Genomic DNA, 106,483 nt, shown 5'->3' with positions numbered 1-106,483 from the left:
CAGCTTTCTCTGGGCATCCTCCACACCCAATCTCGACCTTCATGGTGGTAGACCATGTACCATGACTCATCACTCCAAAGAACAGTTATCCGTTCATGTCCAAAAACGACAGAACTTACAGGAAGCTAGACGGCGTCTGGCATTAGTTGGAACAATTAGTGGCCTGTGGACAGCTGCACAATCGTGGTAACCTATATCATGCGGCATCTTGCTCCCTCTACTGGTGCCATCATGTGTCCCCAATCGTCTCACTGAGGGCGTGCGTGTGCTGCGATAACGTCTGTGTTCCAAGCAGCGATTCTCTTAAATGCTCTCCTCTCAGGTTCCGCAAGCTTCGAAAGTTTGCAGCGTCGTTTTGTGACGGTTTCAGCACCAGTCCACTTCCATTTGGAGATCACTTGACCAATCGTTGACCTAGGGATCTTCAGTACGGCTGAAATGTCACGTACAGATTGCTTATGTGGCGCCGTATTATCATTCCGCGCTGTAAGTCTGTAAACACCTGTAAGTCTGTAAGTCTGCATTATTGCTGTTATGGGTATTGCATCAGTCATCTACGTATTATGTTTATTTCTAATCACTGATTGCTACACATAAGTACAAGATTGCGTACATGTGTCTCGAACGTGTTTTATCTGATGTAAATAACAGATAAACGATCGTTAAACTTTAACGATATGTACCACGTGAGTAAGGGAATCCAAGGTTTCTTTATTCGTGACATTTGGATAAGTACATAGAATGCAGTTTAAATGACAGCACCTTACGTCTCTCAAAGTAACAGGTTTGTTATTATCGAGCTCATCCTGAATTGTTACATTTCTGATGAATCAGTTGACACATCTAGAGACAGCGTTGCCTGAATACTTTCTCTGATGGGAGCCGACCTTGAACGTAACATGATAAGGAAAATATCAGCTATGTGTCCTTATTTAAAAAAGGGAGTAAAATGCCTTGTTGGAACAAAACTTTCTAAAATGTGCCGCGCGTCAGTTGTGTATCATTTACGTAGTACCTTTAGAAAAATGCAAAATCAGCACGGATTTTGTCATATTAATTACTGTGACGTCATGTTCTGTTTGTACCGTGATTTTATAAGCAGTGCGCAGGATGTCTGCTGTATATTTAAAACTTCTGTCGCATTCTGAGGAGGAAACTCAAAACGCACCCTTATCTTAAGATGCCTTTGAAGAGAACCGACCATAAACGCATAAAACTCAATGCTTCTAGCTACTCCTTAATTGTGGCCTGTTTTTTCATTGTTTTTCTGTGTTTTGGATTACAAAGATCAGGAAGTGTTTTGTTTGTAGCAACCATGAAGGAATTTAATCAGGATAGAGAAGGCGCAGTGTGGCCATTCAGTCTTTATACAGCCATGTTCCAGTTTATGGGTAGGTTTCTTTTTGGTGTGATTCGAGTGCTTATTAAAGATAGAGCTAAGAATAAATTATTCTTAAGTTTCGAACTTTCATAGGTAGGTTTAGCTGTTTATGAACTGATAAGTGATGTCGTTGTACTTACAAACAGTCGTGAATGGAACTACAAAGTAAATTTAACAAAAAAATTTAAATATTCGTAATTTACAATAAAGATAGTTGAAATGTGCAGGCGACTACAAAGTTTGACTTTAAATTAAAAACTAAACAGTTATTTTTCATGTCTAAGTTACTACAACCAAGATACATATGCACTAGTCATCTTACGTGACTAGTCTAAATTACTACAACCAAGATTGCACTAGTCATCTTACATGATTAGTGTATTTGATTGCCCCTTTTAGAACTATACTTCACGCATACGTGTATACTGACTTAATTGACCACTCAAGTTATAAATTAATATACAACGCTATGGCTGAATGGTTAACAGGGTTACAACAAGACTATACTAGAATTACATTGAAATATGCGGCCCAAAAATATCATATCCAGTTTTTAAAACAATGTCTTTCTGAAAATTTAATACCAAAATTTGCTAAATTTCGGCTAGGTTTGAAAATCCAAGGAATTTCCTTGGATTTTCAAACATAGCTAGCCATTCAATTAAAAATCGACGCCCAATCCACCACATTAGAGAATAGACATAACCTAAAATTACAAGCCCTTGGGGGTTTTCCACACAACAGAGGTCACCATTCGTCACACAATCGTTTTGAGAGTCAGAGTGCATACCGAAACACCAAAAACGCAGATAAAAATTCACACACCTTTCTCAATAGAAATCTACCACATATTAATAACTTCCGAGCCTATTTAAACACTGGTTCCCATAATGACCCTAATCCATCAGATAATGTAAAGAACTTATCATTTGTTACACTAACTTCTCAGCAAATAGCCCTATTAAATAAAGGTTTAAATTATAATTTACTGCCGAGAATCCCCCCCCACCAAGAAACAAATGATTATTGATCTTGAGTTCGCACTTAAGATTTGCCTCAAAAAAACGTATTAATCCAACAGATAAATCGAATCATAAACCAAACTATTCCCACAATATCAAAACGACATAGAGAAGAAGCTAAAGCTTCACACACACTTAGACAAAACCGCGATATCATTATTCAAAAGGCCGACAAAGGCGATACAGTAGTTATTCTCAATAAACACCATCATTTCAGACAAACGACATACGAAGAGGTTGCACCATAAGAGTTCAACAGCTTAGTTAACAAATACAGTATAACAAAATGCTCACCATCTATAGGAAAGATGACCACATCACTATGGCCCAACTTAAACAAATTAAAGCCCGCACATACAATATCCCAACCTTATTCGGCCAAGTAAAATTACACAAAACAGGATACCCAATACGTCCGATCGTGTCATATAAGAATTCAGCTTTTGCTTCCTTAGCCATGTTCATCTACCCAATTCTAAAACCACTCCGAGAACTCCTAACATAAAAAACTACGATGCTTTATTCATGAACTTCAAAGATCTCCATATCAAGGAGGATATGAAGTGATATTCACTGGATGTGACTTCACTATACACTAACGTAAATGTACCTTACGCCTTAGACGTAATCTGGGCCTACTTAAACGATGATAACTTAAAAATTAAAAACACCAGACTCCCCAAAGACAGAATATTCGAACCAACAAAACTATTTGTAAATGCTAATTACATTCTCTTTCAAGAAAAAGTATACAGGCAAATTTTCGGCCTCCCAATGGGCCTAAACATCAGTGGACTCATTGCTCAACTATACTTAGACAAACTAGAAAAGATCCATCTTGATCCATTTGTACCACAGATCACATACTACGGAAGATATCACAGATCAATTGACCATAAACAATATTCTACAGGTTTTTAATATCCATCAGAGATTAAAATTTGAATTATAAATTGAAGCAAAAACCCACTCCATAAATTTCCTTAATTTTACCATACACAGATTAGACCAAAAACTAAATTTCAGCATATATAAAAAATCCACTAATAGGGGGATGCTTTTGCATTTCCATAGTTACCATCCCCAACCATACAAAAAATCGGTCATGCTGAATCAATTTCTTAACATCTTTAAATATTCTTCCACCCAGATTTCTTTAACCACTGAAATAAATGAATTAACCATAAGATTCTCAAATAGGGGTTACCCGCCAACCTATATAAACAAAGTTAAAACAATAACCCGTGAAAAAATAAATAACAACAACCTCGCAACAAACATTGCACAAAAATCCGACAAGACCAAAATACATTTCATCACCATTCCATATGTCGAGTACTGGTACAATAAACTTAACCAAATATGGAAGGGAACCGACATGAAAATCATAGCAAAACCCATGAACAAATTATACACATTCTTCAGAAATCGACCTTCAAACACCACATTCCAATCACAGCATGACCTGGTATACAGCATCCCATGCAAAAATTGCGACGCTATTTATGTCGGATCTACCATGGGAGTGGCACAGCTTTCAGGCAAAACAACACGAAGCTTCTGTGTGGGCGGGTCGTTCAAATGCATCGGAACTTTCGTTCCACGCAATAAATGAACGACACCACAAACTGCCGCAATAAGTGCGGAAACCTTAGAGATGAAACTACATGAAACTTCAATCAGTATCCGTAGACCATTCATATTGTCCGACGATTGGTCTCTTATACGCATGCCTGAAGAACAAACACTACAACATAAGACAAAAGTTTCGGATTAATTGTGAGTTGCTCTATTCCTGTGAACATGACGCCCCGAAAAGTTCTAGTCCGACTTAAGGAATGTAGAGAATAATCCCCCCCATATCTATTAAACTTTTTAAACCCCTAAATTTAACTCTAATGTCAAGCTACAGGACCAAAAGAAATAATCGGTCCATATTTATTAAGCAGTTCAGACCTTCAAAAATCTAATTTAATGTCAATCCACGTTATGGTTTCCTTGCTGCCAGAGGTATGGTGTTTGAAGACAGAAGTCTTGAGCGCTCATTGTTGAGACCGTACGGTCTGAACACTACGGTTCTGACAGTGGGGAAGAAGTCCCACATGTTTTGCAAAATTGATATCGCCTTCCCCAAGAATTATTAGCGAGTTGGACCAGAGAGTTGGTTGGAAAAGAAGCTTCCTATATCAAAAATAAAGGTAATCCCTGTTGATTCATAATGACTAGTGTATATATATATATGCACGTAAGCTTATGCGGCAATGAGGCCCAGTGACACATGAGAGCGCATCTATGCTCCTGAAGAGATCGTGAAAGTAGTTGGAGGGCAGCAATATGACTCCCAAAAGAATCGTTAAGGAAGGAGGTAGTTGGTGGGTAGCAATATGTCTTTCAAGAGCATCCTCCTGTAGGAATGAGGTTAGGTAAGACATGTTATCCACGTCTCACCGAAAAGGGTGTTTATTGCCGGATAACGATCAACAGTCTTCTGCACTATAAAACAGTCTCACATCGTGGTTAGATGTCATCTTTGTACAGGTGTCCAGTTATTTTATCCCTAAAAACAGACGCCCGCACATACACTCAAATAGATCCCCCCCCCCAGTAAGAGCCTCGGAATGCCATGTCCTAGGAATCCTCCGTATGAATGAACGTATGGAATCGCTCAAGCAAGTTGGACTCATGGTTATGCTATGCAGCCATTGGTTTGGATACCATGTAACATGCTGTCAACACCATAAATGCCATCATCATCGTCATTTGCCATCTTGCACTGTAATCATCCTGGTTAATTTTTCTCGTTGTGTCACTCCTATATGCATAGTGTATCTTTTCTTGTCCTAACCACTGAATCTTAGGGTTGTATTTTCGGTTTTATATATTTTTCTGCTATTGCGGACTTTCATCACCAGAGGCAAAGTGGCCCCAGGAGCCAGTAGCAAATTTGGGTCCTCTACATACTAATAGGCATGGTATTATAAGTGACTTTGATGGAGACAAACACGGGAATCACCAAGTTCAAAACCTGCCAGTCTGGCCCTGTCACTATTTTATTTTTGGGAGGGATTGTTTTAGTTAAGACACTAGTATATTTATAACATTCTAACCGTATAATTAAAAGACCAAATGGTATGATTGTTTACCATAAAATTTACCTTTTCAACTACTTCTAATTTACTTTTCGGATTTTTGAGCTATGCGTTATTACCTGATAATTATGTACACTGGTTGGCCAGTTTATTCAGTTACACGTATCTTTTATACCATGCGGTATAAAGGATACGGGTAAAGCAGATAGATACTTAACGTTGTATATATACAATTCAATATGAGTTTTTGAAAGATTTCAACATTTGAGTAAGTAATTTTAAATGAACATGTCAGCCGGTACTAATATCTCAGAAACTTCAACCTTCTGAGGCTGCTGTTTCCAATAACTAAATAACGTCCAACCAACGGCGATCCTGTGGCGAAACAGGAACAGAGGCCAATGGATTCTAAGAAGGCTTATTCACAGTATCAGAAAGGATACAGCAGTCGAATAACAACCCGGAACAAAAGGAGTGACCAAAGAGGCATTTCAGAACGCACAACTCGTCGTACCTTGTTATGGATGAGGTACCGATACTGCTGTCTGCAAAAGATGAAAAGGAACGATTACAGTGGACTCAAGAACACCCACACTGGACAGCGGAGGATCGGAAAAATGTTGCTTGGCCTAATGAATCCTGGTTCCTACTATTTTAAGCTGGTGGAAGGACCAGAATTTGGCGAAAGCATGAAGCGAAGAGCCCATCCTGCTATACTATCTGTATTTCTACTACCATCCATTGTCTTACTGTATTATCTGTATTACTACTACCATCCATTGTCTTACTGTATTATCTGTATTATTACTACCATCCATTGTCTTACTGTATTATCTGTATTACTACTACCATCCATTGTCTTACTGTATTATCTGTATTACTACTACCATCCATTACCAGGAGCATCCCTTCATGGTTGAGTGCATCGATCTGCGAATGGGTTCTTCCAACAAGATTTGCTGTGTCACAAAGCCAGAAATTACAGAACAGGTTCCAGGAACAGGACATTGAATTCAGTCACTGCAGTGGCCTCTCCAATCACAAAATCTCATTGTAATTGAGCACCTTTAGGGTGAGGTGGAACCAGCTCTTCGGAATAGACAGTTGCATCTGTGCTATTTTAGCAACTGTTAGAATCAATTGATAAACACGAATCAACAAAACAGGGCTCGACGAGGCCTGTTTTCGACGCCTCGCTGAGTCCATCTCCCAGCGAACACAGACTATTATGGGGGGTTAAACGGAGACTACTCGCTATATGCATCTAATAGCTAGTAGATCCCGCTATTAAATACATAGGAGGTTCCTACTTATGGCCACTCAGTATATATATATATATATATAATATTTATTGTATACAAACGTGGTATATACAATAGACCCTTCACAGCAGCAATGCCAGGGGTTTTACATTGGCTGGTGGACAATAGCCTTGGGGAGACGGGGCCCACATTGAAGTTCGAGCTCATCCCCCAGAACCAATAATAAAATAGAATCAGTGTCAGATTATTTACAGAATATATGCTTTTGACAGTATTTACAATGAAATAATACAGATATTCATATTTACATTATGTTATATTTATATTCATAAAGATATTCTTGACTTTATTTACAACACATTCATAAAGACATCGTGCTTTGAATATTATTTACAATATTTTGGGCATTGTTATGCTGCCCTTATCAATGTGCACTTTGCCTGGCCAACGTCAGGCTCTTAAGGGTCTGTCTTCGGTACCTCCGATCCTTCGCAAACCTACAGAGGTCGCCGTCAATTGAATGGATTGTGGGGAGCATCTCTCTGGGAAGAAAGCGGTCACTGAGCGCTAGTCTGTTATAGTGAGCTGTGAGCGTGGGAGCTGACCTCAGTGCGGGTAGAAGGATCCTCCAGCCACACAGTTCCCAGATGCTTGTCTCCGAGACCATTCCGGTTGTCATCTTGACAGTGAGAACAAGGCGTTTTTCCAATACAAGATCTGGAAGTCAGGCAAAATGAAGTGACATCGCCATCGCAGTTGTCCTTTGCTGGGGTGGACGACGATGTTTTTGCGTAATCCAACGAAGGAGCCAGAATTGGCGGAGTACACGCGCTTGATGTTGGTAGGAGCCACGAACCCCCAAATTTCCGAGGCATACAGTACGACGGAGTATACTGAGGTGTATATGTACCGACGAGTCACATCCAGATCCCTAATGTGGAGCAGTTGTTGTTTTGTGGTCCAGCGCATTTGACAGAATTTTGCTATGAGCTTGTCAATGTGAGAGTTGAAGCTCAGTTTATAGTCGAAGACGACTCCCAAGTCTGTATGCATCTTGACCACTGGGAAGGGAATGCCGTCTAGAGAAGCTTGGATTTCAGTGGGTTGGCGTTTCAGAGAAAAGACAATTTGGGCTGATTTAGCAGGGATAATGAGGAGGCCAAATTGATGGAGATAGGAACCTGAGTCGTGTAACTTTTCACAGATCTTTTTATTGATGTTTGAGAGATGTTCGCCGGGGTTAATCTGAGTGTATATCTTAATATCATTGGCATAGCAGAGTATGTCTTCTGTCTGTTGCACAAACGGAATAATAACTGCAGTGAATAATGCTCCGGAGAGGACTCCGCCTTAGGGAACGCCCGCAGTGATCTTTCTCATGATTGTGTGTTGATCCGCTTTAAGAAGAATGGTTCTGTCAGAGAGCAGGGTTGTGATAAACCACAACATGTCACCTTTTATGTAGAAGTAGTTTTCTAGGAGGTGAACAAGTGAGGGGATACTGATGGAGTCGAAGGCAGCTTCCAGGTCGATGTAGGTGACAGAAAGCTCTGCTTTAGCTTCTAGTGCACAGAGAATGGTGTTAGTTATGGATGTTAAATTGGTGACTGTGGATCTTCCTGGAATGGCATAGTGAATCTGTGGGGGTTTGTGAGGCATGATTTGATTGGTGATGATGGAAAGTAATGTCTTCTCCATGAGCTTCAAGAGGCTGGAAGAATGAAAGATTGGCCTGAATTGTTTAATGAGGGTTGCAGATTGGCATTTAGGGTGTGGCCTCACAGCATATCTATTCCAGAGAGAGGGAAAGTAGTGCTGCGTTAAGACACGGTTAAAAATTGATAGTAGAGGATCGATGATAAACGAGCTAAGACATTTAATCATGAATTGTGGCACAAGATCGGGGCCTTTAGTTGCAGTTGGTAGCAATCCATTTATAGCAGTTATAAGCTGCTTCCTGGTGATGCGAACGGTGGCGAGAATATAGTAGGGACGTTGTTGATGGGTAAGTTGCCAAGTGCATCGGGGCCACAGTGTTTGAGAACCGTGCAATGTGGTCCATTTACAGTTCAAGGTCCAGTGTTTTAGGAATTCCTGTGTGCTGAGAGTCATAAAACGATTTGCCTTTTCGTAGGGTTGCATTTAAATGCTTTTTAATTGCAAATATTTTCTGAGTTGAAAACTGCCCGGGCTCTGGAGAAGGCAATACGATCTTATATAGCGCCTGATTCTTTCCATCTCTTATGCAGACTTTGTTTTTGTTGAAAGCTGTTGTTCAGTGCTAGTGTTCACCAAGCTCTCGAACGGGAAGTGATAGACAGTCTTTGTAGCACCATAACTTGCAATGGTTCGAATCCATCTGGTCATGAGGTCCACAGCTAGCTCGAGATCACAATTATTGAGAGCCTCCCAAGGTATGGAGGATGCAGCTTCGAGACATCGTGATGGATTAATGAATTTGGGTGCTGTGATGTCTTTTTTCTTTTTTGGGCTTTGGATATCAAAGTTAGGTGCGGCTAAGTGCAGGAGTATGGCAATGGGTTCGTGATCGAGTCGAAATAGGTTTTGAGGACTGTCTTCGAGGTCGCATGGTGCTGAAGAGAATATCAGGTCCAAGAGATTAGATCCTCTCGTGGGGTGGCAATTAAGTAGGCCGATTCCCAATGAATCCATACTGTTAATGAGTTTCCTACTAAGATGTGTGAGAGTAGGTGGAAGACTGAAATCTCCACAAATAACGTGCTTAGCAGAGGCATGGAGGTGATTTACTAGCCAGTGGATCACATCTTCAATGATGTCACTGGGCCTGGTGGAATGTATATTGTTGCTATGTCTATCAGGTTGGCATTGAGCTTGAGGGATACCATATATCATTATCAACTTTGAAATACTGCTCGATAAAAGCTACTGTAGTTATATAATCTGTCATGTATTAGGTATTTTCTGACTTATTGAAAAGAACAGGAAAAAATCGAAAGGCGTCAATAAACTGACTTCCATATTTTCTATTCATGTGACCCTGATAATCCCCTGTTGTTGTGATGCTCTGAATTAGGATTAAACTCCCATTACTCCGCTTGCATATAAAACAATTTTGACTTTTCCAGCATTGACTTGTCAAATTGCTATTGATCCAAGTTTCCTCCAATATAAACGATTGGTCTGCTTTCCCTTCTAAGTTGCATTATTTGTTGAAAATATCTGGTCCTTTTAAGTATAATTTCGTGGGGTTTTTTTTCATTAAAAGCTTTCTTTTGCTTTGAGATTTTTCCCCAAGAAAATTCGATTTCATGAAGCATTTTTAGAAGAGATTCCTTTTTAAAAGTAAAATTTATTTTCTCTTTCAGAACAGAAATTAATTTTAGTATATTTGGAACTCTTTTTCTCATTTATGAGAAGTATTGGACAGTTCGCCTTAACTTCTCGATCGAATTTGTCCACGCCTTGGCTTGTTTTAGTTCGCTTTTTTTTGGGCGGTTTCAAAGTGAGATTCTTGTTACCTAAAAATATAAAAAGGAAAAAAAACGATCTCGATAAGAAACAATGGGATATGACTGGAAGAAACCCGCTAGATGTGCAGCTACTGGAACAAGTACAGAGAAGGGCAACGAGATTGGTGAGGGGAACAAATGGGTAGGTACCCTTACCAAGAAAGGCTTCAGTTCTACAAATTACAGTGTCTGGAGGCTAGGTACCTGCGTGGTGATCTGATTGAGGTGTTTAAGGCTTTAAATGGATTGGGCAAGCGTAGTGCTGATGGGATTCTTCATCATGCTCAGACCGCACACATGACGGGGCGGGCACAAATTCAAATTGCGGAAGGACGGTTGCTGAATAGATGTGCAGAAGTTTACCTTTAGCCAACGGGTGGTTGATTGTTGGGACAAACTTCCATCTGATGTTGAGGAAGTTGATATCTTAAATTCAAGGAGAACTAGACAAGCCACTGGAGGGAATGAATAGGTGAAATGGGAGAGGCTTTTTTTTGTTTGATGCTGTATATAAGCTTGCTTTCTTGCGTCATTTGCCAATGCTAATTACTAATTACTAGAAATTCTCAGCTTGTCTTGGGATCAGCAGAAATATTCTGATAAAATAAGATTAATAGGTTCCTTCGTTCTAATTCATGAATGTATGAGGTATATTCAAAAAGTATCTCGAATTTTAATATAAACGTTTATTGAGTAAACAATTGAGCATACTTACCATCACCTTCAAAGTACCTTCCTTCTTCACACACACACACACACACACATACACACACTTGCTCTATCGAGCATTCCAAGCTTTGAAACATTCTTTAAAATCCTGTTTTTAGCGTACGTAGGGACGCTTCGGCGTTTTCTTTGATGTCATCCACTGCAGCGAAACGACGATCCCATAGTCCCTTTTCAGTTTAGGGTACAGCCAGAGGTCAGATGGTGCAAGGTCGGCGGGGAGTAGGGAGGCTGCTGAATGATTGTGAATTTTTCTCAGCCAAGAACTGCTAAAGTGTGACTGGCGCATTGTCAAGATGCAAATTTCAGCCATCCTTCCACTTTTGAGGTCGTCTTCGCCTCGCATTCTCACGTAACCGTGAGAAACCCTCAACGTAGTAAGCAGCAGTAATGCTTCTCCCCTAGTCAGAAATTTGTGGTGAGCTATGCCCTCATCGTCGAAAAACAGCTATCAGCTTAACTTTGATGCTGAATTTTGTTGCACGAGACTTGTTGGGGCATAGGGATATTTTTGTGTGTCATTCGGATGATTCCACCTTGATCTTGGGGTCGTAGGCAAACACCCAGCTCTCTTCCCCAGTGATCACTTTTTTTTAAGAAGCTCAGATCCTGCGTTGATATTTCGAACAAACCACCTGCAATGGATTTCCAATCTGCGATGGATTGCAATCCATTTGATTGTTCGACAGCAAGAGTGGAACAAACTTTGCACACGAGAAGCATCACTAAATCTTGCGCCAGTATTGTATGTACTGAGACTACATTCAGTCCAACTTCATGAGCAATCTCAACAGTTATCCACCTATCATTTCGCACAAATTCCTTCACTTTTCGCTGTTCTGTGATATCGAAGGGCCTCCACTGTAGGAGTCATTTTCCAGGGTTTCCTGTCCCTTTTTAAACCGATTAAACCACTCGTACACTGTTGTTTTCTTCAAAACGTTCTGATTCCTCAGTAAACAAAGAATCAACAGGAATAATTAATCAAGGTGTTGAAATATTTGTGACGCATTCGGTGTCAGTCTGTTGTAAAATATGTTAATCATATAGAAATAGCGAAATTTTATTTTACTCTCCTCATGACGTAGGAATGTCATTGTAAACGTTTCTCACCTCCATGTCTAATGATTAAAATTTATACACGGCGCATATTTTTGAATAATATATTAGCAACAGAATTCCATAGTTGCAACTATCAGTATGTCCCAAGGTTATTTCTGATAGAGCATGGACTGTAAAATTCATTCATCAGCAGTGTTTATTACTGCAACTCATCTTATGCAATTCTTTAGCTGACTGTAGAGATAAAATTGTAAAGTTAACAGTACAAGTTATTATATTTTTAAGTTTCATTAATACTTTTATTATTTTCCATAACAACGCCTGGTTAAAATTGCGAAAAAACAATCTCTAAGTCGAAGTTTGAAAGAATATCAAACTTCACATTATATCAAACCGAGATTTTGACATTACTCCTATTTTTAATTAGATATATTAATTAAAAAGGAATGTATCTAATTAAAAGTAATAAAAAAGAATCTCACTTTAAAAACGAAATCACAAAAAAAATCTAGGAATGTAAACAAAATATGCACTTTGAACTATAAGATGCAATCAAAATATTTCCGGAATCGCACGCTGGTATTTAAATGGTTTGCGCTACAGCCGTAAGATTTAAGTCCCTCAGCTTAAAGCACTTTTTTTTTTTCAGAAGATTGTTTCGGGAAGTAACCCCACAAGAAACGCTCTAAGATTAATCTAGAAATCGCGATGGCCACATAAGTGTCTTTTGAGATAAAACAATCTTCAAACATTCAGACAGTCTCAGCTGTTGAGACACAAGACGTAATGGATGTTGCATCATGAAAGCAAATTGATCGTCATTCGTAGCCATGATATTGCACGCGATGTACCGATTTTCAGAGAATATTTAGAGGCGTCTTATAGAATTCTTTGTAGATTTTCGTTTTCCGTTGCTCGAGGTTTGTGTTTTGACTTAGGGGTTAAACTAGTGGGAAATGTACGGTTTACCACTTCTAAATACCCTCTGAAGTGTTGATTAATACACTATAAATAGATAAACAAACAAAATAAAAATTATTGCGTAATGTAGTTTTAAACGGCAAGAACGCTCGCTAAAATTTATCTTTTTCGTTTAATCAGATAGATATAAAATAATGATGCGATATGTTAAGCAATCTTTGTTCCCTTGCGGGTCTCTTTTAACTTCTAAAGAAGAAGTTGCCTTGTCTGGACAAGTTAGGTTACCCTAAAACACACACACTTCAACAGCAGTCAAAACCACTTTAAAATAACAAAACTCTGCAAATTTTTGTTCAGGAGCAAATGGTTAACTTTAACGATTTTGTTTTTTTCTTTTCTTTCTATTTAAATATTCTTAAGACAACTTATTTTTAATGCTTTACTTCTTGTATAAAAGTAACAAATGTTGTCTACTTGTGATTCCTTAAAATGACTTGAAAAAAATATGCTTTTGTTACGCTGGAATCTGGGTCTGAAGTCCTCAGGAATATTGATAATACTAGTTAACTTCACCTATGCCCTCGTGGTCTTTCTTGCTTCTTTTAGCTCCCTAATCTCTCAGCGAAGCCATATCGTCTAGTCTCTAGTGCATGGTCGAATAATGTCTTTCCGCCCTCGGCTCAAAGGTTCTTTTGTGCACCCAGTAAGCTGCAGCAAGAAAGTTGCATTTTCAGGTTTGTGACAAAAACTGAAACCGGATTTTTGTAAAATACGGTTTCAGTTCTTGATTCGCAATAACCATTTCCCTAAAACAACTCGAGTGTAAACTGCATAATTTCATCAACGTTCGTCATCATCAATGTTGACAACATCTAGTTCCATTTAAGCAAACAAAACATTATTCACAGGTTAATCTAGACAACGTTACATTCCAATTGCGCTTAGTTGTACACTAAATTGTGAGTACAATTCCAATTGTACTCCCAGCTTCGTGTACAACGTAACATTTACATTTGGCACCATCATCTCCCGGGGAGGTACGATTCCTGACTTATTTTAATCTTAATTCTGAACTTTCCTTAACTAAGAACATTTCGTTAGGGTGAAACTGAGGCTACAGATTAACTAGTAGCGATTTTAGTGCAACATTACGCATAATAATTTCGTCCCAATCGCTAAAGTTTATTTAAATTGCCTTCGTCAATTTAAATAAATAGAATAAAGATATATTTGGAAATTTGTCGAAATCGATAAGGATAAGGTAGATCTACTCGTCCTCCATAATAAATTATCCATCGGCGTGAATCACGTGATGATTTTAATATATAAAATTGATAGTTTAACAAAACAACTGGACTTAGTTGCTGAGGATTCAGAAACATTAACTCTGGGGTTCCCATGTACATTCATCACGACTCAATCGCTTTCTTTTCCACTTTGGATTGTCACATTCACTGCGCTATATTCCCTAAAATAGCCATAGTTTGAGTGACTTTACCGAGTCATTTTTCGGCTGGTCACTGGACACAAATTGATTTGCCCTTGGAGAGCTCATTCCGGCAGCTACCTGATGCATTCGTATTTATTGAAAGAATGAAGAAAAATGGCAAAATACCTTAAACATCATAAAGCTAAAGTCTCCTGTATACCGAATTTTAATTCTTTCGAAGTCCGAGTTTTTACCAGTCATTGATGGAGGTCCATCTTCATCAATGACTTCTAGGCTTCCTGGAAACTTCGTGGAACAGTTTTCCGATCTCTTTTGTCTTTCAAGAACTGTTCACTGTTGAACCTTCTTGATCGTTAACGGTTTTTAGAGAACCTTTATCAGACTTCTTCCATTTTGCACTCCGATAATCCTACGATGACGTACACTCATATAGTAATTCAAAAAATTTCGAAAATATTTATATAATAATTCGATTCACCTTAATCGAGTTGATCACACATATTTACGAAATGGCCACTTGTGGCCATTGGCCAATGGGTTGTCCACCCCTGGTTTACAAGGTGGGAATTTTAAAATTTTAACGTATCTTCGACATTCTGCACTTTTAATTATTGCCTTCAGGAGTTTTAATAAGTACAAGTGTTGCACTGGTCGTCAGTAATTTAATAAAATGAACAACATGCCTCAGATCGCAGTAAGTATGCGCATCCTTCATATTGTCCATTCATTCCTCTAATCAGCTCACGGCAACAAACATAACATCCATAGCCTATGCGATGTATGAAAAATAAATAAATAAAGAAAGAAATAATAATAATTGCCGGATTTCTGTTGATCCAATTTTAATGAAGTCAAGGATGGCTTGAGAAACCTTTCCAAAAGAGCCAAATTCCTACTGGGGGGCCGAGTTGTTTAGATGCGGACTGAGGGATGACCGTGGTGAAGACAATAGATGCTTACATGTGTGAACAGACCTAAAGAAAAAAGGTTGTAAAATAATTTATCTGTCAGGTGAACTGTTGACACGTGCTGCCAGCTGTCGGAAATAAAGAAATACATTGGATTTCTCTAGAACCTGTTAACCTTTTCTGTTGTTAACTTTTCCATGGACGATTGCTCTCCATCATCCTTTGCCTTTAGTATATTTTCCGTCTTAATTTCAACCTTCATGCATATGTACAACCAGCAACTCTCTTATTAGTCGGTTCCCATTTAACTTTCAGAGTAACCTGGATTCGTCGTGGGCTCAACGAAATGTCTAGAACCTGGGGCAAGGATGTTCTCTCAAATCGACTCAATTCCTTCAGAAATAGTCCCAAATCGGATGGCTGCGAATCTCTACTCCGATGAATAGGTTGTTTCACCTCATCCCACAGGCGTTCCATTGGACTGAGATCTGGTGATTGCGGAAAACATCTTAGACTGAATTCGCTCTCATATTCTGGAGCCAAGTTTTGTACAAGTTTGCTTTCAAACATGTTGCTTTATCCTCTTTAGATAATCTTTTGACTTGTCCATTATCGCATCAAATTGCATACAATGAGGCATCTCTCGGTGTCTTATGTCGCAGCTGCTTTATATCGCATGGTGCGAACACGTGATGTTGTTACCGAATGGGGGGCTCCATTTAATGAAAAGGTTCCTAATAAAGTTGCCATTCAACGTGTATTGTCTCCAACTACGCAGTGTTCCTCATGTTCCCTCCCCTTTCTTTCATTATGTAGTCACGCTCATTTAACAGTTTCCATTCTATTCTTCCAGGAACTTGTTATTGGGTTTTAGGTGCGCCAGTAACGTAGGTTATTCCATCTTACATAAACCCTCATCGTACATAAACCCTCACAGTTGGTATAATCACCGTTCTGCCCACACAGGGTGAAAAAGACCTGAGTTCGAATCCAGGAAACTTTTGGGGGGCTTTTTCTCAACGTCGCTGAGTCAGTCGGTTTCCGATGATGATAGCATGATTTTTCTCCCGGAAATTCGGGTTTTCGTCCAGAAAAAAGCAGAACGCAATTTACAGACTTATCATACACGGGCGAAATATGGCCTAAGTTGCTGATGCGCCTAAAATCCTACAAACCAATCAGTGGTATATAATATGTCTGTAACTTTGTGTTCTGTGGCCGATTTTCTATTCTCTGGATTCATGCAGCCAAGTTTCCGGGAGAAAGAACCATGCTACTCTCTCTAGAGAATGACTAACTAAGCCACGTTTTATGGTCTCTTTCAGTTGTGAAAGAGATCATAAAATTTTCCGCATCAGTGACAAAATTCAAGCTCAGATCTTTTCCACTTATTGTGGGGAGGACAATGATTATACCAACTGTGACGCACGTCGTTCTCTTTGGAATTGCTTTAAAACAGACCACAAAATAACCGGGTTGAATATAAAAATCTTCTCTGTCAGTTTTTTTTTTTTTTTTACATTATATAATTTAACGTGAATTATTATTTTGATGTAATGTTAAACACAGTACATATATATAATATTATTTAGGAACACAACGTATAATTTTCTTATTCTGTTACAGCGCTACCTTCAGGCATAATGGTGCATCATTTTGGTAACCGCAAGACGGCGATAGCAGGAAGCATATTTGCAGTATCCGGTTTGACTGCCTGTGTTTTTGCAAACAGCATTCTGTGGTTAACCATCTTATACGGGGCCATTTTGGGTAAGAGAGAAAAAATATACAAACGCGGAGTGTAAATAACAGTCTAGAATGACTCGTATAGCTAGATATTTGAAGGATGGCAATTTTATAATTTTTATCTGTTTTTTATACCTGTTTCAGAATTATGTTCATTATTTTTGTTAGAGAATTTAAATTAAAGACATATAATTGCATTATTTGGGGAAAACAAGTACCTTATAATCTAAATGGAATGTTTGACATATATGGAAGTTAACCAGTAATATATATATTATTACTAGTAATATGATATGGTATTAAGAGGTACAAACTAAAGGTCATAATGATATATGCGCCAACATCGAGCCATGATGATGAAGAGGTTGAAGAAGTGTACACCGAAATTGAGAGACTTCTAGATGAACAGAAAACTCACTACACCATTATTATGGGGGACTTCAATGCTAAGGTTGGAAAGATACAAAATAGCCAGAAAGGGAATCTATAGGACATTTTGGAATTGGTGAAAGAACTGTGGAATTTTCAAGATCTCGAGGATTGACAGTAATGAACGCTTTTTTTTCAAGAAAAGCGTGAACAGAAAGTGAACACGAAAGAGCCCAGATGGATTAACAACTAATGAAATCGACTTCATCCTCACTAATAGAAGACATATCGTGAATGATGTTACCATCACGAACAAGGTAATTGTTGGAAGTGATCACAGAATGATAAGATATAGATGTAACCTTGATATAGATGTAAGAAAAGAAAGGACAAAACTGACTCGAGTAAATAATACGAAGCACTTTGAGATAACAAAAGAGGAGAAAAGGCAGTATGTACTGGAACTTAGGAACAAGTTTGAGCTTCTGCAGATCTTACAGTACCAAATTGTCGACGAAGAATACACAACTTTCTAAAAATGATAAAGCCCTAGAAACGTATAGGTAAAGAGAAATCCAAATAAGAAAAGATTAGTCAAGAAACACTTGTCATGATGAACCAAAGACGGCTAATGAAGAGCAAGATAAACACTGACAAGGACAAAATTGAATATACTGAGTTATGCAAAGTCATTAGAAAGAGACTCAGAGAGGAAATAAGATTTAACACAAGAAAAGTAGAACAAGCATTAAGGGAATTCAAAGGACTTAAATCAGCAGCCATGAGCAGTAATACAGAAAGACAAATGATACTGAAACTGGGGTATACTTATAAATAGCAGAGAAGGCATCATTCAAATAGCAGACTACTATAAAGAATTATATAAGGAGCGAAGGAATGATGCCAGCGGTGGAGAAGATGGATCACAAATTGGATCACAAATTACCAACACATACGGCATACTCTACATTCTTCCTGATGAGGTAGAACATGCATTGAAGAAAATGAAGAATCAGAAAGCCCAGGGAGAAGATGAAGTTACTGTAGAGTTTTTAAAATTAGGAGGAAAAGATATAACACAAAAACTGGTAAGACTCTTCCCAAAATTCATTAGGAAAAGCGTGACGCCTAAGGAGTGGAATAATGCAATCATAGTTTTGCTGCATAAAAAAGGAGATAAATCAGAAATTAAAAATTATAGACCAATTAGCTTGTTATCCCACATCTACAAGTTGTTCACAAGGGTCATTACTAACAGATTAGAGAGAATACTTGATGAGAATCAACCGAAAGAGCAAGCTGGCTTAAGGACAGTATTCTCAACTATTCTCATCACAGCTAATGGAGAAAGCAAATGAATTAGAACACCATTATGTCTGGCATTTGGGGATTATGAAAAGGCATTTGACTCCATACAGCATAAGGCAATGTTTCGGGCACTGGAAAGACAAGGCATAGATACTCCATATATTATGATTTTGAAGAAAATATATGAGAACGCTACCTCCTTTATTAGAGTAGACAAAGACAGTAGCAAATTTAAAATTGAGGAAGGAGTTCGACAAGGAGACACAATATCTCCGAAGCTGTTTACTGCTGCCCTTGAGGAAGCTTTCAGAAGATTAGACTGGTCGCAGAAAGGAGTCAATGTGAACGGAGAGTACCTAAACCATTTACGGTTTGCAGATGACATTGTGGTCATAAGCCACGATCCCAAAGAATTAGAGGAAAATCTTAATCAGTTATGCACAGCTAGTAAGGATTTTGGACTAAAGATGAATATGGCTAAAACAAAAGTAATGATGAACAAGTATGCCACAGAAAGGGAAATAATGATTGAAGGAGCAGTAATTGAAAAGGTGGAGTCATGTACTTATCTGGGACAAGTTATTAGCTGTAATAATGATAAATGGCTGGAAGTCAAGAGAAGAATAAATTTTGGATGGATAGCATTCAGGAAATATAGTCACATACTGAAGAACAATATCCCAGTTTGTGTGAAGTGTAAAATAATGAACCAATGTATACTCCCCACCATGACTTATGGAAGTGAAACTTGGGCACTCACCAAAAGAATGGAAGAGAAGTTGAAAACTGCACCACTGAAGAATGGAACGAATTATATTAGGAATCAGACTGTCAGATAAAAAGAGAAACACATGGATCAGGCAGCAGACACAAATAAAGGACATTCTTATCAGAACTAAAGAACTGAAATGGACTTGGTCAGGACACATAGCTCGAAGACATAATTACATATGGACTAAGAAAATAACAGAATAGTATTCAAGAGGACCTAAAAGAAAACTTGAAAGACAACAACAGAGATGGACAGATGAAATTCACGAGTTTGTGAGTAGTAAATGGATGGCCATTGCACAAAACCTAAGGAACTGGAAAGTTGCTGGAGAGTCCTTCATCCTGCGATAGATTTAAAATGGCTGCTGCTGCTGCTGCTGATGATGATAATATATTATGCTGATTTAAAATAAAGTAATTGGAGAATGACATATTTTGGCGAATACAGTGGATTAAAACTGAATTAACATTAGTAGGATAGATCATGTATTTGATATCCCCCACCTCCAATAAAAAGGATATAATTAAAGTGACGAATTTTACCACAGCATGATATCTACGATCGTACTCAATTCAACTTTTGATTCTCGGTAAAGAAACTCGAGCCATGTGATGTCATAATGTTTCTGTGATCAAGTCCAGCCTGTCTTTTGGGGAGTTAAAAATGCCATAGGCTCTATCGCTTTCCTGCAAGAGCTGGACCAACTAATGTTTTCAGAATTGAATACATCATCTAAGAAAAAAGGATTTTTAAATGGAGAGTCATTAAGATTAAGGAATTTGTTTTTATCATTTTTATAGTATTTCAATATAAATATTTAAATCATAATTAATTGTTTTTTACAGGTTTAGGCATGGGTTTCTTGATGCCAGTGGTTCCCATCATTGTTTGCCAACAGTTTGCCACTGTCAAATCTACTATTCTTGGTGTAGTGTTGTCTGGTATGTCCGTCGGGGGATTCGTCCTGCCAACCGCCACTGAAAAGATGCTCGAGATTTACGGTCTTCGTGGAACCTTTCTCATTCTAGGGGGACTCATCATGAATGCTATTCCAGCAAGTATGGTTATTCCTCGTGTTCCTTGCGTGCTGAAAAACTCTTCTGGTGTCAACGAAAGATCAAAATTAGGTAAAATTAAAGGCGATCGTGATTTGGAAAACGAGGACATTCTTCATAGTTCAACTAAAGTGGAAAGGAAAATTAAAGACCAGGGTGACCAAGTTTTGTCTGATATATTGACAACTGGCCCTTTGCTAGAAGAATCCCATAATTCCCAGAAAATTATGAAAAATGAGTCTGAAAGGGAATTTCCACTTTGGACTTGTTTTCATTCCCTAGTGTGCACGTTGCAGATATTAGTCGGGATGATAGCATCCCCATTGTTTCTTATGATTGCTCTTTCTCAGGCTGGCTTCTTCTTCGTTATTAACTGTTATTACACTATTCTGGTCGACTTTGCCCTGGACAGAAGGAACTCTCTTGACTCTGCGACATACCTTATTCTCGCCTCATGTTTGGCTTGCTTTGTGGGCAGAATCAGCCTCGGTTGGGTGACCGATAAAGGCTTCCTGACCAAGAAGGACTTTACGATATTAGCTTCCTTAGCGGTGGGAATAATAATGTCTTGCATACCTTCGACAGCGTCTTACGCATCGTTGCTAGTGCTTGGAATTCTCTATGGAATGCTTGAAGGCGCAAACGCTTACTTGTATCAACTCTTATTGGAAGAATACTTAGGGAGAGAAAGCTTTGCCCTCTCGAGCGGTCTGGCTCGCTTTTTTATTGGATGTTCGTCTGTCCTAGCTCCAAGTGTCATAGGTAAATATACTTTATGTGTTTTTTTAATAATAATAATAATAATAATGATCCAAAGAAGAGTCAGTTTACCCGATAATTTTCTAAAATTTAATTCTTGAAGTCATTTCATACTTGTGTTACTTTATTAATGTTAATATAATAGTTAATGTCAATCTCGACGTGTTAAGGCTAACTTTACTTGTATTAATACGTAAATTCTGCTTATATGTCCTATATCTTATATGGTATGTCCTATTCCAATTTACATTTAAAAATAATTTTCTTTAATATTTACTGTCTTGAAGGAAGTAAGGAATTTAAAAGAACCATGACTTTTAACTTTAAAATTATTATCTATATGGCAGCTCATGACATGTTGGAAGCAAAATTTGTTTGACGCCCTGCAATGACTGGAACAATTTCAGGGCTTTTCTTTTAACATTTATTTCTAGCTTACTTCTAGAGATGATGTCAGAAATCCTTGTTGTGGTACTGACTGGCATATCGCAGTCATTTGTAAGCCGGTCTGTATCGTCTCTCTTGAGACGTTATCAGATGTTCTTGATGTATCCTTGGCGTATTGTGAAATATTTCAGGTTTGAAAGGCAGTGCTGTTTCGGTCTATTGTTTGCTGTAATTAGCTTTCCTCAAAGTATCACTGAGATGCACTGTTGGAAGAAGCTTAAAGGAAGAACTTTCTCTCATTACGAAGTCAAGAATATGAACTCATTAAACGCAAAAAGTATTATAAACCAAGAAGATCTTAATGAGAAAACTGAATTTGGTCGTTGCGTACAAAATGTACAAAAGGAGGCTTCGCCCACCTGTACAATAATGCTCTACCGTGAGTTAAATCCAAATAAAGATAAATATTTACGAACCACATCACATTTTATCATATTCTTTATATACAGTGGTGGACAAAAAAAAACTGCATCACTTGTGAATTTTGCAAATAATGTGTTTTTCGCTGCATTGTGGGTTGCAGAAATGTTCGAAATGCATTTGTTAATTGGGATATATATCTCTGTGAATGAAATCCAATAAAAAGACTTCACCTGACTGGCACTGGCATATGCCTGATTTCCATAAACATCTTCCCAAAGGGTAAAATGCGTGATTAATGGAAATATGAGAAATCATGCAAATGGCAATCACGACAACCAAACATACATTTTATTGCATTCACGTGTACAAACTGAAATGACAAGTTAACGTAATTGTATTATGTCCTGTAAATCAGCAAAATAAGTCCTCAATATTTTGTTGTTCCTCCTTGAGCTGCAATTACAGTCTTGCAACGATCTGGCATAGAGTTAATTAACTTCTGGATAAACTGTTGCCCAATTTCGTGGTACCACACCCTTACAATGCTCTCCTGCAGCTGAATCTTACTTGTTGGCTTCTTCTGAGCAATTTTAGACGATATTATGAATCAGCAATTTCAATGGGGTTCAAATCTCGACTGTTCCAACAGTGTAATGCCAGCATTTCTGCGGTGTGCTGCACCTTAAGGGACAAAAACGAGGGAAAACATTGGTGTATGTATCTTTTAAGCCTTGTGAGACAAGAAGACAAACTCATCATTAAATCAAAATAGCATAAAACTTACCAATTTTGCCGTGTGGCAAGGTGCGGAGTCCTGTTGAACAATGCAATTTTGGACGTCTGTGTGCTGATCCCTAATAACGGGCTTCAGGCACTCCTCCAAGATAGCAGTGTAGGTTTCTGCATTCCGTTAATAAACTTAACTCGCCCCACCCCTTTGCTTGTTATGCATCCCCAGACCATCTGACCGGGGGGGGGGGACTTTACAGTCGGTGTTATGCAGTCAGGATGGCATACCTCCGATTTTCGTCTTCTGACATATCGCTTCCCATCCGAGCCATGCAGATTGAATTTCGATTCGTCAGAAAAGATGACGGTGTCCCATTGCTCTTTTGTCCACGAAACATGCATTTTAGCCCAAGAAAGTCGCTTCTTCCTCATTTGTTGGGTCAACAAAGGCTTCTTCTTGGGCCGATAGGCATGCAGACCACATTCCGAAAACCGTCTTTCGACAGTTCGTTTCAATACCAGGTAAAGGTAAACTGCAGCCATTATCAAGCCACTGTAGGATGGAAGCCTCTTCAACAATTCATGCTGAGGGAAATGGACCATAATCTGCCACGCTGGTCCACTGCGGGTTGGCAGATCGACCGTATTTAGCAGTCAGGGGCTTGAACCCCGGTCTACTCAAAGAGCGTGTGCTACTGCACTCCAGCTCCTAACCACTCAGCTGCGGATACCAGATTCCATCTCAAAGTCCAGTTTTAGATCAGGAGCACTAGTGTGGCGATTACGAAGGCATAGCCGTTTCAAATATCGATCTTGGGAAGACATAGTCACTCTCTCTTGCGGCCTGTTCCAGGTCCTCTCTTCACCTCACCGGTTTCACGATTTAATTTCCACACCCGGGATACTGTTGTCTGGTGACAACCTATTTTATCAGCGATAGCACGCGTAGAAAGCCCTTCCTGGGACACAGAGCAACAGCTACACGTGTTTTTCTTGGTGCCATGCTTACACATCCACAAAACAGGATACTGATGAGCGTGTATACCCTTCTAACGCCGTATTTATAGAAATGGCTGATGACCTTGCAATTACTGTTTGATGCAATAGAAGCGTTATCTGACGCAATACCCTTGCTTTGCGGCAAACAAAATTTCTGTAATAAAACAATATCTTATACGTTTCACTACAAATGTTAATTTTTTTAAGGTGATGCAGTTATTTTGTCCGTCACTGTAGAAATCAACCATGCGATTAAATCACAGGACAAACATCATATTGTGGATCAAATTCCCTATCGTAGGTTAGCAGCAACACTTCTAATTTTTCGGGATGAAAATCCTCAACAAAACCTATACTGAGTCAAGAAAATTTAAGGCAGAAAGGCTTCCTTCATCACCACGATTTCAAAAGGCCTGGCTTACTGACAAGTCCGTATGCAGTGGAGCATAAAAATAATGTATATTCGCTCGCTGAATATCCAAAGGAGAAAGTTTCCCTTACTACTACGGCCTTGTGCGTAACACAGTTGATAGAATCGCCATTCTCCCCAAAGCGGGTGGTAAAGATCCGAGTTCGAGTTCCATTAATGACGTGAGGAATTTTTATCGACCTTTTTCACAACGTGGCACAGTTAGTCAGTCTCAGGCGAGGGTAGCATGATTATTTTTTCTCCCTGAAACTCGGGTTTTCCGTCCAGCAAACAGAAAATGGACGGAACCCACTCAATTTACAGACTGTATACACGGAACAATGTGGATTTAGTCGCTGATATTCCTAAAACTGTACTACAACAACCTTATTAATGTTTTGAGGACAGTTATGCATATGACTTTTTTTTTTTTTTTTTTTCAAATACTGAACTTAGTTTAAATTAAGGGTTGAAGTCCACACTCTGATAGGGTTTGAAACTAGACCTCTCCGAATGAAGGACAAGGTCGAAGCTCATATATTGGGTCGGTAATAGCTTGTGCTCTTTGTCTGGACCACATGTTTTTCTGGATGAAAAACCTGAGTTTCTTGGGCAATGACCATACTACGACACTCCCAACACCGATTAACAACATGGCCCAGTTAATTGGTATCGGGAGTGTCGTCCAAAAATTCCTTCCATCTTTGATGGACTTCAAAGACGGATGGCGTGTATTAGTGTTATCAAATGCATTCAGAATAGTTCAACGATCCACATACTAATGATTGTTTCTTTTTTTTTTCGCTTTCAGGATTCTTCAGAGACACGCTGCACAGTTATGATGGACTTTTCTATACACTTGGTTCCCTTTCCATTTCTGGATCGCTTCTATTGATGACTGAACCCCTCCTTAAGAAAATTGGAAAAAGAACACCAAAAGACACAATTCCTTTGGGAGCAGAGATTTAGAAAAAAAAGAGCACTGGGAGGGGATTATTATTTTTAGGATTGCCCTTAATTAAATACCTTAACCCGTATTTTGTGTCTGTAAATTGCGTATGTCCTATGGTTGATTTGCTGGACGAAAAAAACCCAGTTACTGGGGAGAAAAACCTTGCTATCTACGCCTGAGACCAATTAAATCAGCCACGGAGTGAAAAAAGCCCATTAAAGTTCCTCGCGTCATCGACGGGATTCGAACCCAGGCCTTTTCCACCCGGTGTGGGGAGGACAATGACGATACCACTGTGCTACCCACGCAGATGCACTGGGAGGGGACTTTTATTATTATTATTATTTTTTTAGGGTTACCCGTAATTAAATACATTAATCCGTATTTGTGTCTGTAAATTGCGTATGTTCTATAGTTGATTTGCCTGATTTGCTGGACGAAAAAACCCCAGTTAATGGGGAGAAAAACCTTGCTATCTACGCCTGAGACCAACTAACTCAGCCACGGAGTAAACACTGGGAGGGGATGAGTGAGAAATGGAGACTGCCTAACTGAGGCAAATGTAAATGTGCTTCTAACAATAGAAACATATCCAGATAAATTGCAAAGACCGCCCTGGTGTGATCGCATCGCTGGAAGAGAGGATCCGTACTTTCTTGCTGGCCCATCTTGCTTATCGAAATCCTAAGCATCTTTTAGTTCCTGTATTATTACTATTATGAAGAATAATGCCGTGATATCTCTTATTTTGTCACTGATACGTGTCCGATCTATTTAACTCGACATTGAAATTTAAAAAAAAAGAAGAGACAAAGGGAAAAAGTAGAGTTTCGGGTTGTATCAGAGAAAGGTAGGGTGACCAGATGATTATAGGAACGATTGGGACAAAAATGAGTTTTAAAGCCTGGGACAATCATAACCTCGCCATCTTTACGTAATATATGTTCTCAAAATGAAACAAAAATATTTACAAAAGAGAAAGTGTGGTTTAATACACTGCTCGACAAAATTAACAGAACACGTATAAACCGTGGTGTGACTCGTGCAGCTTGCGATGAAGCGGGACAAAATTTGGTATGGTGGTGTACCACCGAATAACGATGAAATGAGGAGACAGCCAGAAACAGACAAGGCACATTTATAGGAGTTCTTCAAAAAAGGTCACATTACAGAAGTCGATACAAGATGCTCGAAAATATGATCACATTACATCAATACGGCGTATGATCCCTCCAACGGCTAAACAGGATGACAGCGGTGAACCATGTTCGATATAAGGGTGTCTGTAAGATTCTGTGGCAACAAATCCCATTCTTCCACCAGCCTTAGCTTACCAAGTTGGTAAACTTACCGAGGAGTTGGCTGTCTTTTGGCAATCCGATGCCCAAGGCAGTGCCACACATGTCCGGTGATCGTGCTGTCCACGGCCGTCGTTGGATATCTTAGGACACACAATGTCCTTCTTACTCTTTGCATTGTATCACTCTACATTAACTAAGCAAAATTAGCAGTCATCACAGTGGTTTGTAGGCTTCCGCCTAATCATGGGAATTGCAAATGGCAAAGCCTTCTTTTTATCATTTTTCCACAATCTCAATGCTCCAACACAGGTTCGGCAAACTTTACGTGGAGCCCATTGTTTATCTTGTTCACCGAGTTCCACTCCAAAATAAGCACAAAACCCTTTTTTAAAATTCTGTAATATCTTGTCTTTGTTTGAGGACTAAATAACTTTCACAAATATAACAAAATAAGTTTGGATTATTATAGCAAATATAACAAAAGAAGTTTGGAAAATGTCTCCACTTGCGTGAAGACATTTTCTCGCTTTTCAGCATAAGTTCGATACGATAGCCTCAAAAATAAACTGAACTCACATCGACAAATACTGCTTCATGAAGCTCTCAAGGTCAAGAAGCAAATTACTGAAGGCAGTATTGCCAGCATGTGAAATTTAGAAATTCTCAGCATTTACTCCGAACTTAATACACTCAATAACACAGCAGATGACACTTAAGTGATTTGTGTGAAAACGGTACGTGATAGAAAAAAAAGGCGCGCGTGCCGAGCAGTCCTGATAGATGATTTTATGTGAACCATCCTTGGAGGCACCTACAATGGATTTATGATAATTAAAGTAAGAGACGTATACTTGCGATTGCAACGTATCTAAATATCTCTGGAAAACAACGTCGACTGAGGTACCTTCGTCTTTATTTTCTTAGTTTTTTGTCACTTTCATTCTTGCTCGGTACTCAAGAACGCTCTGCACTTGACTTAATTTGACTTGTTGTTGTTGTTGTTATTTGGTCTTTAGGAGCATTTGCAACTAAGGCCATATTGCTCCGGGGATATGCGGTGGTCATTTCCTGACCTTTCTGCACCCTCCGTATTTGGTGGTCAGGGGCTCGAACCCCGGTCTGATATTGATGATTAGACTGCAAACCTTTCTGAGCTGTGATATTGAGTTACCAGCAGTGGATTTCTACATATCAACTTGAAATGCGTGGAAAACAGCAGATAATAACGGATAATCCATTTTTTCTTGATTATGCGATTTACATTTATACGAGATAAGCATTTTGCAAAGTACTGTATATTTTATTTTATTTATACATTTCCTTGGCTTATGATTATACCAGATAAATACCAATACCGTATTTAAATTTTAATTTCGGTTGTATGAATATCTTTCTAATAATCTATTTGTTTATTGAGTTAATATATTATATGGCCATATCTAATATAACTTTTCACATAAAGTATGCACTGTCCAAGTCAAAACATTATGGCCACTTTCCTAATAGTGGTACGTCCTCCTTTTGCCCCAGTACTCCCGCCACAGAGCTCGCATGGACTTTAAAAAGCCTCTGAACTCTGCAGGAGGTTTACCCTGTCGGATGATTACACTCCGCAGATTGGTGATAATCCTGGTGGAGGATCCAAATGCTCCATCTGTAATACGCATAATCCCAGAGATATTCTATGGGATACAGATCCAGCGAATTCGGCGAACAAGGTAGAACTTGGAAATCACTTTCGTGTTCGGCGAATCACTCTCGAATAATATAAGCAGCGTTGAAGGACGCATTATCCTCCTGGAACACAATTGTGCCATTCGGGATGACAGTCACCTTGAAGGGATGTACTTGATGAGCTACAACGGTTATATTTGTTTTATTTATTAAACCAGGCGGTCCCAGCCACAATGGATAGTTAGTTTTAAGCATTCAGAGTGCAATATTAGGAGATGTTTTCCTGGTATCTCATGGATACTCCAAGAGATTCCAGGAAAACATCCCCATACTACAACACTGCAGCCACCTCCCTGTTTCTGTTCGACTAGGACATTAGGGTGATTCTTCTCCGCAGTTTACCATCATGGCCTCCATCTATCATCCAAACCCATAGAAGGAAACGTGATTCGTCTGAAAAGGCAGCTTTTTCCAATAATCAGTGGACTGTACAAATATAAACTTTAGGTGTCATTGGCAATAGGTGAATTAGCATATGTACCTTGACAGGCCGTCTACTCTGGTGGCCCATACGGACGAGAGTTTGTTGGTCGTTTCCCGGTTAAATCTCTCAAAAAAAGCTCTTAAAGGCTCGCACAAAGCGCGGTAAATTACCTTCACCACGACCACTGATGAGGCGTAGGGGCTCGCTATTGGCCTCGTGACTGCTGTTCTGTCCACTACCATCTACTCTTTTAACGCTTTAACTACAGCACTCTGCTCATATCCCACAAGATTCGCAGTTTTCTTAATACTGCCATCCTTCAACCAGGAGCCGACAATCGTCCTCATCCCTTTTTCGAAGTCTGTCAGATCACATCCCTTGTCCATGTCGATCAAGTACTTCATATGGACCGCATGCCATGAACCTTCGTTATCACATTTACCGATCTCATCGCGACATCTGTACTACCAGGTGGGAGGGAACAGCTGATTGCTAAAACATGGGAGTGGTCATAGTGTTTTGACTGGACCTATATCTATGAACAACGTGTCTGATTTTCTTGGTGTAATCTTAATTCTCTCGGACAATAAAGAAATTCCAAAAAAAAAGTACTAATAAAGGAAAATTCCCTTCATTTTAATAGCTACAAACTAGCATTACGTATGAAATTATAAGTTTTATACACATATCCTTGTACAGCTAAAAAGGGTATCGAGAAGGTACGGGTATTATACAGTATTCAATACGTACATAAAGAAAATGCTTTTATACAACAACAATAAAATCTGCTTATACAGATAAATAATAATTACTTTCTTGTAGTTACCTTCAATGAAATTTAAAGTTGAGACTGGTGATGCAAAAGAAGGGACGCGTGTTTGCAGAAAACAAACTGGATATAAGGCGGGGTACAAAGCTTTCTTCTTAGAGGAGAAAATTATGAGCGATGGGACGCAACTCATGCATTGCTGTTGAATAATACGAGGCATGTTAGGCTAGTCTATTCGATGTATGAGTAGCTGAGAAATAAAAGAGATGGTCGTTGAGTTCTAGGGTCACAGGAGGAGTGGATACAAAGATGGCCAAAGGACTGTTGAATATTCTGTTTAGCTACTCGTGGTCCAATATTTCATCTAGGGACTTGAAAAGATGCGTTGGTGGAGCGGAGAATCAAATGATAGGCGCATTCATGATGGTAGATAGCAGAGATCAGAAAGTCCCTACGTAATTACATAGGATTTACCTCTTTGCGGCTTTAAAATGATGAGTGAAAGTGAGATTATCATTTCAGATTAGACCTAAAACATTGAGTTACATTGTGATCTGTGACGTTCTTGTCATATTTACATCTGCACGGGTGTGAGGAGTACGATTAAATCATCGTACACCTCACACCGGGTGGAAAAACCTTGAGTTCGAATTCTGTCAATGATGCGAGCAACTTTTGTGAACTTTTTTCAATCCGTGGCTCAGGTAATCAGTCTCAGGTGTGGACAGCAAGGTGCACCTCCTCTCCAGCCCGGGAACTCGAGTTTTTCGTCATGCAAAATAGGAAAATTCATCCTTCTGGCACAGAGCCGTCACGTGGTGACCCAAGGTTTCTTGGGAAATAAACCGATTTTAATAATAAAAAGTTGACCAGAGAACCGTTGCAAATTATGAATATAATACAAATGGGCAGATGACATAGCTGTGGAATGGTCCTAATAAGATAGTTTTTTTTTTTTGCTTTATTTACAGGTGACGAACATTTGGATGTTGTTTCTTATTTCCTTCTTGATAAACGCCATTTTTGAAGGTTTCTCTTGTTAAGTACAGTGGAATGTATTCCAAGGTCGACCTAGTAGATAATCTAGCTCACTTGGAGATTCTTTTCTTTGTCAACGGGCCTCAGAACAGAATAACCAGGTGCAAACTACTCTGGTTGGAAAGGACTTACTTTTATTAAGGGACTCCATTGTCAGGGAACCCGAAAATATTTTTTTTTGCAATAAGGATAGGTGGACTAGAACGAGGGTATGTCTGCCAGGAGCAACTATTAATGATGTCACCAACAGATTGTCAGATTTTAAGGGGGGGGGGGGGAAGAGAATATTATTATTCATGTGGAGACTAATGACATTAAGCATACACATTCTGACGATTTGTTAGACAAATATGGAACCATGCTGAAGAAATGTCGCGAGTTAGGTCACAATGTCTGTGTGTCTGCAGTTCTGCCCAGCCCAGCACGATAGGAGGGATTATATGCTGAAAGCCTTGTGGATTAACTCAAGACTTGAAGGACTCTGCAAAGCTTTCGGGGGAAATTTCTATCAGCTTGGACCGAAATTGTAGGTAGAAGGAATCTGTTTTGTAGAGATGGGATATATTTAAACAAAGGTGGTGCAAGAGTTTTTGCCAGTATATTGAGGATACCTTAAAGGTTTAGGGAAACTGCTAGTTTGAAGGGACAAGTGTAATTTAGATGCGCGTTTATCTGATAATATTGGTCAAATTAACGCTTGCAAATACCTCAAGAGTTCTTGTTTGTTACAGCAACAGAACATTTTAGCAAGACGTTCTGAGGGCAGAAACGTTTCAAATGAGCGGGCAGCTAATACAAGGGAAGCGAGCTTAAATAACTTTAAGGGCGTACCAGGGTGGTTAACTGTACAAGAAAACTAAGTCTTAATTGTTTGTACAGTAATGTCAGAAGTGTCGTCAATAAAATGAATGAATTGGAACTGTTGGTTAGGACAAGAAACGCTGACATAATAGGGCTTACGGAAACGTGGTCCCACCCGAAGATAGGGGATGACGAGTTTCAGTACGTTATGTATTTAAGGACTGGGAAGATAGAAGTGGCGAAGGAGTCATGCTTCTTATCAAAAGTAGCCTGAGCGCGACGAAAGCTTTCCCGGATTCAGACGTTTTGCATGCTTCTATAGAATCTGTATGGTGTGAAATAGTTGGAAGCGAAGGTATAATGAGAGTGGGAGTAATCTACAGGGCAGGTGATTGTGAAGATTATGATGAGAGCCCCTAATTACAAATAGAATGGGCAAGTAAGCGTGAATGTCTTATTATGGGTGATTTCAATTTCCCTCTAATCGATTGGAGAAATGGGAAGGAAACTCCACATTGGGGAACAATTTTTAAATCAACTAGATGACTGTTATTTGCATAAACATGTCAGGGAAAGTACTAGGGAAAACAATACTCTAGACCTCATCATCACCCATGAACCTTATGATATAATAGGGCTGACAGTAGAGGAACCAGTAGCAGGAAATTATCACGGAGTTCTATGGTGGACGATGAAGAGAGAGAGGGGTAGCAGTAGTTAAAGACAAAGGAATGGGTTATAATTTCAGGAAAGTAAATTACGACGGCTTAAGGTGCTACATGGCCTCTATTAACTGGGTAGATACCTCATAGATAACGAATCAATTGAACTATGGTATACCTTTAAACCATTAATCACAGATGCCTTGAATGCGTATATACCATTAAAAATATACTCCACGAGGAGGATTCCAAGTTGGATGAATAATGAAGTTGCCACATTACTTGAGCACGAAAAGGTGACATGAAAAGGTTACAGAGCAATAAAAAGTACTGAAGCCTATAACAGCTACAAGGTGATGTGTAATAGAGCCACAGAAAAGGTTCGACAGGGAAAGGCAGTTTATGAGAAATCACTAGCAAACAGAGCAAAGAGGGGGGATAAAAAATACTTCACATATAAAAATGCCAAGAAGAGCAGGACAAACCAGATCGGACCTTTACGTAAGGGAAAGGGGATAGTATTAGATACCCCAGCTGAAGTTGCAGATAAACTCATCAGTTATTTTTCAACGATATTTACAGAAGAAAAACCCTTCATGTCATTGGGAAATTATGGGACTGAAGTTGAAAAAAAATGTAATTAATGATGTTGAAATTTCACAAGTTTATTTAATGAAAAAACTTTTGCGCCTACAGGCCAGTAAGTCTAATGGGGTTGACGGCACATACCCTATAATCTTAAGGAAGGCAGCAAGTGAGTGCATTGAACCATTGAGGCTAATAATGCGAGAATTCACTGGACTCGCCAATGATTCCGTTGGATTGGAAAAGTGCCAATGTGTCTCTAATACATAAGAGCGGTTCTAGAGTGAAGTGGGAAATTACCGACCGTTTAGTCTAACTTCAGTAGTAGGAAAAATCATTGAGACACTGATCACGGGTGGAATTCAAGATCATTTAGATACAAATGGAATTCTGAAGGATACTCAGCATGGTTTTATAATCTCGTTAGCTATTTTCACGGGGTCACTCAACAGTTGGACTTTGGGAATAATACGACATTGTTTATTTGGATGTCAGCAAAGCATTTGACTCAGTCCCACATGAGCGGTTACTTTGTTAGCTGGAACAGGTTGGAATCACAGAGAAAGCCCTTAGATGGATAGCTGGATGGGTTCAGGGCAGGAGGCAGAGGATTGTGATAAATGGTTATTCGTCAGCTTGGGTTGATGTAAGAAGTGGGGTTCCCCAAGGATCACTATTAGGACCACTGCTGTTTTTGATTTTCATAAATGACATCGATGAAGAAATAGAGGGCGTGATGTCTAAATTTGCAGATGATGTAAAGATTGGTAGAGTAGTTAATGATCGCCGCCAAGCAGAGCTTTTTCAGAGAGACCTAGATAAACTTCAGGAATGGTCAGAAAAATGGCAGCTATGCTTTAATCCAACAAAGTGTAAGGTATTACACCTGGGGAACAGTAAGCCCAGAATAACTTATGCACTTAGCGGAGTTTAACTAAAGCCGGTAGTGGACGAAAGGGACCTGGGTGTTACAATACGGTCAGACATTAAGTTCTCTGAGCCCTGTAGACTGGTTGCAAGGAAGGCCCATGGTGTCCTATCGATGATTTATCGAACAAAAATAGCTAGTAGAGATAGGGACGCCATAATCCCATTGTATAAGGCATTCCCATTATATAAGTATATGTTAGACCACACGTGGAATACTGTGTTCAGGTATGGAGACCGCACCTAAAGAAAGACATTGTGCTTCTTGAAAGGGTCCCGAGATAGGTAAATCGGCAAAAGGGCGTCCATATGAGCAAAGACTTCGAATATGTGGGTTGCAGAGCTTCGAAACTAGACACCTTAGAGGAGATTTGATTGAGGTGTTTAAGGCTCTGAGAGGCATCAGTAAAATGAATGAGGACAAAATTTTCAAGATTATAAATGATGCTAGAACTAGGGGACATAAATTCAAGTTACGGGGGGAAATGTTTAGATTGGACTGCAGGAAGTTTTATTTTAGCAAGCGAGTTATAAATTACTGGAAAACTTTACCTAGATGGGTGGTAGAGGCGGACAGTTTGGGGTAATTCAAAGGTCAGCTAGATAGTTACCTACGGGAGGAGGGAAACGCTTAGGTTGTCCTTTTCTCTTATTTATTAATTATTATTATTTTATTATTTAATTTTATTTTATTTATTTGTTTGTTATTTTATTATTATTATTATTATTATTATTTAATTTAATGACTAATTTTACAGCTGAAAGCTTGAAGTACTGTTTGCTAAGAATCTATTAAGATTCTTAGCAAAGCTTATTATCTTAGTACTCACCTGTAGATCCGTATTGGTTAGAGTTTAATTTACATAAAGCAAAATAAAGAGAGTAAAAGTAAAAATTTCGATTATAGTAATAGATTAATTAATTTAAAAACATCTCTAGGAAGAGGGACTGCACCACCATTTTCCTGGTTGTCATTTATAAAATTATGAAGAAGATTCGCGTGTTGAAAAGCCAAGAGCTGGACGAGAAGCTTTCGATGTCTTCGTCATTAGTTGGTGAATTACATGAGTTGTAAGTGTCGATTTATAGTATCGTGGTACCCAGGATGCATCACGCTAAACACGTGGAAATTTGATTCGTGTGAACTGCCATATTGGTGATAGATTCGTGGATAATTTATCGTTTAAAATTTCGTACGATGCATTTTGGAGGAACCATTCTACAACTAGATCTTCATACTGGAATACCTTATAATTCGATTTAAGTTTAATTGCTGTAATTGCGTTATCTATTAATGGATCATGATTAAAAGAGTGTACGTGCTGACTGAGTTCAGTTCCTGGTTGGTGATTTGAAACTATTATAATGATAGTATACGTAGAAAGTAATGGCAACCTGTTTAAACGCTCCTAAATGGTAATCGCATGCTGCTTAAGAATGGATTTGGGAATAATACGACATTGTTTATTTGGATGTCAGCAAAGCATTTGACTCAGTCCCACATGAGCGGTTACTTTGTTAGCTGGAACAGGTTGGAATCACAGAGAAAGCCCTTAGATGGATAGCTGGATGGGTTCAGGGCAGGAGGCAGAGGAAATTTTAAAGGAATGAGCGAATTGTTTCATCGGATGGAGAAATTTATAAATATTATTATTGTTAAACGTGTAAAAATATTTTTAAAGTCTTGCAAGACCTTTGCATTAGCTATAAAGATGAAGGCTTCAGTTGCTATAATCACTGATATTTCACACGAAGTAACACTAGCATGGGCTCGATTCCAGTTGGTAGTTGAAGAGCAATGCTTGTCTAAGAACATGCCCAAATGGACAGAAAAATCCTCTTATTTACTGTATTTCTATAACTAACAACGTACAGGTAGTAGTTATCCATTTAAAATGAAACTCGTTGAAATGTTAGAAGGTCTATCTATCTTTTGGACAGTGCCATATTGATATGCATGTTTTCCTTTTAACTTTCCCCACGAAGAATAATCCAGAAATGACAAAGCCGGAATGGGAGGTGGTAGAAAATCCTTGTGGGGCGCAAAATGCGCTGACCAAAAAATTCTACATAGTAGAATTACCGCGTGGCAGGTGGCGCCATCTTGTTGGAACCAGCAATATCTTTCATCATCTTGGAATAAAAAATTGTGTGACAATTTCCTTATATCCTTTGCATTTATTGTTCCTTTCGAAAACATTGGTCTCAAGAATACGCTTTCGACACATGTGACACCACGATCCAATTTTAAATGGGTACAAGGGGTCTTCAAAAACGTAGCGTTGATTCACAGAATTCCATATGCGATTATTTTTATAGTTTTTATAGTTACACGAAAGAATTTGTATTTTATTTTTTGTGAAATACAACACATGTATATATTTATTATACTTGAAAAATATGACACTCAAAGATCGTACTGGACCTTTAAATCAGATGAATATAAATACAAATTGTTGCCCAAAGCTTGAACAGTGCACCACAAAGTTTTCATTTGGCTAGCGTGTTGTTGACCAGAATGAATTGCATGCAAAAGTAGCTGGATCAGCATCATGCGGAGGTTGTAGTTGTATTAGTAGAGTTTAAGGAGAATCAGCGGCTAAGGCCATATTGCTCCGTGTATATTGTCTGTAAACTGAGTGTGTTCTAAGGTCGATTTTCTACTTGCTGGATCAAAAACCCGAGTTTTCGGGATAAAAAAAACCGTACTACACTCGCCGTCTGAGTGGTGGCATCTACTGAGAATAAGTAACACTAGTCTTCTCTATTGGAGAAGAGTTAATTACTGGGGAAGAGTTCTTGGCAGCAAGACATGCCTCGTGTTAAGCAACTACCGCCACCTGTCTGGATAGTGGGCACCGTGCACGACGGATCCGTGGACTCGTGTTGCTTGGCCCACACACGAAGGCATTCGTCGGCGTATTGCACCAGGGAGATTAGAAGTCAGGGTAATCCCCAAAAGAGATATATCAACTTGCCTAGAAATCGGAGTCTCACCAAACATGAGCATAGGAGCAGAAGAATTGTTTTTGCGAGACATAAGACAAGACTGAGTTTTAGAAGGATTGAAATCAACTAAGTTGTCTTTGCCCCAATAGAGAAATACCTGGAGTTGGCATTTAAGGGACTGGTAGCAGATTTTCGAGAAATTGAAGCTGATTGAGCAGGACAAGGTTTTTCAATATGGAAAGTGGAATGCAATGTGCTATCATCGGCAAAACTATGGAGTGGATTCCCCGTCAATAGAAGAAGGTCATTAATATACAAGAGGAAAAGAGTGGGGGAAAGAACAGAACCGTGTGGGACACTGGCATTAGTGGAGAAGTTAGAACACAGAGAGCCATCTACCATCGGGATAAAAAAAACCGTACTACACTGAGCGATCAGAGAGAAAACTAGATAACCAATTACTAAAAACAGTTGGCAAACCAAAAGATGGAAGCTTGATTAGAAGACTTTTATGCCAAACACGGTCGAATGCCTTTGAGATGGCAAGAGCAACTGCTTGTATTTCACCAAACTTTTCCATTGAATTTGTCCATAAATGAGTAACATAAGCCAGAATATCACCAGTGGATCGACACTGACGGAATCCATACTGGCGATCGTTGATCAGGCGGAAGGTTTCTAGGTAGTTTAAGAGTTGGCGGTTAATTGATTTCTCCATTACTTTAGAAAGAGTAGAAGTAATTGCAATGGGATGATAATTGGATGGGAGGGATTTGTCACCCTTTTTAGGAACTGGCTGGATATGAGCAAATTTCCAAGCAGAAGGAAAAATACCTTTCGAATAAGAAAGTGAAAAAAGGCAGCAAAGAATAGGAGTAAGTTCAGGAGCACAGGTTTTGAGAACGAGTTGAGAAATACCATCGGGACCTGGAGCTTTCTTAGCATCAAGATTCGTCGAAATCCTTCTGAAATCCTTTTGACGGAAGACCACAGGAGGAATTGAATGGAGCGTGTTGGGATGGTGGGAGGTGTTTTACCAAGATCATTAATACATGAGTTGGAAGAAAAATGGGATGCTAGCAGGTCAGTTTTATCCTTGGCTGAAGTGACAACAGAACCATTTAGTTTGGACAGAGGTGAAAGCAGAAGTGGGCAAAAGTTGCGGCCAATAGCTTTGGCAATAGACCAGAATTCTCGATCACCATTAGGGCAAGAAGCAAGTTTCCTACGCTTAGCCTGTTCAAACTCTAGTTTGGATTGATTAATAACTGCTTTACAATTGTTGCGAGCTTTGGTGTAGGCAGAAAATGAAACTGAAGCATTAGAAACAAGCCAATTACGAGAAGAGACAATCACCAAGTTGTGGGCTGAGGTACCTAAAGGACCTCTCACTTCGACTGTGTACTTAGAAGTGTTGTTCGTGAGAAAAAGATCAAGATATTATTTGCCGAATGAAGGGTTTGGAACTCCCCACATGTTTTTATTGGGTTTAACTTCGGTATCAAGTGGGGGTCCATTCCTTCGGATTCTGTCAGAGCCTTTTCCCACTCGTCTTCCATTCTGGATATCATGATCTCGTCTCTTTCCATTTTGAATTTCTTCTTACTCTTCTCCTCGGGTTCAGTGCTGTATATATCTTTGTTCTTTTGTAGTTTATGGATCACATCCTGCTTGATTTTTTCCAAGATTTCAGGAGCTATCACGTACTGTATGACTATGGTTCTTACCTGGTCCGCTATTCTTTGTTTAGTGCCCTGAATATCCGGGAATCGCTTCAACCACTTGGCATGTAGTCTCGACCTTTACATTGTCATTTTGGTGTTTAGCTTGATTATTTCGTTGTTTGCTCGCATTATGAACGTGTTCATTTCGATGCTCCACTTCATGCATTGGCGTTGCGTTTTCTTCCATCCTGAGTGGTCAGTAGCGCAATTGCTCAAGAAGCATTTCCAGTTAGTTGGGCTGGGTGGTCTTGCACTTCCCTTGTGGTAGTTATAGGGTGGACTGCGCTACTTATTCCACCGTGTTGCTTGGGTGTCTATCTCCGACCTTTCGAACCGGCCCCCACTGCCTAAGGCTTGAACGCGAGCGACTTTACCCTGCTCCACACTCGATGCAGTATGCAATATGATTATTATTTCTCTTGGACATCATCCATCTATAGAGGTGGACCTGTTTACCTTAGGTGTACGTCTAGGGTGGTGTGAGTTCTTGGGAGTGACACAGATGGCGCAACTATCTCCTCAGACGTAACTTGAGGAAATTAGATGCGCTGAAGCGACTTTCGCGATGTTTTTATTATTGCTTTATTATAATTATTATTATAAAAAATCTTTATTGGCATAAAATACACCCGTTAACAGCCGCGGTCAAGAGGGTGTAAAGGTCATATACACTGCTGGTCCTTATATAGATATATTTTAATTCAATGCATATTGAGGAATTGATACATACACTGTGCTGCTACTTTATTATGGCGCCTCCGTAGCCAGGTGGGCAGGAGACGCAGTGCGTAGCACACGCTTCTTGATTAGACGGGGGCTCGAGCCCGTGACCACCAAATACGGAGGATGCGGAAAGGTCAGGGAATGACCACCGCATATCCGCGGAGCAATATAGCCTTAGTTGCTAATGCTCCTAAACACCAAATAACAACAACAGCTACTTTATTAGGTACACCCCTGCTATGCACAAAAATGGTTTGTCCCACAACGTTGCAAGTCACATGATCACAGGTGTGGATATAACTGCAGCAGAACAACCTTCCTAGTATCAGGTAAGCGTACAAACCGTAGCAGGAATGGGGAAAAGGAGTGATCTAACGGACTTCGAACGTGGCATGGTAGTAGGTGCAAGACGTACTGGAAAAAGCATCTCTGAAACGGCAGTTCTCCTGAACGTTTCACGTACCACAATTTCAACGATGTATCGAGTATGGTGCAACGAACAGGAAACATCCTCTCAACGGCACTGCTGTGTAACCTTAGTGCGCAGAACAAAATATCGCAACAGACCACTAGTCGCACTTTGTAGCGAATTGGCTACAACAGCCTACGGCCACATCGCGTACCTTTGTTATCAATGAAGAACAACAGAGCACGCCTCCTGTGGGCACAGCAACACCAGCACTGGACTATCGAGGATTGGAGAACAGTTGCTTGGTCTGACGAGTAGAAGTTCCTGGTGCATCATGTTGATGGAAGGCTCAGAATTTGGCGAAAACAACATGAATCCATGGACCCGTCATGTCTGACGACTACTGTGCAAGGTGGCGAGGGCAGTGTTATGGTGTGAGGATTGTTTTCTTGGCACATGTTGGGTCCATTGATACCCATAGATTCACGTCTGAATGCCACATCATGCCTAAACATCGTTGCTGACCAAATTCATGTTGACAGTTTATCCTCAGTGAGATGGTTACTTCCAGCAGGATAATGCGCCGGTCGACAAAACCCTAATCACTGTGGAATTGTTCCAGGAACATGGCAATGACTTTTCTTTGCTGCAGCGCCCCACTCAGTCCCTGGATCTGAATCCTATTGAACATCTTTGGGATGATCTGGAAAGGGCTGTTCGCTGCAGGCCTGCAACTCCGACAAATCTCAAGGAACTGCGTGACACACTCAAGTCTGCATGGTACTCCATTCCTGCAAAACGTTTTCAGTGTTTTGTTCACTCCATGCTTAGACGAATCCAGGCTGTTTTGAAGGCTAAAGGAAGTTCAACACGCTACTAGGTAGGTGTACCTAATAAAGAGGCAACACAGTGTATATAGGTACATAATAGATACATATCGATTAATAAGACAGGTCACTTTGAATTTGTTTACAGTATGGCATATCCGTAGAGATCTGCTCGAACTTGCAGAAACCTTGCTAGGTGGTGATAGTTAACATTCCCTGGAGGTCGATGTTCCGATGCACGTCTTCTAGGATTTGCTTCCTATTTATCTTTCATCAGTTAGCTTATTGAATTAATAATTTGTAGATTTTCGAAATATTCGAGGGTATTTTCTGGTTAAATGTCTCTGGGAAAGTGGAGGTTGGAAGGTTTTGACCTGTTACTTTGTTTATGTCTACGTCTTGGGTGGATGCTTGAGACTACAATTAAAGCCATCATGGAAAAATCCATCCTATTAATAGTTTTTCAAGCGTGATTAGTTTTTTGATAAGTTTACGTATGTTGTGAAATCCAAATCAGTAAAATTTTTCATATATATGAAACAACTGGTGAATTTTTTAAAACGTCCTTTTCATATACTTTACACTGAAAGGACAGAATTCGTAGGATACCTGGTTCCTGGGCAACGCGACGCTTCCACCCCTCTCCCCAGTGGACGAACCCACCACTTGGCAGGTATATAGATAAATTGCATTCACGTAGACGGTAATTCGATGTAAGCATGGATAAACCGACTTTGAAAGAAGGATAATAGTGAGTGCTCGACGCATGGGTGACTCAATCGAGGAGGTGGTGCAGAAATTGCACTATCCCCGTTCGACAGTGTCAAGAGTGTATCGCGAATACGCCATTTCCGGAATAACACCTCATCGTGGACAGCGCTGTGGGCGGAGAAAGGTGTGGATGATCGTGGCTGTTGACGACTGTCTCGCATTGTTTCAGCCAACCAGAGAGAGACAGTGGCCCAAATCACCGCCGACTTCAATGAGGGAGGTGCCAGAAACGTCTCCATCAAGACCATCAGGGGATCATTTGCCACAGTAGGTTATGGGAGTCGCCCACCCAGCAGAGTTCCATTGCTAACACCACGACAGAGGACTCTACGTCTCAACTGGAAGAAAGAACATTGGCACCACCAGACCCTGGATGATTGGCGAAGGGTCTCCTGGTCCGATGAGTCTGGTTGCCCGTTATTTCAAGCTAACGGGAGAGTGCGTATCTAGCGGAACCGCACGAAGCTATGCACCTGTCAAGTCTGTGAAGTAGCACAGCGGTATCGCCACCGTGCTCCCCCACATTGGGTGGAAAAGGCCCGGATTCGAATCCCGTCGATAACGCTAGGAACTTTAGTGGGTTTTTTCACTCCGTGGTTGATTTAGTCGGTCTCAGGCGTAGATAGCAAGGTTTTTTCCTCCATAAACTGGGGTTTTTTCGTCCAGCAAACAGGCAAATCGATCAGAGAACACACGTAATTTACAGACAAAATAAATATGGGTAGAGATAATCACTTACAGGGGACCCTAATATCATTATTTCTTTGTTTTCTATGCATCTGTCATGTCAACAAGGAACTGTTCAGGGAAGTGGACGATCGGTAATGGTCGGGGGCGTGTTCAACTGGCACATATTGGGAAGGGCCTCTGGTACGTCTATACGTATCTCTTAAGGGTCCAGGTTACGTGTCCATCCTTGCAGACCATCTGTATCCCTTCAAGATCATCGTGCACCCACAAGGCAATTAACTCTTCCAGCAGGAAGAGTTAATTGCCCTGTGGGTGATCCGCTGATTTTTCCACCATCGAATGGCCTCCCCGTTCCCCAGACATGAACCCTGTGGAGTATCTTTGAAATGCTTTGGAAAGGTCCGTTCTAGCTTTGGATCCTCCACCCAGGAATGCGATGGAATTATGGACAGCGGTGCAGCAAGCCTGGATGGAAATACCTATGGAATGCTTTCGTGAACTGGTGCACTCAATGCCTGGCCATGGGACTGGCCTGATCTGGGCGAAAGGTGGGCCTACCCGTTACTAGGCAGGTATTCCATGAATTCTGTCCACTCAGTGTATTTGGATTTTAGCCCATTTTTTATATATGTCCTAGACGTTTAATACTTTGTTCGTTATATCTTCTAAAGACTAAATACTCATAATTGAAAGTTAAAAATCCTTGTAATGAAAATAACAGCTCATCCTTAATTAAGATCACTTGAGACTGAAAGACAGATTGTCTATCCACTGTCCACTGGAACTTTGTCTTTTTGTTCAGAAAATGATGATGTGCAGGATGCAACAGCTGAACTACTCAAAATCTGTACCATTAAGACCATGAAGATATGAAAAGAAGGAAGGGAAATAGTATATATGCCCAATAACTAACTAAATAATTAAATACTTGCAAATGAAGATGATAACTTCTAGGTAAATCACTATGTGTAAACTTTTGGAAAATTGGGACATTTATACCTCCCGAAAAGAAACTTTACGGACACTGGAACAAAATCTTGAAACTCGGGGGGAAAATTCCCAGAGAACGGGTACGTGTCGAGAAATTAGCTGGGTTCTTTTACTTTTTTAACTAACATCTCTTTCTCTTTAGATCCTTCTGTAGTAGCTCACCATTTTTGTAGGTTATTTTGTATGAAATAAGCAATATTAATTCCACAAATTTAATCCATGCTAGTAAACGAAATAACTCGAATCCATTTTGCTTCTTTACCACTTCTAGTTCGTTCACTTTAGAAGGCTTTTCAAGAAACCATACCATGATGAGCGCGAAGTTGTCTTTATGGATGCTTCACAAAACTTTCCCATTACCATTGCTAGAAACATTTTGTAATAAGAAATTAAACGCGAATGTCCGCTTTTTCTTGTATAATTGGACAGTGTTTTTCAATAATAGTGGACTAGAATTATCCCATGCGGAAACACTTCTTTTGAACCATCTGGATGATTGGTGCAGAAGATTTGTTCAGTGAGACCTACCTTTTAATACAATGATTAGGTATTGATGCCTGTCATTGAAGTTAACGTGGTTGATTAACCTTCTCAAAGGGTTTCAGGATGCCACATTTGATGGGGTTGGGGCTGAAGTTCTTTGGTCTCTTGGGATACTTATATTAAGTATAGGGCGCACAGAATATGACTTCGAAATTACTAGAATTATCCCATGCGGAAACACTTCTTTTGAACCATCTGGATGATTGGTGCAGAAGATTTGTTCTGTGAGACCTACCTTTTAATACAATGATTAGGTATTGATGCCTGTCATTGAAGTTAACGTGGTTGATTAACCTTCTCAAAGGGTTTCAGGATGCCACATTTGATGGGGTTGGGCCTGAAGTTCTTTGGTCTCTTGGGATACTTATATTAAGTATAGGGCGCACAGAATATGACTTCGAAATTTCTGGGGGATCATTGGTATTAAGGATTTCACGGAAAATATGGCAAAGATATCAATTATATAAATACAACATGGTTGCAGAACGAAGAGCCTATATCCATTTGGAACTACTATGTACTTTAGAAATAGCTTCTTTATAATAAATTGGTCTCTGGAGATGGTGAACCCTGGGAATCTTAGCTTTCACGCGCCCTACAGCAGGAAAGATGGGCTGAATGAGCAGCGCATTCTGCTACTGGAAGACCAATCTTCTGTATTCCATTCGATTGATCTCTAATACAATTACCCAAATAAAAGAAAAATTATCATCTTGTGAGATTGATAATCTATTATTTTAATATAGGTAGTGACAATTTTTAAATATCCCTACGATATCATCATCATCATGCGTTCCTTCAGGCTTTACGACTAGTTGATAGCACTGATGACTCTTTTCCACATCTCTCTGTTGAGTGGCAGCTTCTTCAAGTCCTGGTATGATCTTGTTGTGCGCAACAAGACGATGTGTTCAATGTTTTTCTCCCCCTGATACGAACAATAATTGATACACTGTATTTCTCTATGCATTCTTGAATTTCTTTAGGCAAATTAACGACAGTCCTCCGACAATGAGAATGACACTAAGTGAATAGAAAAGGCCATTGTAGCTCTGTAAGGTATCCCGGAAGTAACCTGAAAAAAAATTTAAAAGAATTGAACGATAGAAAATGTTTGCACAAGTAACATTAAAATCTACACTGAATTTTCTAATACACAAAAGGACTCTTATTATTCCTTATAACTGTTAGTACCTTTAAATGTGGTCTTTGGTGAACATCCATCATAAATGTAAATCATTCTGTATGGCTTATAATTTGTAATGTGGTATGTGTCGGTTAAAATACTGGGCAGTTCGTCATCCGAATCCGGATAATTTAACACACGAAGGTGTTTGTGTTATCAAGATATTCAAATAGCTACCCAGACCGTTACTTTGATTTACAAGTTGTGATAATTTAAGTGTTTAAGCTCCATAGTGAAGGAGGAAGAGGACGGCTTAAAAACTAGCTAGGCTCGAGGGAGGGATGTGGAATTTAAGGACAGGAGAAAAGAGTAGTACGCTTTCTCTCTCAGAAGAGGGAGCCAGAGAATGAAGAAGAATGATTAATAGCAGGTCAACTGACCCACGATCGAGAAGAAAGGCACCGTCGCAAGCAAAACAGTATAATGATCTTCCATGGATGATGATGATCTCACCACGTATAGCAGGGGCTGCAAAATTTTCTATTTTGGAATCAGGGTATCCTACGGTTATCCAGATTTGAATAATGCTATGGGAAAGCATGTCTACCAAGGAGTTTAGCGTCAAAGCATTCAGGACCGATGCTTGTTGGAGTTCTCTATAAATCTTGAAGACAATGAGCCCGCTATTTGAGTTCTTTGTTTCCTTTTACTGTGGCAGTAAGTGCGGGTTCATAATATATTGATGCAAAGATTGAAGATTGAACATTTATGATAGCTGAAGCAAGATTTCTGAGTTCTGACTTAAATAATCCTTTAAAAAAATAAATAAAATAAAAACTCCAGCGCTCAGTATCAGTCAACCACTATTAACACGGACCGCTAGAAAATTAAACAAAAAATATCAAAAACACTAATATCTATTAAAACAGTCAGCTATTTTCTTTTTTCAAAGACTAATCTACAATATTCTTGAAAGCTTAAATAATATTCCTTGGATTGAACATATAAATATTCAAAACCTGTATCAAAATTGGAAAATTTATCCCTTAATATATATCTCTATTCTTCGTATAGCGAACACTCATATAAAGGATGCTCCCAAATCTCTACCATTTTACATTCACAATATGGTTGGGACTCTAAACCAAACTAATATTACTTTTATCTTAGAGAACCATGACCAGTTAATATAAAAGAGGTCTCAATATTAAGATAAAACCACTTAGTCAACTTGATTTCATAATTAAAATTAACTAGTGGAATGAACAAACGAGTCACAGCACCAGTTTCAATAGTATTCCACCTTTGCTGCCAAATATCAATTAATTTCATAAGAATATTTCTTTATTCTTTCTTAATGTCTATATTGAGATTTCTTTCTTAATATCTATATTGAGATAACCTGAGAAAGCCTACAACAAATTACCAAATCATTTATAGCATCCTCCGCAGAACAATTTTTCTTGAAACTGTACTGGTAAGGAAGAGTTACATTAGCAGTGTTAAACAAAAACTCCAATCTTAATAACAATAATCTTTCAAATATCTGGCCCAAGTTAGCCAACAGAGAAATAGGCCTGTAAACTCTTGGATCAGTTAATTCCATCCCTGGTTTATGAATTAATTTTAATAGGGCAATCTTCCAGAAACCTGGAAAGACTCCCTCCACATAACACTTATTATACATTTTTAGAATGATTTCAGGGAAAAGTTCAACAGCTTTAACTATATTGCTGTTTTCCACCATATCTAAAACCGGTGTTTTGCTACAATTTAACTTAGAAGTTATCAATTTCAACTCAACAATATCAAATAAAGTTATACTGCAGGCTCAGCGTGGATTTGTCAAGGGGCGAACTTTTCTGACTAACCTGATTGATACAATGATGCAATAATAAAGGAACTAGACGAAAAAAATAAATTTTAGTATCATGTATTTGGATTTCAGTGCTTTTCATATCTTGCGCATAAAAGACTGCTGTATAAATATGAACAGTGTGGCATTAAGGGCAAATTACTGCTTTGGATAAATAGATGGTTGAGTGGGAAAAGATAGAGAGTGGTTATTAATGGACAAATATTATTAGGGAAATTCCCCAGGATTCTGTGCAGCGCCCATTGTCATTTTCTATATTTATTAATGGTATTGTAAAAGGTATATCGGGATTAATATTTAAATTTTCAAATGTATAAAGATAGGCAGATCGGCTGAGAAATGGTAGCTGAAGTTTAACATTAACAAATGTCAGGTATTTATATTAGGTGCAGTAATTCAAGATTAATGTACCAATGTGGTACTCAGGGTAGTGGAAAATAAAAAGACCTGGGGGTAATTGTGCAGCCAGATATAAATATCTCTGACAGCACAGACTGCCAGGAAGATCATGGGATATGTTCTCATATATACAGGCATTTTGGTACCAGGAATGGGGGGGGGGCATTGTCCCATTTTATAAGGCTACACAAACGATGGGACATAAATTCAAATTGTGGAAGGATGGTTGCAGGATAGATGTGCGGGAGTTTGCCATTAGCCAACCAATGGTTTATTATTGACAAGCACTTCCATGTGTTTGGGAAATAGTTTCAATAAATAGCTTCAAAGAAGAACAAGAAAAACTATTGGTAGGGATGCACAGGTATGAAGTGTGAAGTTTTTTTTTTTTTTAGCCTGATGTTTTGTGAGCTTTCTCTCTTGCATCTTTTGTCTCACAGTGTACAAGGACACCGAGGACGCCTATACGAGCCAAGCTAATATCCGCTGCATAGTCCATGTGAATATTGCTGTTGCGGTTCCTATCTTTCTGGGGGTTGGTTGACTGTGCTCTGTCGCTGCTGTTTTACCAAATGAGAGACACATAGCTCACCACGTGCGTCGACCACACATGGTCGACGCACGTGGTGAGCTATGTGTGTCTGACGTGTTTCACGTTTGACCCTTGTCTGGTTTTTCGATCGCAGTAAACCAAGTCACGATAGACGTGTGACCCCATACGAGAACGCTTAACCATTTTGGATGATATCGAGATACTGGCATCTGATCGTCTTGCCCCCACAATCATTTTACGTTCGGGGCTAGATATATCTCGATGCAGACCCATTTTTCCTCGCAGACAAAAACTGATCGCCACGTGTGTGAACTGCAATCTTATATCAACATTTCCCGAATTTGTCCCTACCAGCATCACAATCTGTTCGTTCTTACACAAGGAATTGTTGTTAAAGCAAAACTAACTCAGTGTATATTGGGTACAAGGAAGGACAAAGAGATTGGTGAGGAGAACAAAGGCTGTGCTTTCACCAAAAGAGGGTTCAGTTCTGCATATTTTGGCATCTGGAGATATGACACTTGAGAAGTGATCTGACTGGGGTTTTAAGGCTGTGAATGGATTAAGTAAGCTCAATGCTGATGGCATTCTTCCTGTTGCTGAGACGACACACATGAGGGGTGGGGGCACAAATTCAAATTGAGGAAGGATGGTTGCAGAACAGATGAGCAAACATTTGCCTTTAGCCAGTGGGTGGTCGATTGTGGGAACAATTGACAATAATTTTAAGCAATAACTAGATAAATTCTTAGAGGGGTAGACAGGTGATATGGGGAAGTTTTTTGGATTTTTTTTTTTGCCAATGCTTTGTTATGTATTATCTTGCTTGATTTGTTATATATTTTGCTTAATATTAATCACAAAAAATACGATGCAAAATTAAAGAAGAGCAAGTGTTGAAAACTTACCAATAATAACTGGTATAAGAATACTAAAACACCCAATAATAAATCTTGACAAACCAGTTGATAATGCGAAGATTTCCCGTCCCAGATGCTCTTCAAATAAAACTAGGTAGAATGGTTGAAGACATGAACATAATCCTATAACAGCGGAGATTATCATCAATACAATATAACCTCGAGCTGAAGGAATGCAAGCCATGTTCACACCCATCGCTAACATGAGAATTATAACGAGAATTTGCTTTGTTATAAATCCCTTATTGGTCACCCATCCACCAACGATCTGGAAGATTATACTTGTCACAGCACTACAAATTACAATATAAACACTGTAATTTTCACTGACTCCCTTGTCAAAGGCAAAATCTATTATAACGGTGTGAAAAGCAATTACAGAAATTGTATATACAAGTAATCCAAAGGTGATGACAAGAAATATCGGAGTCAACAACAAAGACGCCATTATTTTTATTGTGGGTAAAGTACCTTTAAGGAATTTAAGACAGTAATTTTCGTCATTGTTAATTGCTTCGAGTTGCGACGTTCTTTCTGGGGAACTCGGCTGTGTTTCTTCAGAGAAAACGTTCATATTTTGAGTAATTTCTGGCGTTCCATATGATTTAGAATCATGACACTGGGCATCTGAAGAAGTTTCTGCTCGATGACCATTATCATAATGATTTTTTGGAGACTTAACAGAAGGCTCTCCCATTACGATTCCAGATATAATAATGTTCATCAGAAGAGCACCTAGAATTATAAACGACCCACGCAATCCATAAAATTCAATCAATCTTTCCGTAATAGCTGGTAAAATTAGACCTCCGAACCCATTTGCCGAGAATACGATCCCAAATACCACAGATTTCGTAGTTTCGAAGTGTTGGCTGATTGTGACAGAAACTGTCGGATACAGCAAACCCATTCCAAGACCTGTGAAAATAAAAATGAAAACAGTATATATGAGGTAAAAATAATACAATACAATTTATTTTTATCGAGATAATTTGTTTACAATAAATGAACTTGTTAAGAGAAGTAAATTTCTTGACAAGAAGTTGTAATTCTTCATTTACAACAGTTTTTGCAATGAAATTTCATTATCTTTTCTGTTATCTAACAGAAAAGATAATGAAACTACAACATATAGTATATTCCGCACTGCAAATAGAGAAAGTAATTTATCTGCATAGCAATTCTAATCTACTGTGTCATTGAGTATTAAGAATTTTCTTATTAAGAATTTTAATTTGGAGCTAGAATAACTTGAGTCTGAAATCTACTCTAGCCAACAAGTTGTTTATTATATTCAGTGTGTGCCTATCTCCAAATCTATTTAGTACCCTAGGGTGAGGCAAAACATTCATGTTTGTGTAATTTAATAGAAGGATGACTATCCATGGTTTGATGAGGAGGTTTAATAACCAAAAATTTTGTTTTTTCAAAGCTGAGTGCTAATTTATTATCATGCAACCAAGTTTGTAAATGTATTACATCCTGCTATAAATATTTGGTCATTTTTGTCAGGTTCTTTCCAATTGTATATAAGATTATATCATCTGCATAAATTTTTAAAAGGAGTTCTTTATTACTTCGAATATGTCATTTATAAAAGACGATGAACATGATTGTCTCTGCATGAATTCCCTGAGGTACTCCTCTCTTTACGTTATATGATTTTCCCTTGTATTTTCTACTTCAACTGTTATTTTTCTTTTGGTTAAATAACTTGCTAAGAGTTGATTGATTCTTCCCCTTATACCTTATTTCTGTAATTTCTCTTGCAATATTGGGATATCAATTAAGTCATATGCTTTGGTGAAATCTATAACTAAAATCATTATGAAGTTATTGTTGTTTAAATGTAAGTTAAAAGAGTCTACTAAACTCTCTAATAATGTTTGTGTACTCTTGCTCTTCTGATATGAGAATAGAGAGTTGTTTAACAGCCCATATTGATGCAAGTATTTGCTTATATGGGAAAAAATATAATTTTGTATTATCTTATTTATAACTGACTGTATTGTTATTGGTCTATAATTGCAAAAGTCATCTGGTGATCCCTTTTTATATATTGGAATTACCTTAAATGAAAGTAGATTTGTAGGATAGCTTCCCGACTCTACAATCCGTGCTATACGCTCCGCCAAGAGAACAGAGAACTGTTCTTTATTTCTCTTTATTTAGGTTACTGTAATAGTACGATTTCTTGTTCTTTAACTGTTCTATAATCTTAAGAATCTCAGTATATTGTGGAGTTAAGATTACACAAGAGTTCACTATCTGAGGAAGACTATCTTGTTGATTAAAGGAATTTTGGCAATAATGAATATAATATCTATTGAGATCTAATACAGCTCTGGCAAACCTATTTGCAGCCTCATATTGTTTTTTTGTACCAGAAATCTGTTCTAATAGTGTTTTAATTTGATTCCCCTTGATAATTTCTTCCTTGTACTTAACAGGTTATTTATAATGTTACATTTGTCCTTCTGAGTTATCTAATTCTATTGGGCAACTGTTTATAGAATCTAATGATGACCTATAAAAAGCACAAATCATGAATGTGTTTTCTGGATCTTCTCCTAATAATTTGACACAGCAGTTTTCACATGAGTTAAGTGGTAAACCTGTACTGCCTTAAAGCATATTCTATGGTATATTATTATTCCTCCACCCCTTCTCAAATCTCTCAACATATAGACCTTGTCATAACCTTATATGTTATAATTAGAAATTTCGTAACTTTTTATGTTAACCTCTGTTAAAACTATACATGAAATAAATTATTTCATTGCATTTATATATTGCAAAGGTTAAACCAATTTTTTCTTAATGACCTGATATAATAATAATAATAATAATAATAATAATAATAATAATAATAATAATACGAAGAAGAAGAATATGGAAAATCAACTGGAACAGATTTATTTGTTATTGTTTGGTGTTCATTTAATTTTGGGACGAGTAAATAAGAGCATTAGTGTATTTCCTCTCTGTCTCTCTGTCTCTAAATTATGCCTATTCTATGTGTGTGTGCGTGTTTCCTAGATGAAAAGCTAAAGTTAATAGAGTGTCGCGGAGAAAGAAAAAGACCTAGAGGTAATTATGCAGTCACAAGTGAAATTCTCTGAAAAGCAAAGACGTGCTACCAGCACGATTCCTGGGGTTTTGTCAATGATATACAGAAACTTTGCTAGCAGCGATAAGGAGGTCATTATTCCTGTGTGTAAGGCCATGGTTAAGTGAACCTTGAGTATTATAAAGAGGTCTGGAGGCCTCAATTAGGAAGGATGTTGAACAGCTGGAACGGGTGAAGAGAAGGGCAAGCATACTGGTGAAGGGAACAAAAGAGTTGTTGTAGTAGGGTTTTAGGAGCATCAGCAACTATGGTCATATTGCTCCATGTATGCTATCTCTAAATTGATCATGTTCTGTGGTGGATTTTCTGTTTTTCTGGACGAAAAACTCAAGTTTCCATAATAATAATATGGAAAATCAGCTGGAACCATGCTAGATTCGCCTAAGACAGACCAATTCGTTGTGAAAAAGGCCCATAAAAATTCCTCTCGTCATCCACGGGACTCGAACTCAGTTCTTTTCAGCCTAGTGTGGAGAGGAAGGCGATTCTGCCGTGTGCTGACCACGAGAGCAGACCCTATTAAAAGTAATAAACAAGAATAAGCAGAAACACGCTTTGCAAAATGTTTATTCACATTATCTGTACGTTTTGCTTATTATAATATATATTTCTAAAGAAACTTGCTTGTTATAATCTGCTAACCTACCTTCCATTGTTAACTCCTCTCTCATTACAAAATAAAGAGTATTTATGAACGCATTATTTTTTATTGTTTTAATGTTTTTACAATTACATGTTTACACAATGTATTCTATTCAAAAGTTACGTGATTACATGTTTACAGAAGACAGCTAAGTTTTTTACATAAGAATCTATTCAGCAGCTAACCCAATGATTCATTTCCTGAATCATTGTGTTGGCTGACGAATCGGTTCTGAAAGTAAGATCCACATAAGTGTGGTGCGTTATTGTTTTTTTTAACCTTTTGTTTTTCTGACATTATTCGTTTGCTAATTATGAATCAGTTATATGGACCTCGGGAGCACCTGAAAAGATTTAGATGGGCCCGATGACAATGGCTGAACAAAGTGACAAACGAAACACAAGGTCGAGACCGATGTTGCACATTAACCTCGACTTTAAACCCCAGAAACATATGTTACAATAAATAAAACTAAGTAGCATAGAAAATCATTTACACATTGACTCATTGGACCAAATGACATATGCCAAAGAATGACATGTTCAGAGAAGGAAACAGGAGAAACAAAAAAGAAACTGAAATTGAATTTAAAGGAATGAATGCTATAGAGAGAATGTTCCCTGCAAATACATGGGACCCCTTTTCTTCATAACATTGGAAAGACCTTCTGTTTGAAGGATTTTCCAAGGTCTGAAAGATAACTGAAAATAATTTTCAATTCTATGTTAATATTAGAATTAATATTCGTTGTGACAAATGATGCAAGAAAACAGAATTGCACAGCATCAGCCAAAAAAATAACTTTTCTCTTCACCTATCCATCTCCTCCAACAGGTAGTCTAATTCTTCCTTCAATTTATTGAAACGATTCATTTCTGATGCAAGCTTGTTCCAGTAGTAAACCACTTGCTAGCTAAAGACAAACATCCGCATGAATTCTGCAACCGTTCTTCCTCAATCTGAATTTGTGCCACCTTATGTGCATAGTCTGAGCAAAGGAAAGAACCCCATCAGCATTTATCTTGCTCAATCCATTTAAAGCCTTAAAATCCTCAATCAAATATCCCCGCAGGTGCCTAGTCTCCAGATGCTGCAAATTGCAGAACTGAGAAGTGCTTCTTGGTAAGACCACTCTTTTATTGCTTCACAAATCTCGTTACTCTTCTCTGCTCATTCCAGCTGCTTGACATCCTTCCTAAAACGTGGCCACCAGACCTATACGCAGTACTCAAGAAGTGGCCTGACCTTTGCCTAATATAATAGACTAATCATCTTCTTATCCCTGCTGCCAAAATTCCTATATGTCATAGTCACAACACCATGAGTTGTCCTGGCAGCCTATTTGCATTGTTCAGATTTCTTCATATGGGACTGCCCAAATTACCCCTAAGAATTTTTCATTTTCCTCTACTCTGAGTGTAGTAACACACAATTGGAATGTTACTTTGGATTTCTCAAAGTTAAACCATCAACTGTCATGTCAGTTCTCAGCCCACCTAATTTTTCTCGATCTTCTTGCAACAGCAAACTGTAATTACTATCATTACCCATCCATCCTGCCAAACTTCGTAGTATTGGCAAACTTAAATATTAAGCCTGATATACCTTCATCACTCATAAATAGAGAAAACAAAAATGGGCTCAGCACCGAATCCCGGGGAATCCACTGATAACATTAGTCCACAATAACAGGAGTCATTGATAACACTCTCTGTCTTCTACTCTTCAACCATCCATTTATCCCTATCTGTAATTTTCCCTTAATGCTACATTGCTCAAATCCGTACAGCAGTCTTTTATATGCAACAGTATCAAAAGCTTTCCTCAAAATCCAAGTATATGATTTCAAAATTATTTTTTGTATCCAGTTCCTCTGTGACCAAATCTGATTATGCAATAAAATTAATCAGACAACATTGCCTTATGGGGTACCATCTGTTTTTTTTCAATTGAGTATTATGTAGTTTTCTCTCCGACGGCTCGCTGCCTTTTGATGGTAGATGGCTCTAAGCCTTCTAACTTCTCCACTAATGCTGGAGTTCTCCACGGTTCAGATCTTTCTCCAACTCTGTTCCGCTTGTATATTAATGACCTTTTTCCTTGACTGGAAATCTTATCCATAGCCTTGCTGATGATAGCACATTGCATTTCGCCCTCTAGTTTAAGAAACCTTTCCCTGCACAAACAACTTCTACGTCTCCAATATCCAACAACAATTCCTTATTCCTCTCTCCTAGTATTTCTCCAATAGAACTTTAGAAGAACTTCAATCCTTCTAAAGTCCTCTGTCATTTCTATCATATAAGACCCAGTCATGTCTTAATACTCGAAATATTTTCAATGTTTCTGTGCTCATCTTCGAGGACACTCGAATTTCTAGATAAGGTCACATATCTCTGTTAGGGACTACTCAGCATTCCAAATGAATTTTGGCATAAGCTCTTCAAAATATTGCTTCCATTGCATTAAAAAAATGTTTCTGTTATTTTGTATTTCGCCGTTACGTTTCGTCTAAACAGCTGCTCACTCTATCTCACATCGGTCCTACATTGCAATACTGTTCCCACTTTTTTTTTCATTTGATTTGTTTAAGTTTAAATATATACCTGCTCAAGGACAATAAAAATAAAATGCCAGACAATAAAAACGTAGAGAAATTCAAGTCTAATATAAACAAGTATCTTCTGTCTTCTCAATATTCAACTGATGCATGGTACTGAGCACTATACGTTATCAGCCTTCCATGTTTGGGATTTTCGAAAATAAAATAAAAACCTTATATGGTAGGCTTTCATTCAGCGAATTAAATGATCATCTCTGCATTTACGAAGTATTTTCCATTGCGAACGCCATTTGTCGATACTTCGCTACCGTGATATTACCGAAGGTCCACTTGGAAAATGTTCATCACCTCCTATTCCCTGTTTTTAAATTTTTATACTTTGATCTTCCTGTTTACCGTAATTAAATTAAATCTAATTACCGTAATAATTAAACTATTAATTGTCTATCTCTAATATTCCAGTCCGCTAACTTTAATTCAGCTTTTGATGTAAAACGTGGGTAATGGATGTGGAACAGTATTACATACCCAAGCTAAAGTTGAAGATGAACTCAACAGTTACTTCGCATCGATATTTAAAGAAGGGAAAACCCTTTATGTCAAAGGGAAATTCTGGGAGTGAATCGAAAAAAATGTAATTAATGATGTTGGAATTTCACACGTTTATTTAACGAAAAAACCTTTCGAGCTTATAGGACAGTAAGGCTCCTGGGGATGATGGCATATATCCTATAATCTTAAGGGTGGTGGCAAGTGAGTGCATTGAACCATTGAGGCTAATTATGCGAGCATCACTGGACTCGGGAATGATTCCGTTGGATTGAAAAAGTGCCAATGTGTCTCCAATACATAAAGGCAGTTCTAAGAGTGAAGTGGGAAATTACCGGCCGGTTAGTCTAACTTCAGCAGTAGGTAAAATCATGGAGACTATGATCAAGGGTGGAATTCAGGATCATTTAGATAGAAATGGAATTCTGAAAGATACTCAGCATGCTTTTGTAAAGGGAAAATCATGTTTAACTAGCCTGGATAGCTATTTGGACAGGGTCACTCAAGAGCTGGACTTGGGGAATAATTTTTACATTGTTTATTTGGATTTCAGTAAAGCATTTGACTGAGTCCCACATGAGCGGTTACTTTATTAGCTGGACCAGGTTGGAATCACAGGAAAAATCCTTAGATGGATAGCTGTATGGCTTCAGGCAGGAGGCAGAGGGTTGTGATAAATGGTTATTCCTCAGATTGGGTTAATGTGAGAAGTGGGATCCCCCAAGGATCAGTATTAGAACCACTGTTGTTTTTGATTTTCAAAAATGACATCGATGAAGGGATAGAGGGCGTGATGTCTAAATTTGCAGATAATGTAAAAATTGGTAGAGTAGTTAATGATCGCCTGCATGTAGAGCTTCTTCAGAGCGGCCTAGACAGACTTCATGGAAGATCAGAAAAATGGGAGCTATGCTTTAATCCAGCAAAGTGTAAGATATTGCACCTGGGGAACATCAACCCCAAAATAACTTATACACTTGGCGGAATTGAACTAAAGTCGTAGTGGAGGAAAGCGACTTGGCTGTTACGATACGATTAGACTAACATTATAGACAGGTTGCAAGGAAGGCCCATGGTGTCCTATCGAACATATGGCCGCCATAACTGAGTGGTCAATTGCTCGGATGCATGAGTACATGTGCCTTGAGTGACCGAGTTCAAGCCCATGACTACTAAATAAGATGCTGTTTCTTGTATTCTGTCTATCTTGTGACCTTTTTGACCGTTTTTGACCGTTTTGTCGTCCCGGAGTATAAACAGAATATATATTTATTTGCTAGTAAAGGTAAGGACGTCATAATCCCATTGTATAAGGCTATTGTTAGACCACACTTGGAATACTGTGTTCAGGTATGGAGACCGCACCTAAAGTAAGACATTGTGCTTCTTGATGGGGTACAAAGATGGTTACTCGCCTGGTGAAATCGGCTAAAGGGCGCCCATATTAGGAAAGACTTCGAATATGTGGGTTGCAGAGCTTGTAAACTAGGCACCTTAGAGGAGACTTGATTGAGGTGTTTAAGCCACTAAGTGGCAATAGTAAAACTAATGAGGACGAACTTTTCACGGTTATAAATGATTCTAGAACTAGGGATCATAATTTCAAGTTATGGGGGAGTTTTTTAGACTGGATTGCAGGAAGTGTTTTTTTGTTTTTTAATTTTTTCTTCTTATTATTATTATCATTTTATTTAATTATGTTTTTTTTTTTTTTGACTGGTGCAGCCTAAGCCATAGGCTTCCTTGCACCATGTGGCAATTGCTAATCTAATACCAATACTAAACCTCTGGCTATTGTCCATGAAGGTTCGTATTATTGAAACCCAATAAAGAATTAAACTTACCAAGGACGAATCCGTATAATATCGACAACCACAGTATGCTTTTCGCCAGTGCACACGCTGTTAGTCCAACCACTGCAGTAAAACTGCCAGCCAATGCTACCTTTCGAGTACCGAAGTTGTGCGTCAACATTCCTCCAAGCAGCGCTGTAAGAATAAAGAAAATTCACGGTATTCACAACAAATGGAAATACTCAAACAAATGGAAATTCAAAACATGACTCGCCATTTATTTAATTATTATTTAAACTCAGTCTTATTAATATTATTGTTCTTATATATTATTTCCATCTGATTAGGACTCCACGCCGTGCTTGGTACTGGTACCAAGTGCACAGGATTGTTGTTGTTGTAGGGATTGAAGAGCATCAGCAATTCCGAGGTCGATTTTCTGTTTTCTTGACGGAAAACTGAGTTTCCGGGAGAAAAACCTATGCTAACCATGCCTGAAGCCAACTAACTCAGCTACGTTGTGAAAAAGGCCCATAAAAATTCCTCCCGTCATCGACCGGACTGGAATTGGTTTTTTTCTACCTGTTGTGTGGAAAAAACCCCTGGCTATTGGAGGACGGCGATCGTACTAACCATGCTACCCATGAAGGCGGTTGTTATTTCTAGCAATGTGACGGATAATTATGTTGAGATATTTTTTATTTATTTTTATTTATTTATTGTAAAATACGGTGCCAGCCATCTTTCCTGGCAACTCCGCCACTAATCAGAATACTGTACAGATATTTACAAACTTACATCACTAATTCCCTCTCCATTACAAGATATTGATGTTCTGCACTTCATGTTTCTTCAAAAGTATAAGACATTGAACAGCTGCAGCTCATATAAAACGAATTTGAAATCCCTGCTGAGGGAAGTAGTTGAGAAATTGCCGTTAATGCATGCAGTTGCAATGTAATGTCCAGTCTGAGAAAGAAAAATCCTTTTAATAAATGAAACATTACCCGAAAATTGAATTCCACACCATGGAAGTATTCTCCAAAGTAAATTGCAGTCAGGCCGGAAAACGTATTCTCATCAGCAAATTGTAGTAAGAAGGTGAACACAAATCTATCGCAAATGCATCAACTTCATAAGCGTTGAAATATGTTTAGTTACAGATTGATGTTTCCAATCGACTTGTCAGGTATACCGATTTAAAAGACCAATCACTGATGAAATGCACAACCTGAATTACCTATCCTCTTCCAGTACTCAGATTTGAAATACCACTTAAAGAAGCACCTGTCCTCGAATACTCCTCCGTGAAAGAGCACTCAGTGATGAAATGTGGACTAACCAGGGATATTTTTCTGGCCTATTTGTACTAGTCCTCTTAAATCATTAGTGATTATCTAGCAGCTGCCAAAGCTCGTGCCTGCAGTATCAGGTACCGCATCACACAGCTGTCGTCCACGGCACAAGGAACCGCCTTGCTGTAATCTAATGATCGAACATCATGTTGTAGAAACTGGTGACACCTTGGAATAATTACAATTTCAGTATGATTTAGTCGGAGGATTAACTCATGCAGCAAGGACTATTCAAGAAAATTTTATAGCTGTCACGGTATGGTTGAAATTGTTTTCAATATGATATTGCTTGGTTCACGTTTCAAGGAAGAAATAGTCATCTACTACTGAAGAGGACGTTGGTTTTCACCTCCATAAAGAATACAATAGAAGATGTCAGTTTAACACGAGTGTCACCTGTGGTTAAATCACCTCTTCCGGTTTGTTTGGCGCAGCCGACTGAAACATTCCATAGGTATCAGTTTGAGTCACGAGAAACTTGGATGTGCTGCATCCGTTTCACTCAAGAAAATTTAATATGCCATAGAGCTACTCAGCTAATTTTATCAGCATTGTTCTGCTCCATTTGCAGCAGAACTCGTCGTCTTTTGAAAACTTGTACAGCAAAAGTTTGGAAAGCACCAAAGTCTGCCGTTGTCTTCAGTAGAAGGGCCACACATCCAGAAGTCGGTGTTTGCACGCTGGGTGCTCCACAATCAATTCCTCTTAGATCCTGGTATTCGGGGTACTCAGTCTTCTCTTTCTCCACAAATACACGATAAACGAGCTGAAATACCTAAATCATTTGATTTTCCAAAGACGGACTCATGTTCTGTAAGCAGGAACGTTGAAAATAGATTTGGTTGAAACCAACATGGCATACCCTTCCCAAACTGTTTGATGCTTGGAAGAAACATTTTGATTATTAAACCCTTAGTGCAGTTCTTCCATCTGTTTTGCCACCGATCAATAAGAAGAGTCCACAATCATTTCTTCTCCTCGTTATAACCATCGTCACAGCGAATTTCAATTGAAATCCGCTCGTATGGCCGTCTACGCCGCAAATAGAAGCACATGATTTGAATACTAAGATCAGATCCAGCGGCAGCCGTCCTGTTATCACCTGCAAGGCCTCATTTGACACAATCCTACAAGCCATACTAAGTTGTAACAACATTGTCCATTGAATTGAAAATATTCTCCTAACATTTGCCTTTTGAATTTCACAATCTAGCCAGACATGTGCACCATAGCTCGCAATTGGCAAGAAGATACAGTCATAAAATAGATTCAATGCCTTGCCTTTTATCCCCCAGACCTTCCTAGTTACACGACCAATCATACCAACAAATTTACGAATCTTCTCAGCGATGTAGTTGATGTGTAAGACAAAACGTAACTATATATCAATCTTAACTCCTAGATATTTGATCTTTTTCACACACTGCAGACTCACTCCATCTATCCGGCATTGTGGATTTCTCGTAATTGACAGGTATCCTTTTAACAACACATTTTTGCTCTTTTCTCTTAAAATCACAAGTCTCTGCAATTTACACCAGGTACTCAGCTACGAAAAAATGAAATGTGATCGTTACTCTAATTGGAGCCTCAAGTCACCGTCCACCAGCAAAATTAAATCATCAGCATGGAAAATCGCGTATGATAACCGTTATCATACGCGATTGATATTTAAAGGTATGATTTTAGGTATGATTTTAAATATCATACGCATATGATATTTAAAATCATACCTACACTTTCTTCCCATGTTCGAGTACCATCACTTGCCTGAATTGAACGTGTGATATCTCCCTCTGGGTGTTTAATTTTTGCTAGTAAATAATTTGTAAATTAAGCTCCAAGAGTCACTGTTCCCACATATTCTTACAAGTTCCATCCACCCATTAAATTTTTCTTTTGCAATCAGACGTCTGTATCTTATTCTCAGTCGTTTATACTCATTCCTGAAATGCATTTCGTCTTCTTCACAGCGACGTTTACTTCTTTGGTATATCTTCCAATTTATAGCTTTATTGGATTCTTTGCGTAGCGTTGTTAACTGTGGAGTCCACCACTTAACAGGCATACGTTTAGTTTGGCAACCCCTCATTGCAACTTTAAAGGCATTGTACACTGGTGGGCAAAACGTATGGACCAATCAGGTTTTCACCTGTAGCTTCTCATAGGGGTGGCCTGGATATGGGAAAAGTACACCAAAGGAACCTCGTGAGGTACAAAAATGATGAAGGAAACAAAACCGACACAACAACGCTACAGATGGACTTTATTCAAAAATGGCAACATAACACTGGCTGCCATGATACAGATTCATCACTGCCAAAGATGGAACAAAGGGAAGAGGTGATCCACAGTAGGAGATATGGCAACCCCTAATGTCGATGCAGGCTTTCCACCGCCTGTCCATATTTAGACGATATTGGTGATTGGTTCTTGGGTTAACATCGTCCATTCCGCTATCAGCGTCATCTTCAGCTGGCGAACATTTCCTAGTGGGTGTGGATGTGCTGCTAGGCGTCTCCCCAGAGCGTCCCATATGTGTTCGAAGGGATTTAGATCGGTCGGTGAAACGGGCAGGCCAATTCAAACGAACAATATCCTCACTTTCCAAAAGCAAGCTACATTGCCATGTGGTGTGACGCTATCATCCATTAACACGAACTCGGGACCAATGGCACCTAGGAACAGATGCACACGGGGCAGGATTACCTCAGTACAGTAGCGTGCACCAGTTACAGTACCGCCTTTCAGTATCTGGAGTTGTGTACGTCCATTCAAGATAAGGCCTCCCCAGTCGAGAACACCTCGACTGCCATATCGATCCCTTTCAGTGATGTTTGCGGGGTGATACCGTGTGCAGACCTTTTGCCAGATTAGCTGACGTCCAGAATCGCTGCTGAGACTGAATCTACTCTCATCAGTAAAGAATACCTTACCCCAATGCGCTGCTGTCCAGTCTTTGTGTTCGAGGTACCACTGTAAACAGTGTTTCCGATGAGCAGGTGTTAAAGGGACACAGCCTACTGACCGTCAGGCAAACAGTCCACCTTTGTGGAGTCGCCTGGTCACAGTAAACCGTGAAATCCTGCGTCTTGTGCTCCTGTGCAGTTGATTTGCAATGGATCCAGCTGTCTGATGTCGGACCCTCCTGGCCTGTAGGAGTATATAGCTGTCATCATTGGAGGTTGTTTTTCATGGACGAACACCACTGGTCCTTCGAACAGCTGCACCTATCGTTCTGAAGACCGACACGCACGTGAGACGATGCTATGGGCAATACCGAACTCTGCAGCCACACTGCTCGCACGTCGACGTTCCTCGAGCTTCCCAATCATTCGACTCCGGGTAAAGTCATCCAGATGTTGTCTACTGGCAATTTCGTTGTCTGTAGCACTGTATGAAACCAATGGAACGTCTGTAACAATCGTGCTCACCATTAGGTAATTTTCACATAACTGCTGAACTGCTGCTTTGACCTGTTTATTGAGCCCTCTCATTACGATTCAAATTTTTGCATGTGCACCAGCTTTCTACTGAAGGGCCATAGTTTTGAAAATCGCTACAGGCTGTTTTATTTGATTTTGTGGTTGTAACCTTTAGAAATAGTGTTGGTCCATAAGTTTTGCACACCTGTGTATAACCATCCTTGCATAGCTGAACCGCTGAAGAGTCACCCAAATCGATTAACGCATGGATAGACACTGCGGCCTTTTGTTTGTGTAATTCTTCATTAAAACAGATTCCAGATAGCAGAATGTACAGAGAATCGTTGCAATTGAACTTGCATATATCCATTTTTACGAGTGCCATTTTCTGTTATCTCAAATATGATAACTCTTTGATCACTGAAGACCCAGTCACGCTCAACGATACAGCTCGTTATGTGTTTGGACCCTCTTATTGTTGAAAGTGTGATATCAATATTCGATTCTCCATAACTGTCCAAAATGTGTTATTCTCCAATCTCTGATTATGGATTACGAGATTATTTCTGATTGTTTCCTTCAATAAACGTCCTTTGTTATCAGTAGACTTGTATATCACGAAGTATTTTTGGAGTTGGAGTCCAAGCACAAAATTATTGTTTGTCCTTTTAGATATTCAAACAGGCATCCCATGAAATCTAAGTGTAATTGAATTTCTGCACCATGCTGGAAGTATATCGAAGCTAAGTAAAATTTTACGTTCTCACTTTCAACACAGACACATACAACATGAGAATTACAAAACAAATGCAGTCTTTTCACCTCTATGATTGAAGATAAGAATCGCGGCCGACAGATTATTCTCGTTGCACGACACAATTTTTGTAGACAGAGAGAACCTCATTACTTTTCCATCACTTTCCTAAGGTTCTTGAATGCACGCCAGATCAACCTGTTAAAGATTGCATGCTATTCTCAGCTCAGCCGCTCCAGCTTGTTACCGTTTGCATTCAGCTGGATTATTTTTATATTACTTTTACCATTAATCTGTTCGTTACGATTGCCGAGTGTATCGTTTCCATATTTACAATAATTCTGACTTGAACTTCTTTGGCTACCGTTTTGTTCCATTCTGAATATCAGATACGTCAGTTCGTTCTTTCAATTATTAATTTCCGTTCTCTTTCAAATTCTGGACATCTCCTGTCCCTAACAGAATGATCTGCTTTATTTCCTAGATTTAAACAGTTCACATACATAACTTGCTTATGAATATCCGGAGAAGAGCGATATGTATGTCCACTCTTTTCACAGTGCCTGCAAGCAGGCTCTTGCCGCCTGCAAGATTTTGTAGTGTGGCCAAATGGCTGGCAGTTGTAGCCTCTGGTGACCAAACGAAATGAATTTAGCCGTTAGGACATCATTCCTATATAGACTCTTCCCTGATTTATCAAATATTTATATATGCGACTGTACACTTCAACTATCCAGTTTCTACTAATTCTTGTTTTGTTTATACTGTACTTCCAAAATATATCATTAAAAACTCCTCTTTGTTTATTTCTTCATCGACATCATAGATAATTATTTTTGGACTCGGTTTTTAGGCTTCGAAAAAGAAACACCCAAACTTCGAATCAGTTCATTTTTCTTTATCTGATCGATATCCTTTACAGTCTCTAACTCCAGTATAATACGTCTTCCCAGTATTTCTTGTACCCTTACAGTTTTCAGTATTCCTGACATTGCCCTGCCAACAGCCAGTTGAAAATCCTTACTGATTTTTAGCCTCGAATCTTCTTTTGCTTTAATCACAAGCGCGTGATTAAAACAAAAGAATATATAAATATATATTCTTTTATATAAATATCTAAAAGAATATATGCTTCCCTTCTTCTTGCACCACATCGCTGTACAGACTTTTACCTACCTGAAAATTCTCACTCCCCATTGATTTATGAAATGCTATTTTTTGACAAGTCTACTGTCTTTGCTACAAGACACCCTCTCCTTCACAAATTTCATTTTGGACACCCAGCCCTATGAATGCATTGTCTAATATACCCCGTCTCAACAGAATTTCTGCTATCACAGTTCTGTTTACGCCACTGTCTTTACTTAAGAGCAATTCTTTCAGATTACTTTAAAGCAAACTAGTGAATTTCTTGACTGGACATAAGCATACTTGACCAGTTTACACTGGCGAAGTTTCTTTCTTTTCTTTACACTCCAATCTCTGTCTAGTCTCTTAAGACTCATTTTTTCAAGCTCAAAGTCTGGGCTGAAATTTTTGTTTTGATCCTCAATTTGAGGAGACGTCTGGATCGGGGGTACAAGACTCTTCACACCGCTTACTTCCTCTAAATTAATACTGTAGATTAAATGTCGTTCATCATCCATTAAAAAAAGCTTTAAAGCGATATTTTGTTTCACTCTTTCAAGTGACCCAGCCTCATGTGCATGATACATCCTTTTTCTAGTCATGCTTCTTGTGTTCCTCTTTATCCCATGTAACTTATTCTCACTCATATCAGGAGTTCCCACCAAACTGTCCTGCTCCACGTTCACTAGTTTATTTCCCTTCTCAGTAGTCAATCCCTGAGAATCTACGCTATCATAGTTGGTTTTATCTTGAGAAGTCGATGGACTGTCGTCCAGGACAGCCCCAGAGACTACTTCCGCCCAATCTTTATCTATTACTTGCATTTCGATGTCAGTACTGAACTCCGATTTCTTCCCTGATTGAAGGCCACCTTTTTCCACTGAACCGTTATCACCGCAACTTCCTTCCGTTTAAACTCCGATTTTATCTTTGCTTTTTCCTTTTTCAATCTCTTTTCCTAACCCCCTCTGTCTTCCTCTCGCCGGTATCAGGAGTTCCCACTGAAGTGTCCTGTCCCACATACACCAAATGTTTCCCTTTTTTTTAAGTAAATTCCTGGAAATCAGCATATTCTCTATCTTGAGTAGACAATGGGCTGTCCTACAAAGCAACCCCAGAGACTATCTTCACCCGATCTTTATACACTTGCATTTCATTATCAGCATTTGGTTCCGATTTTTTTCCTAATTGACCACTTATGTTTTCCACTGGACATGTATCCTTGAAGTCTTCCTTCCATTTGTACTCCAATTTTCTCTTTGCTTTTTCCTTTTTTAATCCATTTCTCTTGATACTTTCCTCACTTCTATCTGCATGCTTGCTATTTACCTGGTGTTCTCCATCTTTTTGGCAAGCAGTAACTATGGTCAATTGCCCTAACACTGTCTCCATTTTACCGTGATTTGTGTCAACTCCACTATAGATTAATATATCTAGATTTAATGCAAGTGATGCCAAATTACCGACATCCGGAGTTCGCCATGAAGATTCCAGCTGGCATTAAATAACTTTCCTCCTTATCTCAACTCTGCATTACCAGGAAGCAGCTAAAATGACAGGAGAAATTAGACAATTTGTAATATTTCCTTATTTCACATGCAGTGATCATAATCATTATTCCGGGTCACGTATTAATTACTTAATTTGTTTATTTCTCCTAGTTCACAAGTGTTGCACGTTTAATCAGGTGGCGCTAGTATCTTCTTCCCGAAGCTATTCAAATTGGTAAATTGGTAGGTAATTGTTGTTCTTAACTTCAAATCAGGTAATGTATTAACCCATTTAGTTTTATGCATCATCCGCATGTACCTCGCTACGTCATGGAATAAGTTTCCAGTTGTAAGAAGCTCCTTAATTCAAATAATTACCGAATTATTCAACGGCGTTTCCCTATGCTATAGCATAGGAAGCCATTTAAGTCAAATTGCTTTAGATTATTCTTACCGGCTAGTAACAATTTTCACTCTTATTCATTGTATGACTGGTGTTCAAAGAAAGTGCATCACCTAGGAATTTCACATTTCTAACCCTTTTTTCGGGATGGTACGTTACATTAATGACTAGCATCACAAATAGAAATATAAACAAAATGTATTTATCAATAGTTAAGGCAAAGCTAAGCAATATTTGACAGGTGCTCTCAAAATATTCCAAAATGAGAATTTGCAACCTTTATACATCTGTTTTGGTAAACACTATAATTATGGCTGAAATGTTATCAGAAGCCCTCGATTTGGGATGTGTTAGGGTAACTAAGAATAGGAATAGGTGTATGTATAGCAATGCTAGAATTATAGTAAATAAATTTGATGAATTTGAAGTGTTGGTCAAAACATCAAAGCCGGATGTTGTTGGGATATCAGAGACGTGGTGTCACACAGATATTAGGAATGCAGAATTGGAATTTGGGGAGTATAATGTGTACAGAAAGGGAGGAGGTGTTATGATGTTAATTAAGAAAAATAAAATCAAATGAAGTGAATCCAGTTGATATACTGGATTCACTTCATCTGTCGTTGTGGAAGTTGATAGGTTAAATAAATTTAAGGAGGAACTGGACAGGCAATTGGAGGGTATGGTGTGATTTTTTTTTTTTTTTTTTTGGCTGATGCTGCATAAGCTCCTACGCTTGCTTTCTTGCATCAGGTGCCACTACTACTACTATACATGAACAGTGCACTGTTGAGTCAGTTTGGTGTGACAAAAGCACTGCGACAGCAAAAATAAGAGTAGGAGTGTGTTATGTGTTCTAGACCTAATGACTCGAATGAGTACAATGAACAATTGTACAGAGAAATAGAATGGTCTAGTAAATCAGAATGTCTTATAATGAAGGATTTTAACTTCCCAGATATTGACTGGAACTTCTGGTTGGTCTCTCGCACACTAGTAAGACTTTTGTGGATTTATTGGATGATTGTTTTCTGCAGCAGCATGGTCGAGAGGCAACCAGAGAAAGTAATACTCTTGATCTGGTTATAAGCAGTGGTCATTCGTGTATTAAGAATTTGCAGATAAAGGAAACACTGGGTGGCAGTGATCACAGTGTACTGATGTGGGATTTACTTAAATATATAATTACCGTCAGGGATAAAGGAAAGGGTTTTTGCTTCTGTAAATGTGACTACAGGGGTCTCAGACAGTTTTTAAATTCTGTTCAGTGGGACCAACTGATGATGTTATCAACAGTAAATGCTACGTGGGAAGCATTCAAGGAATTAATCGTGGGTGCTACTAAACGTTTCATAACTATTAAGAAATATTGTTCAAGTCTTAGGCCTAAATCGTTGTCAAATGAACTAATGAGACTCGTGACAGAGAAGAAAAGTGCATGGAATGCATATAAATTATCAGGCGACACAGAAGCCTATGGCAGATATAAGCTAGTCTGTAATCAAGTCACAAAGAGGTTAGGCAGGCGAAGGCAGATTACGAGAAATTTTTGGCAAAGGATGCTAAGAAAAACAACAAGGATTTCTTTACTTATATAAACTTTGAAAGGAAGAGGATGAATCTGATTGGTCCACTTGAAATCGGTGGTTCGACTGTTGATGATCCAGCTCAGAAAGCAAACACTCTGAATGAGTATTTTGCATCTACATTCACACATGAGGAGTTATTAAGGTTTGAAAATACCAGAAGGTTATCAGATTGTAGCAGGGTGCTTAATTATTTTGTAATAACAGAGCAAAGTGGAGGAGAAGTTGTTGAAGTTAAACATAAGAAAGGCACCTGGGGTGGATGGGATATATCCAGTTATATTAAAGGAGGCGTCAAAGGAAGTAAGCAAATCCTTAGCCATAATTATGAGAGCATCCCTGGACTCAGGGGAGGTCCCCACGGACTCGAGATGTGCAAATGTGTCCCCAATTCACAAAGGGGGATCGAAGGGTGACATGAGTAATTATAGACCAGTTAGTTTAACTTCTGTTCCGGATAAATAATGGAGTCACTGGTTAAAGATGCATTCCAGGATCATCTAGACAAGACTGCAGCTATAATTCAGATACAGCAGGGGGTTTGTTAAGGGAAAGTCTCGTCTGACTAATTTAATTGGATATTATGATGTGGTTACAAAGGTACTGGACGCAAAAAAAAAATATATGATATCATATACTTGGATTTCAGGAAAGCTTTTGACACTGTTGCACATGGAAGACTACTGTACAAATTGGAGCAGAATGGTATTAAGGGTAAGTTGCTACAATGGATAAAAGGATGGTTGAGTGGGAGAAGACAGAGGGTGGTAATCAATGGGTGCTGCTCTTCTTGGACTAATGTTATTAGTGGGGTCCCACAGGGTTCGGTGTTAGGTCCACTCTTGTTTTGTATATTTATCAATGATATTGATGAAAGTATATCAGGCTTAGTGTCGAAATTTGCAGATGATACAAAGGTTGGCAGGGTTGTTAACGACATTAATGGCAGTGTGCTATTGCAACAGGATCTAGAAAATTTGGGCGGGTGGGCTGAGAAGTGGCAACTGAAGTATAACATTGACAAATGCAAAGTACTGAGTATGGGTAGAAGTAACCCCAGAGAAACGTATCAACTGTGTGTTACTACACTTAAGGTGGTAGAAAATTAAAAAAAAAAAACTAAGAGTAATTGTGCAGTCAGATATGAAGTTTTCTGAGCAATGCCGACAGTCTGCCAGGGCGGGTCATGGGGTTTTGTCAATGATATACAGGAAGTTTGCTACCAGGGATAAGGAGGTGATTGTCCCTCTGTATAAGGCAATGGTCAGGGCCTGCCTTGAGTACTGTGTACAGGTCTGGAGGCCTCATTTTAGGAAGGATGTAGATTTGCTTGAGCGTGTACAGAGAAGGCCAACAAGATTGGTGATGGGAACGAAGGGATCCTCTTACCAAGAGAAGCTTAAGTTCTGCAAATTGCAGTGGCTGGAGACTAGGCACCTGCGAGGTGATCTGATTGAGATGTATAAGGCCTTGAATGGGTTGAGCACGCTGAATTCTGATGGGATTCTTCCACTTGTTCAGATAACGAACCTAAGGGGGTATAAATTAAAATTGAGGAAAGACTTGTAAAGTAGATGTGCGGAAATTAGCCTTTAGCCAGCGGGTGGTTAATTGCTTGAACAAACTTCCATCTGTCGTTGTGGAAGTTGATAGGTTAAATAAATTTAAGGAGGAACTGGACAAACATTTAGAGGGAATTGTTTTATGGTTTTTTTTTTTTTTTTTTTTTGGCTGATGCATCTTAAGCTCATACACTTGCTTTCTTGCATCAGATGCCACTACTACTACTACTATTTGCTTCAGTTTATCATTTTAAATGTAAAACAAAATGAAAAGTTCCCCAGATGCAAACTAACATTTAGTTGGACCACCTCTGGCCCTGATGATAGCAGCACACCGTAGAGGCATTCACAAGATCAATTTCTGAAGACAATCAACTAATAGTTCGTGGTTCCAAACACGAATTATGAAGTTCACGAAGGGCCTTTGGTTTCTTTCTGGCAACTGCAGATTCCACATGATGCCAACAGTGTTCTATTTCAGGGCCTGTTTCCTAGCCAACTAACAGTTGTAATGGACCGTTCTTCCAACCATCTTTCACTTGTAACAAATGTAAACACATTGCTGTGAAACCTCTAATGCAGAAATGAAACTAAAGTAACTACAGAAGTGCCTACTTACACTTGTCGCCCGATGACAAGGAGCAGAGTCGTCCTGAGAGATGCAGTTACTTGGCAGGCTGAAATAGTGTCTGATGATTGGCAGTAATTTGCCTTCCGGTATAGCCAGGTATCCATTAGCATTTACGGAACCTTTTATAAACTGCAGGTGATGCGAAATGTACCCCCATAACATTTGGCTAGTGAGAAATTTTACTGTAGACACCACACAGTCTGGATTGCATTATTCACCACGTCTACGTCGAATCGTTCGTCTCCCATCAGAGCCATGCAGGTTGAATTTCTTCTCATCCCAAAAAATAACTGACTTTCTCTACTCGGGGGTCCATTTGAGACGCTCCTTACACCAAATTAATCGGGACTTTTTTATTTTTTGTGTGAGGAGGGGCTTCTTCTTAGGACAACAGGCTACAAGTCCATTTTTGAAGAGACGTCTTCTGACTGCTAATGCAGTTGCTACCACTCTTGTATGTTCTTTCCATTTTCTTTTCAGCTCAGACGAAGAATATTTACGGTTTTTAAGGCATAAGCACTTCAAAACGCGGTCCTGTTATGACGTAAAGAATCGTTTGCGTTCAGTTCCTTTTTTCCTATCAGCAGAACCAGTATACTTGAATTTGGAAAGAAATCAACTGACTGTCCACTAATTACGAGACACTCCATAAGCAATATGACGAGAGAAACATCCTTTCTCACGTAAAGCAAAACCTTTTCTTCGTGGCGTCAACTGCACTTCACTCGCCATCCTGACACAAGCAAGGAATGACTGTAACTCTTGCAGAGCGTGCTCATATAGCTGAAAGTAACGGCTGATGCAATATTACGTCATCACCTATGCGTGTCAATCTTATCTGATGCAATGTGTAAAAATATTGCCATATAATTACGTTATTCGGAAGACAATTACAATTTTAAGGGGTTATGCACTTTCTTTGAACAACAGTGTAGTTACCCAATATAATACAAAAATTATCTCTTCAAGTAGAATTTTTATTCCTCTCTCCGATATAACTAGTCATCTTCTCTTTCTAAGCCTTTAAAAATAATTAATTTAACGTTTAAAACTGAACACAAAATTACCTATCTATCATAGTTGACTACAGTAACGCCCTTCAATTATGTTGAGATACCATTCTTTTGATTGGGCTAAACATCATTAATTATACTGAGTGAAAATAGATTTTTTCCTGTACTTATTTTACCACATTCAAAATAAGCTAAATCTCACTACCTAAATTTCCATTTGCTTTGCTTTAATAGACTCAGTTTTAAAGAATGCTGTCGACATCTGGAGCAGAGTTAATGCACCACAGTTAAGCATCTATATAATTTCCTACAAGAACATTGAAGTTACTTATCGGTTAACGTAATAAATATAAGGAAAACGAGGTTCATTCATCAGAAAGCGGTAACACGCATAATATTCTTATTCGTTTTTAATGATGCTAATGTCTTTTTTCACTGGCAAGTAGTGGTTGGTGATTTATTGTATTCTTTTGTCAGCTCTTGAACTATTCGTACCGGATAGGTTGCATCATCGATTCTCCATCTGGTTTAAAAATATATTTAAGTAATTTACTAAATTCATCATATCTAATTTGGATAATAGAGACTGTTGATATTGAAGCATTTTACAAGAAATCATTGAGGTTTTTTTTATTGTTGTTGGCGCATCGGCTTCTGTGGTCATATTGCACCTCCCAGGGTTTTTGCAGTACTTTGATCCAAGCCCAAGACGAGAATCGAACCCGCGAACTTTGGGTTGCCGGGCAGGTACTTTACCCACTCGGCTAGCCCGGTCGGAAATCATTGAGGAAAACTTATTTATTTTTAACTGAATATGATAATCAGTTAACAAATTCGGAATGATACTAATTCAGAGAATCAGGTTCTTCTAAAGTTTAAACTTATGTATCCCCATCATAAAAACAAATTAAATTTAATACTTAAAAAATACAGTTAATACAATCATTACCATACCATACTCTCTTAAATCGCAAATAACCCCTGTATTTGAATATTTAAAATGGAATCAAGGTAATTGTATCTTTATTTTGTTCCAAAATGGCACACATATAAACGCTTAGATTACAAGATTATATTTAAAAACATTCGTAATTATAACTTTCTTAAATAATTTCAGCGATCATTAATATTAGTTCTATAAACACAAAGTGCAGGAGAGCATTGAAAGATCATAATTCACTGTTGGGAAAAGAGAACTACTTACACGCTGTCTGGAACATCACCATATAAAGACTGAATGGCCAGACTGATTTTTCTCGGGATGCATCGAAAACTCTCATGGTGGCTACAAACAGAACTGCGCCTGTTCTTATTAATCCAAAAGTAAAGAACATAATAAGGAAGCACGCGATAACTATCAAACACCTGGAAATCTTTGTCACTCCCATTTTCGAGCTCATCGCAGCAGACACCTACAACAGAAATGCGAAAACGGTAGCGCTCTACGCTACCGTTTTCGCATTTCTGTTGCAGGTGTCTCTTGAGAAAGACGAAAAAGATCCGTGTGCATAAACAATATATGTAAAAAGTAATTATAAATAGTGACTTTGCTTTTCCGTTTTATCATTATTCATTTTTATAATATATATTATAATAAATAGTGACCCTGCAGTTTTGTTGATACGCCACGTAGTAGTAAATCATCTATTGAATAGACTCTATTCTATAGTGATCATGTTGCTTAGTCCATTGGAGGCGGTTCAAAATATCAATGTCGCATTTCGTAACTCGTGACTGTAGGCCAATTAAGGACATGTTCAGTGATAGTAGTAAAAATGCATTATTAACTACAAAGTAATAATAATAAGCAAGTTAAAAATACTACAAAACATTCACCGGATACTTACCATTACAGACTTGGGTAATCTTGAATTTTTTTTTTTAAATAAAATCCATTCTTCAGTTTTTATTTGTTCAAAATAGATTAATAACTTTTTAATTCATGTTTGGCGCACTGTTGATCACGCTTTTCTGTATTGAAAGCATTGCCTGAGCCTTTTCTGATTCATACTGCTACTTAAAAATGTTTTTATTCTTTTTAATGTCGAATGGCTGCCTTCGGGCTCTGAAGTAGTCATCGGAATGGTAAAAAGAATTTTTACGAGTTTTGTAAATTCACCAAGAATTTGGGCTAGATTATTTTCTGGGAGAAATTTCAGGAATTCAATTAATTTGCATAATTCTGTAGATTATGAGTGCCATAGAAAACTTGTGATTCCGTCAGGCGTTTTGCTCTTTCAATCATGGGATATGCCTGAGTAGTCTCCATTACCTCTCTCATAGGCATTTTCGTACGAAAAATAACAAAGTTCTCCTTGTTAAACAATTTAGCAGCAATTAATTGTTTTGTAAAAGAATATCACTTACCTAAGTCAGCACTTACACAGTAACCAACCATTGGGAGCAAAATGTGGAATTGTCTAGCTCACAGTTGTGCCTACAGTTAAACTTCAAAGTTCAAAACGATTTCGTGTTTTTATTCGTTTATTATTGAAATGTTTATTGGAAATAGTTGTTTTCCTAAAAACCAAAGGCTATATGGGTGGGCCTAGATGGCTCGGACTCTGTTTAATACTTGTATTAAATAAAGCAACTTTTTTTATTATTTATTTATTCTTATTATTTTGATTATTGGAAATAGAGGTTGAGTTCACTATATAAGGGACCTATTAATAAAAATATTCATTGCGTTGTCTTGTTCACAAAATTTCATATAAATCCATTGAGTCGTCCCTGGTAGTCGATTCAGAAGACAGAAGTAACTGTTACTTGACTTTAATTTACTTGATTAGATTTGAATCTATGTAGATTGTAATTTTCAGGAAATACATGTGGAAATGGTTACAGAAAATAGAAGTTGAAGGGTTTAATTAGGAAGAGAAAAAACTGAATTAAGTTGAAAGTTGCTGGATGAAAAAACCTACTTTGAATTTGAGGTATTGCTCAAAACATCAAAGGCAGATATTGTTGGGATATCAGAAAGGTGGTGACACACATAAGGAATGCAGAACTGGAATTTGGGGAGTACAATGTGTACAGAAAGGATAGACAGGATAGGAAGGGAGGAGGGGTTATGCTATTAGTTAAGAAACACATAAAATCCAAGGAAGTGAAGTCAGTCGATATCGCTGGACAGTGCAGTGCAGTATCGAGTCAGTTTGGCGTGACATAAGCATTTGGAGATCAAAATTGAGAATAGGAGTGTGCTGCAGTCCCAATGACCCTGATGAGTATAATAAGAAACTGTACAGGGAAATAGAGTGGGCCAGTAAATCAGAGAGTCTTATTATGGGGGATTTTAATTTCCCAGATATTGACTGGAATTTGGGGGCTGGTCACTCACACACTAGCAAGGCTTTTGAGGATTTATTGGTTGATTGTTTTCTACATCAGCATGTTCTGGAGGCAACTAGAGGGAGTAATACTCTTGATCTGATTATCAGTAGTGATTCTCCATGCATTAAGAATCTGCAGATAAAGTAACCACTAGGTGGCAGTGATCACAGTGTGCTGAAGTGGGATTTACTCAAAGAGGTAACTACCATCAAGGGTAAAGGGAAGGGTTTTTGCTTTCGTAAAGGTGACTACGGTGGTCTGAGACAGTATTTAAATTCTATACAGTGGGACCAACTGATGATGTTACCAACAGCAAATTCAAAATGGGAAGCATTCAAAGAACTTATCTTGGAAGCTACTAGGCTTTACATACCAACTAAGAAATATTGTTCAAGGTTTAGGCCTAAATGGATGTCAGATGAACTAATGAGCCATGTGGCAGGGAAAAAAAATACATGGGAAACATAAATTAATGGGTGACATGGAAGCCTATGATAGATATAAGCTGGTCTGTAACCAGGTCACAAAAGAGATTAGGCAGGCAAAGGTAGATTATGAGAAATCCTTGGCAAAGGATGCAAAGAAAACCAGAGAGGAGTTCTTTACATATGTCAACTCTAAAAGGAAAGGGATGAATCAGATTGGTCCACTGGATATTGATGGTTGAACAGTTGAGGATCCTGCTCAGGTGGCTAACAAACTCAACGAGTATTTTGCATCTACATTCACAGATGATGAGTTATTCAGGAAGGGGGAATGCCAGAGGTGAAGTAAATTCTGGCAGTAACTAGATTATTTTGTAATAACTGAGAGGAAAGTGGAGGAGAAATTGTTGAAGATAAACATAAAAAAGGCACCCGGGTGGATGTGATTTATCATTGTTTTGTTCGGATTTTTTTTTTCTTGGCTGGTGCAACATAAGCCATAGGCTTTCTTGCACAATTCGACCATTACTAATCATGATGATGATGATGATTATTAATGGCCGAATGGTGCAAGAAAGCCTATGGCTTATGCTGCACCAACCGAGAAAAAAAAAAAAATCCGAACAAAACAATGATACATCCCATCCACCCGGGTGCCTTTTTTATGTTTCTTCACCATTCGGCCATCACTAATACTAATACTAATACTATCCAGTTATATTAAAGGAGGCAGCAAAGGAAGTAAGCAAACCCTTAGACATAATTATGAGAGCTTCTTTGGACTCAGGGGAGGTACCCACAGACTGCAGATGTGCAAATGTAACCCCAATTCACAAAGGAGGATCAAAGGCTGACACAAGTAATTATAGACCTGTGAGTTTAACTTCTGTTCCAGGAAAATTAATGGAGGCACTGGTTAAAGAAGCACTGCGGGATCATCTAGATAAGACTTCAGTTATAGCTCGGACACAGCATGGTTTTGTTGTCGTTGTTGTTGTTGTTGTTGTTAGGTTTTTAGGAGCATTAGCAACTAAGACCATACTGCTGCGGGGATATGCGGTGGTCATTCCCTGACCTTTCCGCATCCTCCGTATTTGGTGGTCACGGGCTCGAACGCCGGTCTAATCAAGAAGCGTGTGCTATGCACTGCCGCTCCTGCCCACCTGGCTACGTAGGCGCCATAATGATTTTGTTAAGGGAAAGTCTTGCCTGACCAATTTGCTTGGATACTATGATGCAGGGAATAATTTTGATATTATATATTTGGATCTTAGAAAGGCTTTTAATACTATTGCACATGGAAGACTGCTGCACAAATTGGAGCAGTGTAGCAGTGGAGGCAAATTGCTGCTATGGATAAAGCGATAGTTGAGGGGGAGCAGACAGAGAGTGGTAATCAATGGACACTGCTCATCGTTGACTAATGTTATTAGTGGAGTTCCTCAGGTTCAGTGTTGGGTCCATTGTTGTTTTCTGTATTTATAAATGATATTGTTGATGATATACCAAGCTTAGCTTAATGTCCACGTTTGAAGACGATACAAAGGTTGGCAGGGTTGTTAAGGACACTACTGACACTATGCTGCTGCAACATCCTGTTGCAGCAGCATAGTGTCATAAGGTTGAGCAGAGAGGTGGCAAATGAAGTTTAACATTGACAAATGTAAAGTACTGCATATGGGAAACAGTAACCCCAGAGCATCGTATTAACTCTGTGGTACTACAATGACAGTGGTAGAGAATGAAAAGGACCTGGGGTAATTGTACAGGCAGATATGAAGTTCTCTGAGCAGTGCAGACGGGCTTCAAGAGTAGCTCGTGGTGTCTTGCCAATGATATACAGGAATTTTTCTAGCAGGGATAAGGAAGTGATTATCCCCTTGTATAAGGCAATGGTCGGGCCACACCTTGAGGGCCACTGTATTCAGGTCTGGAGGCCTCATTTCAAGAAGGATGTAGAGCTGCTGGAACGAGTACAGAGAAGGGCAACAAGATTATTGAACGGAACAAAGGGTTGCTCTTACGAAGAAAGGATTAAGTTTTGCAAATTACAGTGTCTGGAGACTAGGCACCGGCGAGGTGATCTGATAGAGGTGTATAAAGCCTTGAATTGTTTGAGCATGATCAATGCTGATGGGATTCTTCCTCTTACTCAGAATAATCGCCTGAGAGGACATAAATTCAAATTGAGGAAAGACAGATGTAGGATAGATATGCCGAAATTTGCCTTTAGCCAGCGGATAGTTGGTTGGTGGAACAGACTTTCATACCTTGTTGTGGAGTTGATAGCCTATATAAATTTAAAGCTCAGCTGGACAGGTATTTCCAATGAACGGTGGGGTGAAATGGGAATGTTTTTTTTTGTTGTTGTTTTTTTTTTTTGCTGATGCTGCATAAGTTGCTTTCTTGCATTTTATGCCTCTACTAATGCTAATGCTAATTACAATAGTCAAACATGAGCCAAACAGAGGCACTAATCGTCTCGTCTCCATTCTATACTGCTGTGCAAAACCTGAGCACCAATCAGGTTTTCACTTGTAGCTTCCTAAAGGAGTGGCCTGGATATGGGAAAAGCTTGCCAAAAAACTTCGTGACGTACAGAAATGGTGAATAAAAAACAACACTGGAAACAAAACGGTACAGAGAGACTTTATTCAAAAATGGCAACATACCACTGGCTGCCATGATACAGATGCATCACTGCCAAAGATGTAACTAAGGGAAGAGGTGTTCCTCAGTAGGAGACTTGGCCACCTCTAATGTCGATGCAGGCTTTTCACCGCCTGTTCATACTTAGAACAATGTTGTTGATAGGTTTTTGCGGTAACATCGTCCATTCCTCCGTCAGGGCCTTATTCAGCTCGTGAACATTTTTTGGTGTGTGTGGATGTGCCGCTAGCGTCTCTCCAGAGTCCTATATGTGTTTGATGGGATTTAGATCGGTGACAACGAGCAGGCCAATCCATACGTACAATATCTTCACTTTCCAAAAGCATATCAACAGCTGCAGTGCGATGGGATGTGGCGTTATCATCCATAAACACGAACTCGTGGCCAATGGCACCTCGGGGAAGGATTACCTCAGTACAGTAGCGTGCACCGGTTACAGTACCGCCTTCCAGTATCTGGAGTTGGGTACGTCAATCCAAGATAACTCCTCCCCAGACGAGAACACCTCGACCGCCATATCGGTCTCTTTTAGTGATGTTTGCGAGGTGATGCCGTGTGCCAATCTCTCGCCAGATTATCTGACATCCAGAATCGTTGCTGAGACTGAATCTACTCTCATCAGTAAAGAGTACCTTATCCCCATTGCCCTACTGTCCACCTGTCCCTGTGTTCGATGAACAACTGTAAATGGTGTTTCCGATTGGTAGGTGTTAAAGGGACACAGCGTACTGGCCGTCGGGCAAACAGTCCACCTTTGTGGAGTCGCCTAGCCACAGTAAACCGCGAGATCTGCGTCGTGGGCTCCTGTGCAGCTGGTTTGCAATGGATCCTGCTGTCTGATGTCGTCCCTCTTGGCGTGGATGACCGCCACTGCTCATTCGAACAGATGTACCTGTCGTTCTGAATGCCGACCACGCACGTGAGACGATGCTATGGACGATAACAAACGCTGCAGCCACATTCCTCGCACTTCGACCTTCCTTGAGCTTCTTAATTATTCCAACCCGGGGAAAGTGATCCGGATGTTGTCTTCTGGCCGTTTCGTTGGCTGCTGTAGCACTGTATGAAACCAATCGAACGTCGGTAACAATCGTCCTCACCACTCGGTAATTTTCACATAACTGCTGAACTGGTGCGTTTATCTGTTTATGTGAGCCCTCTCATCACAATTCAAATTTTTGCATGTGCCCCAGCTTTCTACTGAATGTTGAAAGTTATGCAAATCGCCACAGACTGTTTCGTTTGATTTTATGGTTGTAACCTTTAGAAATAGTGTTGGTCCTTAAATTTTGCACCCTAGTGTATGTACGAGCATTTTAACAGTCGACATCCAACTAGAAACCTCTTTCATATCAGATCCAAACCGATTGCATTACTTCTTTTACTACTTATCCCTAAGTACCCTAACTGTAATAGTGTGGAGAAGAGGGCCATAATTTCAAGAACTTTTCTAGATCCCAATAAGCGCTTAGAGCATCACAATTTATTTCATGGCACATACTCCTAGAATGATGTAACCCAATCCTCAAAATTGATCTCATCACGAGAAGGATATACATAATCATCTTCTATGCATCTGACAAAACAGTTCATACTATCCCGAGGACCAATGCTTTGGGGACGAAAGATTTATCGTATAATTTTGACAGTCCTTTCACAGGCATTGAAAAATGTCGGGCACCTCTCAAGATATGATCCTGTATTCCCCAGAGCAAGGGCAATTTTCAGCAGACCCGAGACATCAGCAATAAATAGGTATACAGAAGCTACCTTATCTAAGGGAAAATACTCTTGATCCAGATTATTGTATTGACCACATTGCCAGATTCCCAACTAACACCAATCCTGCAGAATTATCTCTTCAACATTATTAATTTTCTCGCATTAATGACCTCTTTGTCGTTTCTATCACTACACAGCAACTTATAAACTCCCTCTGCCCGTCAAATTACGGCAGGCCAAGTTAAAATACCTCATTGAGATTGAGAGATACATTGCTCTCAATCCGTGCGCCAGCTCAGCTCTCTCCATACGAGGATTTCCCTGTCCAATGGAATGAATATTCCGTGAACCCACTGTCAAGAGTTCAAGTGTCAACAAGCCCAAAAGATTTCAGGCCTAATTCAACTATTTACACACTCCTCATACTCCTAGAAAAGGTGCCCCTTCCACCAATAAGACAGCAGCTCGTGCCTCAGAAACCGAAACAGTTCCACTTCGCAGTCAAAAATAGATCAACCATAACAAACTCTAGGCAGAACAGACATGCATCATTCCCGCTTTCGAAATTAGCTCTTGCGTGCGCTGATATTGAACCTGATTTTTATAATCTAGATATCAAAGCCGTTCCCAAACTTCTGCAATCCTTCTGTGGGATAGATGAAGAACTACTAACTTGCTCATCAATATTGCCCACACCTCACAATGAAGAAGTCCTAATATACCCGACAAATCAAGAATACCATAAGCTGGGTCCTTTTTTTTTGCCTACTCTTCTCAGCGACAGCTTTCCCATTTATACACCTCCGTAACGATGTAATATATGCCGATGATTTAAGGTTGTTAACCTTAAGCCCACCTACAGAAAATCGGGTTGTATGTTCCAAATGACCAATAATTTGACCGCACTTTCAACTTACTTGCAGAATTTCTGATGAAACCTTAATCCAAATAATTCTTCAATAATGATATATTCACTCAAACAGCCACCAACGCTGATTTAGCCATCAGTTTGTGGTACTCTCATCTTAGCTGTTGCCAGGCATAAGAAATTCGGCTTCTGTTTTGATCCGAAGTAGAAATTTGTTGCTTACACAAAATACTTCCGTAAGAAACATCACCTTACGCTGGAGAACAAAACAGCAGTTACTCCATGTCAACGATGCTATAACCACTCTCCGATATCTACAAGCCACTTTAATCTCATAATTTTATATGCTGCTGAAATTGGGGCATCTGCTTTGCGCTCACTTCACAAACCGGTGTATAAGCATATGACTAATGTACTGTGAAATGGGCAACTCATAAGCATCTCGACCTCCTCGACTGAGAATCGCTGACAGGCCTGTAGAGCCAAATCCACTCAGGGTCCTAAAACTAACATCAGACATTTAAGGTTGACAGTTGACATAAATGTCAACTGTCAACCCTCTGCTATCCTTGAGCTCTAAGACATTGCTTGCATGTGTCACGCCTTCGTCAGGGACATGTAGAAGCCGCTGCTTAGCATAAACCTAACGCTTTCCGCAAACCATGGAGTTTCCATTTTTTTTTGTCAACTACCTGTATATTTATACACTGTGCTGCCACTTGCCACTTTATTGGGTACACTTACCTAGTAGCGTGTTGAGCCTCCTTTAGCCTTCCTGAATTCGTCTAGGAATGGATTGTACAAGATGCTGAAAAAGTCGTGCAGGAATAGAGTACCATGCAGACATGTGTGTCAGGCATCACGTGAATGTATGGGTATCAATGAACCCAACGAATGCTAATGAAACATTACCCACACCGTTACACTGCCCCACCACCTCCCAGAGCAGTCGTCAGACATGACGGGTCCATGGATCCATATTGTTTTCGCCAAATTCTGAGCCTTCCATCAACATGAGGAACCAGGAACCTCGACTCGTCAGACCAAGCAACTGTTTTCCAATCGTCGATAGTCCAGTGCTGGTGTTGCTGTGCTCACAGGAGGCGTGCTCTCTTGTTCGTCATTGATAACAAAGATATGCGGTGTGGCCGTCTGCTGTTGTAGCCCGTTCGCGACAAAGTGGGACTAGTGGTCTGTTGTAATATTTTGTTCTGCTCACCAAGATTGTATTCTGACGTGGTGTGCGACATTGTGGCCCGTCTGTTTGCTTGCACAATTCTAGCCATCCTCCTCTAATCTCTCTCATCAACAAGCGATTTTCTTCCACAGGAGTGCCGTTGAGAGGATGTTTTCTGTTCGTTGTACCATTCTCGATACACCCTTGAAACTGTGGTGGGTGAAAGGTTCAGGAGAACTGCCGTTTCAGAGATGCTTTGTCCAGCACGTCTTGCACCTACTACCATGCCACGTTAGATCACTCCTTTTCCCCATTCTTGCTACGGTTTGTACGACGCTTAACTGATACTAGAAAGGTTGTTCTGCTGCATTTATATCCACAACTGTGGTCATGTGACTTGCAACATTGTGGGACAAACCATTTGTGTGCACAGCAGGGGTGTACCTAATAAAGTGGCAGTGCAGTGTATGTTTAGTAGATATTCTCTTAGTTTAATTTTTATTTATCTCGGTTTTTTATAAAATTCCAAGCTCGATGGGTGCTAGAACCTATATTACTTGGTACCATGCATGGACTGAAGGCTGAGAAGACTGAAGATAATTGTTGACACTAGACTTGAATCTCTACAGATAGAAATTTTCAGGAAATATATCTGAAGGAAGATCATTCCCGAAAAGAGAACTGGAATGGATAATTAAAAAAGAAGAAAAAACTGCTTCTGTGATCTTAAATTTGGACAGTAAATCGATGCTAACTGGGTCCGGCACGGGTTCTAATTGATTTGAGAGAGTGCAGGAGTTACCAATTCAGAAGAACAGTGCTCATGAAAGTATCTACAGAAAAGGCAAGCAACAGAAACAGAACGTCTATGAGACTGAAGAGATGGGTCACAAATTAACCTGCCATATTTTCAATAGAGTCTAGAAGCCTGAGAGAGATTTTGGGGGCTTTATCGAAAAGTGGGAATAATATTCCATTGTAAAGAAGATTTTAGATTTTTACAGAGTGAGTTATTGTTTGAAGAAAAGTAACACTGAGAGCGAAAAGGAAAACCCGATTTTTTTAGATGCAGAAGCAATATTTGTGATGTGGTTCTGTCAAGGAAATTAGAAGTTGCAATAATTCTTATACAGATATGATCTTGTCTATAAATCTATGTTATTGAAGATAAGCATAGGAGGGATACATTTTTTTGCGAAATATAAGATAGGACTGAGTTTCAGATTGATTGAAACTGACTAAGGTATCATTGCCCCATAGGCTATGGATGTGAATGCAAAATAAAGTTTTTTATTCTAGGCGTTGTTTTCAGAGGCATAGATCTTGGGGTTTGCTGGAGGCAAGATACTATAAAGAACTTTATAAAAATAAAAGGGCAACGTTCTAAAACTCCTACAATCCTTCTGTGAGCTAGATGACGAACTGTGAACTTCAAAAAGCTATATTGAAATCTAAATTGGCATCTTGGCAAACCTTGATTTCAGGGAAAGGTAATTATGATCCTTGGAGCTTAGTGTACAAGTTGGTAACTAATAAAATTCAGTCTACCTTTTTATTGTCTACTATACAGTATGAAACTTTGGAAAGTAGGGATATGTATTCTACCATTTCCTATACAGCAGATATTCTTTTTCCTGACGATATTGTAAGTACTGACAGTGAATATCAATCTATGATAAGACAATTAAATTTACAACTTGTGGCACCTATTGACAATTGTGTAATCACATTGGACGAATTAAAGCAGGTATGCTCGCCGGTGAATGTTAATAAAACACCTGGTATTGATTTAGTAGAGAATAATGTAATTTTGAAGATGGTAGATACCTTTCCACAATTGATGGTGAATGTGTTTAATAAATCTTACATTTCAGGCACCTTTCCAGCATTTTGGAAGGTGGCATTGGTTAAACTAATTCCTAAACCCAGTAAATACTTGATTGACCCTAGTACCTATCGCCCGATTTCGCTGCTTCCGAATTTATCTAAAATCTTTGAAAGATTGATACTCCTCAGGTTAACTAATTTGTTGGAAGAATCCAATGTTGAATAGGTGTTTCAATATGGGTTCAAAAACAGAACTGTGCAGAAAATGCACTTAATGACTTAATGGATTATATTAGAAAGAGGGCTAGTAAATATCTTCTTGTTTTATATATTGATTTTGAAGGTACGTTTGATAGTGTGTGGCACGATATGGCACTTTGGAATCTTGTTCTGAATTTGTGGCTGCAAAGAACACACGTATGGTGTCATAAGATTGTGTATGTCAATGATTTGGTTTTGTGTTTTCCCTGCAAATCTCGACAGGAACTACAAGATCGTGCGTACTTAGTCATGAATGACTTACTTAAGTGGGCTACTGAACACAGATTGAAAATATCAGGGAAAAAAAACTAAGGATGCTATTTCAAGGTAAGTTAGATGTAGGAAGACCTCTATTTGTTGAAGGTAAATCAATCCCCTTGGTGAATGATACAAAGCATTTGGGAGTAATCATAGATAATAAACTTACTTTTTTGCAAACCTTACAGTATATTGGTGAAAAGGTTAAAAACGTTTCTTCAGCAATTGTGAGAATAACTAGAACGGAGTGGAGATTGAGGAAAAAAGCAATAATGCTTTACTATAAGGAGTATTTTAACCTATTATTGTTTATGCTGCTAACATTTGGTATTCAAGGGTTCTGAATGTTAAATTCAAGCAAAAATTTATTTCTATTCAAAGGAAGATGTTATTAACTTTATTTAGGGTTTCTAGGACCGCATCGAATAATGCTCTTTGGGTTCTAACTGGAAGCATGCCCCTGGATCTATATGTTGTTTACAGGATTTTCTGCTACTCCTTCAGGAAGAACACTCAATTAACTTTTATGGGTATATCTAATGATTTAAATATTGATCGTAAAAAGGCTAAAAAGCTGGAAATGAATGCATTAATGAGTATTTGGCAAGAAAGACGGGATAACAGTTATTCATACCTCATATCAAGTTTGTCGATGGAAAAAAAATATGGTGTGGTTCCTTCGAGAGATGGAAACCTCTTACTTCATTACTGGCCATGGTCCTTTTAATTATAAACTGTGCTATTTCAATTTAGTTTCAGATCCGTTAAACTTTTGTGCTAATGAAGGAACTTGGAGTCATATTTTATATGATTGTACTATATATGAGGGAAGGGGGAACAAGCTCAGGCAGACAATTTCAGAATTAGGACCTCGTAATGAGTGCATCTTCTAAACTTAATTTTAATGTTTTGTATTATTTTTTTCTTTATTTTTGCTGGCACTCATTAGGGATTTTTTTTCTTTAGGTTTTTTTTCCTTCTCCTGAGTGCGATGATTTTGGGAGATCGTACGTCGGTGCTTCCGTATCGGAAAAAGCATGTCTCGTCGATTTCTCACGGCCCACTGTGGTTAAGGTGTACAAAGAATGGGGTTGAACAGTTTAAAGGTAGATATTCGCGGCGAACAAAGGGTGCAGCACGCTGTAAAGGCTCAACGGCAGGTCACTGTGCGACAGTTAACATCGCAATACAAAATGGAGAATGCAAGAACAATATCCCAAACGACGATACACCGCACATTCGGACGTATGGGGTTTCACAGCAGACAACCCCCAAGAGACACTATCCTCATCTCTGCTCACAGTTGACAATGCAGTGGTGTTAACAACAAGCTAGTTGGAAACTGGAGGACTGGGAACAAGTGGGCTGGTCGGATGACTCCAAATCCCTGGGCGGCCAACCAAGGTAGGTGGTCATAATTCAGTGATCATTATAAATAAATAAGATCTTTATTGTAGGGTTCATAGGTACACGCAGGTACCCTATCTTTACAAACCCTTCGCGGCACTAAGCCTTCGCGTTAACAAGCAGCGGCAGAGATATCATCTTGCCGGAAATATAATACAGAGAAAATAAAAACTTAAATACCAGTAAAGTATAGAACAATTATGTGTTAATAACATCGAGAAGATTATATTAGCCAAAAATAACAATAGTAATACATCAAATTACAAAAAATATATTTTTTTTCCTCGCTTTTTCCCATTATATATGGGTTCAGCGTTTTTATTGTTTTGGCATGCAATTTTTAGGGCGGGATGTCCTTCCTGACGCCAACCCTCATCCTTTATCCGGGCTGGGGATATACGGTGGTCGTTCCCTGACCTTCCGCATCTTCCGTTTTTGGTGGTCATGGGCTCGAACCCCGGTGTAATCAAGAAATGTGCGCTACGCACTACTGCTTCTGCCCACCTGGCTACGGAATGCAAAAAATAATAACAAAATAAATTAGAATAACACAAGATAGTTTTCTTCAGTTGGGTTTTCCGTGAGACTGTTGTCGAGCCGGAACGATCTCAGATCAATTGATGGCAACGGAAACAATGGGCGAATCTAAACTGAGACGTCTATACTTCTTGTCCTCTAGGATTCCACACATGTTAGCATCCAGCAGTTGAACTAGATGGAACTTCTGATAAGAGAGGAAACGATATTTAAGATATAGTCCCTAAAAGAGAGCAATACACTTGGGAGTGGAGCGGAGGGCTGGTTGCGGGATCCGCCAACACACGGTGTCTCGAATGTTGGGCGCTTAGAGTCTCCAGCGATCATTTTGATGGTGCAGATTAGTCTTCTTTCATGGATTAAGGCAGAGAAAAGGGGGAGAGGGAATTCTTCACATATATAAAAGCAAAGAAGAGAAGGACAAACCAGATCGGATCCTTATGTAATGGACGTGGTATAGTATTAGATACCCCAGCTGAAGTTGCAGATGAACTCAACAGTTACTTTGCATCGATATTTGCAGAAGGAAAACCCTTTACATCAATAAGAAATTCTGGGAGTGAAGTTGAAAAAAATGTATTTATGATGTCGAAATTTCACACGTTTATTTAATGAAAAACCTTTCGAGCCTACAGGCCAGTAAGGCTCCGGGGGTTGATAGCATTTACCCTTTAATCTTAAGGGAAGCGGAAATTGAGTGCATTGAACCATTGAGGCTAATTATGAGAACATCACTGCACTCGGGAGTGATTCCATTGGATTGCAAAAGTGCCAATGTGTCTCCAGTGTATAAGGGCGGTTCTAAGAGTAAAGTGGGAAATTACCGGCCGGTTAGTCTAACTTTAGTAGTAGGTAAAATCATTGAGACAATGATCAAGGGTAGAATTCACGATCACTTAGATAGAAGGGGAATTCTGAAGGATACTCAGAATGGTTTTGTAAAGGGAAAATCATGTTTAATTAATTTGGTTAGCTATTTTGACAAGGTCACCCAACAGCTGGACCTAGGGAATAATTTCGACGTTGTTCATTTGGATTTCAGAAAGGCATTTGACACAGTCCGACATGAGCGGTTACCTTATTCGCTGGAACAGGTTGGAATCACAGGGAAAATGCTTAGATAGATAGCTGGATGGGTTTAGGGCAGGAGGTAGAGCGTTGTGATAAATGGTTATTCCACAGATTGAGTTAATGTGAGAATTGGGTTCACCCAAGGATCAGTATTCGGACCACTGTTGTTTTTAATTTTCATAAATGACATCGATAAAGGGATAGAGGGCGTGATGTCTAAATTTGCGAATGATGTAAAGATTGGTAGAGTAATTAATGATTGCTGCCAAGCAGAGTTTCTTCCGAGTGACCTAGTTGGACTTCAGAGATGGTCAGAAAAATGGCAGCTATGCTTTAATCCAGCAAAGTGTAAGGTATTGCACCTGGGGAATAGTAACCCTAAAATAACTATACACTTGGAGGAGTTGAACAAAGTCGGTAGTGAAGGAAAGGGACTTGAGTATTACGATACGGTGAGACATGAAGTTCTCCAAGCGTTGTAGACTGGTTGCAAGGAAGGCCCATGGTGTCCTATCGGCGATTTATCGAAAAATTGCTAGTAGAGATAAGCATATCATAATCCAATTATACATGGTGTTTCAAAAGAAACACCATGTATAATGAACACCATTATATATATGGTGTTCATTATACACCATCTATAATGAACACCATGTATAATGGTGAACATTTAAAGAAACATCATTATATATGGTGTTTCAAATCGCATATGAACCCATAACCGGAAACGTCACGGGAAAGTAGTAGCAGAGGCACAAGAAGCAGAAATGACAGAAGACAGTAATTAGTGGCAAACATTTATTTGACATAATATTAACAATGGAGTACGAGATGGATGCATTTCATGATGTTACAACAGATGCTCCAAGGTTCCATGAGACGCGATGCATGCGTGACACCAATGCAGCATGGATTGGCGGACACGGTCGAACACACCTGGAGTTTCTTTGACAGTAGCAGCAGCAGCAGCGCAGACGAGTCTCGCCACGAGATCCATTTCCGTCTCCACAGGGGATTCATACACGATAGATTTGAGGGCCCACACAGAAAGAAATCAAGGCTCGATAAATCAGGTGAGCGGGGTGGCCAGGCAACGGGTCCATTACGGCCAATCCATCGACGCCTAAAACGCCTGTTCAAATGGTCACGAACACATCTTCCATAATGGGCAGGCGCCCCGTCATGTTGAAATCAAATGTTGCGTTTCACATTTGCTGGAACATCGTTAAGTAACCCTGGTAGAACTTGTTCAAGAAAGATCCGATACTTAGCGGTGTTCATGCTGGACGGTAACAGGTATGGGCCGACCAAGCAGTCACCGACCATACCTGCCCACACATTTATTGCGAAGCGATGTTGTGCCGCATGGGAGCGCACACCGTGTGGGTTGTTGTGAGCCCACACACGAGCATTGCACTGATTGAATAAGCTTTCAAGAGTGAAATAAGCTCCATCCGTGAACAAAACATAGGCTGGAAAATTCAAGTCTTGAACACTTTCTTGGAGAAACCACTGCACAAAAGCTACGCGTGCAGGATGATCTTGGGTTCCATCTCCAATGGGTTCAGCAGTAACTGAACCCATTGGAGATGAAAGGGGTGTAAGGAATCGTCGTGCCAGGCAATCGTCGTGCCACGAGACACTCCTAAGACAGAGGCAACTGCACGTTTGTTTGTTTGTTTGTTTGTTATTTGGTTTTTAGGAGCATTAGCAACTAAGGCCATATTGCTCCGGGATATGCGGTGATCGTTCCCTGACATTTCCGCATCCTCCGTATTTGGTGGTGACGGGTTCAAACCCCGATCTAATCAAGAAGCGTGTGCTACGCACTGCTGCGCCTTCCCACCTGGCTACAGAGGTGCCACAACTGCACGTGTGCTGGTAGTAGGATTATTCTGGACGGCATTCAACACACTTTTTTCCATGGCGGGAGTTCGTGTCGAACGTGGTCTTCCCGCAGTACTCCTGTTACCTTTAAATGACCCATAATCGCACAAATTTTGATGCACACGCGCAAACAAACGGTGGTCCGGTACATGTCTGTCTGGGAAGCGTTCTCCATAAATTGGTTGAGCGGCTCGTCCATGGCCCTCTGCTAATCCGTACACTAGGTGCATGTCTGCCAGCTCACAGTTCGTATATCGATACATGCTCTTCGTGCGGCGACTACTGCTTGAATGAGTAAACCAGAAATTTTTCCTCTCGCGAACTGATGAACAGCGCCGTGTACCGACTTACTGTGACGTTTCCGGTTATGGGTTCCTATGCGATTCACATTCCTTTAGATGTTACCTACCTTCCCTAAACGTTTGTACCAATATTTTTGAGACACCCTGTTTACAGTATAAGGCTACTGTTAGACTTGGAATACTGTGTTCAAGTATGGAGACCGCACCTAACGTAACGAAAGACATTATTCTTCGTGAAAGGGTGCAAAGACGGGTAACTCGCCTAGTGAGATCGGCAAAAGGGCGTCCATATGAGGAAAAACTTCCAATTTTTTTGGTTGCGGTGCTTGGAAACTAGGCACCTTGGAGGAGACTTGATTGAGGTGGTTAAGGCTCTGAGAGGCAAAAGTAAAATGAATGAGAACGAACATTTCACGGTTATAAATGATTTCAGAAGTAGGGGCCATAATTTAAAGTTACAGGGGAGATGTTTAGTCTGGATTGTAGGAAGTTTTATTTTAGCCAGCGAGTTATAAATTACTGGAATAAGTTGTCTACATGGGTGACAAAGGCTGATAGTGTGGGAAAATTCAAAGGTCAGCTGCAGAATTACTTACGGGAGGAAGGAAAGGCATTGGATGTCCATTTCCTTTTCTCTCATTAATTGTTATTATTATTATTATTATTATTTATTTCCTTCTTCTTATTATTAATTTATTTTCATTCTATTATTTTATTTATTGTTATTTTCTGCTTATTATTATTTATTTATTTTTTTTGGCTGGTGCAGCATAAGCCATAGGGTTCCTTGCACCATGTGGCCATTACTAATACAATACTAAATCTCGTAAGGTACTGCTGTATTTCTTATAAGGTCTTGTTAAGGCCAATTTTATTTTTGTTAGCAGCTTCAAGTCATCGCCGTATGATAATATATTTGTTCTGTTGTGTATTAACGGGTTAATTATAGCTGTAAAAAGAATGCCATGCAAGATTCCTCCTTGTAGCAATCCTGCTTGTATTTGCCTACTATACGTCTGCTTTCCTATGGACAGTAGGATGGTTCTGTTCTGAAGAAGGGATGTCAGGAACTTCAACTGAAGAAGGAATGTCAGAAACTTCAACTGAAGAAGGGATGTCAGAAGCTTCAATACTTTGCCAGTGATGTGATAATAATTTTTAAAGAGCGTAAGTAAGACTGGGATGTGAACACCATTGAACGCAGCTTGTAGACCTAGATAAGTAATTGCAATTTCTTCTCTCAGTGTATGTGACCTCTTATAATCAACTCTACAAGTTTGTTGTCAGTGCTTGCATAAAACAACGTGATAGGATCTTGTCAAGAATCTCTTCGTGGCCAAAGCCATAATGTACGCATTTTTAAAATTGGAGGGAATGTCAATAAATAAGGAGTCCCAACCCACAAAAAGTTAACTTCTGTTGAATTCGCTGTATGCTGCTTTGCGTAGTCATTCAATAGCAATGTTGAATAGTGAAGTTGCCACATTACTTGAGCAGAAAAAGGTGGCATGGAAAGGTTATAGAGCAATAAAAATTACTGAAGCCTATAACAGCTACAAGGTGATCTGTAATAGAGGTACAGAAAAGGTTCGACAGGTAAAGGCAGTTTATGAGAAATCACTAGCAAACAGAGCAAACAGGGGGGACATGGAATTCTTCACATATATAAATGCCTAGAGGAGCAGGACAAACCAGATCGGACCTTTAAGTAAGGGAAAGGGGATAGTATTAAATACACCAGCTGCCGTTGCAGATGAACTCAACAGTTATTTTGCATCGATATTTACAGACGAAAAACCTTTTGTGACAATGGGATATTGGGAGAACGAAGTTGAAAAATATGTAATTAATGATATGGAAATTTCGCAAGATTATTTAATGAAAAAACGTTCGAGCCTACAGGCCAGGAAGGCTTCTGGAGTTGATGGAATAAACCCTATAATCTTAAGGGAGGCGGCAAGTGAGTGCATTGAACCATTGAGGCCAATTATGCGAGCATCACTAGACTCTGGGAGATTCCCTTGGATTGGAAAAGTACAAATGTATCTCCCATACATAAGGGTGGCTCTAAAAGTGAAATTGGAAATTATCGACCTGTCAGTCTGACTTCAGTAGTAAGGAAAATCATGGAGACAATGATCAAGAGTGGAATTCAGGATCATTTGAATCGAATTGAAATTCTCAAGGATACTCAGCATGGTTTTATAAAGGGAAAATCATGTTTAACAAATCTGGTTCGCTATTTCGAAAGGGTCACTCACGAGCTGGATTTAGGGAATAATTTCGACATTTTTTATTCAGATTTCAGCAAAGCTTTTGACTCAGTCCCACATGAGCGGTTGCTTTATAAGCTGGAACAGGTTGGAATCACTGGAAAATCCTTAGGTGGATAGAAGGATGGCTTCAGGGCAGGAGGCAGAGGGTTGTGATAAATGGCTATTCCTCAGATTGGGTTGATGTAAGAAGTGGGGTTCCCCAACGATCAGTATTAGGACCACTGTTGTTTTTAATTTTCATAAACGACATTGATGAAGGGATAGAGGGCGTGATGTCTAAATTTGCAGATGATGTTAAAACTGGTAGAGTAGTTAATCATCACTGTCAAGCTGAGCTTCTTCAGAGAGGCCTGGAGAGACTTCAGGAATGGTCAGAAAAATGGCAGCTATGCTTTAATCCAACAAAGTGTAAGGTATTACACCTGGAAAACATTAATCCCAAAATAACCTATTCATTTGGTGGAGTTCAACTAAACCCAGTACTGGAGGAAAGGGACTTGGGTGTTACGATACGGTCAGACATGAAATTCTCTGAGCATTGTAAACAGGTTGCAAGGAAGGCCCATGGTGTCTTATCGATGATCTATCGAACTTTTGCAAGTAGAGATAGGGACGTGATAATCCCATTATAGAGCCGAGAATTAGGGTTGAATTTGAAAGTGTCTGCAATTCTGCCAGACACGATAGTAGGGAGTATATGATAAGAGCCTTGTTGATCAATTCGGCCCTGGAAAGATTGTGCAAGGCTCAAGGGGTAGAATTTTTTTCAGCCTGGACTGTACTTGTTAACAGGAGAGATTGCTTCTACAGGGATGGGATACACTTAAATAGAAAGGGTGCAAGAATATTTGCTGATGCTATCGAGGCAGTGTTAGGTGTGACGGAAAACTGCTAGCCTGGGGGAGACAAAGACCGATAGATTGACAGTAGCCACTGGCAGAGGTGAAAGAGATTCTTGCACTGCTTCTATTAGAATGAGCAGAAGCCTGAAAAACAAGATGCATGGTATTTCAGAGACTGCTGGGAGCCATTGCGGTACAAGTAAACACATGGGTTGTGTTTAGGGTAGCTAAGAATAGAAACAGGTGCAGGTATACTTGCGTGTACACCAATGCTAGGAGTTTAGTAAATAAATTTGATGAATTTGAGGTATTGCTCAAAACATCAAAGGCAGATATTGTTGGGATATCAGAGACGTGGTGTCACACAGATATAAGGGATGCAGAACTGCAATTTGGGGAGTACAACGTCTACAGAAAGATAGACAGAACAGGAAGGGGGGAGGGGTTGTGCTATTAGTTAAGAAACACATAAAAACCAAGGAAGTGAAGTCAGTCGACATCGCTGGACAGTGTAGTGTTGAGTCAGTTTGGTGTGACATAAGCATTGGGAGATCAAAATTGAGAGTAGGAGTGTGCTATAGGCCTAATGACTCTCGTGAGTATAATAAGAAACTGTACAGGGAAAAAAAGTGGGCCAGTAAATCAGAGAGTCTTATAATGGGAGATTTTAATTTCCCAGATATTGACTGGAATTTGGGGGCTGGTTACTCACACACTAGCAGGGCTTTTGTGGATTTATTGGATGATTGTTTTCTACATCAGCATGGTCGGAGGCAACTAGAGGGAGTAATACTCTTGATTTGATTATCAGCAGTGATTCTTCATGCATTAAGAATCTGCAGATAAATGAACCACTAGGTGGCAGTGATCACAGTGTGCTGAAGCGGGATTTACTCAAAGAGGTAACTACCATTAGGGGTAAAGGGAAGGGTTATTGCTTCCGTAAAGGCGACTACCATGGACTGAGACAGTATTTATATTCTATACAGTGGGACCAACTGATGATGTTACGAACAGCAAATTCAAAATGGGAAGCATTCAAAGAACTTATCTTGGAAGCTACTAGGCTTTACATACCAACTAAGAAATATTGTTCAAGGTTTAGGCCAAAATGGATGTCAGATGAACTAATGAGGCATATGGCAGAGAAGAAAAATGCATGGGATACTTACAAATTAACACATGACAACTTACAAATTAACACATGACACAGAAGCCTATGATAGATACAAGTTGATATGCAACCAAGTTACAAAGGAGGTTAGGCAGGCGAAGGCAGATTACGAGAAATCCTTGGCAAGGGATGCAAAAAAAAAACAGCAAAGAGTTCTTTACTTATGTAAACTCTAGAAGGAAGGGGATGAATCAGATTGGTCCACTTGATATTGATGGGTCAACTGTTGATGATCCTGCTCAGGTAGCTAACAAACTAAATGAATATTTTGCATCGACATTCACACGTGAGGAGTTATTCAGCAAGGGGAATGCCAGAGGTGTATTCAACTCTAGCAGTAAGCTACAGAATCTTGAAATAACTGGGAGTAAAGTGGAGGAGAAACTGTGAAGATAAACACAAGAAAGGCAACCGGGGTGGATGGGATCTATCCAGTTATATTAAAGGAGGCAGCAAAGGAAGTAAGCAAACCCTTAGCCATAATTATGAGAGCTTCCTTGGACTCAGGGGAGGTACCCATAGACTGGAAATGTGCAAATGTGACCCCAATTCACAGAGGAGGATCAAAGGCTGACACAAGTAATTATAGACCTGTGAGCTTAACTGCTGTTCCAGGAAAATTAATAGAGGCACTGGTTAAAGAAGCACTGCAGGATCATTTAGACAAGACTTCAGTTATAGCTCAGACACAGCATGGTTTTGTTAAGGGGGAAGTCTTGCCTGACCAACTTGATTGGATACTATGATGCAGTCACAAAAGAACTGGATGCAGGGAATAACTTTGATATTATATACTTGGATCTTAGAAAGGCTTTTGATACTGTTGCACATGGAAGACTGCTACACAAATTAGAGCAGTGTGACATTTGGAGGCAAATTGCTGCTATGGAAAAGGGGTGGTTTGAGGGGGGAGAAGACAGAGAGTGGTAATCAATGGACACTGCTCATCGTGGACTAATGTTATTTGTGGAGTCCCTCAGGGCTCAGTGTTGGGTCCATTATTGTTTTCTGTATTTATAAATGATATTGATGATGGTATATCAGGCTTAATGTCCAAGTTTGCAGACGATACGAAGGGTTGGCAGGGTTTGTCAAGGACACTACTGACACTATGCTGCTGCAACAGGATCTGGAAAGGTTTGAGCAGATGAGCTGAGATGTGGCAAATGAAGTTTAACATTGACAAATGTAAAGTAACTACACATGGGAAACCAGCAACCCCAGAGCAACGTATCAACTCTGTGGTTACTTACACGTGACAGTGGTAGAGAATGAAAGGGACTTGGGGGGTGGTTGTGGCAGGCAGATATGAAGTTCTCTGAGCAGTGCAGACGGGCGGCACGAGTAGCTCATGGAGTATTGTCAATGATATACAGGAATTTTTCCAGCAGGGATAAGGAGGAGATTATTCAATTGTATAAGGCAATGGTCAGGCCACACCTAGAGTACTGTATACAGGTCTGGAGGCCTCATTTCAAGAAGGATGTAGAGCTGCTGGAACGAGTACAGAGAAGGGCAACAAGATTAGTGAATGTGAACAAAGGGGGTGCTCTTACGAAGAAAGGCTTAAGTTTTGCAATTACAGTGTCTGGAGACTAGGCACCGGCGAGGTGATCTGATAGAGGTGTATAAAGCCTTGAATGGTTTATGCATGCTCAATGCTGATGGGATTCTTCCTCTAGCTCAGAGAATGATCACCTGAGAGGGCATAAATTCAAATTGAGGAAAGACAGATGTAGGATAGACGTGCGGAAATTTGCCTTTAGCCAGCGGGTGGTTGGTTGGTGAGAACAGACTTCCATCCCTTTTGGTAGAGGTTGATAGCCTAAATATGTTTAAGGCTCAGCTGGACAAGTATTTTGAACGAACAGAGGGGTAAAGTGGAAGTGGTTTTTTTTTTTTATTTTTTTTTTGGCTGATGCTGCATAAGCTTGCTTTCTTGCATCAAATGCCTCTACTAATGCTAATGCTAATATAAGGCTTATGTTAGACCACTCTTGGAATACTGTGTTCAAGTATGGAGACCGCACCTGAAGAAAGACTTCGAATATGTGGGGTTGCAGAGTTTGGAAATCTAGACACCCTAGAGGAGATTTGATTGAGGTGTTTAAGGCTCTGAGAGGCATCAGTATAAATGAATGAGGACGAAATTTTCAAGATTATAATGATGCTAGAACTAGGGGGACATAAATTCAAGTTACGGGGGGAAAATGTTTAGATTTGACTGCATTAAGTTTTAGTTTAGCCAGCGAGTTATAAATTACTGGAATAAGTTGCCTTCATGGGTGGTAGAGGCCGACAGTTTGGGGAAATTCAAATGTTATCTGTATAGTACTTTCGGGTAAGGGAAGCGCATAGGATGATAGGTTTAATTTCCTTTTTTTTTATTAATTATTATTATTTATTTCTTTTGTTTGTTTTTATCATTGTTTTGTTCGGATTTTTTTTTTTTTTTTTTGGTTGGTGCAGCAGCATAAGCCATAGGGCTTTCTTGCACCATGTGGCCATTACTAACACTATATACAATACTATCTCAACCAGACTGTGAAAAAGGCTCATAAAAATTCCCCCAGTCGTCGACGGGACTTTCAATTTCAGCATTTTTTAAATCCGGTGTGGGGAGGGACGGGCGATCGTATCAACTATGCTACCAACGAACCACGAAGTCGGTTTTAATGTCTAGAATTGTGGACAGATAATGACGCTGATATACCATTCTTTTGATTGGGCTAAACATATTAATTATACTGAGTGAAAACTGAGATTTTCCTGTACTTAATTTACCACCTTCAAAATAAGCTGGATCTCACTATCTTAATTTCCATCTGATTTGCTTTAATGACTCAGTGCAAAATTTCATTAAATTTGGTCCAGTAGAAGATAAATTATTGTTGCCATCATACAAGCATGATTGCAAGAATACAAGTTGCAATAATTCGCTTCTGGCGAAAGGTGAAGGTAACATCACTCCTACAAAGCTTTTCGCACGTCGGTTTTTCTTTACAAAATGTTTGGAATAACGCCAGTAAAAACGTTTTTAACGTCAAAATTTCAGCTTTCCAACCTAAGATTTTTAGTAAGAATAGATATTACCCAAAATGAATCTAAAAAATTAGAAATTTTTAGCTTTCCTTTGATGTTTTTGATTACGTAAGATGGAATCAAGGTAATTATATCTTTATCTCCCATTTTAAATGTAATTATCGTATGGCATGATTATTATAAAAAATATATTTATTCTTTTTTAATAATTTTTAAAATTATACGCACTCGTAGCAAATTCATAGAACCGGCGAAAAACCAGAGATTCCGGGAGAAAAAACCATGTTACCTTCGCCTGAGAACGATTAACTCAGCTTCTTTGTTGAAAAGGATCATAAAAATTCCCCACGTCACAGACTAGAATCAAACGTAGGTTTTTTCCACCGTATGTGTGAAAGACGGCAACTATACCAACTCTGCTACCCACCACGGACCGGGTAAATATTGTGATCTAAACATAACTCACGCCAAGTTAAAAACGTCTTCAGAATTCAAGAAAATTTAACTTTGAGAAATCAAGAGTTTACGAGGCAAGCAATTTTACAATCGATGCCTAAAATTTTACAATCCTATTTTTGCAAGTTGTTATGAAAAAATAAATATAGAAGAAAGAGAAATATAAATAAGATAATACTATGAGTTATATTCTAAAATGGCACCCACATAACCGCTGAGATTGTGCGATTAGATTTAAAAACATTCAGGTTTCTAACTTTCTTAAATAATTTCAGCGATCATTAATATTAGTTCCACAAACACACGGTGTAAAAGAGTATTCAAAGATTGTAAAACTGATTGGAAAAGAGAACCACTTACACGCTGTCTGGAACATCACCATATAAAGACTGAATGGCCATACTGATTTTTCTCGGGATGCATCGAAAACTCTCATGGCGGCTACAAACAGAACTGCACCCGTTCTTACTAATCCAAAAGTAAAGAACATAATAAGGAAGCACCCCACAACTATTAAACACTTGGAAATCTTTGTCACTCCCATTTTCGAGCTCATCACAGCAAATACAACACCGGAAATACCAAAATGATAGCACTCTAAACTACCTCTTACGAAAAAGATCCGCGTGCATGAATAATATAAACAATACGTAATCATAAAAAGTGACCTTGCCTTTTCGTCTTATCATTATTCATATTTATAATATGTATATATTATGATACATAGTGACCCTGCAATTTCGTGTATGCGCCATATAGCGATAACTCGTCGATTCTATAGTGATCATGTTACTTAGTCGATTGGAGACTGTTCAAATATTAAAAGGTCGCTTTTTTTGTAACTTATGACTGTCGTGTTAGGCCAATTATGAACACTTTCAGTGAACGTAGTAAGAATGCATTATATTAACTACAAAAATATTTAAGACTTATCGGAATTTAAACGCAATTAAATCTGGTGACAATTGGTTATCATTATCTTTAATTCTAAATGTTTTTTTTTTTTTTTTTTCCACAACCAAAAACGTGGAAACCAAAAATCTGACAATAATGGATCTGTTGATATGACGATTCACACACAATGTTTTATTGATTGATATTGGTGAGAATTTGTGAGTAATATTTATTCAAGGAAACTTGAAACACTTCTGGTAGTTCTACTGATAAAAGAATATAGTTATACATTAAAGTCTTATTCTCTTAATTTTATTTTATTTATTTTTTTTTTCAGTTTTTTTTATGAATCCACTGAACATGAAAAGTATTAGAACCAGTGGTACTTGGTACCATACATGGGTTGTAGATTGAGAAGACAGAAGTAACTGTTGACTTTAATTTACTTGATTAGATTTAAATCGCTGTAGATTGTAATTTTCAGGAAATACATGTGGTAATGCTTAGAGAAAACAGAAGTTGAAGGGATAAATTAGGAAGAACAAAAGTTGAATGAAGTTGAAAGTTGCTGGTTGAAAAAGCCTAGTTTTGGGAGGGTGAAAAAACGATTCTGCTCTCGTTTGAGACCGACTAACTCGGCCATGACTAATGAAAACCCTCTTTCAAGCAAATATTACAATAGTCCAGCCAAACAGAGGTACTAATCGTCTTGACTCGATTATATGTTCGGGTGTTTACAGAGTCTACATCCCACCAGAAACCTCTTTCATATCAGATCACAACCCGATTTCATTACTTCTTTTACAGCCTGTCCCTAACTACAATAACCGTAATACTGTGGAGAAGAGGATCTAATTTCTCCAACTTCTCTTGTTCCTGCTTAGAGCAGCACAGATTATTCCATGGCACATACTAGACGGATGGAACACAATCCTCACGGTTGATCTCATCGCGAGATGGATATATATAATCATGCTCTGTGCATCAGATAAACAGTTCGTACTACTCGAGGACCAGGGCTTGGAGGACCAAAGATTTATCGTATAATTTTAACAATAAGCAGTCTCTTCACAGTCAGTGATAAATGTCGGGCATCACTCAAGACAGGATCCTGTATTCCCCAGAGCAAGGGTTATTTTCAGCAGACACAAGGCATCAGCAATGAAGAGGTATATAGAAGCTGCCTTGTCTAACTCTTGACAGTGAGTTTATGGAGTAATCATTCCATTGGGCAGGGACATACTAGATTCACGTCGACGGTAATTCAATGTCAGTATGAATAAACGTCGTAAGTTAACCGACTTTGAAAGAAGGATGATAGTGGGTGCCGGATGCATGGGTCACTCTTTTTGAGTCAAGGTGGCACCTAGGCAAATGCCCATCTCCACCTTGATCACCTGCGATAGCACAAAACCTCCGTGAAACGGCCTGAAAAAAAGTGTCAGGCCTCTTCGAACTAGGGAGCAGCCAACACCTGGGCAGCTGCCGCCTAATGCCTGTCCCAAGCTCGAAAAGCGAGGTCCCGGTCCATTATTTGCTGTCAGTGCTCAGCGCACTAAAATCCCGCATCCGCCGGATGTAGTGCAATACTTGTGGGTGCCAGCAAAAAATAATAATAATAAATAAATAAAATAAAATAAAAATAAAAATTAAATTAATTTTAAAATATAATAATAAATAATAATAATAAAATAAAAATAATAATAACAAAAAGCAAAATAAAAATAAGAATAAATAATAATAAAAATAATAATAAATAAATAAAAAATAACGATAAAAAAATAAAGAAAAAAAACTAACTAGTGGAAAAATCACTGTGCAAAAGCTTATTACTTCTGAGAAAACAATATAGTTAAGACGGTTAAGTTAAATATAGTTAAAAACCAAAATATTCTCAGCATATTTGAGAAAAAAATAATAACAATAATTACGTAAGAACCAAAACAAAACATAACAAAAGGTGCTTTTGCACTAAACTCATCTTGACAGTATGCTCTTCGAATAGATCCTGTCACTGTGAGCAGCAGCCACAATGAGACCACTTCGCTTTGCAGCCAAAATAGTCCGACACTCATTTTCTGGAAGTCTTCACAATCTTCATTATCGTCAAATAATTGTTCACTCAAGCTATACTCGTTCTATCTGATCGCTGGTTTCTTCCAGTTGTTAACCACTGGAACTTGACCATGGAAGTTGTCCAATAGTCAATGTCACACTTTGTGTAGAACACACTTAAGATCCGATTTGTCATACACTAACCACATTTTTAAAGTCAATAGATCTTCTGGAGCACAAAATGCCATATAAAATTCAAAATTGAAATTTTTAGGATTGAAATATTCATCCTCAGTGGCAGTTAAATGTTATATCCATTTTCCTGATCAATGATGCTCCAGAGCACACTTGCCTTGCAAGGCCTTGGAATTGAACTTGAAATATTGAGCGCTGTGGGCCGAGGAAGTTAGTGGATGATCGCGGCCATCGCCGGCTCTCTCGCATTGTTTCAGCCAACCGGAGAGCGAAAGTGGCATAAATCACAGCCGACTTCAACGAGGGAGGTGCCAGAAACGTCTCCACAAAGACCATCAGGCGATCATTAGCTGCAATAAGTTATGGGAGTCACCGATCCACCAGAGTCCCCTTACTAATACTACGACACAGGACTCTACGCCTCAACTAAACGAAAGAACATCGGCATTATTGTAGACGGGTCTCCTGGTCCGATGAGTCCCGTTTCCAGTTATTTCGAGCGGACGAGAGGGTGCGCGTCTGGCGGAAACCGTGCGATGCTATGCACCCATCATGTCAACAAGGAACTGTTCAGGTAGATGGATGGTCGGTAATGATCTGGAGTGTGTTGAACTGCCACACGTTGGGATATCTGGTACGTCTAGACGCATCTCTGAATCCAGGTTAGAGTGTATTTAGTATCAAGCGGCACCAGGGGTTTCCCCCATCTCCGCGTTGCTTTCATTGTAGGTGTGCCAGTTCACTGGAAAGGCCAGAGATTTAAAAGTGTGTGAATATTGTACATGTGTAGTGTTATGTATCGTTGTTCTTCTGGCCATTTAGCTGCTGTACCCCTGCTGAGGCCCAACGTTGTCCACACTCAGCCCCGTGGAGGCAGGCCAGGTATACTAGCATTATAATTATTTACTCTGGCAGGTCCTGCCACCTAATTTCCTGAGATTTCAGTGGCTAGGACCTTAAAAAAAAATATATATATATATTTTTGATCTTTCGCGTGGGGGGGGGGTTAAGAGCGCTAGGATTTGAAAGGCCGAAACTATTGGCAAACAGTAATTTGGACATGATTAAATTTGGCTATGTAGGGCAAACGCTTGTGTACAAATAGAGTAGGAGAGGGAGACTAAAGACTGGGGGGAGAGACAGAAATATGGAGTCAATAGGGAAGGCGACCCCAATAGGTGTCAGTGGGGCATGCCCATGCCCCTCCAGAAGGAAAAATGGGGGTGGTGAAGACGGGAGGAGACAAGAGGACAGGCACCTTCCCCCCTGCCAGGGAAGTGGAGTGGAAAGAAAGCCAGGAAAAAGTGCCCAGCTCGGTCGCCAATTGGCGCACTGGCAGCAAATCTGCTGTTCAAGGTGGGGAAAAAGATATGGGTCCAACGAAGCAGTCGAAACCAGTGCCCCAATGTCATTCATGGGCTGTGTCCATCCAGGTAGGTTGAGGTCAGTCACATTTATGGGTTATATACCCGACCAAGGTAGTGTCTCGTGGAGTGTCTCTTTTGCATCCCGGATGGGTCTGGTCTGTTGATCCTGTTTCCATGATCAGGGAGGGCGGTCCAGTGCCTTTTCCATCCAGTGAGCCCATCGTTTCTGTGGTGTGCGTCCTATTCAAGTAGGTTGGTAGGGTCAGACAATTTGGGTTTCAGTGCTGGTGTATTTGCTCATAGTCCGGTGTTGTCGAAGTTTAATGTCTGCTACAAGGCATACTGTGCCCTTAGTTCCTGATCGCAGAACAGGTTCTTCTTCTGGCAAAGAGTCCTTGTGCAAATCTGGTGAGGTTCTTATATTCTTCACTTGTGTCCAAGAGCACCTGGCCTCGCGGCACGTAGGTCAATCTTGCTATTAGATTTCCACGTAGGTCCTGTGTAGTAGTTTGTACATTCGTGCATGAGGTGGGTCCAGCTTTCCGGTTCGCCAGATGAACAGTTGGGGTCTTGGAGGAGGCCCAGAGATGTTAGTTTCTCATTGAAGGGGCTGTGACCCGTCAATAAGTAGGTGGCATATAGGCCTGGGTGAAACCATACAGGTAGTTTCGGGAAAACGCTGTCTACATCAGGTATGAAGCGTCGTGTCACCTCCCCTTTGGTTAAGTCTGTCCACCTGTTTTGCCATTCCTGTTTTAAGTGTGCCAAGAACCGAACCTTTTCCATTTTTATATTGTTTGTGGGTTCAATCGTAAAGCCCGAGTAGGTCACAGAGATCCTTTTGATACGTAGTATGCTAGTCCGCATTTGGCCACTTCGAGATCCAGTGGTAAGGATCCAGTAAGAACCTGGAGCGCCTCCGTGCTTACAGTATTGTAGGCTCGGGTGGTTTTGAGCAATATTCTTCGTTGTGTCGAGTCCAGTATTCTTTTGTTGGTGGTCAATCTGGGTCTATGGTACCATATTCGTGCACCTTATGTGATCGCCGGGAGAAAGGTAGTCTTGTAGTATAGCAACATGGTTTGTTTACTCAGCCCCACAGTCCCTGCGTGAGACTCGCGCAATCAGGCCCGAGTAGTTCCTAATCTTGGTCCTGAGTTGCCTGAGATGCAGTTGGAATGTGAGCTTGCTGTCAAAAATGATTCCGAGGTATTTCATTTGTTGGGCGAATTTGATTGTAGCGCGATTTATTTTAATTTACGGTGGCCTCCTTATGTCCAATGTTCAATTAAGCAAGATGGAAGTCCTTTTGGCAGGCGAGATCTGTAGAAAGTTCTCCGAAGCCCACCGCTGTAGAGTATACAGAGCTTGATTTGCTCTAGTCTCAAGTTGTGCCCTATTATCTGCCGTCACAGTGAGAATTAAATCATCCGCAAATGCTTGGGTTACCACCTCCCCAAGGCCGGTGTTCAGAAAATCATCAAATACTATATTGCACAGCAGTGGACCGAGCACGGAACCCTGGGGGCCCCCCCCTGTGGATGTTCCTGCTGATCTGTTGGTATGGTACTTTCACTTCTATTTTTCGGTGTGAGAGGTAGCTTTTGATATTATTATAAAGGTTTCTTGGGACCTGTGCCATTCTGAGCCTGCCCAGGACGCTCGGCCACCAAAGTGAGTCGAACGCCCCGGAAAAATCCACTGCAATAGCGAGAAAGTACTTCTGTTGGCAATCATTCACTGATATCAGTAGGTTTCTCATCGCATCGACAGTCGAGTGACCTGGCTTGAATCCGAATTGGTTTTTTGCTTCAAGGTTGGCAGTGGAGTAGTAAGTAGTGTTGTATCCGTCTATGAAGGAGCCGTTCATATAGCTTACTTAAAACTGTTAGGAGCGCTATGGGTCGATATGATTCCGGGAATGCCGGATTTTTGCTTGGGGCTTTGAGAATTAATTTGACATTTGCTGTTCTCCACTCCATTGGGAAGTAGCCAGACTCCAGGCGGCAATTGTACAGCCTTAAGAGAAGTTGGGGTTCCAGGTCAGCAACCTTCTTTATGATTTCAGGTTCAAGAATATCTCTTCCAGGGCATCTTTTGGGACCTGTGCCATTCTGAGCCTGCCCAGGACGCTCGGCCACCAAAGTGAGTCGAACGCCCCGGAAAAATCCACTGCAGTCGCTTCTTGGAGTTCCTCCATTGTAAATGGTTCTTCTATCTGTAACGTGAGGTATTCTTCATTTTCTTTGCACAGCTTGAGTTGTTGTTCACTGGTTGGCTGTGCTGGTTCCTTCAGTATTGCGTTTAGGAGGTTGTTGACTGATTCCTCCCACGTTGTTGTTAGAGTGCCTTGTGGAGTTCGAGTCGTCGTGAGGACTTCTCCCCTGGGGAGTTTATTCTTAGTTACTTTGTATATAACCCCCCAGGGATCAGCATTTCCAGCTGTGGAGACAAGTAACTCCCAGGATTTTTTTTTACTCTTTTAGATTTTGTCTGTGTATAGATTTCTTGCCTCCCTATAGCGTTGTCTTAAGGCCTCCACCTCAGCCTGCGGCCAAGACCTGCGGGCTCGTTGGAATTGTTTCCTTCTATTTGTGACATCCTTCCTAAGCGTCTGCAGCTCTCGGGTCCACCATGGGACCATTCCTGGGGAGGGTCTCTTCTTCTTTATGGTTGCACTGCTGGACTCTGTGATTATGTTAGTCACTGTTCTTTGCAGAATGTCTGGATCAGTTTCCTTCTCTATTTGCTGTTGTCTAGCTTTGATAGCTATGGCTAGGTGAACCGTAAACTGATTCCAGTCCGCTTTGCGGTTCTGGTTAGCGTTCTTGAGATTCGGTACGTGATCACCCGGTGATCGGATGTTGTCCAGAAATTTTCGACTGTCCATCTGTCGATGTGCGCGGCCATATTGGCAGTGGCTATTGTTATGTCTATGTCTGCTTCCCAAAGCAGGTTGCAGAATGTGGGCAAATGGTGTGGCTGGTTAAGGATCACAAACGGCGAGGTGGCTAGGAAGTCTTCAAGTAGCTGACCATTGTGCGTAGCTCTTCTGCTCTCCGTTTTGCTATGCCATGCAGGCGACCGACAGTTCACGTCTGCTCCCACAATGATCCGCTGGTTTGGTAGGATGTCAAGTAGCTGTTGCAAGTAATTTATGGCAGTTGTGATATGCTGTCACGGTCTAGAGTAGACGGATATGGCGTAGAAGGCTCCTATTGGTGTTATGACATGGGCGCAGGCTGCCAATGGTGTGCACAGCTGTGCGATCTTCGTTGCCGTGATGTCCGGGTTTCGGACCATGACCGCGGCCCAGGGAGTGTCCTCATCAGATTGGATTAATTTATATGCAAGTGGGTAGCCCCTTACTCGTTTGGAATGTGCATACGGTTCCTGAAGTAACAGGATATCAGCGCTCTCTTGGTCGGCCTTAAGGCGTAGCTGGTCAGCCACAGACCTGGCCCTCTGTGCATTATGCTGGAATATTTTCATCTCTGTGGTGTTGAATTTCTTAGTTGTAGTCGCTATAATCAGTTCTAGTTTTGTGCATGCTCTTCGCTTTGATGTATGAGGGACAGTTGGGGTCCCTTATCGAGTGTTTGCAATCCATTTTTACCAACTTGCAATTAGCACAGATAGGGTCTTTGTTCTTATTTGGACAGTTTTTAAACTCGTGTCCCCGCTCTGTACAATGGCCACAGGTGGGCTGAGTCTGAGCGCAGGTGTGGGTAGTATGCCCGAATTTACAACACCGGAAGCATTTTGGGACGGGTATACTCCCTGAAGCGGTGGCTGCCCCAGTTGATAAAGACTCTGTTTTGCTGGCATATAGTCTTCCAGGCCGCTGGTGAGAGCTCTACCACCCAGTTAGTGGCGTTTCCTGCTCTAGCTTTAGTCTGAAATCTCGGAGTAACGATGGTTGATGGTGCCTTCCCTGGATAGTCTTGCTGTAGGTTTCTCATGTACAGCTCTGTTTGGATCTCAGTCGGGGTTATGTCCTTGTCCAAGTCGTATATAATTACACAAGGTCCCTTTCTTTTCGGTGGTAGGGCCTCTAATCCAAGTGTGTGTATTCTTTGATTGTTTAGTATCAGGTGTGCATCCGCCTTTGTCTGGATTTCAATGATAACACCCACATTTCCGGTTTTGCGAACCGATTTGATTTTTGCCGCTTTTAAGTCTTCGGTAAGGTTGTTTACTACTATGCTCTTTACCTCTTCGCTGGTGTGGATTTCATCTTTGGAGGTCGGTCTTACGATGACTAGGTGAGGGGTTGGCAAGAGGGTCTTGGATTAGTGGTAGATTCCTTAGTTACTGTTTGGTTGGTGGGTTGCTGTGTCCTCAGCACTTCAGCAAAAGTGGGGGCTCGCTGTTGCACTTTGTTCGCCCCACTTTCAAGATAGGCATCAAGCATGGCTGTTATATTTCCATTTTCCAGGTGCGTTTGGTCCAAAATTGTTTCTAGTTTGCTCCACAGGGAAACGATTTCAGCTCTTAGTCCTGTAGTCACTCTGCTGCTCTGCTTCTTGAATAAGTTTTCAAGGGCGGTTCGCAGGATTAGTTTCTGTTCAGGGATGGTGCCCTTGGGCAAGGTTGTATCCAGTGGTGGTTCCTCTTGTTTCTCTTCGGTAGAATCCCGTTGGGAGGCATGAATCTCTTGTGATTCTCTCGTGTCGGTTTGTGAGAGCGTTTTCCTTTTAGCGGAGGGGGCTCCGGCGCGGGGATCCACCGGCCCTTCGTCATGCTCGATGACTGTAATGTCATCCTTGTTGGTATGCTGCAACGAGGTTTGGGTTTTATTGGTTTTACCTTCCATGTTGGGATAATTTCAAATAATTGAAGTAGGTCCGGATTTCCGAGTCGGTAGGGTGTTGCTTCAGTAGGACTTGATTTTTGGCGCAGGAAGACACCCGCTACAAGTTCGTCGTCCAATTTGGTGAATTTTTTGTGCACTAAAGAAGATTTTGCCTGTCCCCCACAAACAGGTGGGGGGAAACAGTTATTCGCAAAAACACCGCTAGAAGACCAGAACAACTTTCTCTTAGGGGTTTTCAGGGGCAATGAGCACGAAGATGATATTTGTTTTTCCCGTAAGAGCAGTATTTGTGGAGTTCGTCTTCCATCAAGAATGTTTATGGAAAAGAGCTTAAGAGGGGATGAAGGGTATTGCTAGGTGGGCAGTAATCATGAAAGTGAGAAGTCAGGGCGAACGAAACCGTCTTGATGCCAATTCGCCAACTTAGCAGCTTGTAGCGCAGTATAAATACCGAGGAAGCTTACAATTAATAGTCAAAGTAAAAGTTGATGAGAGAGGTCAGAGGAGGATGGCTAGAATTGTGCAAGCAAACAGACGGGCCATAATGTCGCACATCACGTCAGAATACAACCTTGGTGCGCAGAACAAAATATCGCAAAGGACCACTAGTCGCACTTTGTCGCGAATGGGCTACAACAGCCGAGGGCCACATCGCGTACCTTTGTTATCAATGAAGAACAAGAGAGTGCGCCTCCTGTGGGCACAGCAACACCAGCACTGGACTATCGAGGATTGGAAAACAGTTGCTTGGTCTGATGAGTCAAAGTTCCTGGTGCATCATGTTGAGGGATAGCTCAGAATTTGGCGAAAACAACATGAATACATGGACTCGGCAGGTCTGACGACTACTGTGCAAGATGGTGAGGGCAGTGTTATGGTGTGGGGATTGTTTTCTTGGCACATGTAGGGTCCATTGATACCGATAAATTCACGTCTGAATGCCACATCATACCTAAACATCGTTGCTGACCAAATTCATGTTGACAGTTTATCCTCAGTCAGATGGTTACTTCCAGCAGGATAATGCGCCAGTGCACAAAGCCCTAATTACTATGGAATGGTTCCAGGAACATGACAATGGCTTTTCTTTGCTGCAGTGCCCCACTCAGTCCCTGGATCTGAATCCTATTGAACATCTTTGGGATGAGCTGGAAAGGGCTGTTCGCTGCAGGCCTACAACTCCGACAAATCTCAAAGGAATTGCGTGACAAACTCAAGTCTGCATGGTACTCCATTCCTGCAAAACGTTTTCAGTATCTTGTTCAATCCATGCTTAGACGAATCCAGGCTGTTTTGAAAGCTAAAAGAGGCTCAACACGCTACTAGGTAGGTTTACCTAATAAAGTGGCAGCACAGTGTATATAGGTACATAATAGATACATATCGATTAATAAGACAGGTCACTGAGAATTTGTTTACAGTATGGCATATCCGTAGAGATCTGATCGAACTTGCAGAAACCTTGCTAGATGGTGATAGCTAACACTTCCTGTAGGTCGATGTTCCGATGCACGTCTTCCATGATTTGCTTCCTGTTTATCTTTCATCAATAAGTTTATTGATTTAATAATTTGTAGATTTTCGAAATATTCAAGGGTATTTTCTGGTTAAATGTCTCTGAGAAAGTGGAGT

The 106,483-nt window shown here is 39.7% G+C and overlaps 2 protein-coding genes across 2 annotated transcripts; one reads left to right on the top strand and one right to left on the bottom strand.

The window, feature by feature from the left end:
• The first annotated feature begins 1,308 nt into the window (after nucleotides 1-1,308).
• Nucleotides 1,309-25,261, top strand: LOC150090233 (monocarboxylate transporter 9-like). The gene is made up of 4 exons (XM_090369025.1): nucleotides 1,309-1,391; nucleotides 16,939-17,082; nucleotides 20,353-21,324; nucleotides 25,080-25,261. The coding sequence occupies exons 1-4, from the start codon at nucleotides 1,316-1,318 to the stop codon at nucleotides 25,235-25,237; spliced, it is 1,350 nt and encodes a 449-aa protein (XP_090225151.1). The 5' UTR covers nucleotides 1,309-1,315; the 3' UTR covers nucleotides 25,238-25,261.
• An 18,788-nt stretch (nucleotides 25,262-44,049) lies between these two features.
• Nucleotides 44,050-71,295, bottom strand: LOC150090232 (monocarboxylate transporter 9-like). The gene is made up of 4 exons (XM_090390220.1): nucleotides 71,191-71,295; nucleotides 56,691-56,834; nucleotides 47,950-48,879; nucleotides 44,050-44,162 (listed from the first exon to the last, which is right to left on the bottom strand). The coding sequence occupies exons 1-4, from the start codon at nucleotides 71,264-71,266 to the stop codon at nucleotides 44,050-44,052; spliced, it is 1,263 nt and encodes a 420-aa protein (XP_090246346.1). The 5' UTR covers nucleotides 71,267-71,295.
• Nucleotides 71,296-106,483: the final 35,188 nt, after the last annotated feature.

The sequence above is a fragment of the Mastigoproctus giganteus genome, chromosome 2 (assembly GCF_048544385.1).
Source record: "Mastigoproctus giganteus isolate SK-2022 chromosome 2, ASM4854438v1, whole genome shotgun sequence".
NCBI lineage: Eukaryota > Metazoa > Arthropoda > Arachnida > Uropygi > Thelyphonidae > Mastigoproctus > Mastigoproctus giganteus.
Note: the sequence above shows the minus strand (reverse complement) of the source record. Positions and strands in the feature narration are given on the sequence as shown.

Coding starts and splice junctions, on each gene's coding strand:
- LOC150090232 (XM_090390220.1), bottom strand. CDS start 71,266: ATGAGAGTTTTCGATGCATCCCGAGAAAAATCAGTCTGGCCATTCAGT. Junction 56,835..71,190: donor GGTGATGTTCCAGACAGCGT/GTAAGTAGTTCT, acceptor TTATTCTTACAG/CGCTGCTTGGAGGAATGTTG. Junction 44,163..47,949: donor TCTTATACCAGTTATTATTG/GTAAGTTTTCAA, acceptor ATTTTTTTTCAG/GTTACTTCCGGGATACCTTA.
- LOC150090233 (XM_090369025.1), top strand. CDS start 1,316: ATGAAGGAATTTAATCAGGATAGAGAAGGCGCAGTGTGGCCATTCAGT. Junction 17,083..20,352: donor CTTATACGGGGCCATTTTGG/GTAAGAGAGAAA, acceptor TGTTTTTTACAG/GTTTAGGCATGGGTTTCTTG. Junction 21,325..25,079: donor CCTAGCTCCAAGTGTCATAG/GTAAATATACTT, acceptor TTTCGCTTTCAG/GATTCTTCAGAGACACGCTG.